This window comes from Pituophis catenifer, unplaced genomic scaffold, assembly GCF_029215685.1.
Source record: "Pituophis catenifer annectens isolate HBS135680 unplaced genomic scaffold, rPitCat1.0.hap2 SCAF_8, whole genome shotgun sequence".
Lineage (NCBI taxonomy): Eukaryota > Metazoa > Chordata > Lepidosauria > Squamata > Colubridae > Pituophis > Pituophis catenifer.
The window spans coordinates 60,626,702-60,770,880 of record NW_027256888.1 but is presented as its reverse complement, the minus strand read 5'-3'; the positions used below and the strand labels follow the sequence as shown (position 1 = coordinate 60,770,880).

Below are 144,179 nucleotides of genomic sequence, written 5' to 3'. Positions count from 1 at the left end.
GTGGTCCTTCAAATATTCCAGTCCCATGCTATTTTTCTGCCCATACTTTTGTTGGGAGACAATGGAAGAAGGAGGAACAGGCCAAGTGAGTTGTCTTCTAATGAGCTATGTCTTTTCTCGGCAAGTGGTAATTTCATGAAATGAGTAGATAGAATTGATGCTGTCTTGTTGATACTTTGGATCCTGAGCCTTTTCAAGTGCACATATGGCCTGGTGCACTGTTGTGGCCCGCCAGTGGCCTGCGCAGATTGTTGCTGATCCCGATGACGAGGAGGCTGGTGTGGTGCTGCGCCAGCAGCCTGTGCAGCTGGCGCTCGAGTCGGACAGTGAGGAGGCTGAAGAAGATGTGGTGCCAGAGGTAGGCATTCAGTCAGGGCCTTTAGAACCTCCAGAGGCTCCTTTAGGTGAAGAGGATGAAGAGGAGGAGCCTCTTCTCAATGCATGGGCAGGCAGAGCTGCCAAAAGGCAGGAGTGGTTCCTCAGGAGGAGGTCTCCTCGAGAGTAAGGCTTGGGGCTAATTGGCCACTCCCTTAGCCTATTTAAGAAAGAACACAGCTTGCAACAAGCTGCAGAAAACAACTTTAGTTCGCTAATCATTGCGTTGGGATTTCTCTGCAACCTTGCTTCTGGGCTTTCTGTCAACTCCAGTAAGATTCTGACTATCTTATCTGTGGAATTCTGGCAGGCTGTTAAGAATGCTTATTAACAGCTGGCATTTGCTAAAACTGTGTTATTTGAGTAAACTAAGTTTTGTTCAGAGTTTGTGTGTGCTGTGTTCTTTGGGATCTGTAGCTGGGGCAGAACAGTGCATTTTCCTCAGCCCTACATTCTTGTGAGATACCATTTATCAAAATAAGGTAGAGTTCATTCTTCTTCAGCCTAAGAGATTAAACCAGATTATGTTCTTCAAAAAAAAAAAAAAAAAGCTAAACACGGATGATTTAAAGGGGCTTTTCTCCCATCCTACACCTTTGATAGACAACAATATTAAGGCTTGACAAAGCACACTGAAATCAAAATCTCACGCAGTGAATGTGCAATTCCCACTTCTGCAGACTTTGCTTGCTGCAGCTGCAATCATATGCTTAACCTCGGAGGCTGAAAGGTTCTTCAGAACTGGAGAAACTTCACCTTTGGCTTCACAGGGGATTTCTAAGCACTTTCTTGGCAGCCAGCCACCTCCAGGTGACCCGCATTGAAATATAGCAGGCAGATGGTTCTCTGTACTTATGCAAATATTCCCTCCTTCGTAATAGGTATATTGTTCTGATTCCAATTTAACATATTTAAATATTTCTGATTCATAATACTTCAATTAGAAAAAAAAAGTATTTGCATGAGAATATATAAACATAAGCATGTGTTTTTTTTCTTTTCATTGTATAAACTGGATAATTTCTAAGTACTGTATTTTTCAGAGTATAAGACGCACTGGAATATAAGATGCACCTTAGTTTTTGGGGAGGGAAATAATAAAAAAGCTGATTGGCGGGTGGATCGGCCTCCTGGAATATCCCTAATCAGCTGTTCCCAAAGATGAATTTTAGCATCAGGTTCGTTGGTCTGTACCTTGCTTTTTTTTCTGCCTCTGAAAGCCTCTGAAACAGAGCTTCAGAAAAAAAGGCTTTTTTTCTGAAGCTCTGTTTGGAGGCTTTTTTTCTGAAGCTTCTTTCAGAGGCTTTTATTCTGAAGGACTATCTGTACTCTGTTTGAACTCCTTTCTTTGGTATTGTACATAAATTAACCTCTTCCGATCTGTTGGTTATTGTGTCATTCTCCAGATTTGTTAGCATAGTTTTGTTAAAACCTTTACTGATTCTTCTTTTGTTGCTTGCCATATTATTTTAGATAAAAGCCTTTCAGAGGCTTTTTTTCTGAAGCTTCTTTCAGAAGCTTCTTTCAGCCTCTGAAATCTCCATTTCCGAGGCTGGGCGGGACTACATTCAGAGCAGGGGTGGGTTCTAAATTTTTTTACTACTGGTTCTGTGGGCATGGCTTATTTTGTGGGTGTGGCTTGGAGGTCATGTGACTGGGTGGGCGTGGCTAGCTGGTCATGTGACCGGGTGGCCATGGCTATGTGTATAGGGACTACTCAGAGGGCTGAAAAAAGTCATTTCTGACAGGTCCTCGCACTTTTGACTGGTCCTCACACTTATGACCATCCTCACATTTATGCCCGTGCACATTCTTAACAACCATGTCACTCATTTCACAACTGCTTCTCTTCACCATGGTGATAAGATAGGGCAAAAAACGTAAAATGTGATGACAGTTGTTTGAGGACTGGTCAAAAGTGCGAGGACCAGTCAAAAATAACTTTTTCAGCCCTCTGAGTAGTCCATATACATAAAAGGATACAGCAATAGAGAGGGATGAAGGAAGGGAAGAGAAATTAGAGTAGGAGTGAGGGTAAGAGAGGGAGGAAGAGAGGAGGAGAAGGAGAAAGGAAGAGGAAGTAAGGAGGAGAAGAAGAGGGGGGTTAGAGAAAGTAAGAAGGAAAGAAGGGAGCGAGGTGGTAGGTTTGAGGAGAAAGATTGCTGTACAATAAAAAAGATGAAAGGGAAGAAAGCCAATCCCAAACAAATATAAAGATATTAAGATAAAGAATGAATTGTTAAACTTTAAAGAATAAAAGAGAACAAATATGAATAAATAGCAATAATTAGAAACACACATACAAACATACAATGTATTTTCTTTGAACAGAGTATTTGGCTGGTTCACAAATTTAACCAGTGTTTAGTCATTTCAATTAAATTTACAATTTCTATATTTTCTTTTTGCCATATTTATTCCTCATCTATTTTTTTAAAAACCCAATATTATCCTTCATCCTCATCTCTAATCTTAATCAAATTCAATTTTTCCCTTCTATTCTATATTATACCCCTTCCCATTGTCATCTATTTTTATATCCATCCTTACATTGGTTAATTATGTAATTATGCAATTAATTACTAATAAATATTAATAAATTTATAAATTATTATAAATATTAATATAAATCAATTAGTTATATAACTATCTTTTTTGTATATTAATCAATATGAACATGAATATTCCAATTATTTCCATGCAATCCAATTTCTTACAAATCAATTAATTATATTTACCAATAATAATAAACCAAATAATTTCCCCCATATATTCCTCCAAACCACAACTTAACCATTTCTGCTTTCAACACAATATAGAATTAATAGTATCTCAATTATTACAATTCCCTAGTTAAATAGAACTTTTTTTCTTTTGTGTTTTAAAATCTTGAACTCTCCTCTTTTTCCCTAAAGTTCCCATTGTTTGCAGTTTTGCACCTACCTTTTTTGGTGAGGAAAAAGAAAAAGAAATCTCTCTGCCTCATTTTGTCATGTTGCAGCAAAGATCCTGCTTTATTTTCAGTTTTGTTTTTTCAGCATAGCTGCGGGGGGGGGGGGGAATCTGCTTCAGCACTCTGCAGCTAGCAACAACAGAGCCCTGCGCAAAACAGTTGAGAGCAAATCAGCTAAGAGTCCGGAGGCAGATCTAATCAACTTGTGCTAATTAACCTATGCTGAAGGTGTAAAGGGCTGTTTTTTCTATTTTTGCAGGCACCAGTCTACTCATTTGTTTTCTTTTAACACTGATCAGCTGTAGGGTGGCCCTTTGAAGCCCCTCGGCAAGAGTTTAAACAGTTTTTTTCCCTCTAGCCATCAGCTGGGACTCAGGAGGCAGCAATAGATTGGGAGTGGGCGGGGTAAGCGAACGGCGACCGGGCCGGGAACTGGTTCAGGGGCGTGGCCAGCCAATCTTATTACCGGTTCTCTGAACTATTAATTTTTTTTACTACCGATTCTTGCGATCTGGTGCAAACCAGGAGCAACCCATCACTGATTCAGAGTATAAGACGCATCCAGATTTTCACCTTCTTTTTTTGGGGAAAAAGGTGCATCTTATACTCTGAAAAATATAGTATGTACTAATTTTTTGAAAAGTGTTGGGGCATTCACAACTTCTACAGGCAAGTTGTTCCATTTATTAATTGTTCTAACTGTCAGGAAATTTCTCCTTAGTTCTAAATTGCTTCTGTCCTTGATTAGTTTCCACCCATTGCTTCTTGTTCTACCCTCAGGTGCTTTGAAGAATAGTTTGACTCCCTCTTCTTTGTGGCAACCAATGAGATATTGGAACACTGCTATCATGTCTCCCCTAGTCCTTCTTTTCATTAAACTAGACATACCCAGTTCCTGCAACCGTTCTCCATATCTTTAGCCTCCAGTCCCCTAATCATCTTCTTCTCTGCTCTTCTCTGCACTCTTTCTAGAGTCTCAATGTCTTTTTTACATCGTGGTGACCAAAACTGGATGCAGTATTCCAAGTGTGGCCTTACCAAGGCATTATAAAGTTGTATTAACACTTCACGTGATCTTGATTCTATCCCTCTGTTTATGCAGCCCAGAACTATGTTGGCTTTTTTGGCAGCTGCTGCACACTGCTGGCTCATATCTAAATGGTTGTCCACTAGGACTCCAAGACCCCTCTCATGGTTACTACTATTGAGCAAGATGTACAAGAAACAATTCTTCTTTGTAAAGCCAAAGAAATAATTGAAATGAGCTCACACAAACTCATGAGTTGTTAAACTCCATTTAAGGGCAAATGGCCTAAAACCTTTTCCTGCATTTCTTGGTTGTTGAGCTACAGAGAGCAACACCATAGCCTTCCCCCCCCCAACTCCCAAGCAATGACAATGCCTGTCTTACTCAGAACTTGGCAAGAAATGGATATTTAAATGGTGTAAAGTAATGCAGCATATATTTCCTTTGGTTTCATTTACAATTGGCTGCATGCATTATTAGGATTGCATGCCACAATTATGTGGTCAGTATGATACGCAATGTTTCCACTACAACAGACTTTGTGATACTATCCAGGTACATTGGCTCTGAGGTTGCGGGTAAGTCTGCTAACCCTCGGCCTGTTAATCTTTTCAAAGATTTCTGCAGCATGTCAAATGTGAAATGCCATTGCGGCCATGACAGATCAAACTTCTTACACACAGTCCTTGGAGTTATTTTCCTTCTTTGTTACTAGGATATTATTTACATTAAAAAAAAGTTTCATGTAGGTTGTAGCTTTGGGACATTGGAAAAACCTCTTAGCATCACTCAGCACACATAACTAAACCATCTGTTATGAAGCTTCAGATAATTGAATCTAATGAATTATCTATGGATTTAAGCCATTCCCGGTTAATTAAAATTACCACTTTTCCAAATCTATTCTTCACCCCCTACCCATTCGAATTGTTCTCTTTCAACCACTGTTTAGAAAAACTGCTGGCTTGTTTCAGCTCTGAAATTAATTACTAAGGATTCATTATCCTTAGTTACTTTAACTAACCAATACATCCACAGTAAAATGTAAATTAACTTCATATTTCTCCGAGTGGATTATGATGTGCAGTAAGAATGAAGTAAATGTTTCACCGTCTTTCCCCTATCTATAACACATATGTTTTAATTAGGCTCTGTTCACATCATTTTGCTGAAATAAAAAGGATAATCACAATCCATCTCTGCCTTAGGGAAGCAGAACAAGAGCTATTAACTGGATGTGGAATTAAGAAGATCAGATGCATACTAATAGCCGAAAAATGCAACATTACAAAGGCTGGCGATGAAGTCAATGTTGGATTTGAGGAGTTATCACAGAATCCACTTCAAAGAAAAATGAAACAGATTTCAGCCCAGCTTTTCCTAACTTGGCCGGGCCTTCCAAAGTACTTGGAGAACACTAAGCACTGGAAAGCTATTCTGGCCGACATTGATTAAACAATGAAATACAGGATGCACACATAATTTAATTACACAGAACCCAGAAGGTAAGTACAAAAAAAATCTTGCAGCCCACTGTTTTATAACCCTTTAAAATTGGTAGGCTTCTGTAAGACGGTACATAGGAAGAAAATGACAAAATATGCATCATGCAAATGCAAACTACTTGGTTATCTAGTCACACTAGATGCTGTTTTAGGACCTCTTTCCAGAGCACGATACCATAGTCTCTTGAGATTGAAGGATGCCAATGAATGGTTATCTGAATTTTAATCTGTGCAAGCATGAAAGGTCAGGTTCTGCACTATGTTCCAGCATCACACAGTTCATCACTGTTTCATCAATGTGGTTGATATTGGATATATATGGCTCCCATTTTAGTTTCTTTGTGGGGGGAAAGCTTTCCTCAATTTCTTTTCTATCATATTGCATAGACTTGGTGGTGTCAAATCAGAAGAATCCTTAAAACTATCATTGGCAACAAGTGAACTTTAATAATTACTAACTAGGTCATGTGCCTCCAAATTAGGCAGGATTTGGTCACCATTCCCTAAATTCATCCACATTCAAACTGCACATAGGAAAGGATTGTATCAGGGTGAAATCCAGCAGGTTCTGACAGGTTCTGGAGAACCGGTAGCAGAAATTTTGAGTAGTTCGGAGAACTGGCAAATACCACCTCTGGCTGGCGCCAGAGTAGGGAGGGAATGGGGATTTTTCAGTATCCTTCCCCTGCCAGAGCCACCAAGCCATGCCCACCAAGCCACGCCCACAGAACTGGTAGTAAAAAACTTTGGATTTCACCACTGGATTGTATGTTACTACTAATTCATGCAAGGGCCAATCCTGATTGGAGAAAACTTTTACCAAGCTTTGCATTGTTTATATTATTATAACATTTACAATCAATCCTTTGCTGCTATTTTAAGTTTATGCATTTTATAGAAGCTTGCAATAAATCCTTTGCTGCTATTTTAAGCTTATGCATTTTATAGAATCATGGAAATCATTCATCATCCTTGGAATGCATTGATCAGTTATGCTTATTATTCAGGTTGTACATTGCATTGAGTTTCCTAATAGATTTGTTGTGAATGGCTATATTTATTTCAACCTTATGCTCCTAGTTATTAATGTTATGCCAGCATAGTTAGCATTATTAGAGGATGACTGTCATATTTTAAACACAAGGTTAATGGAAGAATAAATACTTCTTCATCATTGTTTGGGTAAATACCGGTAGTTTTGATAATATTTATAAACTTTGAGAGTAATAGATTGCCAGATATAGTTCCAGCTTTTTTCTCTGTATCCAGTTAGAAATTATTAGTTCAATAGGCTTATTACGGAGAACAGAATTTTAATCTAATAGTATAGAACAGTGATGGCTAACCTTTTTGCCATCACATGCCAAAAGTGGGGGGAGCGCGATGTGGTCACGCACGTGTGTGCCCACACCCATACGGGGCCTCCCCCATGCTCCCCCCGCTTTTGGCACGCGATGGCATGGTGGGCCCGGTAGGCCCATTTTTTGCCCTCCCCAGGCTTGAGCCTTTCTAGGACCCTGGGGAGGGCGAAAACGGCCTTCCTCACTCCCCCAGGCGCCCTCCAGAGGCCAGAAATGGCCCATTTGCCAACTTCCAGTGGGCCCAGAAGGCCTGAAAATCAGATGGCGAAGCTGAACTTGCGTGCCCACTGATACGGCTCCGCGTGCCACCTGTGGCACGTGTGCCATAGGTTCGCCATCACGGGTATAGAATAATGGAAGTTCACAAATGTATTTTTTTGGTTTATCCATAGAAAACTGTCCATTGTATGTGAAGAGTCACAATTATTGCAAAGAATCATCACTATAATCATGACATAGTAAACTTATTATAGCAATGCCTTTTCACAAATCCAGGGACATATTCTGGAATATATCTCTTGAGTCTGAAAAAAAATCTGATCTATTCAAATGTGAATCAGGCTTTCCAAAATTTAGAGGTCTTATAATAATTGCCAAAAAAGGAATATCATTATTAAAACGAGAATAAGACAGATGGGTTTTCCACATGCGTGTGTGTGTGTGTGTGTGTGTGTGTGTGTGTGTGTTTATTCATTCAGGACCAGAACTTATATTGGGTATAAACTTTGGAAACTATGTATATAGGGGTTCCTACATTTCTTCTCTGTCACCTAGCGGTTGTCTGGATTTTTACAGTCTAGATCAGTAGCACCCTTAAAGTAGAAAGATAATTTTAGATTTGTTAAGGAATTCGCAGAGTAACCCTTGAATAGCAAGGGTGTACACATGAAAGCGATTGAGAGTAGGTACGAATAAACACAGTCAACACACAGATACACTGAGTTGTTTTTACTTTCAGGAAATAGTAAGGCACAGTCCAATAAACAGTCCAGGTCATATACATATAAAGCAGGAGATAGCAAAATGACAGTCCAGGGATAATCCGATAACAAATCTTCTTACCAGTCGTCATAGTCATTCACAATAAACAGTTCTTCTGGATTTGCAAACAGTAGCATACAGAGATATCAGAGAGCAAGAACAGCAAAGAGAAACAAACCATGTTTCTAGCTCCCACTTAAGGAGATTGGCTACAGAGCTAACCAATCAGGACACAGTATGATGCAATACAGCAGTCTTAAAGCTATATTGATGGTTTATATATTGCCAACCCAACAAGGTAGGTAATACTCATTTCCTAACAAGATTTGCTGAGAAGACAGACGAGGCACCAGAGGAGATTTTTTTTCTATAAAAGCTGACTTCTGGGAGAATTGTCTTAAATTCAGGATTGTTTTCATTTTGAATAAGTAAAAGCACACCATGTACCCATCTGCAGCATCAAGATGTCCTACAGCCTCAAGCTGTTTTAATAAAAATCCGTATCCCTCTATGGAGAAATGCTTTATTTTTATTTGCTAATTGAAAGGCTTATGTTTTAAGAATAATCTCCTAGATGATAATGCAGTTGACTAGGCCAGTGGCCTAGTTTTGTTACGCTTTATGGTACATTGGGTCCAAGGTAGTTGTAACTGCCTTGGTTACAGTTGCTGTGGAAAAGAATCTTTACACTGACAAAACTAACTAGAACACTCAGCAGGTATGAATTGGAAATGAGAAATCTCTAGCCAATTAACAAGGAACTTAGTAGACAATAGCTGAGTAACAGCTGGTAAACAATAGGCACATAGTAAAGGATAGTTGAGAAATTAGTAGCTCAAACTCTGTCCCTCACAAATGTCCCATTAATCTCTAAACTTTTCTTTTGGAGGGAAAAAAAATGAATACTATGGAAGGAACTGGGACGCCTTCTAACATTCTTTAAGTAGGACTAATATGTAGTTGTCATGTTCAGATAGTCCTCAACTTACAACGGTTCATTTAGTGACTGTTCAAAGTTACAGTGGCACGGAAAAATGTGACCATTTTTCACAGTTACGAACTTTGCAGCATCCCCATGATCATGTGATCAAAATTCAGATGCTTGGCAACTGGGTCATACTTATGACTGCTGCTGTGTCCCAAGGTCATGTGATCACCTTTTGCAACCTTCTGATAAGTAAAGTCAATGGGGAAGCCAGATTCACTTAGCAACCAGGTTACTAAGAAAAACCAGAAAGTCCAGTTGCCTTGAAAAAAGCACCTTTGGGACAACATGACCTGGATGACTGAGAATCTCCATAGACAACCAGGTTACTAACTTATCAATTGTAATGATTCACTTAGCAACTGTGGCAAGAAAGGTCATAAAATGGGGCAAAACAAATGTCTCACTTAACAACAGAAATTTTGGGTTCAACTGTGGTCGTAAGTCAAAGACTACTTGTAACAGACCCTGAATGGTAGTCCTGCCAACATAAAAAAAATGAATTTATTAACTGACTTAGTAGCAGTGGTGGGTTGCCCTAGATTCGGACTGGTTCACAAGAACCAGTAGTAAAACTGGCAGGAGGCCCCACCCACCACCCCAGAAGTTGTCATTGGCGATCTGTGCAAGGCGTGCGCGCTTGCTTCGCATGTGCACAGGCGCGATCCCGTTGCAAACTGGTAGTAAAGGTAAATAGAACCCACCCCTGGTTAGTAGGTGGATGGATAATTTGTGTTGTGCAAACACAGTTATGAAGTAGGCTTCTGTGGAACTTAAAGGACTGAGGCTCAAAGCAAACAAGATTCCAGTGAGAGAGAAGAATTATCCAGAAGGAGAATTTTTGGCTAGAAAATTAGTGGTAGTGAAGAAGTTTCAAACAGAGAGCAGTTTATTTGTAAAGACCTAAAAATTTAAGGTCAAACAAGGCCAAGTGTCAAAGTTTTAAAAAAAAACAAAAACAAAATTGGAGCAAAGGATAAGATAAATGATATTGGGAAGGTATACAGCACCCACCATTTTTTCTTTAAGGAATGAAACTGGTTTAAGATTAATTCAAGATTAGCATATTTGTTTGATGTAAGTGGTAGAAAAAAAAGTGCGGGTTGTGTTTGTTTCAATTCCAGAAAGGGAAGCCTATATTTAAGAAACAATATATGCCTTGTGTTTGTGTATATAATTATGAAATTCCAACACTCACTGTGTATGTTTTTAAAAATCTGTAATTGTAACCGGACATAAATAATTCCTGGTTATTTAGGGAGTAGAGGTTAAATTCTAAATTCAATTTTTTTTAATGGACCTTCAAAAATTGGTTTTTGGATTTTTAAAGAAGAAAATATGTACTTTAATTACCTTGGTAGTTGTCTCATTAATCCTTTTTTTCCAAATGGCAAATTTCTAATAAATCAAGATTAATATTCCTACAAATTCCATTATACTGGAATAGTTTAAGAAGCTAATTGGTTAAATCTCTAAAATGTTTGCTATATGGAGATGCGAAGCATAACAGCATGGAGACAGGTGTATCTTTGCTTTGATTTATTCCAAAGTGTCATTATGAACTTTTATAGGCTTTATTATTAGCTACATCTGAATTATTCAGAATTCTAATGGAAGTTAAAATTCAGTTCTGCCTTGAAATGAGTTTTTCAGGCAAAAAAACCAACAACCCTTATATAACTGAGCATTGGACTAGAACTGGAAACTCATTGAGTGATCATCATAAAATCTCCACCTCTTAGCTTTATCTACTTTGCAAAGTTATGGATTATTTAAAAAAACACACCATGTAATCCTCACTTATGCCACAGGAGTTCTTTCAACTTTCTCATGTTTGACATTTCTGTGCACTCAAAATACTGTAAGGCTTTCAACCACCCCCCTTTTTTTTCCTTTGAAGAAGACATTACAGAATCCAAAATAATTATTGGTTTTGGTAACTGGATGGCTTGATTAACTGCATTTTAAGACATGTTTATTCTTTCTACTCCTTTTCCTGTTTCATGCATTATGTATTCTTGTGGTATTATTTCCCTGTGATGTTCTGCTGAAAGGATACCATGGAATCTAGCTGAATGCCGTCAAACTCATTTTCTCCCCAGACGTGCATGGGGTCTGACAAACAATTTTGGTTTGGGGAAAGGATTTCGGCATGCCTTGAATTTCTCCCACCACATGCACAGGTGGCCAACACATTGGATGAAAAGTGTCCAGCCACAAGACTGGGTTCAATTAGGAATCTCAGAAAGCCAATAGGCTCATGCCATAGATCAAGTCACTAAGTAGGCTGCTTGCCAGGGCAAGCTGAGAAGTGCTTGATGCAAAACCTGTTATTCCTGGAAAGCCATTATTACACATCTCTACACCACTGAAGGCCTGGTGGAGAGGTGGGCCTTTTCTGAGGAAAGGAAACACAGACCTCACATGTGGAATGGGGCGCTTTTAAATGTATGGTGTTATATGTTGGATTGGCGCTTTTCATTTGGGGCAATAACTTTATTTAAATGTTTTGGCTGGCCTACGTAGTCTCATTTACTGAGCTTTGATGGGGAAAAAAACTAGTGAAAAAAAAAATATGAGAAGAAATTGGTAAGGAACAGATAAAATAAAACTTCTGCCTTTGGTCTCTGCAAGAAGCAATGTATTATTTTCCAATAGATCAATACATAAAGAGAGAGAGAGAGAGAGAGAGGGAGGGAGGGAGGGAGGGAGGGAGGGAGAGAGAGAGAGAGAGAGAGAGAGAATACAAGAATATAAAATATCTAGAAAATCTAGAAAGCTGAAAAATCCATTTTGGCATTCAATTGTGTGTTTTCTGTGGATTGTTCAGTGGGGTTCCTGAAAAAGGTGACATCAAATACATTCAGATCTTGCAAGTTAAACAACAGACAGAAACATGCAGGCTAGGACAATTATTTGAAACATAAAATAAGGTTCTTAAAAAAAAAACAACTACAGCAATCTTAATAGTGAAGTCCAATGGAATTAATTTTATTATAAACTAACTGAATATCCATGCTCATCTACGAAACTATGTGATTGGGCTTGATAAATCGAAACTTATAGCTTGAAAATTAATGAGTAGTTATGATCGGCCTCTCCTCTCCCCTTCTCTCCCTCAGCCTTGCCCCACAGAAATGTCTCCTATCTTATCCCCCTTCTCTCCTATCCTATCCCCTTCTCTCCCTCAGGCTTGGCCCACAGAAACATCTCCTATCCTATCCCCTTATCTTCCTCAGGCCTGTGCCACAGAAGCCTCTCCTCTCCTATCCCATTCTGTCCCTTAGGCTTGCCCCACAGAAGGCTACGAGCACCTAGAAACCAAGAGGAACATACGTACCAAATTTCAAGTTTGTAGGTTTATTGTTCTGGAGATTTCGTGATTGCGGCGTGAGTGGTTTCGCTTTTATATATGTAGATCGAGACTAGCGAGACTGTCTACTTTATTTTTTTCCATGCAGGACAAACAAATAAAAATATCATTTTTCCCCTTTATAATGTTAATGTCATGTAATGTTTAAAAGTAATTTGCCTTTATTATTCTTTTTAAATGTGTCACCTTGTTTAGTAAGGCCTTTCTTCCATTCTGTTGGCTTGCAAACAATAGTGAAATGTGTTGTGTTGATTTGCTGTCATATTAGAAGGACTTTCATTGAAGCTGGAAACCACTGTTGTTTCACAGATTCATCACGGCTGTTCATTGTACAGCACAAGTTTCCATGCAAACATTTCTACCTTTTTGTTTCAGATTTAAATTCGGACATTGACTTTCTAGAACAAATTTATTTTATTTATTAAATTCCAGCATTAAATGTACAATAATGAGAAAGACTGTTGGTTAGAACACGGATGTGGTGAATTTAAGTTTTCACTGTGTTTTACTCTATAGATTAATGACTCTCATACTGAGAATTCTGCTCATTTATATTTACTCATAGATGTTCATACACATTACACCATTGAGAAATGGGTGGCATACAACTTTAAAAATTATTATCTCCATATACTTTGTGGGTCTACTGTATATAAAATTTAAATTATATGGCATGCATCCAGTGGTGAAATCCAATTTTTATTACTACCAGTTCTGTGGGCGTGGCTTGGTGGGTGTGGTGTGGCTTGGTGGGCGTGGCATGGTAGGCGTGGCAGGGGAAGGATACTGCAAAATCTCCATTTCCACCACACTCTGGGGCCAGCCAGAGGTGGTATTTACCGGTTCTCTGAACTATTCAAAATGTCCACTACTGGTTCTCCGAACTGCTCAAATTTTCTGCTACCAATTCTCCAGAACCTGTCAAAACCTGCTGGATTTCAACCCCTGCATGCATCTAAAAATTGCATATATAAATTCCTTATATGACTCTTCTATATTACTTCTATAGTATGTTATATACTACCATCATATTGTAATTATTTCAATACAATTATTTAAAATATAAGAAGTTCTGAGTGAGGAATTATATAAACCTGTGCTCAAAATTTCTAGTATTTCTCCAGATATTTCAATTGCTACTTTGCAGATGAATTTCTGGACCATGTCAGTAGGTCTTGAAAGTCCATAAGGTCTGACATGTTGATAACAGTATTTGCTATTAGCATGTACAATAATAGAATAATCTTATACCTGTATTTCTTTCATGACAAGCATCAAGACATCTATATGAAAAAGACTGGGCTGATGTTGCATCAAGGTGCCTGTACACCATCAATCTTAGATTGGTGATGAAGCTGGAAGTATCAGGCTATCCTTTGTTTTTATTATTATTTATTTATTTATTTGTCAACAAGTACAAGGAAACAAGTAACAGTATAGACATAGACATGGACACATGAAAAAAATTGGCACGAATAAAAGGATATAAATAGGCAAAACATAGCCATAAACACATAGAATGATTACATATAAATGGGGACAGTAGGACAGGGATGGTAGGCACGCTGGTGCACTTATGCACGCCCCCTTAGGGACCTCTTAAGAAACATGAAAGGCCCATGGTAGACAGTTTAAGGTAAAAGGTATGGGGATTAGCGAGACTAACAACAGGATCAGGTAGAATGTTCCAGACATTTACTACTCTATTGCAGAAGTCATATTTCCTACAATCAAGATTAGAACGAATTACATTGAGTTTGAATCTACTGATAGCCCTTGTGTTATTATGATTGAAATTAAAGTACTCATTTATACTTCTGAAGTCTATGATGTGATGAATCAGTTCTCTGAATCACAATGATACCATTTTAGCAATCTAACCAAAGTACTGAAGATATGTTATAGAACACCGGTGTCAAACTCGATCGCATCACGTCGTTGTGATGTATTGTAACTTTTTTTGCTTTAGCGGAACCGGGATGGGTGTGGCCTGCATGTGACGCATGCGGCCTGCGGGCTGCCAGTTTGACAGGCCTGTTATAGAATAAAAATTGGCCAGCATCTGTTCAGCTTGATCTGCAAGTAGTGTGTAGTCATGTCCCTTCTAAAGAAAAATGCAAGAATTAAACATATTATAGCAACAAGAAAATAAGCTTACATTTTGAGGACTTCTATGCAAATCTCATATGAAAAGGCCCCAAAACACATAGTTATTATCTATCCAATTTATATAACTTTTGTTGCACTAACAGGAAAAATACAATATAAAAAAAGCAAATCCTTTTCCCCTCCATGTAAACATCTTCACACTATCCTGTTACATTACTACAAGAATGTTATTACATGACTATCAATGATTTCCCCTTTGTTTCCTAAGGTAAACCACACAGCTGCCTTAGCAATTTTAAAAGCTCTTGGGAGCTATTTTGATGAGTCCTGTTAGAAAAAAAACGTATATGACTAGCCTGTCAGCGGCTGGAAATTTGCATCTTTAATGCTAATGTCAATAAAGAAATCTGATGTATTCCAGCTAGAAATCTGAACCATATTTATTAGTATATAATTGTCTTTTGGATACAGATATCTTTTCAGGAGATACAACACTGCCTTATGTCCAGCAGTCCTATAACTTTCACACTTAGTGTTATTATGGGACACATTCATCAAGCATTTTTCTACTTAAAGGCAAACAGTCAAGGAGAAAATGTCTAATGCTATATATTGTTGATATAATGTAATTGGCTTACGTGAGCAGCATGGTGGCCTAGAGGTGGAGCTGTCACCTCACAATCGGGAGGTTGTGAGTTCAATTCTAGGTAGCAGCAGGTATTTTTCTCTCTGGATGCAATGACTTTGGTCTGCTGAGAACTATGTAGGCATCAGGAAGGGCATCTGGCCAGTAAAGTAAACACTCTTATATAACTTTTATTGTTTTATCAGTGTATATAATAAAAAGAAAAAGAAAAATTAAAGGAAGAAAAAAGAAAGATGGAAAGAAATATGAGATACAAAGGGAGAAAGAAAAAGGTGTTGACTTCTGACTCTTTTTACCCCAGTATAAGATAACAGCATTACAACCTCCACTTTTTATTTTTACACCTTAGTATATAACTAGCCATTTCCATAACAACAAATCTATCTAATCAGCAAAACCATTTTTTCATCCCAAGCACAAAATCCATTCAGTCGCCTGATTCCACTCCGATGCAAGGGATTAAGGGAAAGGTTCCTCCGCATATGCGTGCTAGTCGTTTCCGGCTCTAGGGGCGGTGCTCATCTCTGTTTCTAAGCCAAAGAGCCAGCGCTGTCTGAAGAAGTCTCCGTGGTCATGTGACCGGCATGACTAAACAGTGAAGGCGCACGGAGTACGGATCCTGCAAGGGATTACAGGATCATTAAAATAGCTTCTTCTCTGATAATATTGTACTACTAACTAGAGCATACAAAACATTTGCTAGACCAATTCTTGAATACAGCTCATCTGTTTAGAACCTGCACTGTATATTGGACATAAATACAATCGAGAGAGTCCAGAGATATTTTACAAGAAGAGTCCTTCATTCCTCTAACCGCAATAAAATACCTTATGCCACCAGATTCCAAATTTTGGGCTTAGACAACTTAGATCTACGCCGACTTCAGTCTAACCTAAGCATAATACATAAAATTATCTGCCACAATGTCCTTCCTGTCAATGACTACTTCAGCTTCAACCACAACAATACACGAGAAAATAATAGATACAAACTCAAGGTAAACCACTCCAAATTCGATTGCAGAAAATATGACTTCAGTAACAGAGTGGTCAATGCCTGGAATGCACTACCTGGCTCTGTAGTTTCTTCCCCAAACCCCCAAAACTTTAACCTTAAACTGTCTACTGTTGACCTCATCCCATTCCTAAGAGGTCTGTAAGGGACGTGCATAAGTGCACTAGCGTGCCTACCATCCCTGTCCTAATATTTCTTTTTACTTACTCTTTTCATGTATTCAAATTATGTTTATACTTTTACCTTTATCTTATATATGCTTGACAAATAAACGTATGACTTATGACTAAAGAAAGATGTTACATGGAACCTATATGTACAGAGATACTTCTAGGGGCTGTAATGGCTGTTGACAACATCTACCATAGTGACCTCAGGAGAAAGTATTTTATCCAATTTTCAGTGAGATCTTGCCTTTTCATTTCATCCCCACATTTTCTCACTTTCTAGCAAAGGACCTCTTCCAGGAGCTGTGGAAAATAAGATACAAGTGATATTTTGCTTTATATAGCTATGACTAATCCTAGAGTTATTCATGATACTCATGCCTTATAAGGCTTTGAAGGAGCGTAGAGTTCATACCATTAATCTTAACTCCAACGTCTGCAGTATTTTACAAAGAAAATCCAAAATACTAACACTCCAAGGAAAATATAATATGCAGAACAATTCTAATCCATTTTAATAACTCCCTATTATTGACCAGAATATTCAAAATGCATTTTTGTAACTTTTCTGTTAGCAAAGATAGAAAAAAGTATTAATGATTTGTGCAGAAAAGGTCAAAACTGTGACTGATCGCTGGTTGTTGTTTTGGGATTTTTTTTACCTTTCTATTGATATCATTTTCAGTACTGAATAAAACAAAATTAGTACAAGGTTTTCTGACACTTTCTAAGATTTGGGTGCTTGACATCTGTTTTAGTTACTTGATGGAATGTTGGTTTAGTAGACTAAGAAAAAATTAGAAAGCAAGAGAGAGAATTTTTTGAAGAATATATTGGTTACTGGAAGAGTAGACATACTTGCTTATGGGAGTAGGAAATATGATGATGTGATTTCCAGACAAATAGGTTCATCAGCCACAGGTGAGGGCTGGGTTTTGAAAAATGAGAATGGACTTCTGAGACTGTACAACATTTTCTGCTCACATGTGTGTTACAGGGGGGAAATTGTTCTTCGCTGGACAGGTTACTTACCAGATGTGCCTTAGTACATCATCTGTACTACTGAGAAACCAAAATACATCTGGTGATTAAAACATCTTTATATAGTTGCATGATTTATTCAGAAACTATGTTTGCAGCTTTAGAAAGCTGGAGAATTCAATAACTCTGCTAGAATTTCAGTCGTGATAACATACATAATTGAACGTTAGACAAAAGTGCTGTTATTTGCTATAGAAATAGTTTTGAGGTCATTACATAGAGCATAACTTTCTATTTACATTCTGCTGTTTAGGTATTTTCCTTACAGTCAGGGGATTTAAATAAACCTGCAACCTCTGTGGATTATAGTTATGCACTGTTTTATACATACTGGAGAATTATAAGCCTGCAGGCTGAGATAACTGCACAATAAACATATATTTTATGAAATAATAACTTTAACACATGTTAGTCTGAGAAAAAGAGAAAAATCCTGAGTCTGAGAGAGAAATTCTGTTTTTCCATATAGCTTTCACCTTAGACAACTTCCCATATGAATTACAAAATTGATTTATTATTTCTGAAAGTTGAAAGAGGAAAAAAATAACTCAGATATTTTAGAAGTGTCCTTGGTATAGCTTTTTTCCACATAACTGACCAAAGATCTGGGCACTTATAGGAATAAATTGAAACTACCTACAGTATATCAGGCCAAATCCCTTATACTATAACTCTTTCTCATTCCAAACTCATCTTTGACAGTGCTTAGTACAAAAATCCTGTCTCTTATGTAACCAACTCAGTTTTCTATCAAGGGGGACTTCTGTGGCTATTATTTTTGTAGAAATTGGTGATAAGTGGACCGTGCATAGTTTCAGATTTGAAATACAAACATTTATTCAGACAGGCTCAGATGTGCTACTGGCAATTACTAGGGATACCTTTAAATAATAATATCTTTTCTGAGTTCACCTGGCTGCTATCTGAAGCTGAAACATGATATCTGGTTAAAAAAAAACACTCTCATATTTGTTTGAGCTGTTTGAACAGGGGCATATCTTGCCCTTTCAAACTGGGTCTTTGAACGGTAAACAAATACACCCCTGTTTATTATTGTTTTAAAATTGTTGTTTAATCTCCCAAGTGTAAACATTCCTTTTGCAGAAAAACACCAAAGTCCAATCTTTTCACTAGGAAAACTATACTGTGAATTAGTCATGAAGATCTGACACATCCTGTAGTAATATTTAAAGGAAACTTACGCATATGTTGATCATCCCACTGAAGGACGTTAAAAGTTTAAAATGGAATTTCATCCATTTCAAATGAAAGTTCATGACAGCTATGAATTTCTGAATCTTACCTTTGACTCTGTCCAGGGTTCAGTCTAGTAATCTGAAAATCAATCTGGAGCTCAGTAGGCTGTTTTCCAGTTGCTGACTTGCTATTGAAACCGATTCTTAAAAATTTGGATAGGAAAAAAAAACCCATTAAAACCTCATACTTGGATTTATTTTACCTTCAATTTTGATATCTTTCAAAAAGAAACGATGAACCTAGTAACAGTCGCTCTTAATTTACAATGAGAAGTTTATTTATTTAATATTATTAGAAATCTACTCATGTCCTTACCATTTCCAACTGTGGGGGTCATTATCAGTTACTGGTTATGATGAAAGGAAATACTTCACCTCAGCTGTGGAACATCTAGCATCTGTTACACTTTAGCTATTATCTTTGGCCAGAGAGTTATAACTGATCTCACAATTGAGACAGGAAACATGCAATAGAAACACATTAACCCTGCCACAGCCATTTCTGGTAGCTTGTCTTTATACACACCATAGTATATAAATTATACCATAAATTGAGTCCCAATCTTGATTTGATGATCCTGAACAAAGTCTGATTTTTCCATGGCTTTATTCAATATGGAGAGCCAATTTGCTTTGAATTTAGACAAAACATCTAATCTGATTTATCTAACACATCTAGATAAAATTTCAAGGAATATAAATATGCTTAACAGTGTGTGTGTGTGTGTGTGTGTGTGTGTGTGTGTGTGTGAGAGAGAGAGAGAGAGAGAGAGAGAGAGAGAGAGAGAGAGAGAGAGAGAGAGAGAGAGAGAGAGAGAGAGAGAACCCGGGAGCATGGTGAAAAGGGGGATCAACCTAGAATTTTATTTTATTTATTAAATTTGTTTGCTACTCATCTTGCTGCAAGGTGACTCTACAAATCCCTATGCAGCCACAAGAGAATTAAATTTAACCCCCTTGAGTTCTTGTCTAAATCTAAAATGAAACTTGTCTAAATCTAAGCAGAAGCAAAAGATTCCTGTGAATTGGCTTTTAGCAGTAAATCAGTTTAATTAAACTGTCACATGTAGACTTGGTCTTTTCTGCTTTACGGAGAAAGAAGTCATTATTCTAAGTCATCACAATTGGAGAAAGTATTTAAGATGGTTGTGGAACAAAAGTTGAAGGACCTAATCTATACTTCCTTAGAAATTCTCAAACCAATATGCAGGTAATATATAAGGTGATATATAATGTCACCATGTGACATTAAACTCATATTGAAACATGCTAACTCAGAATTCATCCACTCTACTATCCCATTGAAAGACTGTATGACTGAACAGCCTTGTAAATGTGAAGTTAAGGCTGCCAATTTAAAAGATAATCCTAATCTATTCTGTTCTCCTCATGTTGGAATGTTGTTTACATGTTGGGTAAATTTCTAAATCATTTAAGGAAGCTCTGGAGAATTGTAATAGCCATTTTTTCTCCTCCAACATGCCCTCCATTCATGTAATATTTAGACAAGCATGACAGATACATTACAGATTAATTTTGAAAAACAGCTAGCAAAAATAAAAAAAAATGCCATTTATCATTCTATTCTGTGGAATTAGTTACCATAGAATTGAAAACAATGAGTGTAGGATCAGGACAATTTAACAGATAGTAATTATATTTTAAAATTAACAATATGGATTTATAATAAATAAATATTATATAAATATTATATAAAATTGATCCAATATTTGATATACATATACATCTTCTTATGAAGATCCCAAATAATTATAAGTGTTTAACAAACTAAATTATTAATGCTGACAAAACCATTTTCATTTCTCTCTGAGAATAAATTTTTTGAGGTAACTTAAATATGAAGTCAAAGATGAATAATTTAGTTGGCAACTAGGCATATTATGCAAAGCTTTGTATAACGTTAGTGCTTAAAATTGTGTAGTATGTGTGTGTATCAATGTACAATGTATCAAGGTAGAATGCAACTTATAAAGTGGCGAAGAGTTTTATATACAGAAAAACCTGAGTATAAAACGTATCAGATTTTATGTTCTGTGATATTACATTATTATATGGTGTTTTCCCTTATTTCACTATATAAAAATGAAAATTGTATACTTTCTCCTTGTATATATGATTTGTAAGTTGTATGGCATCGTTTTAGCACAGGTGACTCCTTCTTAGACAGGACAGCTGAAAAGACAGAGTGATAAATGATATTGCTTGACTTTGGACCTGGAAAAAGATAATTTCAAATGTAGTCTAGATGACTAAGAAACATTCTAGCAATAGAAAATAAAAAAACTCTTTAAAACCCATTCTTTACTCCTGTGGGTATCACATACCCTTTCAAGAACATATTTCAAGATGGAAATATGTGTTATACATTGAACCTTTTTAAGTATTTTAGTTAGAAGTTATTGATATTATGTTTTATTCTACTAGAGAGAGATGATGAAGTTTTGTGGTTTCAGAAAATTATTTATCATTGTTATATAACAGTTTGTACTGTGGTATAATGCTGTTTAATATAGATTTTGACTATAAGATAGAATATAAATACATAAATGGTCACATTAATTATAAAATGACTAAATGTATGTCAGAAAGTACTAATATAATTTAGGTTGGATGTGTATAAAAATAGGAATTCATTGTTTGGAGTATTAAAAGAGAGAGCCCACAGAGAGGGCTCGCAACTTGGGCGTCCTCCTGGATTCACGGCTGTCTTTAGAAGAGCACTTGACGGCCGTGACTGGGAGGATTTTTCATCAGGTTCGCCTGATTCGCCAGTTGTGTCCCTTTCTGGATCGGGACTCTTTACGCACGGTCACTCATGCCCTTGTCACCTCCCGCCTGGACTATTGCAACGCTCTCTACATGGGGCTCCCCTTGAGGAGCACCCGGAGGCTCCAACTGGCGCAGAGTGCGGCCGCGCGGGTGGTAATGGGAGCGACATGGCGTTCCCATGTAACACCTCTCCTGCGCGAGCTGCACTGGCTCCCGGTGGTCTTCCGGGTGCGCTTCAAGGTTTTGGTTACCACCTTTAAAGTGCTCCATGGCTTAGGACCTGGGTACTTGCGGGACCGCCTACTACCACCAATAGCCTCCCACCGGCCGGTACGCTCCCATAGAGAGGGGCTCCTCCGGGTGCCGTCAGCCAAACAATGCCGACTGGCGGCCCCCAGGGGGAGAGCCTTCTCTGTGGGGGCACCTACTATCTGGAACGAGCTCCCCCCAGAGATACGGAGGATCCCGGATCTGCGCACCTTCCGCCGCGCCTTAAAGAGCTTACTATTTCACCAGGCCGGCCTGGCCTAATTTTCCCCCTCTTTTATAAAAGATTTTTAAAATTTTAAATATCTTTTAGTATTTATATATTCAATTTTAAATTGGTTTTAAAAGTTTGGGGTTTTAAATTTGTCAGGGCCAAAATTATTTAATTTGATTTTATTCTATTTTTTAAATTTTGTATTGCATGTGTTTTTATTGTTTGGCTGTGCACCGCCCTGAGTCCTTCGGGAGTAGGGCGGTATAGAAATCTAATAAATAAAAAAATAAAAAATAAAAGGATCTGCTTTGTATTATAATATAAGAACCAAGGATGAGCTCTGAGGAAAAATGTGCAACATTCTAAATGGATGGAATCCATAGAGAGATATTCTTTGAGTGAAATAAATAAAATAAATGGGGAAGAGATGAGAGGGGAGAGAAAAAGATATTGGAATACTCAGACACTCAAGAAGGAATGAGAATGGGACTGATAGGTATTTAGAAAAAGACATGTTGGTTTCAAATATGTGATCTTTAACATAAATTCATATGTAAATGTGGGAGATTAGTAAATGAAAAGTAATTTATTAACTTAATTATGATGAAAGATTAAGGAAAATAAAAGGTGTAAAAGAACTAGGAATACACTATTCCCAACAAGGTCCAAAAGATTCTCCAGGAAAATAACAATGCTGTCTCAATCCCCATAAATGAGCTTGAATTCTGACTGAAAAAAGGAGTGAAAGATTGCAAATTATACATAAATGTAAAAAAACCTTAAATCAAATAGATAGTAATAGCACTTAGACTTATATACCGCTTCACAGTGCATTATAGCCCTCTCTAAGCGGTTTACAGAGTCAGCATATTGCCCCCAACAATTTGGGTCCTCATTTTACCCACCTTGGATGGATGGAAGGCTGAGTCATTATTGAGCCAATGAGATTTGAACTGTCAAATTGCAGGCAGCCAGCAGCCAGCAGAAGTAGCCTGCCGTACTACAGTCTAACCACTGTGCCACTATGGCTCATTCACCGTGATAGCTGGCTATGAAGTCGTTAATTGTAATTTCCTTGTGCTACTGAAAATTATAATTAACAAGTTAATAGCCAGCCATCAACACCCCAAATAACAACTAAAAGCTACACACACAATCAGGAACCATATAAATATAATGCGTAGAATAGCCCAGTGGAGACAGAGAAGTTACTTGAAGGTGGGTTACAGCATGACCCTGAGAGCTTGGAAGAATAAACCTTTGGTCTCGATAACCAACTCGATTGGATCCATGCCTTATTTCACAAAAATTGACTTCTATGATAGGTTGCAAATTTCCAGTGCAATCCTGTGTATGGTTACTTAAAATTACTTTCATTGTATTCAGTGGTTCGTATTACTAAGTGATTATAATCATATCATAATCATAAATTTATTTGTCAAGCATATATAAGATAACAGGTAAAAGTATAAACATAATTTGAATACATGAAAAGAGTAAGTAAAAAGGAATATTAGAACAGGGACGGTAGGCACACTGGTGCACTTATGCACGTCCCTTACAGACCTCTTAGGAATGGGGTGAGGTCAACAGTAGACAGTTTAAGGTTAAAGTTTTGGGGCTTTGGGGAAGAAACTACAGAGCCAGGTAGTGCATTCCAGGCATTGACCACTCTGTTACTGAAGTCATATTTTCTGCAATCGAGTTTGGAGCAGTTTATCTTGCGTTTGTATCTATTATTTGCTCGTGTATTGTTGTGGTTGAAACTGAAGTAATTATTGACAGGAAGGACATTGTGGCAGATAATTTTATGTACTATGCTTAGGTCAGACTGAAGTCAGCATAGTTCTAAGTTGTCTAAGTCCAAAATTTGGAGTCTAGTGGCATAAGGTATTTTATTGCGGTTAGAGGAATGGAGGACTCTTCTCGTAAAATATCTTAAGAATATTTTAAGAATATTTAAATTATTATAATTTAAGATAATAAATTATCTTAAGAATTGAAGTTTTACTCATGTTTTGCTTAAGTATAATTGATTTCATTTGATTCCCTTCTACAATCTTTGTAGATTTATTTAAATGAATTCCCAAATTTTAATCTGTACCAGGCAATTTTATGTTCTCATTAGATTTACAGTACAAAGAAAACACACAACTAATTGTAGTGAATGATTTAAAATAAATATGATTTCTAAAATGTTTTTTTAAATTATTGATTGGGAGCTGCCTAGAGTTCGATATGAGATGGGCAGCTATATGCAAATGTTTTGAACGAATATAAATAAATAAATAAATATTAATCCTTTCTTTCCTTTTAATCTTCCACAAATATCTGTGGGCTTATTTCAGGATTTTCCCCTGGAATGGCAAGTATGATGGAACAAGGAATGACACAGATAACAGAGCATGGAGTCTGTATGTCATTCAGCAGAAAATCCAAAATATGCAACTCTACTCAATTCACACCGTTGAATTTGTCATTAATTTGAGAAATGCAAGAATCTAACCACAATAATGAGCCAATGTTGTTGTGGTGATTAAAAGGTAGTATTGGAGGGTAAATCTGACCCGGCAGGAGTTTGATCCTGACTGGGTCAAGGTTGATTCAACCTTCCATTCTTCTGAAATCAGTAAAATGAGGACTCAGATTGTTGGAGGCAATATGTTGACAGGAGTAAACTGCTCAGAGAGTCCTGTAAAGCACTGTGAAGTGGTATATAAGTCTAAGTACTATTGCTATTGTTCCAAAGGTGTTTTTCAAAAATCAGCAGGACTTTCTTGGTTGTTTTTTCCTTGAAAATAATTGGCTTTTCATCCAACTAGCTTCTTCAGTTCTGGCTAAGGAAGCTTCTTGGATGAGAAATGAAATGTATTTAAGGGGGAAAAAAACCCAAGATAGTCCAGGTACCTTTTCCAAAGCACCTTTGGGACAACCATGATCTGGATGATTGAGAATATCCATAGACCTAATGCTATTGCTATAAACTACTTTGCAGTCCCTAGAAGCTCAGTAAACCTCAAAATAAATGCTATTTAACACTGGTTTAAATGCAGTGAGATTGGCTTTTGTACTTACAGCTTCCAGACTTGTTGACTGCATAGGATCAGTGCCAAATGAAACTATTTTTTTTTAAAAAAATCTTGTGCTGATGATCTGCAATGTTTCATCACCTTTTAAACTAATACAGTGAAAATATTGAACAGATCAACTTTAATCTAGAAAGCACATATGGCGAATAAATGCATGGAATTTCTGAAATTAGACCATTGGCTGAAAAGATTTACCAACATTTGTTATGTTTAGCTGGAGAATAAGATTTGGATATATTAAAAAATATTCTACTTTATTGTACTATGCATTAGAAAAACCCATTTATAAATTCAATATTAATATGAATATTCAAATGATAGCTAGGGCATAGATTACTGATGGTCTCTACATTTTAATTTTAGAGACTAATAAACTTTGGTAGACTGACATCTTTGACATTAAAAAACTTTAATATTCAGGAAGCATTGGGTGAATGTTTCTGCCTGTTTTCCTAGAGACAGAATTTTTATTTCTATTTGGAATGAAATTACTGTACATGGCACTATTAGCAGTGTTATTATTATTGTAAGAACAAATGGAAGAAGGGATATTAAAATTTGTTATGTATAGTATGTTAAAAATAGAAGATAATACCGTGTTTCCCTGAAAATAAGACCAAGTCTTAGATTAATATTTGCTCCAAAAGATGCATAAGGGCTTATTTTCAGGTGATGTCTTATTTCTGGGGAAATACATTACTAAATACGTCCACCTGGCTGATGATCTTAACTGGGGCTTATTTTGGGGGCAGGGCTTATATTATGAGCATCCTGAAAAATCTATCTAGGGCTTATTTTCCGGTCAGGTCTTATTTTGGGTGAAACACGGTATTATCTGGGCAAAGTCTTATGCTGATTCCTTATTCTGCGATAATATATTAACAAATAGGGCAACAGTAATATTACACTGTCCCAAGGTGATAAAGATGATCCATGCATAACATCTTTGAAGGCTATGAATAGGATTGTCAATCATGGTTCCACTTGAACTGTGACTGACAAATTTGAAAAAGTGTGAACTATCTCTACATTCTTTTATCATCATGCTGTTCAACAGCTAATCAAATTGGCTAAAAGAGAAAATTACTGTATCCTGTATATTCTTTTTTGTTTATAAACTTAAGAGGTTCTCTTGTTTTATGAATCTAATGTTATTTTAATTGTTTAACTTGTATATTTTTATGTGATGTTTTTGTCTTTTTTTTAACTTAGAGTAAGAAATTACGTATATTTGGATTTATACTGCAGAAAGTCAAGTTGGTTTTTTTTTTTCTTTTTGTCACTTTCTAACTTTCCCCCTTTTTTGATCCCCTCCCTCCCAAATTTCTTCTTTTCTGTTATTTTGTATTTTATCTCTCTTTGAAACTTAACAAAGTTACATTTAAAAATTTTTTAAAAAAATCTGCTCAAGTCCCAAAAAGTTCTGCATAAAATAATCCCTTGATTGATGAAATGAAAGTTTGACACTTGTTTCTGTTCATTAGGGAAGTGGCATAAAATACAAAAAGATAGAAAACAACATTTGAAAGAAGTAGCAAATGGTCAGAAATTACCAAGAATGTTGAAAAGTGAAAATATTAAATTTTCCAAAATGTCTTTTAGAAATAAATAGCAAAACACACTTCCTTTCTTTCTTTCTTTCCTTCCTTCTCTCTCGCTCTCTCTTTCTCTTTCTTTCTTAGTCTGTATTTCTCTCTGTCTCTCTCTCTCTCTCTGTCTCTCTCTGTCTCTCTCTCTCACACACACACACACAAGCAGAGAGAGAGAGAGAAAGAAGGAAAGAAAGAGAAAGAGAGAGAGAGAATGAGAGAGAATGAGAATTGAAGAAGCTTCTTGGATGAGAAGCAAAACATTTTCAAAGAAAAACAAAGTCCAGTTGTCTTTTGAAAAAGTGCCTTTGGGACAACCTTGATCTGGATGACTAAAAATCTCCATAGACCAACTCTCTGTCTCTGTCTCCATCTCCATCTCTGTCTCTCTCTCTCTCTCTCTCTCTCTCTCTCTCTCTCTCTCTCTCTCTCTCTCTCTCTCTCTCTCTCTCTCTCTCTCTCTCTCTCTCTCTCTCTCTCTCTCTCACACACACACACACACACACACACACACACACACACAGACACAAGTCCACAGAGTAATAGGCTGAGTGTAATACAGCCAGACTTCTTTCAGTAAAATAACTTTGCTTATGAATAAACATGTTTGTGCAAATTACATCTCTGTCAACAAAAGCAAATCCTATGGGGAATTTTTGCTGCTGATAGTTAGTGAGATTTTATTACTTATTTTTGAAGAGAGGGGACAAGGCTAATCAAGGGTCTTCATATATGCAAGGAATGTATTAAGATTTTAAAGCCTAATTCTTTAGCAATTCCCATATAGCCAAATAGCACATTAATGTAAGGAGTAATACTGTAATTAAATTCTGCTATGAGACAGGGGAAACATCATTTTTCTTCTTCTTTTTAAACTTTAGGAATTTAGCAACCTCCAGTAATCACATTGATATATGCTAGGCTCCTATATTCTCCCAGAGAGAGAGAAATTAAGGGAATAACAACAGATGCTAGGCTGGGTATCAGTCTCATGTGAAATTAAAAGCAACACTGACAATTATGAGTGGAGAAGGTTTGAATTCAGAAAGTGTTCGAAGATCTTGTTGAAAATTAGTCTTAAACCTCATGTGGGGGAACAGGAGATGAAACCTTTTCCATAAACCATCCCAATACTTAATTTGATATTAAACATGAACCTTAATATGGGTTATATAATCTGATTTAATACACCTGAGGCTTGTTAAAATGATGCAAGCCAAAGAGTATAGATACTTAGACAAGCCTGAGCCACTTATATGAAAGGTAAAAAAAAAAATCTACCTTAATTTGAAATTGTCTAGGAATTCTAATATTATGAAGTCAATCCAATAAGAAACAGTGTAAGGCTGACAAGTTTATTTTAAGCAGCAGTGGCATTGAAATAAGCTTTCAGACACGGGCAACTTCTCAAACTGTGCGATATATTGTTCCTAAAATAATAGATGAAGGATCCCAATGTCCATAACTATCAGATCAACGTTCATTTATTTCTATGATATTTGAGACGTTATAGATTAGACCAAAGGTCCCCAACCTTGGCAATTTTAAGACTTGTGGACTTCAACTCCCAGAATTCCTCAGCCAGCTTTGCTGGATGAGGAACTCTGGGAGTTGAACTCCACAAGTCTTAAAGTTGCCAAGGTTGGGGACCCCTGTTATAGACCACTCTTTCAATTGGTGCAATTCAGAGTTGAGTGCCATCTGGATACAAGAAGGGAGGCTTAACAGAAACCTGACTTGTTCACAAGAAGAAACATTTGGGAGGGAGGGATACACTGAAGAGAGAACAAAATAGAACAGGTCAATGTACCTTCCATGATGATAGAATGTTAATTTATTTGGAAAAGAATAGCATGGCTGCAGCAAATGTGTAGGTTTCCAGTTATGTCACACTGTCTTTACTTTCGTTAGCGTTCTTTCATGTCATGAATTATAGTTGAATGAAATCAGCTGATTTAACACAGCCAGACTTTTATCTACTTATACTGCTATTTTTACATTCTGGGTTTCGAATGAACAAATTTATCCTGGTAAACTAACTGAGAGGTTAAGGCATTAGGCAAAAATCTGGGAGACTATGAGTTCTAGTCTCACCTTAGGCATGAAGTCATTTGGCTGACCTTAGACCAGTGATTCTCTTTCAGCAGAGGAAGGAAGCAGTGGTAAAACATTGATGAAAAAAACTCCAAGAAATTGTAAGGAATTATCCAGGAAGTGACCAGAAGTCACTTCAAGTCAGACTTGAAGGCACACACCCACACCCACATACCAGTAATGGGTTGCTCCTGGTTTGCCCCGGTTCAGGCGAACCAGTAGTGGGGGCGGCGGGAGGCTCCACCCACCCACCCGGACATCATCAAAAATGTTCTGCACATGCGCAGAAACATTGCATGCATGCTCGTGAAGCAAGCGTGCACACTTACAACTACCAATAGCGAACCAGTAGCACCGGGATTTGAAACCCACTCCTGCCAAACATACACACCAATGGAGAGTTATATTAAAGAATGTGAAATGAATTTCCCATGAGAGATTAATTCAACAGCAAGAAAAAGTTTAATTCAAGTTTTTAGAGAATATTAAGTAAAGGTTAGTTACAATCATTTGCAAGCTTGATTGTGAATTGTACAAGGTAGACTAGAGCAAAAAACAGATGCCACTTATGCCTAAAACTAGTTTCATTAAGATTGACTGTAGTAAGAGAATCTCATAAAGCTAATGTGCTTCTCTATTCTCTTTTATCTTCATGTGAATTTTCAGGGCTTGTCTGTCTGAGACAGTTTTGTACCCTTCCTTCCTCATCTGGCCTTCTGCATATGTATTGTCTTGGCATGGGATCTTCTCTTTGTCCAACAAGGTCATTCTCTTTATTCTTTATAGTGGTAGAATATATCATGGCAGTACACAATATATATAATAATTTATTTATTTATTTATTTTATTGTATTGTATTTCTATACCACCCTTCTCCTGCGGGACTCAGGGTGGTGTACAGCCAGGATAAAACATAGCGTATAAAATTTAAAAACATTTAAAAAAACAATTAAATAATTTTGGCCCGAATTTAAAACAACCCAATTAAAACTGAAATTTAATTAAAAAACTGAGAGGGTGGGATCAAGCCAGCCCAGCTAGATGGAACAAGTGTGTCTTCAGGGCCCGATGAAAAGTCCGGAGGTCTGATATCGTGCGTATCTCAGGGGGCCGGTCATTCCAGAGGGCGGGTGCTGCCACAGAGAAGGTTCTCCCCCTGGGGGTCGCCAGCCGGCACTGCCTGGCTGACGGCACCCTGAGGAGGCCCTCTCTGTGCGAGCGAACCGGTCGGTGGGAGGCTATTGGTGGCAGAAGGCGGTCTCGCAAATACCCCGGCCAATAAAGTTGCAATAAAGAAAAAGTTGTATAAAGCAAGCAAAATCTGTACAATACCACATCGGTTATACTCATAGCAAAATGATGATTCAATATTGAACTGAGTTATATTTGTTTTGGATCATTTTGAAGCAATTCTCAATCCTCGTTATTCAATCAGTATTATTTTATTACGTTTTACTGCTGTGATTTCCACATTGGGTTCCTAAAGTTCTTGAGAGTTTCTTGAAAATTAGCCAGATATTCCTTCATGAGAAAATCACTGATAGTGGATAGATCAGAAGAAAGCTTGGTCTGTGGTCTGACTTTGTGACTTTTCTTCTGCAGTTCTGTCTAAATATTTATTTAAATCCTATATTATACTTTTCTGCCAAGCAAGATCAACTAGGTGAGATTTATAGGTACAAAAGAGTGTTGGATACATTTCAATACATTCTCTTAGTTCACAGGAGAAAACAAGAAGCCCAAATAGCCTGACTGTGTTTAGTGCTGATATACATTTACAAGGCCTGAATCTCTCTTTTGAAACAGATGTGCAAACCGAAGTGGAACCTACTTGGAATAGTGAATTAAATCACATGGTTTCAAAGCATTTTATATCTTTTTTCTAAAAACTTGTTCACAGATTTAACAGCCTTTAGGTCTGAAACACAGATGATTCTTCAATTCCATGCCCAGAGAATGCTGGTGAATAATAGGCTTTTAGACATTACCAGCAAAGAAGCCCGCTCATGAGTTTAAAGTCTCATGGTGGTGGTGACACAGTGGTTAGAATGCAGACTGACTCTGCTCACTGCCAGGGTTGACTCAGCCTTCCTCTTCTTCTTCTTCTTCTTCTTCTTCTTCTTCTTCTTCTTCTTCTTCTTCTTCTTCTTCTTCTTCTTCTTCTTCTTCTTCTTCTTCTTCTTCTTCTTCCTTCCTTCTTCTTCTTCTTCTTCTTCTTCTTCTTCTTCTTCTTCTTCTTCTTCTTCTTCTTCTTCTTCTTCTTCTTCTTCTCCTCCTCCTCTTCCTCCTCCTCCTCCTTCTCCTTAACCAATCATTTACCAATGTCTCGCTTAGCAACATAAATTTTGGGCTCAGATATGGTTGTAAGTTTAGATCTACCTGTATTTATGTCTACAGCTCTATATTTTATCATTTTAACATGCTACTCCTGTTAAATAGCATGCAAGTATGGGGAGCAAGCAGTAGCTCCTGATACAATTGAGTCTGGCCAATGGTAAGAGCATGCTTACTAAGGAAGCCACATTTGCCAATATAAGTTATGACTTCCCTCTTGGCATCAGGAAAAACCAAACAATGATCAGGAGCAGTCAACTGATGCACCATACTGCAAAGTCAGTAAGTCCAATTCAGTGTCATGTCAAAACTGGAAGCCCAGAAAAGCAAATGGAAGGGTGAATGGTTATTTTTAAAAGCAGATTTTAAAAGTCTGCACTAAGTCCACCAGGTTTCAGGAGGCTATTCCAGAGGTGGGTTTCAGCAGGTTCTGATCAGTTCTGGAGAAGTGGTAGGAAATTCTGAGTAGTTCGGAGAACCGGTAAATACCACCTCTGACTGGCCCCACCCCCATCTATTCTCTGCCTCCCGAGTCCCAGCTGATTTTGAGGAAATGGGTATATTGCAGTAACCTTCCCCTGGAGTGGGGTGGGAATGGTGATTTTACAGTATCCTTCCCCTGGAGTGGGAGGGAATGGAGATTTTACAGTAACCTTCCCCTGCCATGCCCACCAAGCCAACCCACTAAACCATGCCATGCCCACCAAGCCACACCCACAGAACCGATAGTAACAAATTTTGAAACCCACCACTGGGCTATTCACTAAACAATTTGAAAGCTGTTGCCCTGTCCTCATATCTGCCATCTTCGCTCTAAAGAACTCTGGGGGAATATTTCAAAATTGTTAGTGAACTCTTAAAGCTAGCCAGTAGGAACTTGGCCAATTTACATTTCTCTAAAGACCCTATCCATCTTATTTAATGCAGCTCTGCCAAAAAGGAACAGGCCAAAGAATCTTCACACACGCACGCACGCGTGCACACACACATACAACCTAGCATGAGATTTTAAAAGTGTTTAAACTTTAAGACATCAATAAAATACAAAATATATAAATATATAAAAATATGGCAGTACAATGTTTGAATAATGTTATTTACTTACAATCATTTTTTTTTTGTATTTTAATAAACACTAGGACATTACTATGTATTAATAAACATCAATCATTTATGGTATTAGTTCCTGTGCTGGTATTCTGAAATTGCTATTCACATCTGGCTGTTATAAAAATAAATTTAACTTCAGCTGTTTATTCTCTTCCCTAGAAAGGATAAATTATGATGTCACATATTTAGTAAACAACAAATGTTTATTGTTGCTGTCATAATATGTAAAAATACATTTTTATCTTAATATTTTCCATGACTTTTACCACTGCTAAATGGCTATATGCTGACTCTGTAAACTGCTTAGAGAGGGCTGTAAAAGCACTATGAAGTGGTATATAAGTCTAAGTGCTATTGCTATTTGGTGTAAAATACTGAATTATTTTTAGAAAGGCTTTAGAAAGATGTACATGAAGCAAAAAAAGAACTGCATAAGTTACATCCTAAAAGGAACAGAAATGAAATGGCGACTCTATCTATAAATCTGTCTGCCTGCCTCCCTGCCTGCCTGCCTGCCTGCCTGCTTGCCTGTCCATTCCTCCCTCAGTCCATCCATCCATCCATCCATCCATCCATCCATCCATCCATCCATCCATCCATCCATCCATTTCTCTCTCTTTCATCTCTCTCCGTCTCATATCCATCCATCTATCCATCTATCTATCTATCTATCTATCTATCTATCTATCTATCTATCTATCTATCTATCTATCTATCTACCTTCCTACCTACCTACCTACCTACCTACCTACCTATCTGTCTGTCTATATCTCTTATCAATTATTATCTCTTTCTCTATTCTGTCCACCTCTGTGGCTTTCAACAGGAGCTTCCTTCACCTTCCTTTTGACTTGCAAGCATGTGATCTGTGATTGAGTCTTTCATTTTTTTAATACTATAATAGGTAAAAAAAAAATGGGAAATTCATATGTGTTTGTTCAAAGTGAGTTTAATTAATAACATCTTTTTAGAGAAACTAATGTCTTTAGTAAAATGTCTTAAATGCTTTTATATAAGTACCGTAATCCGTATAGGATAGTTCAGAGAAATGGAAAGTGATTCCAGCTATTATGTTTGGATAAAATAAATTATAATTTCATAGTGAAATATTAATTCATTTGTTAAGGTATAAAGGTAAATGTAAAGGTTCCACTCACACATAAGTGCTAGTTATTCCCAACTCTAGGGGGCGGTGCTCATCTCCATTTCAAAGCCAAAGAACCAGCGCTGTCTGAAGACATCTTCGTGTCATGTGGCCGGCATGACTAAATGCCAAAGCGCACAGAATGCTGTTACCTTCCTACCAAAGGTGGTCCCTATTTTTCTACTTGCATTTTTTACATGCTTTCGAACTGCTAGGTTGGCAGAAGCTGGGACAAGTAATAGGAGCTCACCCCATTATGGAGCACTAGGGATTCGAACCGCTGAACTGCCGACCTTTCGATCAACAAGCTCAGCGTCTTAGGCACTGAGACACCGCATCCCTTACAACCCAAATCAACTCCAGTTTTTTGATCTTGATATTAGAGTTACTTCCAAGAGAGGGACTTTCCTTTAAGTTAGTTTCAGAGATTTGCCAGTGGAAACCAGTAAAGACAAATGAACATTAAATTCAAGCATTGTAATCCCGAGATGATCAAGACATGATAAAGAGTCTTATGATAAAGAATAATTTTGGATTACATTCCAGTTATGTTAATAGAGGTAAGGGAATCAAATTTAATCACATTTCCAGAGAAGTGCTCTTTCCTTTTCAGAAGCAAACTTCAGTTGGCACTGCACTGTTCTTAGAATATATCTTTAAAACTCAATAGTCAATAATGAGGTACAAGCACAGTTGTAATTTTATCATCTTTCTCACCAGTCCAAATGATAGCAACAGATATTTGGGTTAAACACTGTCATGGCTGATGAAAATGCATGCTAGGCAGAGCAACTTGGTACTGTATTCAAATTACGTAGAACCAAAAATGGATTTACCTTGTCAGAAGTTGTTAAAACATCTATAAATATTAACTACAAGAACTGTATGCAACAGATGTCAATGGTGATTCTGACTCATGTGTTGTCATTTTTCAAAAAATTGTAAACAGGATGTGTATTTTGCATTATGACATACATTTTGTTGCTATAAAAGCACACAAACTGTTGTCCTAGAAAACACAGCAACAGTTTCTGATAATGTCTTTCACTGTAGCTCATTTCATACCATTCGGTTCTCTGTTTTTGTTAGGAAAAAACCAGCATGTTTTGCCAGATAATAAGCTACAGAACTTCAGATTGATTTTTTTTAATTAGACAGCAAAGAAAATCCAGCAGTTCCAATTCATACAGGTACAGACAATGAATGGGAGGTATGTAGTTCCTAACATCCTTTTCCATACCCAAAGCCAAGGATACACAATTCCTTCATTATTTACATCCATAGGCATGCATATTGTTTGGTCCATCCATCTAGATCCTATTAGTTCATATCAATGTGCCTAGTCTCACAAACAAATTCTCTAAGACTGTAGAGTTAAAAGGGGCTTGATAACACATTTCAGTATTGAAGTCTTTCAACTTTTCCCTTCTGAAAGCATCTAAATAACTAAAGGGGAATCATCGGAGGAATATCAATAGTGAGCCTGTGACATTTGAACAGTTGCTTTTTTCTTGAACACTGAAGTTGGATATCCTGAGTTTTTGTATTCATTGGGTTCATATTTTCAATTGATTCTCCATCCAATTAGTTGGCTTGGCTGGGCATGCAATCCCAGTGTTCAGAAGGTTCCCTGAATGACAATGTTGCTTACAGGCTGAGGAAGAGCTACAGTCATGATCTAATTCTTGTGGCTTTTTTGGGTGTGGTACCAGTCCCTGACTGGAGTTTCAATGGACTTGGCATTCTGTGTCAACAGCATTGAGCCCAGCACATCTGTGTTTTCTGGCATTGGATGGTTGACTTATTTCTAGTAGTTGATTACATCCATTTGGGAAGACTAAAGAATGTGCTCATTAGAGGAGGAACTCCAACAAAATGGTGCCAAACTAAATCATCCAATTAACTTTGCATCATTTAACAATTGCATTGGAACTAGTTTGTTTTCCTACTAGACAGAATCGTAATTATTAACACTGCAATGAAGTGTCCCTTTAACTCAATGGGATTTCATTCATGCATTACATCATTCTACGCCCAACATACTTACATTTTTCTTTGTATGTTTATCTTTGAATTAAACATGGAAATGAAATACTTGCTAAAGTTTGAATGGAACATTAAAGCAATTCAAAATGATTTATGCCATTTAAACAGGATGTTTTAAAATAACCAAATTACAGTGAATTCAGTTTCTTAAATCTAAAGAAGTCTAAAATGTTATAGTTATCAATAACTTCTAGAAATCTAGTGAATAAATAAACAATTTATGGTACTTATATTTAATTTCCTGTCTTTCAGAATAAAAACAGGAAGGATTTACAAGTAATAAAAGCAATCATAAGTTTTAAAATTGTAGTAAATATCATTTATATGCAAGCAATAAACTTTTAAGCCTGTTTCTAAAGGACAGCTACTGGTAATAGCTCTTGGGAGCTAAGTAGGAAAAATCTAGTTTAATAGGGATCGTATTCAGCAGATAGGAAGTAAATTCTATTTATGTGGAGAAGGAAAATAGAATGTTAAGTTTAAATGAAAACTTAATGAAAACATTGATAAGAGGTTGGGTGCCAATGATAAAAAAAAAACCTCTGGTAACTTGTGTCCATGAGGGCAGATCAAATCTGTCCAGATCATTTCTATTGGATAATACAACTATTATCTCTGTGCCCAATACATGCGTGTGTTTGTGTGTAATCAATAAATAAACAGAAAAAAGGCAAACAAATCTTGGATTTATGATGGATCAGGAATACTACCTTGATAGTACAGTGGTCTAAGCACCCTGTTATTAACACAGCTGCCTGCAATTACTGCTGGTTCGAATCTCTCCAAGGCTCAAGGTTGACTCAGCCTTCCATCCTTTCTAAGGTAGGTGAAATGAGGACCCAGTTTGTGGGAGCAATAAGCTGACTTTGTATAAATATACAAAAGTATGAAGGCTATTGCTTAACGCATTGTAAGCCGCCCTGAGTTTCCGGAGAAGGGCGGCATATAAATCAAATTAAAAAAAAAACCTACCTGTTATTATCTTTATAATTATCTTTATTAGAAATATTATACTTTTTAAAAAATTGAACACTATTGAGAAAAGGAGGAGAAAAGGAGACAGAGTCTAAGAGTGGAATCAAGACAGGAATCAGTCTGGAATCATTACGTTTTCACAATTTATCCGGCTCCATTTGAATTCTGTTGACTCTTATTTCGCATCAATTTAGTGCTGACCATTAGTTGATTAGATTCGTGTGCATAGACTTGAGCAATAAATCTTCTTAACTGGAACTTAGCATAAGGTCTTGATTCTTTGGACCTGACCTCTTTAGTTTTTCACCTTTTCAATCATTTTCAAAAATAATAAGAAGCTACAGGCAATAATTTTATGCATGATGGTTCTTTGTCTAACATTTTTAAGGATTAATGGCATGGCATACATGAAACAAAATAGGTGCCCCCTACCTATATGATTTTATGAATATTTCATCAAACAAAAATCACTGTTAGATTTCTAGATTCACACAGAATAAAAATGGTTCACTTGTTATACTGTTTCACAAAAGGTGATTATTCAAATACATTTTATCTTTCCTGCTTTTCTTCATCACATGTCATACCTTCTTCTTTGTCATTCGTTAAGTGCTTTCCTTTCAAGTGTTTAATTTTTTAATCTCTTTGTTTCTGTCCCAAACCAATAAAATGTGTTTTTTTCCGAAGCTTACTTTAGTTGTATCTCTAATAACTAATTATCCATTGCAATAATCCTTGAAAATCTGTTAGTTTTTTTATTTATTTTTCTTTTACATTGGCAAAACCAGGCAAAACATAAAATTTATCCATAATAAAATCAAATCTCTTGGTCTGTGTTTCTTCCATCCTAGGATAAAGGACTATTATTTATATATTTTCAGTATAATATGCTGTTCACTTTGTCAGAATTCAGAAATAGATCTTGTGTTAGTTTGTGATTACTATAGGCTGACTTCCACTATGCTCAAAAATGTAATGCATGATAGAGATTTTTCATGAGAAAACTGCTGCTTTCTGCTTCCCTTGTTTTTGAGAGAGAACCTGAGGTGAATGTGGTCTCTTTGCATTGTGGAGTTCATATATCATAATCATATAATCATAAGTTTATTTGTCAAGCATAAGATAACAGGTACAAGTATAAACATAATCATATACCAGGGGTGAAATCTAGCAGGTTCTGACAGGTTCTGGAGACCCGGTAGTGGAAATTTTGAGCAGTTTGGAGAACTGGTAGTGGAAATTTTGAATAGTTCAGAGAACCGGCAAATACCACCTCTGGCTGGCCCCAGAGTGGGGTGGGAATGGAGATTTTGCAATATCCTTCCCACAGGAGTGGGGAGGGAATGGGGATTTTGCAGTATCCTTCCCCTGCCATGCCTACCAAGCCACGCCCACCAAGCCACACCACACTGACCAAGCCACGCCCACAGAACCGGTAGTAAAAAAAATTGGATTTCACCACGGTCATATACTATGTTATAAGCATTATAGATTAATAAAATATTAATTCATCTTTTCCACAACTGTGGAATAAGATATTTAGCCCAGGTAGATGTCATATCCTCATGCCTTGGACTTTTCAATGTGGGTAGTGAGAGATTTTGACGCATTTGGCGTTCCTCAATTCATTTTTAATCAGAAGATACCTTTCTTCCACTATTCTCTGCATCCCAAATGATCCTTCTTCTTCTCTGCTCTAGAAAACACCTAGATTGCAGAATTATAGAATGAATATTTATCCAAAGAGAAGAGCAGTAGCTATGTTAGCCTATTACAAGCTTCAATTGTCTTTACATCTTACTGAGATCATATTTTCTTATAGTTTATAGAATCAGTTTAAGCAACAGTGGCCACTTAAAGATGTTGAAGTCATCTCTGATGTATTATCTGCTTCACTTGTCTTGCCTTTGCTTATAATTAAATTTTGACTGAGAATGCCTATAGATTCTGAATAAATATTCTGCATAATTAATGTGATCTGAAAATCTCATAATACTTAAATAATATCACAATAGATTACTTAAAATGCCACTTTTTAGTATATAACTATTATATATTAACTATTAAAAATATTTATTTTTAAAAAATACTTCAGGTGAAATTATTGTGAGATCTATCTTATTATCTCCATGATAATGTGATTGGATATTCACTTGGCTATCTATTCCAACATACTTAAAGTACTTAAAGTTTAAGTACTGTATCTTAAAAATTAATGAACAATAATGATCAATAAGATTTTACTTTCTGGTAAAAATTAGAAAATATGATTTAGAGCATGAAAGCAGACTCACTGTAAATTTTGTCACAGAGTGATATGTTTCACTGAGTGAAAGATCATTTATTTGAGAAAGGCCTATAAAACTGTATGGCAATTTTACATGATTTATAGCCTGAAAATGTGTAAGAAGCCTTTGGAAAAGTTTGCTGCTATGAGAACATTAAAAAACATTTTGACCAAGATAACAATATCTCAAAGCTGCTTCTAAGGTAAAGGCACAGATTGGTCAGAAATTTTCACTGGTTGTCTTCATAACTTTCACAACCTCCTTCTACTGAGAGTTAGAGATGGAAATGTGATGTGTTTCCTGAGAGAAAAAACTTGAGATAAGCTGAAATGAAGATAGGGTGGACTCTTGGTGATACAATAATGATGACTTGAAGGCACAGTTCACCTATAGATGAGTTTAACAGTTTCATTCCTCAGGAGTGCACAAGTCTTATTTATGGCAATGTAGCTGGAGACTAGAAAACCTAAGGATTTTGTAGGCTTTAGTTATGGAAAAATGCACTGAAAAAAATTTAGCCAACAATTATCTCACAGGTAATTCAAACTGCCACATGCCTGACTTATTTGATTGGAAAAGGTCAAAGCTATTTAACATAAAAGAAATTGAAGAAATGGTTAATGGCTTGTCTGCAAAATACTATTATTTGAACAGTCACAAAATATGCCACCCAGAAGTTATTTGGTGGTCACTTAATCACAGGATGTTCTTTTTGATTCCTGTGTATGATTTAATTTATTCCCCTTGTTTGTGCTTATATAAATTCATAGAAGTATATAAAAAGTATAATTATATAAGCATGTGCCACACAGTGAGTCACTAAATCTCATTTAGCTTTCTTCAACTCACCAATCAAGAATAAGCTATTAACATAACCTTCCAAATGAAATTTAAATAGAATAAGCAGAAGCAAGACTCTGGGGGAGATATTATCTAACTTCCAGATGTGGAGGGTGAGGAAAATATGGGAGGAATCATACATTTTGAAAAATTAATATTCTAATGGCCACAATCCAGGGCTTGACTAATGACTTTGAAATGCTGTGGACATTTCAGTTAAACAGGCATCTAGCTCCAAATCCACAGGGGAAATCCTGATCAAGGACTGCAAAGGGCCAAAAGCAAAGACTGCAATTAGAAGTTTGGCTAGAAAAATGAAAACCCACCAGATCTGAAGCTGTTGTAGGTACTAACAAAGTAAATATATCCGTCTGGGAGGAGGAGATGCAGTTCAAGAACAAATAAACCAAGAAGTCCGAACATACGACCACGTGGCTGTGTAGATGCAATTTCTGTAAGATATTTCTGGTATTTTACACATCGGTACAACAAAGTTCTGGACCAGAAAAAAATGCACTAAAAGTCCAACTTCTTGATTCTTTGCTTTGTGTTAATCCTTGTTTATCTGGGTGTTTATATATATATAAACATATATATATATGTTTTTCTTCTAGCCAGGTTTTCCCTTTGCTCTAACTGCTAGGTGGGAGACCTAAATAGATCCATTTCTATCAATCAGTATCAATTTTCTTTCTTGTACCTTTACAGGGAGGATACATAAGATATGGGTGTGGCCTACTGATGAAAGCAAACGAGTTAGAAATGGATCTATTTAGGTCTCCCACCTAGCAGTTAGAGCTTGCTAGCTGTTAGAAAGGAAAAAAGCCCAGAACCGAGTAGATGTGATTTTACTGAGCTGGAACTACAAAAAACCTTGGTTACGTAGGGAAAACCTGGCTAGAAGAAAAACACACATAAACCCTACGAAGAAGTAAGAAAATTGATACTGTACCTTTACAGGGAGGATACATAAGATATGGGTGTGGCCTACTGATGAAAGCAAACGAGCTAGGAATGGATCTATTTAGGTCTCCCACCTAGCAGTTAGAGCTTGCTAGCTGTTAGAAAGGAAAAAAGCCCAAAACCGAGTAGATGTGATTCTACTGAGCTGGAACTACAAAAAACCTTGGTTACGAAGGGAAAACCTGGCTAGAAGAAAAACACACATAAACCCTACGAAGAAGTAAGAAAATTGATACTGTACCTTTACAGGGAGGATACATAAGATATGGGTGTGGCCTACTGATGAAAGCAAACGAGCTAGGAATGGATCTATTTAGGTCTCCCACCTAGCAGTTAGAGCTTGCTAGCTGTTAGAAAGGAAAAAAGCCCAGAACCGAGTAGATACAGCAATCTGTAAAATGAATTAGACTGGGAGAGATTGACTAGCCCAAAGTCACCCAGCTGCCGTTCATGCTCAAGGTAGGGGTAGATCAATAGTTTTTTGGTTTTCTAGATTGGGAAACTTAACTATTAAACTAAACTGGTACACTTAAACTACAGAAGTTTAAACTATTAAACAATAAACTGGCACATTAAGATATAACAGACATATAGACACATATATAGAGATATAGATATGTATAGGACTGTGATGGCAAATCTATGGCACGCGTGCAACCCTAATCCTAACCCTCCCTGCTGGCACGCACATCATCGCCCCAGGTCAGATCTCCGTGGCATTTCTTTCATGAGCTTCTGTTTCCCTGCAAACGATGAAACAGAAGCTCATGAAAGAAAAAGATCTGACCTCTTGCCACGCTGCCAGTGTTGGGATGCCCTGCCTCCTGTCGACCAGCTGGTCTTCAGGTCTTTGCTGTGCATGCATGCATGTCTGTGCATGTGCACACGTTAGCGCATGTCCACGCATGTGCTTTCAGTTTGCACATGCATGTGCACAGTTCAGGCACTCAGTGTCTAAAAGGTTCGCCACCACTGGTATATGATATATAGGCATAGACACTTAAAGATAAACCATATTTATGCACATTCAAGAGACAAATAAAAAGCTAAAAAGGAAACAATCATGCATGACAGCTGGTAGTCTACAATAGCTGCTACTCTACCTCATATATTAGACATTGTGGTAGTGGCTGATTTTGAGGAAGGAAGGAGGGAGGGAGGGAGAGAGGGAAGGAAGGAAGGAAGGAAGAAAGGAAGGAAAGGGAGGGATGGAGGGAGGCAAGGAAAGGGAAGGGAAGGGAAGGGAAGGGAAGGGAAGGGAAGGAAGGAAGGAAGGAAGGAAGGAAGGAAGGAAGGAAGGAAGGAAGGAAGGAAGGAAGGAAGGAAGGAAGGCTTTCAATATTCACAAGGAAACTCAGTGGGGAAGCCAGCAAGAAGTGACTTCTGCTCCTGCTTTTTGTCCATTCATGGTCATTCTATTTCTCTGTTTAGATAAGGAAATATCTCTGAAATGATCGCCCAATGGGGCACAGGTTGTATAGTTCTACTCTACTGTATATTTTAGAATGTATTTATTTTAACTGTTAAAATTCTTGTGAAATCTATATGATAGATGTTAGCACCAGGGTGGATTTGATTTAAATCGAGTTGATTTAAATCACAATTTAAATCATGATTTAAATCACTAGTAAAAAGGCTTGATTTAAATCAACTCGATTTAAATCATAATTTTTAAAGAGCAACTGTCATCTCTGCTACTCCTTTGACCCACTGTTGACTCACCGATAGTCTCAGTGTTGCAAAATATACAGCCTCATGCTACATAACTAAGCTCCATTTCATGCTGAATAAACTAAATTATTTATGTATCTTAAATAGAAAACTACCTTATGATAGATTTTTACCCCAAAAGTTTTTTATTAAAATAAATTCGATAAAAATAAAAAAAATCTGATTTTTTTTTTTTTTAAATCATTGATTTTTATCCACCCTGGTTAGCACTATTTTTGTTTTGCGGTACTGTGGGTGCACTCATTAAGCAGCTGTCAGGGACACATCATTCACTTGCCAGAAAGTAATGAGATAGCTCCATTTCAGTTCTCTCACTCAGACTCCAGTGCTGGTAATCCCATTTTATCTTTGACTTTCCTTTTAAAAGTTGCTTCCCACAATCCTCTCCAGTCCTTCAGGACACTCCAGGATGCTTGATCATCCCAGCTTGCCTTTGTGGGTAAGGCGTCTGGCCACATGGACACATTTCCAAACAAAGCATTGGATTGCAGCCAAAATACACCCATGGTTAAGTACCAGAGGTGGTACTCAGCAGGTTCTGACCAGTTCTGGAGAACTTGTAGTGGAAATTTTGAGTAGTTCGGAGAACCGGTAAATACAACCTCTGACTGGCCCCGCCCCCATCTATTCTCTGCCTCCCGAGTCCCAGCTGATCGGGATGGAAATGGGATTTTTGCAGTATCCTTCCCCTGGAGTGAGGAGGGAATGGAGATTTTACAGTATCCTTCCCCTGCCACGTCCACCAGCCACGCCCACAGAACTGGTAGTAAATTTTTTTGAATCCCACTACTGTTAAGTACAAGGAATATCTATGGAGTATATGTGAAATGTTGTTGTTACTAAATATGGCACATACTTTGCAACTAGCAACATTAATTAACTAATTAATAAACTTTTTAACTTTTAAATTAGAATAATATTTTAAAACAGTCATCAGATGAGTCAGTGGAATGATTTAATAAAGCTGACTCATGTTTTTGTTATGAAAAACTGTATATTTTCTCCTGGAAATCTAATCCAGACTACTGAAAGTAATACCGGCAGATTTTTTTTTTGCCATCACGTCCTCAGAAATATCTCTATTTCCCTTGGTTGGCTTCAAACCCAAACAGTTTGAGGGAAAAGCCCCACTTTTTTTCATAAACCAGTTCATTACTTTCATTTTCTTAATGGACGATAATAATAATGTGATTTGCAAGGACGTCTTTTCTTCCTTATGCAACTGGCAACTCAAGAATACACCTGTCTTCACCCTTTCACAACTGACAGTCATTTAATTCACAACCGCTTGGTCTTCATTCAGTTTGCAGTCATCTTGCTTATATTTTCCAGGCCCTGGCTTTAAAAGTGATATTCCAAACCAGCATTAGCACATAACTGTCATGCATAATTTCTTGTAAAACATGTCAGCTGAAAGTTCCATCTACAGTATCTCAACCTCATCATGTACATCAGCAAAATATCATTTAAATCACGGCAGCACTTTAGGAACATTTTGGAATCCCAACGACATTAAATTCATGTGATGTCATATGGTGGGAATGGCAGTTGTTCCTGGATTCAGCATCAGTTTGTTCCCAAAGTTCTCCAGTGAGTGAAGCCAGGCGATGGCAAATGATTAGAAAAGATACTTTGGGGATCTACTGGGTGGCTAACCACACATTTTGATTTTTGCCAAAGTCTTAGTAGGCTGATTGCCAGACCACTAAGAATCGCAATAGAAAACTCATAAGTGTTCTGGCTGTACAATCAAATATGATATGGACTATATAATATTTGCACGTTTTTAGTATTGTTTTCCACTATGTCCTATGGCTGGAGGTGGGAGAGGGAGAATGACACCCGCCAAGATCTTATATTATTGTTAGAATGACAGAAAGCACATCAGGGTGTGGTAGAGTAAGATGGGATGAGATGGGAAGACAGCTAGTGAAATAGCTGGGAATAGCAGCTAAACTCATTTGTCTTTTGTGCCTGGCACAATGCGCATCTTTTGGGAACAGCCATGGCATATATTCAAAATGCCAGATGTGTCCACTGGCTTAGAAAGGTGTTTTAGGTATTTCTATTTTTCCTGGCAAAGGATGGGCAAGACTTTCACTTTATATAACTGTCCGCATCCCTTCTTGAAGAGAATAGAAACATGGATTGAAAATAAAGAAAATAATCCAAAAAAGACTAAAATGATAGTTAAAAACATGACACAAGATCGTAAACATGAGCTTGAAAGGAGGGCAGGTTTTGAGACTGTACCTAAGGTAAAATATCTAGGAGTTCAGGTTGCAGAATCAAACATGAAATTGTTTCAAAATAACTATGAGGTGTTGTGGCGAGAGGTGCAGAAAGACATGGAGACTTGGAAAAAACTGCAGCTGTCTTTACTTGGAAGAATAGCAGCAGTCAAGATGAACATTTTGCCAAGATTTCTTTTTTTGTTTCAAATGATTCCGGTGCTTAAAAGTGATAAACAATTGAAAGTTTGGCAATCTGGAGTGAATAAGTTTGTCTGGAACGAGAAGAAGCCGAGAGTGAAATTGAAAATTATGCAAGATGTTCCAGAAAGAGGAGGTCTTAAACTTCCAAACCTACAGCTATATTATGATGCGGCAGCTTTAACTTTAACAAGTGATTGGTTTGGAAGGAAAAAGACTGGAATATTGAATGCAGAAAGTTTTGATCTTGAATTTGGATGGCATGCTTACTTATTTTACGACGACAAAGTAGATAAAGTATTTAAAAGTCATATACTTAGAGATTCTTTGATGAGAGTTTGGAAGAAGCACCGACTCAAATGGGATTATAAAATACCGCTATGGCTGGATCTTGGTCATACTTTGTGGAATACAAATATAATGTCACTCGGGGGGTTTTTATATAAAGAGGTTCTTTTTACAGATGCGGGCAGATGGCAGCTGAAGACATTGCAGACACTGTTGGATGAAGGGATTAGTTTAACTTGGCTACAATATAATCAATTACAATTGAGATGGAAAGAGGACCAAAAAACTGGTATTATGTTGCATGAGGAAGAATTGGTTAGACATATAAGAGAGAAAGGTCCAATGCATATTAAAAGGCTTTATAATGTTTTGCTAGAAAGAGATTCAGAAACTGAACTAGTTAAAGACTGTATGATTAAGTGGGCACAGAATTTTGAAGAACCAGTGATGCTGGAAACATGGGAAAAAATTTGGGTTCAGAATGTTAAATTTACACAGTCGCAGAACCTGAGGGAAAATTTCTACAAAATGTTTTATAGATGGCATTTAGATCCCAAAAAGTTGTCATGTATGTACCCTAATGTTCAGCCAAAATGTTGGAGATGTGAATGTTTGGATGCTACGTATTATCATGTTTGGTGGACCTGTAGGAAAGTTAAGGCTTTTTGGATAAAAATTTGGTGGGTCATGCAGAATGTTTTGAAGAAAAAAATTCAATTTTCTCCACAACTGTTTTTACTGGGTATAGTTAAGGGTTTTACATTGGGTGAAACAAAATTGATATTGTATATGATAACAGCAGCAAGATTGTTGATAGGTAAATACTGGAAGAATGAAGCTTTGCCCACTATTGAGGAATGGACTTTGAAGATGGCCAGTTTTGCAGAGATGGCGAAGATCTCAGCATATTTAAAAGATTGTTCACAAGAGACTTATGAGTGGGAATGGAAAAGGTGGATAGAATATGTTCAGAACAAATACCAAACTAGAAAGTATCAAATAGCTTTTACTTGATAATAATGTACTAGAAATTTTTTAAAGTAATGAGATAAAGAGAAAAATTATACAGGGGAGGGAGGGGCTCAAGTTTATATATAAGTGTTATATTAGGGTTCTTTATGATTATGAGTATATTATAGGGAAGTCTGGGGGGAGGGGAGGGTTAGGGAGGGTTAGGGAGGTTGGGAAGTTTGGGGGGGGAGGTGGGGGGGGAAAAGGGGTGAAAATGTAATTGTAAAACTTTTGCAATAAAAAAAAAAGAAAATAAAGAAAATAAATAAACAAACCATATGGAAAATTGCAAAAACAGTAGATTAATTATTCCCATCTTTGTTCTTTCTTTCATACCTCCTCAATCCGTAACTATGGAAAAAAAAGGATGAGTTGAAAATTAATATCAACATCCTTGTTTTGAAACCACAATCCACTTATGCTTTGCCCCAGAAGAGAGGGAAAAAAAAGAAAACCGTCAAAAAGAAAATCATTCTAAAGATGAAAGAAAAATACAGTGGAAATAAACTTTCAAGCTTATTATTGAAGAACGGATAAGAAAGAAGTTGGATTGACTACTTTTAAATAATAATTGGTTTAAATAGTTATATTTAGATATGAACAAGGGGAGTTAAAGTTTTTTTTTCCTATATATATATATATATATATGTTTGTTAGATACTATATCCTGTATTTACTCTGGGAAGTCCGGGGAGGGGGGGAGGGCTGGGGTACAAGGGAGGAGGAGGGAAGGGAAAACATGTGTAAAGAATCTGGAGAGGTTTTTGGAGTTTACATAATTGTTTCTTTTTAAAGAGGTTGTTAATTTGCAAATGTGATTGTACAATTCATATATGGAAAGATGGCAAACGGTTTATGTTTTTCTTGTAAAAATGTTTTTTGTCTTGTAAAACTTTTTAATAATAATAAAAAAGAAATAAACTTTCAAGCAGGTGTGATTAGTGGCACACCAACACCATGTACTAGAATCGTGAAATGTTTAAAAAGATGGAGAAAAAAATGATTTTGTTCAGATGAGCCATTTAAACGCTCCATTTAAACGCATATAATCATGAAAAGATTATTTTTTTTCCAACCTGCAATCAAATATTCCAAGAGAGGTTCTCTACATAGAAGCTTATTTTCAGACATTGATCTCTTCTCCCTGGATTGTGGCCAATATAAAAACAATATTAAAATGTAGGCAAATAGTCTACATTAATAAGCCAAAAGAGCAACTTGGCCCATTAATGTTTTAGTACAGCACTATTAAGTTTTTGATCAGGCAATATGTTGTTCCCTGCCATTGAGGGGTATGTCTCACAAAGCAAATAACTAGAAATTAATCTGAGTTAGGACTTGGAAATGCAGTCGATTATATTTAAAACCCATTTTTGAGTTGCTTCCCTGAATAAAATTGTGATAATGGTATTTGAATTGTCAAATTCAACTCACTTTGAACAAAAATGAAGGAGAATTAAAAGCAGAGGGTGAATGAAAACAGGAAGATAAAACCTTATTATTCACTCTTTACTTTGATCCAAGATGAAATGGATTAGGACGATTCAAAGGCAGTTTGTAATATTATGGAGAAAACAGAGAACATCATATCACTTCCAGTTTTCTTTTCTCAGTACAGAACTTTTGCAGTGAGTTTTCCTTACCCCCCTGGCTTTTTCGTGGTTTAAACTCAATGCAAATTCTTGACTCATATTCATTTGAAAAAATGACAGAAAATGTTATATGCAACAATAGCTTTACGTGATAGCAAAGCCACTTTTGAGTTGACTTTGATTTTAGGTGTCTACATAGAGACACTTTGTAAAGAGGTGGTGTTAGCTCTTTGATACAGTATACAAGAAGCATGGCAAGGAATACTAATTCTATTTTTATTGTAAAATTACATCAACAGAATCTTGTAACTCTGAAATACCTTTCCCATCCCTCACTTTTACATTCAAAAACTAGGGAAAATCCCTTCTGAGTTGCTTTCTCCACTCTTCTTTGGGCTTAAATTTTCTTTAGCATGCCATTGTCTAAAGTGTGGGTCTTCCTTCTGTCTTCCAAGGTCATTCCCACATACCATTAAACATAGTTTTCTATTCTCTTTTTCTGAGGCTTAAAAAAAAAAATACTTCAGAGTCTGGCCTAAACTATTAACTATTCTCTGTGGTGGTTCCCTCCCTCAGGAACATCATTCCTCTGGAAATTAGACTGGCCCCCACTCTAACACTCTTTTGGAATGCCCTGAAGATGTTCTCATTCTGCCAATGATCCTGGGGAATCCAGACCGGGATACAGCCCATTAAATGGCTGGTATGAATGTGTGTTGTTGCCAGGGTTGTGTGGTTATTATTTTACCATGTTTCCCCAAACCCAAGACCTCTCTGGATAATAAGCCCAATTGGGCTTTTCAACGCATGCAATAAAATAAGGCCCCCACCAACTACTTACACACATGTGCAGCCAGTCCTGCCATTTCCTCTGATTGCTTCCACGTGAGGAGGTGAGGCTAGAGGTGGGGGAAGTGGGGATATGCCGTCCCCTCCCTGTTCTTCGTGCCAGCCGAGTGACCCAACACATCCCACCCCATCCCAATGGCAACAGCAGCCTGGCTGCTTCCCTTCCCCGCCGTCTCTTTATGAAGAGGGGTGGCAGGTGGGGTGGGGGACAAGCAAGATACGTGGAGCAAAATGTGGCTCCCCGTGCTGTCTCTTCTCCCCCCTCTCACTGGGCATGGCAGGGCTCCTGCCCCTTGCTTAGCCACCCACCCCTTTAGGGATGTAATTTGGGGGTGGTAGGTGGGGTGGGCAAGAAGCAGGACACAGGTTTTACCTTTCAAGCTCTGTCACTTTCCTCACCATTGTGTCCAGGGAAACACGCTGTAAAAGAAAACTTCTCGCAAGTTCAATCAAACTTCTCGAACTCACGAGAAGGGTGTGTTTTTTTTTTTTTAAAAAAAAACATGTTTCCCTGGACAAAACGGTGAGGAATGCAATGGGGCTGGAAAGGTAAGACTTGTGTTCCACTTCTCACCTGCCCTACCTGCCACCCCTCAAACTGCATCCCTAAAGGGGGCGGGTGGTTAAGCAAGGGGCAGAAGCCCTGCCATGCTCAGCAATGGGGTGGGGAGAAGAGATGCCAAGGGGAGCCACATCTCGCTCCACGTCTCTCACTTCTCTCCCTCCCTACCTGCCACCCCTCTCAATAAAGAGACGATGGGGAAGGGAAGCAGCTGTTGCCATTGGGGTGGGGTGGGATGTGTTGAGCTGCTTGGCCAGTGTGACAAACAGGGAAGAGAGGGGACAGCAGAGACAGGACATCCAGTCCCATGCTCTCTGCCTCCTGCACCCCCAAAATAATAAGACCCCCTGATAATAAGGCCAAGCCCTTATTTGGGAGGTCAAAAGAAAATAAGACCCCATCTTATTTTCGGGGAAATACAGTATTATTTTTATTTTTATCAGAGTTTGTTGCAGAAATCAAATCCAGAAAGCACACACAGGTAACTGATTCAGCAGGATTCATTAACTTCTCTTTATATATAATAGAACACATGAAAATAAATATATAGTACCAATGGCTGATTCTTCCAAGTAGTAGTAGTAGTAATAGTAGTAGTAGTAGTAGTGGTAATAGTTACAAGCAAAACACATGCAGAGAAGAGAACAGTTTCAGTTTCAATTCAGCAGACTAGTTTCAATTTTTGCAGACTCAGAGCTCAGCACAGCATACTTAAGTTTCTGTTTCCAAACAGCCTTCATTGACTGACTCAGTTGCTATGCCTATTCATTGGCTGACCTTGACCCTATTCCAGTTCATGAATTTTGACAATTTTTTATTATTTTTATTTCTTTTATATTGTGCTTTTATATCTTGTAAGCCGCCTTGAGTTGCCATGTGCGAGAAGGCAGCAATATAAATTTTTTAAATAAATATTCCTTGTGGTCATTCTTTCAAATACTAACCAGACAAAGCTACCATCTTCTGAGACCAAGTGATGATAGGAATTGATTAATTAATGTTGAAAGGAGTTTCAAGATCAACTTTTTATAAGTTGACGTACAGTTACTATTATCCCTTCAGCCTACATAATTTAAAGAAAGTTAGCTGCAAAGTCTCTGTATTTATTTATGTGGCACTGGAACTTGCTGGCTCTGAAAAGTTTATCCCATTCTGTTAAACATTAAAAAGAAAATAGGACATGTATCTGTAATTTTCCCATACTTGTCAACCAGATGTATGATTCTCACTTCAGATTTAGGACCCAAGTTGGTTTCAGTCCAAGTTGAGTTCGTTTATTTCCTGAAATCCCAAATTTGGCACAAGCTAAATCTTTCAGTCAACTCAGTTTCCATATGCAAAATCATCTTTTAAAAAATACCAATTGATTGATCATGTTGTATGAGAGTTTTGATGCTAATTTTTTTTTTAAAAAACCATTGATTAATGTGAAATTTGAATGGAATAGATTTATGAACAAACACAAACTGGACAAAGATTGATCCCTCTGTCTATCCTAACTCTAAGCCACCCTTAGTGATTTTTCCTAAAATTCACCTTTACACTGAAAACTGTCTTTCTGTCCAAATGGAAATGCTATGAAGAGACAAGCTTTCCCAGAGCAATTCTGGCAGTTCTACAACCTTGGCTTAAATGAAAAACTCCAAAATGCAATGAAATAAAAGAATCCTGAATAAAAATAATTCATGGCTCTCTATGTTATGCACACAAAGGCCTGTCATTATTATTTTTATGTGTGTGAAAATAGAAGAATAGAAAACACCATCACCTCTTCTGTACTCTGAAAAACAAGCTTGTTTGGAAGAGAAGCCATTCCTTTTCCCTAATGAATGCAAGGTGATATGAAAAACAAACAAACAGACAATAAGGTAAAGGTAAAGGTTCCCCTGCACATGTGTGCTTGTAGTTTCCAGCTCTAGGGGGCAGTGCTCATCTCCGTTTCTAAGCAGAAGAGCCACTGCTGTCCGAAGACATCTCTTCGGTCATGTGGCCGGCATGACTAAATGCCGAAGGCGCACGGAATGCTGTTACCTTCCCACCAAAGTGGTCCCTATTTTTCTACTTGCATTTTTTACGTGCTTTCGAACTGCTAGGTTGGCAGAAGCTGGGATAAGTAATGGGAGCTCACTCCGTTACGCAGCATTAGGGATTTGAACCGCTGAACTGCCAACCTTCTGATTGACAAGCTCAGCATCTTAGCCACTGAGCCACCTTGTCCCTAACCTACAATATATGCATGTAAATAGATTTCAGAAAATAGTGTTTGAATTCAATCTTTTGATCCCAATGGCATCCCAAATTCTATTACCGTCAACTTCTCTCTTTCTTACAGAATTAATGAAGAGATTACTCTTTTTGCAAAATTGAAAACAGCGAGGAAGGAAAATGCATAAATTACTGTATTGTTCAAATTAATTTCCCTCACCTGATGAAGAAAGAAAGAATTGTGGGTGGATGTCAGTCTCTGCTTTGCAGTTTGGGGAAGACAGTCATTCCTAGATCCTGAGTAAAGCCTTCACAAGCATTCCTATATTCCATTCTTCAGTTTATGAGTGTAACAGAGGGAAGGGGTTTACTGTGATACAGACCAGTCATTCTGAGGAACACTTGCCTAATGTTTCAGTCTGTGATATATTTCCAATAAAAACCCCTCCCTTTCCACAAAATACTGCCTGGAGCCCTGGTAACCCTGGTAGCGCAGCAGACTAAAGCACTGTTATTAACATCAGCTGCCTGTAATTACTGCAAGTTCAAATCTCACCAGGCTCAAGGTTGACTCAGCCTTCCATCCTTTCTAAGGTAGGTAAAATGAGGACCCAGATTGTGGGGGCAATAATCTGACTTTGTATAAATATACAAAAGTATGAAGGCTATTGCTTAATGCATTGTAAGCTGCCCTGAGTCTCCGGAGAAGGGCGGCATATAAATCAAACTAAAAACAAAAACAAAACTGCCCAGTTTCTCTAACTCAGGTCCCTAGACCAGGGGTGGGCAATTGTGGATCTTTTACAACCTTCAACAGCTTGGCTGTCTCAGGAATTCTGGGAGTTGAAGTCCACAGGTTGTAAAAGAACCACAATTGCCCACTCCTGCCCTAGACCAATTTACACTGTATTTGACTTGCACTTCATGACATACAACTGAATTACATGATTCATAGATCATAGACTGAAAGTCCATGTGGTTGATCAAATTAGAGTGTAGTCAAATTAGAGACTTTCTTGGAGACTGGGGAGGGTGAAAATGGCCTCCCCCCCAGAAGCCCTCCAGAGGCCGGAAATAGCCTGTTTCCCGGTTTCCGGTGAGACTGGGAGGCCCGTTTTTCACCCTCCGCAGGCTCCAGAGGCTTTCTAGGAGCCTGGGGTGGGCAAAAACGGCCTTCCCCACCCCTCTGGAGGCCGTCCGGAGACCAGAAACAGCTTGTTTCCTGACTTCCAGTAGGCTCGGAAGGCCCAAAAATCAGCTGACCTGCACATGCATGCGTGCTGGAGCTGAGTTAGGTTAATGTTCACGTGCCCACCAATATGGCTCCATGTGCCACCTGTGGCACACATGCCATAGGTTCGCCATAACGGCCCTATAATGTTTCTTGGCAAAAAAATTGGAAAAAATTGGGGGGTGGGGAGTAATGGGAAGGGGTCATGTACTACATTCATATTTCCTGGATAAAGTCTGAATGGTTAAGCTGTTGAACTCAGCATCAGAGAGACCTAGATACGAGTCTACCCTCCTCCACAGGAACTCACTATTTTATAGAAGTCGTGCTCTCTTTCTCTCCAACTTGCCACATAGGACTGTTGTGCGAAAACTGCAAGAGAGAGTGCTATGTGTGTCTTTTTGAGCTCCTTGTGGAGTATAAATCTTACAAATAAACAGAGGAGAAAGAAATTATGCATATGGAAAGATGTAAGTACAGAACTGGAAAGCAGCATTAAGATAGAAGAGGCTCTGTTGATGGAGGCTGTAGTTAATAAATTGGAAGACAACTTGAGAGATGAAAGTGGTAAGAGTCAATGAAACTAAAATTGATTTCTGCTGAAGCAAATCCAGTTTTTAGCAGAATATGAGTTTGCTCAAAAAGCTTGTGTTCTTTCCATGAGTGGAAACTACAAAGAGATTATGATGTTTATCTATGTATGCTTTTGTGTTTTATAATGTTTGGTTTTTTGTTTTTTTAATCCATGCTCCTTTGTTTATTCTTTTTTTGCATGTATGCAGATGTCACAGTAAATTCATTTATAAAGGCTAGATATATTTGTTTATTAACAAAACAATTCAGAATGCTTCTCCTGAACTAGCAAACTTCAAGCAATTTAGGAAGAAATGAAATCTAGATGAGTGAATAGCATTCTTCCTGTATAATTCTGAATATAATTCTGTATATTCTGTAAAAAAAAAAATCCCACTAAATTAAACAACAACAACGAAGAATTAGTCATCTTTCAAAAGGATCGGATCACAAAAGGCTGAGATCGGGATTGTAATACTAATCAAAATGTAATGGTTTTTGGCAGCATACCAAATGCCAAAAGAGGAATCCAGGAATCTTTTAATACAAATTAATTGTTGAAAGAAAAGAGAAAGGAACTCTTTATTCACTTTTTTCTTGATGTTTTGTCTCTTCTGCACTCCCCTTTAGGAGATGGACAAAGAATACAATGACAAAGTGTGAAAAAAAAACCATTTTAATATATTTAATCTTATTATACATTTCTTTCTAAATTACAAAGTCAACAAATTGCAAGTATAGTTTTGCTACAAAGCTTTCTGTAGGAAATCTCTTCTATAAGAAAATACATCTCATTAAACATTTCCTGTAAATAAATTATTTCAAATACTAGATATGGGGGAAAATAAAGTGGGGAAGGGCATGCAGATAACATTTCAACAAGTCAGGGATATAACTTTGTTACTGTTAGCTGGGCTGAGAGGGCAAGGATCTTTCCTATAATCAAAGAACTGGTACACTTTGTCTATCTCCATCCCATTTTCATTGTATTGAAGTAAACTGAATAGAGCTTCCTGTATTAAACTCCCAAATAATTTGAACTTCCTAAACTTTAAATAAGCTTCTATATAAGTATCTTATTACTGACAAAAAAAAAATTAAATATTCAATCTGGTGCTTCAGAGCTGATAATCTGTTGGTAGCAGGAACAATTGATGTTTTTTAAAAAAATAGTTTTCTAATTTCTTGCTCAAGCTGCTTTTCTTAAATGAAGTTTCAATGAGAAGTTTGCCAAAGGAAATACATATCTAAAACATAAATGGATGGAGCAATGTCTTGGGATATTTTAAGTAGAACAATTAAGCCAGAGAAAGCTAAAACTGCATTGTGTCTCTACTATCTGTCAAAGCTACTTTTTTTATTTTAAGCAATACTGTCTAAAATTCATAAAACAAATTTGCATGTAATATCCATTTTTCCTCCTAGATCATGTACATTAAAATAAACTACACAAATAGTATGGGAAGGAATTAGAACATATAACATCCTATTACTGGACTATACTGGACTAAGGAGTCTATCAATTGTACTGCTAGCATAGTTTCATGGCTTACTTTAAATTCCCATCAAAGGTTTATGGAATTCTGATTTTAAAACAAAAACTTAGAGAATTATAAACACCTCTGCCAAAATCCACTTTCTTGCCTTTTTTTTGTGTATAAACAATGAAGGACAGGCTGCAAATTGCTTTACCACTACCATATGCGTTTAGATAATTTAGGTACTTTCTGAAGTTGCAGTTTGGCACTGAAATGGAAAATGGTTTGAAAGTATTTTTTAATAGACATGAAAAACATGTAGCATTTGGCTGATATTTATTCGTGGGTTTTGAAATATAAATTAATTACAGATAAACGTTAATTTTTGCAAAACTTAGTCATTTCATGGCTTCAGAAAGTCAGGGGAAAAAACTTGCTAGCTACAAAAACACTTTGTTGCTATTGTTGTTGGTTACCTTTGATTGCTCCATTTTTAACAGATATTACAAATGGCATATTGCCTCAGCATATTAAAGTCACATGAAGGAGACCCCAAAATAAAACAAAATGAACAGAATTAGAAACACACACACACACACACACACACAAACAAGCACACAATTCTTTCCTCCTTTTAAGCAAAGAGGAACCATCAGTCTCCTAAAGTTAATGTAGATCATACCATGAGGATATCAGCACTGTGAAAGAACATATAAGGATGCTGAGTGGGGAAGAAAGGAGAAGAAATTGGTGTCCATTTTACTAGCCCATTAATATTGCTGAAGTGAACTCCACTGGCATCCATTGATATACGTACAGCAATCCAGTAGTGCCAATGTCAAACACATTCCTAAGGTGCATTCAGAACATATTTACCGTATTCTTATGACACATATTAATCTCAGTACTCTCAATGCTATTATCTTTTTTTTTTGTCACTGACATATCATGGTTTATGTTCTGATCTAAAACCCTTATGACATATTATTTAGCAAAACAGGTTTAATGATCCTGAATGCCCCACTTTAAGGGCAAAAATGAAGAATAATTCATAATGCAAACCCCCATTCCCTAGTATTTACAACCAGCATCTTAGTATATCATTCCATTTTGGATGTGGTAATGAATAGTCTGTTTTTACTGTAAATCCATGTGGCTATCAATAAACCAGTGTACCAAGTTAATGGGAGTCATTAGCTACAATAAATGAAGAAGTATCAGTTTGTGTTATGAAATCTAACTGTTTATATCATTTATATGAATCTAAATCAGTGTTTTTTACTGTTGGCAATTTAAGATATCTGGACTTCAAAACCCAGAATTCCCCAACCAGTATAGCTAAATTGCAAAACTTGAGAAATATGAATCTAGATTATTACCCTAGCTTAACTGCCTCTTTTCATATATACTGACAGAGATTAAAAATCCCTTTGCAAGTGAGGGCCTTGGATTGTAAAACAATAAAGTCCATAATTACATATGCAGTAACTTCCTCTTTTATTTCCAACACCTTTAGTTTGCTGGGAACTTTTTGTAGTTATTATTCAGTATACAACAGTGGTGGGTTGCTCCCGGTTTGCACCGGTTCTATAGAACCGGTAGTAAAACCGGCAGAAGGCCCCGCCCACCAACCCCAACATTGCCAAAACGCTTCTGCGCATGTGCAGAAGATCGTGCGTGCACGCACGCGGCACTGCTGCAAACCAGTAGCAAAGGTAAGTAGAACCCACCCCTGATATACAAGTATGTGTTGATAGAAATATATTTTGGCAAAAAAAAAAAAAAAAGAAAAGAAATATATCTTGGCAAAGTCCTGCTCTGTATTGTAAATATATCCTATTTTATCATCAGAGTGGGATAAACTACCTACAACTAATATGGAAAAGTCACAAGATTATCAGTAGAAGCTTTGTCGCAAATCTTTGGCCCCACTGTCGAATGGCATCACACTAAAAAGAACATCCATCTGCTGTCAGCCGTACTTCCAAGCAGAATTATAACACATGTGGAGATGATGCTTTTTCTTGCCACAAGGATACTGGGCCAGTCATTTGGGCCTTTTTCTAGCCCAAGGAAACTTGGGCCAGTCATTTTTTTATTTACAATTTTTTTTCCACCATAGTCTATGCAGTAGACATTTGTCAAGGCCTGCCGGTGACAATTTTCAAATCCCGTCTCAGATCTTCTGGCACATATGAAGTCTTGCTTTTGAAGAGTAAGTGGCATCTTTCCAGATTTTACACGATAAGCCTTTGGCACAGTCACATCGCTGGAAAATCTCCAAGCCATGGGAACCTTTCTTCCGCTGTTTGGTGCATACCTCTCCTTGGTGTAGCACAGGTTTGCAAATTTTGGTCCAAAAATGACGAGCACAACAAAACCCTTCTGTGCAATCAGAGGACCTTAAGCAAGGGTCTCCTTCATGACCTTAAAAAAAAAAACACACCACTTTATTAGTTAGTAATCCTAAGGAAGGGCAACTAAAGCAATTAGGTTATTTTCCAAATATATTCTGATAAATATATATTTGTTAAATGTATCTGCATGTTCTTCCAGACCATTTAAAGAGAACATTTTATTTATGGTTAGAGAAGTTGAAACTGAATGGCAACAATCCTTTCCCTTTAATAGAATATATTCTATTCCCATATAAAACTTTTATAAACCAATCATGCCCTTTTCCAACATACAATAATCTGTAAGGTAGGAGTAAAGGACACATGTCCTTCCAGATGTTGCTAAACTCAGCAGCCTAAACCAGAGCAGCCACTGGAAAAGAATTCCTGTTAATGAGATCTATTACTACACGGGACTGCAGCCTTTACAAACTATCTCTATGAATTATGCAGGAAGGACATCACAGATTTCACTAGCACCTTGGCCTAAAATCTACTAAACATGTAGAAAAGTCTTTCATATTTTTTTTCTTTTTCAGTTTTATCCAAGTCATGGGAAATAGTAAGACAATGTTCACTAACTTCTTTGGGCTCATTGATGTAAGAGCTGAGCAAGAGCCGAGGTGGCACAGTGGTTAGAGTGCAGTACTACAGCTACTTCAGCTGACTGCTAGTTCAGCAGATCAGCGGATCAAATCTCACCGGCTCAAGGTTGACTCAGAAATACGAATAATAAATAAATAAATACATAAATAAATATTAACCATTAGTTACATATTAAGAGAAAGATCCAAGGATGCCATTCTTAATATAGCTTTCATACTAAGTTCTGTTTCAGGGACTTGGGCACTTCCAGAACACACTTTTATAAGAAGGAATTAGTTCATCCTATAAATAATGAACTCCTGTATATTCTGTAACAGGAAGAAATGTGAAATCTCTTGTATAGACCACAAATCTACATTATGGTGAGTAACAACTATTAAATAAATGAACCAGCAAATAATTTATTCCATATGTAGCTCAATTATAAATACTTATATAAGAATGATTAAATAAATAAAGATTATGAAGCTCCTATCTGAAAAAATCATCAGTATAGACCAGTGATGGCTAACCTTTTTGCCATCGCGTGCCAGGGAAGGGGGGGGAGCAAGGGTCATGCGATGCATGCCCACACCCATAATTTTATGTGCCCTGCCCTCATGCATGGATGCATGACCCCTGCTCCTGGCACGTGATGGCACGGTGGGCTCGGTAGGTCCATTTTCTCTCTCCCCAGGCTCCAGAGCCTTTCTAGGAGCTTGGAGAGGATGAAAACGGCCTTCTCCACCCCCCTGGAGGCCCTCCAGAGGATGTAAATGGCCCATTTGCTAAATTCTGGTGGGACCAGAAGACCCGTTTTTTGCTCTTCCCTAGGCTCAAGAGCCTTTCTAGGAGCTTGGGGAGGGCGAAACTGCCTTCCCCACGCCCCGGAGGCCCTCTGGAGGCCAGAAATGACCCATTTTCCGACTAAGCTGAGTTCACATGCCCACTGATATGGCACAGGTGGCACACATGCCATAGGTTTGCCATCACAAGTATAGACCTTTGATCACACAAAGGTCAAATTAATTATTCCTGTGGAATATGGTACTTAATGGGAAAAAGTTCCCCAATATTTAAAGATATGAAAGGATGCCTTCAAAGATGATCTTATACATAGTTGGGCACAGGACCACCTTAGAGGATATAGAAACAGGCATCATCAGCATTCAAAGAGATGCCATTTTTCTAAGGGTCTCCTGTTTCTCACCCCCACAGAAGCCTGTCATTGAAGAGAATCAAAATGTCAATACATAAATTTACTGCTTTTTCAAAAGTGTTCTTCCCTTCTCAGGAAACCATTACAGACCATTTATAAATCAAGCTATCCTACCTTTTGCGTGTGTCAGCTTAGACTGTCCTTTCCCAAGATTTTGCCAGCCCAAATCCTTGGTGGGATAGTGATTATTTTTTTTATTGCGAGGCACTTCTAGAGCTGGAATATGGGGTGTGAGAATGCTCTCAGTCACTGGTATACAAATACCTAAATCAATGAATGAAACAAGTTAGAACTGGAAATACCACAGTTGACACCATAACTGGAATGCCACAAACAAAGAATCTATTAATTTTCATAAAAAAAAAATAAAATTGAATCCTCAAATTTATGCAAGTTTGATGTCTTCCATGGCTGTCCCATACAACATCGGTTAATTTTATTATCAGCAAACTGCAGTTGGGGTACTGAGGCTGAGAGGCTGGTCTTTAGCAGGACTCCAGTTCCCAACCAATATAGTGTTTGGATTTAATATGTCCATCAGTCATTAAGTTGAGAAAGTACAATTTGAAAGTAAGATTTGACAACCTGCAGGCAGTGGAGCTCATGCATTGTCCAGTCTCATTCTGCAATCCCCAGGGCAGTCACGCAACTGGTATAATTGCAACGCTGAGCACATTTTTTTGTTTGGAAAGCAAAAGGACAAAATGAAAGTTCTAACCATATTTCAAGACATCAGTTTATGGCCTGCCAGTGTTACTTTAAAAAGCAATTCCGGCTTACCACAATATGTTTAATTAGATTAAATCCAAATTTCAGTAGAAACCATTCCATAGAAAATTAAATATTGCTAAATATGAATGATTGACAATAGTTAATATATTAAACTATATATACTTTGTTATTCTTCTCACCTGATTTTATATGTATGCATGTATGTATGTATGTATATATACATATGCATATGCATATGTGTACATATAGTACATACAGTATGTATATGTATGTGTATACTGTACATACTTATCTTTTATTTTATGTACACTGAGATCATATGCACCAAGACAAATTCCTTGTGTGTCCAATCACACTTGGCCAATAAAAATTCTATTCTATTCTGTGTATATACTAATATCAAGATGTTTCAAACTATGAAGTCCAATTCACAAATATTTTTGAGAAGGTAATATGCTATTACAAATTGGATCCCATCTCTTTCTCTTTAGGCTAGGTGGCTCAGTGGCTAAGATGCTGAGCTTGTCAATCAGAAATGTCAGCAGTTTGGTAGTTTGACTCCCTAGCATAGGTCTCCTGCGTGAGCAGGGGATTGGACTAGATGACCTCGAAGGTCCCTTCCAACTCTGTTACTGTATATAGTGAGTTCTTATGTGTTTTCTAGCTAGTCTCCAGATGTACCCTGTTCATGATTTTTTTTTAATGCCTGAGGCATTTGCAAAATTTGCAAATATAGAATTCTCATGCCATTTTGTGGAAGAATTGTGATAAAAGATTTGGTGCAGGGGTGGGTTCTAAATTTTTTTACTACTGGTTCTGTGGGTGTGGCTTATTTTGTGGGCATGGCTTGGTGGGGGTAATGTGGCTGGGTGGGCGTGGCCAATTTTTTTTTTTTTTTACTTTTACAAGCATTTTTTCTACAACCTTAAGAGGTTGTAGAAAAAAATTCTTTTAAAAGCCTCTGATGATCAGGCAACTCAGCTGGGATCACCAGAGGCTTTTAAAGGCATTTTTTTTCTACAACCTCTTCGGCTGAAGAGATTGTAGAAAAAATGCTTTTAAAAGTAAAAAAAAAAAAAAGCCTCTGATGAGGGGGGCAGGGTAAGTGAGCGGCGACCGGGCTGGGGACCGGTTCGGGGGCATGGCCAGCCAATGTTATTACTGGTTCTCGGAACTACTACAAATTTTTACTACTGGTTCTTGAGAACCGGAAGCAACCCACCACTGATTTGGTGCAATTAAAATAAATTACTTCATGATAGTGATAATGATAACATTTTAGAGTTTTCCATGGAAATTCAATATTGCTGATTCCGGATCTACAAACTAGAAGTAATTATTTTTAGATAGGATTCTCTACCAAATATCCAATAATGCTTATATTCAAATAATATGATAGTCCCAGGTAAAACAATTTCCTTATATTTTTTCTTGTAGCATTGATTCCATTTGTTGAAAGAGAAATTACTTTAGAAATTATTTCAAAGGAGATTATCAAAATTAGGTTTTACTGTACTTATTTAATTGCAAGATAGCTAAAGAATGTGTGCATGTCTGAATGAGCGAGAGAGAGAATGCTGTCTTTCATTTCACTTCCCATAAATTGGATGGAGCATTCAATTTATGGGGCCTATGGAAGCCTATGCTTGAGTAGATTTCTTTCCTGAAGAGACTGACACTGATGTCTGCAGATCAGGCAAAACACTATGTCCAATGTTACAGTAGGACAGAAGTCCCTTTCATTGAAGTAGTGCAATGGCTGTCCAGTTCTGTAATAGCATGACTCCTTAAAATGGCAAGGTGCATGACCCTAGTGAATAAAATGAATGGTTTTAATGAACAAGAAAGAGATTTATCACTTACTTTTAATAATTAAATTTTAAGCTATATATCAACCAAACCAATGAAATAACCTTGCAAGATTACTAAAAATTAGAAATAAAGAAATCTCTAATAAAATTTAAACCATATATTTAATAGGAAGGATGATATAACTTGATATAACTCCTGAAATCTGAAGTTTCATTTTTGAAGATAATTGTTCTTACTCATCAAAGTAAAGTGACAGGGGAGATTGAAAAGGTTATTTCATGGCCTTCAATAAATTCATCTAGGGTTGCCAGGTCTGCTTCCAAAAAATAGCGGACAAGCGGGGGGGGGGGGGGGGGTTAAGTAGTAAAAAAATAAAAAAAATTACAATTAAATTATATATTTTCTTACAAACATTTTAACACACCATTTTAGGTCAGTCGACACAAGCTACAATACATTTTAAAAATGTGAACTGTACATAATTTTATAATATATTTTTATTTTAATCTCATCATTAATTTTTTCGGAGAATCAAGTTCAATGCATATTCGATCTTTGTCTCATTCTAACTTATGAAAAAAAAGACAAAACACGATTCTCCTATTCTTATTCCCTTAGACAGTACAGCTTTAGATTATGTACCATTTTATCATAAAGCTTTTGAATAAAAAAAATGTCCACTATTTTGTGAAAAAAAATAGTGAACATAATGTGAAAAAAGCGGACTGTCCGCTCAAATAGTGGACACCTGGCAACCCTAAGTTCATCTTAAACTGTTCTTAAAATATGGAGGTCTGCAAAACAGACTTAATAGAGGCTTAAGTTACTTGTTGTACTTTTGTCCCAGTATAGCTATACTGAGTTAACAAACAGCACAGTTTCTTTCCTTTCCAGTCTACTCAGCGGTGGGTTTCAGCAAGTTCTGAACAGTTCTGGAGAACCGGTAGCGGAAATTTTGAGTAGTTCGGAGAACCGGTAAATACCACCTTTGACCCATTTATTCTCTGTCCCCCGAGTCCCAGCTGATTGGGAGGAAATGGGGATTTTGCAGTAACCTTCCCCTAGAGTGGGGTGGGAATGGAAATTTTACAGTATTCTTCACCTGCCACGCCCACCAAGTCACATGCACAGAACCGGTAGTAAAAAAATTTGAAACCCACCATTGAATCTAGTGTTTTGGTGGTTACAACACCCTCCCTTTACTCAGTAACATTTCACCCCTTCCTCGTCTCTGTTATTTTTCCCTACAGTGAGTTGTGAGATGATCAAAACTTTGCCAAAAAGCCTCATTCCTCCAGATAAGGTTGCTCCTCATTTGAAAGGAAAATGTAGTATATTAAAAACCAGAAAAAGGAAAAAAAAAAAAGGATTCGCTGCTGAGAAACAGCGGAGTAATGGATTAAAAAGGAATGTGTCTAACTCATGAGAAAAAATATTTTGTGGCAATTTTGATAATCCATGAATTCAAGAGATCAACTGTTTCTCCATTAATAAGAGCTGAGGTGGTGCAGTGGTTAGAGTGCAGTACTACAGGCTACTTCAGCCAACTGCTAGCTGCAGTTCAGCAGTTCAAATCTCACCGGCTCAAGGTTGATTCAGTCTTCCATTCTTCCAAGGTAGGTAAAATGAGGACCCGCATTGTTGGGGGCAATACGCTAACTTGGAAAAACGCTTAGAGAGGCCTGTAAAAAAAGCACTATGAAGCGGTATGTAAGTGCTATAAGTGCTATTGCTATCTCTTTCTCTCATTCTAGAATGAACATTGATGCCCCCAAAACGAATCTTCTTCCTACTTGGCAAAGCTTGAAGAATAAATATGAGAATCAAATATAAAATATTTTACACTATTCATGTTTTTTTTTTTAAAAAAAAAATTAAGACTCATGCAAATACCATTGTTACAGCGGTTTCCAGGACAACACATGCCATCTCTGTGGCAACGTTTCTTCTTCCTTCTACAAACCATACAGGCAGATGCAGCTTGATGGGGACTGTGGCAGTACTTCCCAACTTCACATTCTTTATCATTAGTGCAAGGATAAGCCTGTGGGTAGTTATAAATACATGTGTCATAACGAGTCAACAACACCGTAAAACTCAAAACAAAATGATAATGCAGGCATATTTTTCAGAGACCAACTTAAAGGTTTTTCATACTTTCAGTATTCAGTGACACTAAAATACCCAGATTTATGATTTTGTCATAACTGATAGCACAGTGATGGCTAACTTTTTTGTTGTCACATGCCAAAAGTGTGTGTGTGCCGGTACCCATAATACAATGCACATGTAACACCCCCTTTGTGCCCCGTCCCCCTAAGCAGGTGCACATGACCCTCCTACATCACTCCCACCCCACGCATGCATGTGTGACTCCCCCACTCTCCCCTACCCCCCCTGTGCATGCCCCATTTTGGGCCTAACAGGCCTCCATGCAGCCTCCTTAAACCAAAAACGGGCCACAGGGGGCACACCGCACCTCCTATGCTCCGTTTTGGGCCTAGCAGGCCTCCCTGCATCCTCCTGGGACCAAAAATGGGCCATGGGGGGTGCAACACATCCTCCTGCACTCCCCCACAACCCACACATGTGCATGCGACCCCCCCCACCCCCTGCACATATCTCCTGCATGCGCCCTCCCCATGCATGCGCAGCAGAGACCCGAAAATCAGCTGGCTGATGGGAGGCGTGCGCACATGCGTGGTGGAGCTGAGCTAGGGTGACAGCTCACGGGCCTGTAGAGAGGTCTCTGCATGCCACCTGTGACACGCATGCTATAGGTTCGCCATCACTGTGATAGCACATAAATTAGATTGTCTTGTGTACAATTAGATTGACTATCACAGAGATAAGATCAAGAAGTAAGTTTAGATAGATCATTTTCTATATGATGCTAATAATAGGCATCATGTGAATCTTTCCTTTTAAGATTTAGATGAGCAGATTATTGAAATTTACAGGAATAATATTGAGATATTGATAATATTTTCTCCAACTGAAACAATCAATCAAACAAACAAAACAAATGTCAAATTTTCCCATAGCAAAATAGGAGAAATTCACATGATACTATATTCATGAACGGTTCCTTTGGTTAAAAGTGAATCTCTACTTCATTATCAATTTAGCTGCAGGATTTACTTTCTTTGGGATCTGAAGAGAAGAATGCATATCAATACTCCTCCATAATCCTTTCCTTCTCTAAGAAGTCATGATTTGGCCAAAAAAAACCTCCTATAGTTAAAACAGTCAAGGAAATTTATTGCATTTCCTTTGATCTTTGATCCAAATTTGGCATGAGAGCCATTTTGCTTTCAAAATCCCACTAGGGCATTTCTTAATGTAAGTCAGCAGAAAAATTACTAGGGAGTGTAAAAGAGAGAAATATTGCAGATAAATAGACATATCTCTCTGTAGATTAGTTTCTATTTTTTTAAAAAAAAAAACCGTGTTATGAGGCAAAAAGAAAGCCTCAAGAAAAATCTTTCAATTTTAAAATTTTTATGTGCCTTATCTAGATGGGGTGGATTTTGTCCGTGTTCCAAATATCTGTCCTTTGATGCTGAATTTAATTGAATCAGCTGCTATTTGGGGCTGTTTTAAACTACTTTGAATAAATTAATTTCTGAGATTTTTTTTTGTATCTTTACATAAATACAGACCGTAAATTGTTTGATAAGGAAGCACCTGTCTCCAACTTCCCCTTTCTTAGGAAAGTTGTTGAGAGGATATCCTACTGATGTCAAGAGTTATATTTTCTGTTATACTTTTTCTCAGTATGGCGCCAGTCCAGGGATGAAATCCAGCAGATTCTGACAAGATTCTCGGGAACCGGCAGCGAAAATTTTGAGTAGTTTGGAGAACCGGGAAATACCACTCTGGCTGGCCCCAGAGCGGAGTGGCAATGGAGATTCTGCAGTATCCTTCCCCTGCCACGCCCACTAAGCCACACCACTCCCACCAAGTCACGCCCACAGAACCAGTAGTAAAAAAAAATGGATTTCACCATCTCATGGTAAATCCATTGCTTTTTCATGAAATGCCAAAAGTATCATGTTACCTCCCTAAATCTTTTACAGTGAACTCTGGGAAAGTGCAAACTCCTTTTTCCAATGCCAAGAGCCCATTGATCAACCTGGGTTGATGTCAAAAAAACCAAGAAAGCAATCTGGTTTGTAAAAAAACACAAAATCCTGAACATTTTTTCCCATGGTTAACTTGATTCTTTATAAGATACCTTCTTGGGCTCGAGGGGCCTTTCTAGAATGACATAGGATTGGAACAGTGGTGGGTTTCAAAATTTTTTACTACCAGTTCTGTGGGTGTGGCTTGGTGGGCATGGCAGGGGAAGGATACTGTAAAATCTCCATTCCCACTCCGCTCTAGGGGGAAGTTACTGCAAAATCTCCATTTCCTCCTGATCAGCTGGGACTTGGGAGACACAGAATAGATGGGGGCAGGCCAGTCAGAATTTTTACTACAGGTTCTCTGAACTACTCAAAATTTCTGCTACCGGTTCTCCAGAACTGGTCAGAACCTGCTGAAACCCACCTCTGGATTGACCCAAGAAAGTCTGCCATGGAAGGTGAATAGAGAAATGTGATAATTTTGCCTTCTGTAAGTAATATTTTTTATTCACAAAAGCATTTTAAGATTCAAGAATTGTGTTTATACAAATCTAAGAGCTAGTAAAATCTCATAATTCAAAACTCCATGAATGAACATATGCATATATACATATGTGATATGGGGACTGGAGGCTAAAACATATAAAGAATGGTTGCTGGAATGGGGTATGTTTAGTTTTATATAGAAGAAAGACTGAGGTGACATGATAGCAGTTTTCCAATATCTCAGGGGCTGCCACAAAGAAGGAGTCAAGTTATTCTCCAAAGCACTTGAGCTCAGAAGCAATGGGGGAAAACTAATCAAGGAGAGAAGCAATCTAAAACTAAAAATAAATTTCCTGTCAGTTAGAACAATTAACCAGTGGAACAACTTGCCTCCAGAAGTTGTGAATTCTCCAACACTGGAAGTTTTAAAGAAAAGATTGGACAACCATTTGTCTGAAATGGTATAGGGTTTCCTTCCAACTCTGTTATTCTATTCTGTTCTGTTCTGTTCTGTTCTGTTCTATTCTAAATACTGAATTAAACAGTTGAAAAAAATATTTTAACAAGGATAACTTCATTTAAAGCAATTCCATTTCTTAGGTCAAACTAGCTTTGAAATTGACAGTGTTAGTAAGTTAATTCTTTTTATTTCACATCTGCCCCACTGATGTTTTCTTCTCCCTCCCCTGTGTATCTTTGACATATTAAAATCAACATTGCAATTTTCAAGCACATCACGGTTGGCCATGTTACATCACAGAAACTTATGAAGTCTAAGAATACAGATTCTATTACATTATGAGAATCTTTTGGAGTGGGCAATCATCATATATTATGGTTGATCATATAGTCAGCCAGATGTTTAGACTAGATTTGGTATTTTTATCCACTATTGAGTCATTCCCAAGGACCTGTTATAGCCAGGTATTGTTATTTGATAGTGCTAAAGATATCGTCACAATATGTAAGCTATTATAAGTAAACCTGCCTTTTGCAATTGACCGATGGTGATTTTATTATTATTGATACACTTTTTGGCAGGAAATTTACCATGCATATATATTATGTGATTCCATAATTTTAGAAAAATGCTTAATACATGGAAGTTAAAAGTAGGTTGACATGGCAACAGTATTATATAATCAAATAGGAGGCATACTTGGTAGATTTTTCTTCTCCCCCCCCCTTTCTATTTGACAGTACAATTTTGAAAATAATTATAGAAAGACAGAGTTGTAATCATAAAAATATTTTTTGATGCAAGAAGAGTTAGTGAGCCAATTCTGTAACATGTTCTGCTGGTGGGAAGACATAAAGCTTTTGAGCTCCACGAATCATTTTTCAATGATCCACATTTTGTTATTACTAGCATTTCAAAGTGATAAACTAAACTAGACAAGCTGGTCTTTGCATCCTGGATTTCTGGCTTTTTCTACAACATTTATAAAACAGTGAACTCATACCACTATCCCCTCTAACTACTGCAAGGTAAAAAGACAGTCACACAAACTTCTAACAGAGTTGTGCAAAACATTCAAAACAGATGCTTTACAAATTAGTGCAAACGAAGCAACTTTTTTTCAAACATAAAAGCAGCCACGTTTTTTATAAGTTTCATATGACTGTCCTTGCACTTTCTCAGCATGTTTGTATGTTTATTTATTTGTTTTTTATTTATTGGAATTTGTCAAACAAAAACGAGAACAAGAAAAAGAGAATAAAAATACAATGAGAGGGACGATAGGCATGTTGGTGCACTTATGCACGCCCCCTCTACTGACCACTTTATGAAGTAAGAATACATGTAGGGGCCTGGTGGCTCAGCAGACTGATAGCATTGTGATTAACACCAGCTGTCTGCAATTACTGTAAGTTCGAATATCACCAGGCTCAAGGTTGACTCAGCCTTGAAAGGTTCCATCCTTTCTAAGGTAGGTAAATTGAGGACCCAGTTTGTGGGGGCAATAAGCTGACTTTGTATAAATATACAAAAGTATGAAGGCTATTGCTTAACACATTGTAAGCCGCCCTGAGTCTCCGGAGAAGGGCGGCATATAAATCAATTTTTTTTAAAAAAAACATGTATATACATTTCCACTGGGACTGTCATGAAATGAAATAGCTTGTAGAGACACTTGGATCTTACTCCCTTATCTCCCAGAAAAATTAAGCATGGAGGGATAAAAGTGATATGTGTATTTCTGTGCTTCCTCAGAGCTTAAAATTTTATAACCATGAACAGGATTTAAAAGTTACACTGAAGTAACGTAGGTACATGAATCCATATTTGATGTAAGCCTTAAAATGCTACCAGTTCCAGTATTAATGTACTACGCTCATTATTATATTATTCTGTTTGATTGATTTGCCAGTTAGCCTTGCTGAGGATGCTCCTATTAATTAAATTAGTGGCTTTTTAAAATACTACAATCAGACCTTGTCCACATAATTGCATGACATAATTTTTGCAAATTGTTGGGTCCATATTAGTACCCTACAATATATTTGTACTCTATCACATATATTTCACAAGCAAAAATGCATGTTAATAAATATGCATTAAATAAATAATATGGTAATAAAATATGTGTATATTGCTTACAATTATAGTATGTAGAAAATAAGGCTATTTTAAGGTGCTACTAAATTAGATAAATATTTGTAAAATATCTATGCAGAAAATGTAAGAATGCAAAAAGTGACACTGTGTTACTTTCCCCATTTAAAGTGGCAAGTATTAAAATGCAACATATAATGGCATTGTGAAAATGATAGGATCCTATACTATTAGGATACTTTTAAGTATCTCTATTATATGTAGAAGTTAGAAGGCATATAGTTCACAGAAGAGAGGCAGAGTGGTTTTCATGATATTTAATTCTTCTCCACAATGAATAAAAGCAAAATGACATAAGATTAAGCAAATATATGTGTTTGTTCAGTTGGTATAATTGATTCCAAATTGCCAAATTCAGCTTTAAAGCCTCATAGAATATTTTAATCCATGAGAAAGAGCTTTGGGAGGTTCTGCTATTTATCTTTAGTAGATAATACTTCATCCCAGTTCAAAGTATTCCTTCTGCACATCTTTATTCAAATCTTTACACTATTGTGTCATATACATGTGAACAGTTAATTCGTTTTATAAAATAGAAAATAATCACAAAGAGCTAGTGCATTATAAAATGTAAAGACCACTGGGGACATAAGTTAATATATTAATTCAGTGAAAATGATCCTGATGATCTCAGTTTTGCCTCTAGTGGATATCTATTCCAGTCATAAGATTTCATTGCTCCTCCTGATGTTATGCAGTTATTTCCTGCTTTTATTATATAGAAATAACATTTTTTGTGAGTCGGTACTGAATGGAAACTATTATGGTTCACTTAACTGTATTAGCAGTATGTGAGAATTATTTTGCCCATATGTGTTTTCAAAATCTAACTCCAAAGGACAAGCAAAAGAAAAACAAGAGAAAAAGCAAATTAGAGATTACTATATTCAACCGGATATCAAAAATTAGCAAACTAAAACTCACATTCTTTGTATTCAGCTCCTGCCCAGCTCTTGTAGCTTCAGGTAATTTGCAGATTGTCAAAATCTATTGAACCTCTTTTTATAGTCTGAAGACATGGCTGTCTTATGATTAGTAATATTTCCTGTAGCATCTTTTCTTCTAAATATAAATTAGCCACAGATAGGTTTTAAAACAGGGGTGGAGCCAGTGGCAAGTCAATCCCTGTTGGCCTTTTTCAACCCTTAAGAGGATTTTGGTTCTTCATTGAGACATCTTTGTACAGTTTAAACTAGCAGAACCCATTGGGATCTATCCAAGGTCCTGATCATTGCTCAATGCAATCAGATGTAACTAGATCTTGTCACTTGGCCAATGTTTTTGAGAATTACTATTTTCTCAATTATCTCCATTATATTGCCTTCATCTCATCTATAGACAGTGAGTAAAGCCTTTTTTCCCCAGCTGTAGAGTCAGACATAAAGAATTACGTCTGACTCTTGGGGGATGGTGCTCATCTCCATTTCTTAGCTGAGGGAACCAGCATCGTCTAAAGACATTTCCATGGTAATGTGACCAGCATGATCATGTGCCGAAACACAACAAATTCTGTTACCTTTTCACTGAAGTGATGCCTATTTATCTACTCACACTTGCATGCTTTCAAACTGCTAGGTGGGCAGGAACTGGAGCAAGTACACTTTTGTATCCAAGGTCCATCTTACTGCTTCCTATTATTTCCTAGTGCAGGGGTCAGCAACCTGCGGCTCTGGAGCTGAATGTGGCTCTTTCACCCCTCTGCTGTGGCTCCCTGTCACTCAAAATATGCGTCACAATTGTCAATGTGTGACACCCACCAGCATGCGATTTATTGAGCTTTTCAACCTCCGGTAGGCCAACCATGGATAAATCCAAGAAAAGAAAAGTTTCAGAAGAAAACAGAATGTTTAATTCAACTATATATGCTAGTTTTGTGGCCGCTCAAGAAATAGTCGGGCATGGGAAGGGTTTTGTGGCTCCCGGTGTTTTTTTTTTCTGTGGGAAATGGGTCCAAATGGCTCTTTGAGTGTTTAAGGTTGCAGACCCTTGTCCTAGTGGAAAGAATTTCCCTATATCCCTAGTAGTGAAAGAATTGCATTATCTCTATGAAATTAAGGATCTCACTCTGAATTTTTGCACCTGCTCGTAAGTTGCTGATCTTATTTGATTTGGAAGATTGCACAATTTTGCACTTATTCCCTATGTGAAAAAAAAAAATAAGTGTGTGCATTTTCAAACACTTTAACACATTTTTAAACCTTTTAATATTAAAGATTGGGGAACTAAACTAATATACAGAAAAAGATAAGAAGTAACAAGCCAAAAAATTAGAGGCAAGAGATAAGATAATAGAAAATAAAACCCAACTACTGTATATGCAGTTTACATCAATATTGTTCACTATACTGTCAGAGTTCCAACTACAGCATAAAATTATCACAGGATGCAGAAATGCAGAAAATGTAAATATGCAACTGATGTCTGTGATTGGGTTGAGTGAACATGCAATGAGGGAGCCCAATCTATCTGTCTAGAGAAAAAGGCATTCCAGTGATCTGAAAATAAATTGAATATAAATTTGATACCATCTTTCCTACTCACTCTGAACCTATCATTTTGTTGTAAGGACTTTCTCTCCTTCATTGCAATAAAATCTTTGCAATTCATGTTCTTTCCTGCCTAGTTTCAGTTTATCCCAGGAAGAACCTTTGTTCAAGTATCACTTTCTCAATCTTCCCACTGTCCTTGGCCATTCATTCACTCATTCATGCAGTTTACTCAGCATTCAGTCATTCTATATAACCAATTCACTGCAACATAATTCTTTTTGTACTGGTCATTCATGTTTGCATTCAAATGGTGCAGTGGCCTAGAAGTAAAGATGCTCACTTGCCAATCGGAAGGTTGAGAGTTCAATCCTAGGCAGTGACAAATGTTTATCTATCAGGGTACAAAGAGAAAACATCTGCTGTGAACTCCACATAGGTGTTAGGAAGGGCATCCAGCCAGTAAACGCTCAGCTCCATTCAGTCGCCCCAATTCTACCCCAATAAAAGGGATTATAGGGTCATTAAAGGTAAAAAAAAATCATGTTTATATTCATTCTATATTTATTTAATTTTTTTTGTCTTTCCCTGATTTACCAATTCTTAGATATCCCATTTCCACTGTATTCGATTCTAATTCTATGTTTCTACAGAGCAGTGTTTCTCAATCTTGACAACTTTAAGATACATGGACTCCAATTCCAGAATAGCTCAGCTAACATGTTGAAATCCACATATCTTAAAGTTGCCAAGATCAAGAAACAATGCTCTGAACTAACTCTTTTCTATATAATAGTGTGTAGAAGCACAAACATGTGCACAGCAATTTTCTTTGTAACAGACTACATTCTCCATATACCCTTTCTACCTAGCATTTGTACAACATTCTTTCTAATTTGTAATCATATCACACCAAGGTATATAAATTCATCTACTTTCTCATGAGTTATGTACAATGTGGACAATTTAGTTCCATTACTCTGGCAAATATAACTATGATCAATATATGAACATTCAGATCCATCTATCTTTCAATCAACTTGGACCAAACAGATTAACTGATTCCTAGGAAGAAAAAAACTCACATACTTTGGACTTACGATATCAGCATATGAGAGAAAACAATAGTCCAGTGCAAATTGAAGGGAAAGGTGAATAGTGGGGATCAAAATACAATTTGAAAATCTCTAGAAGACCTACAAATTACAATACCCCTATATTCTTACATTTATCAGAAATAAAAGCAAATTTGAAGGTGTTTAACTGGCTCTAATGACTGAAAACTAGATCTAAGTTCAGACTCCTGGACTTTAGGCTTGTCAATTTGTTGTTTATAATGTCAATTTGTTCTTCCATTTAATTGTGCCCCAGAATTACAGACAGTAGCTTGCTTTAAACTTTAAAGATGTTTGGAATTAAAGTACAATCTTCCATAGCTTTCCATAAATGGTTGCCTGAAGGATATCATGAACTTACTCACCATTATGAAATATAATTGTATCAATTAAAAGAGGGGATGACATAATTATTAGGAAATTATTACAGTAAAGTAAATATTTCATTCAAATGAGTGGCTGTGGTTACCGGCATCTTGTGATCTAGTATCCCCATCACTTTTGATGGGGAGGGAGCTGCTTAGTCCCTCTGAAAGGGTACGTAATCTTGGCGTCCTCCTTGACTCACAGCTGTCCTTGGTGGATCATCTGACGGCCGTGACAAGGGGGGCTTTTGCACAGGTTTGCCTGATGCACCAGTTACGCCCTTTCCTACACAGGGATGCCCTTCGTACAGTCACTCATGCTCTCATCATTTCTCGGTTGGATTACTGCAATGCCCTCTACATGGGGCTGCCCTTGGGGTGCACCCGGAGGCTCCAGCTGGTCCAGAATGTGGCTGCACAAGTTGTTACAGGAGCTTCCCACTACTCCCATGTAACACCTCTCCTGCGTGAGCTGCACTGGATGCCAGTGGCCCTTCGGATCTGCTTCAAGGTGCTGGTACTTACCTATAAAGCCCTTCAGGGCATGGGCCCGGGGTACTTGCAGGACTACTGGCCTCCCACCACCCAATGCACTCACATAGGACTGCCCTCCTCTGGGTGCCGTCGGTCAGACAATGTCGGCTGGCAGTCCCCAGAATGAGGGCGTTCTCTGCAGCCGTACCGACCCTCTGGAATGGGTTGCCCACCGGGCTCCGGATGGCCCTGACCTCCGCACTTTCCATGCTGACCTGAAGACATGGCTTTTTCAGCAAATTCCCTGATCTGCTGCGGCGTTTTTAATTGTTTGGGGATTTTAAATTGATTAATCTTTAGTATTGGATTGTGGCGTTGTTTTTACTTTGTGAGCCACCCCGAGTCCTATGGGAGAAGGGCGACATATAAATTTGAAAAATAAAATAAATAAATAAATAAATAAGCAAATTTAAAAAAAAACTTATTATGATATTGTTTTAGTTTTTTATTGCTAATTCTTAAGAAGTCTTAGGGTAGACAGTTCAAATCCATTCAATGAAATTAGAAGCAAAAAATGTTTGCACATAATAGATGAGACATTATGACCTCCACTGCAATGGCCTTTTCAGTACACTTTAGCATCTTCCTTGTCTTATTTTACAATAGTCCTTTGATCTGCTTCAATATCCCGACTTCCTTGAAAAAAACTTTCTTTTAAAAATTTTTCATGTAGGAACCTCATCTTTCCACTTCGATGTCTTAAAAAGTAGTCCATAGTTAGATCTTTCCCTTTTTTGTTCCTTTTGTTTTAAAACACTAAATCCTCTGGGTTTGGCATAACATCAGACTAAAAGCTGCTTCTTTGTAGAATAAATATTCTTTAAAGTTGTTTTTTCACACTGGTCATCCTTTCCTTCTTGTCAAGCGGGTGGCCCTATTGTCCGTGCAGCTCATTGTGTGTTCAACCCTCAAAGTTGCCTCCAAGAATTTGGCAGCACATTTCTTTGCTGTTTTCTTTAAAACTTTGGGGGGGAAAGGGGTCATTGTGTTGTAATTCCATTCACATGTGAGGCTTGCAAGGAAATTTTAATGGGCTACAAACCATATCTGACAATACCATCAACAGTGTTAAAATTAGGCATCTTCTTTGAAGCTTTCTTCACACTACAATCCAACGTCTATTTTTAAGTTGTTTTATATTGTCGGAGTTTTCTGAGCTTCTGGTGAAGAATAAAAAGCATGCTTAAAAATGGTCCCTATGGAACAATGAATATTTTTTTTTGCTTAGTGTTCAAACTTGAAGAGTCCATGAGACTGAGTATCCTCTTTGTATAAAAGAAATCTGCAAGTTCTTACTGGATTGCAAATATGGACGGCGGAAGTAGAAAGTGCTTAGAGGGCAAATTGCCAGTTTTCCACTTCAGATGTCCTCTGGCCATAGGATACACATGGAAGAAGGCCTTAATCCATGATGTAAAAAGGAAAAAGGCAATCTTTTGTTATTATTATTTTTGAGGACAACTTCCTCACAAGAAGGAACCACAATACTGCATATGTCAATGATGCCTAGAACTAAACCAAATATTGGGGAGTGGAGCAGAACAAAATTTGGCCGCTTATTCTTTCACTTTCTAATTCTTGTCCTTCTCCTTCTCTTCTTTGGTGCTAGAAGAGACTAGAATACTAAACTCTTTTCGTTCAAAACAGCTTTGAAATTAGACTGGAGGCTGCATTTGGTTGCTTACCTGACTTGTTAAAGAATGCAATCTTGTTTTATTATGACCATTCTGCAAATACGATGTCAAACAAAAATCCTATTCATGTCATCTGATACTTGGTGGAATTGATCTGAAGCTAAAACAAGATGTTATTACTTCCTCTGTTGTGTACAAAGCTATCTAGCAGCTGGCAAATGACTCTATCTTTACATTGGAAATGGGATAGCATTCTCTATGGCAGTTAACCAGTTCAAGTACTGGAGGGCAAGTACGGTGGTCCATAAAACTTTGCTGCCACCTTTGAGCATCTACACCTTGAGACAATGACATTCTGTCTAATAATAAAGCCTATCCCAATATACTTTACTTAAACCCTGGAAGCTTCCTGGTTTTATGCTCTTCTATATATTTGCTTTTTAATTTGAGTCATACTGTAGATTTGAAAGCACCAGTGAGTTCAAAGTTCTGAACACAGGAATCTACATTAAAACACAGATGTCCTCTGCTTGGACATATCCAGTAAAAGGATCTTTCTTAGATAATTCATTTCATTGTTAAAATGCCCCTAGTCAAGCTGTAAATTGGCCCTTTTACAACAAATTTTCCCCATTCCAAATTGGAGCAAAATCATGTCATGGCCTGGTGGTTTTCTTGATTTTAAGTTCTTGCTTTGATGCCATTTAGCTATCCAAATTTGTTTGATTAAAGTGGGATTGCATCAAATTTGAAAAATAAATGGATGGATGGATGGATGGATGGATGGATGGATGATGGATGGATGGGTGAAACTTGCCACTAAATTTTAGCAACTGATCTTGAAACTTTCAGTTGTTACACAATGAGTATTTAGTGGTTATATTTAGTGCAGCATTAAATAAATGGCAATATCTAATTTATTTTTATCTTGGTTGTAACACATAGTGCTATAGCCTTGTTGCCCAATGAAGATTTAACTTTCCTAGGACAAGTTCATATTGTATAGGAAACAAAGAAATATCCCTTCCATTCTTCATTGCAGTATACTTTTTCAAATTTTCAAGCAAAAAAGAGGTCATGATGGTGCCTGCATTAGAAAGAGCTTATTGTATGTAAAAGAGAATAGGGGAATATGCAATTATTTACGGCTTTAAAAGCCACATGACCCCTAGATAAATCCTTTTTCCATTCTTGCTCTATATATTAAATAGAGATTAGGCTTGATTTCATCGTCATCCAAAACATATGTATTTGGAAGCGGTTCCCATTGACTTCAATGGGTATTGTTCTTTCATATAAGTGGGGTGAGAATCACAGCTGTGGGGTGGGGGGAATTCATTTCATTTCCTTCTCTCTGTTCGAAGCCATTTTCTGTATTTTTTTTTTGCCTTTTATGAGCTACCAAATTACATATGACCAAATGTACCTATTTAGTGAAAATGGGTTCCATTAGTTTGTAACTTTAGCCAAACATTGTTTTCGTTTGAAGGGAGATAATGGAGAACAGGTGGAGATGTTTAGCATCAGGCTGCTGTTTCTAAAATTACATATCTTTTGGGACTCGCCAGCAATTTCTAAAAGCTGTCAGAAGAGCTCAGGAACAAGTATGTTCCAGAATGCATTCCATACACAAAACCCTTCAAAAAAAAAAAAAATCAGGTGAAAGAGCAAAAAGCTAGTTGACTGGTAAAAAGGAGTTTAAAGCCATCCTGTTAAAGGTCAGGGCTTCCTTCTCTACCCCAAATTAACTTGGCTTTTATAGGTATGCAGAAGACTCAGGCTACTAACTTCTTGGAGAGGAATTACTCAAACTTGTATTTTAGCTTCTTCCAGTGCTGAACTTTAATATTTTCAGAAAAAATCCCCACTGCTTACATGAAAGTGAATTAAATAGACTGCCTCTAAGAAAGCTGGACTATGTGATTAAAAAAGAAATAGTAAAAATTTGAAAAACAAATCAAATCTCTCCAAATCCTTACCTTCTCCCAGAGATGTTAATACCTTTGAAATTCAGACATCCATGATTGTTTTCACAAAATGATTAAGAACTCCATTCCCCCAAATTACTATTACAAGGACCATGATACGATCCAAAACTGCCACTTTACCAATAGGACAGCTAGTGTGTTTAAAATAAAAGACATTTACACCCGATAATCTACATTCGAGGTAGAAGCTGGGTCCACTTTCCAAATGATGAAATATTGATTTTTGAAACATTATTTTTGGCCAAATTCCTAGAAGGTGAAATAATGAGTTGATACAGAAGTCCGATACCTTGCAGTAGGCTAACCTGCCAATTCTGTCAGTTTTTAACTATTAGGGGAGATGGGCAGGGGTGGATTCTACTTAACTTTACTATCGGTTTGTAATGGGGCCATGCACACACACTTCTGCACATGCTCAGAAGCTTCTGTGCATGCGCAGAAGCTCCCTGATAACGTTTGGATCGGTGGGCGAAGTCTCCTACTGGTTTTACTACCGGTTCTATAGAACCGATCCGAACCGGGGGCAACCCACCATTGGAGATGGGGAATCTGACATTTATGAAGAGAAGAGCCTTGGGAAAGGAGTTTGGGGATAGGGATGTTCAAATATTATCATCAATCAATCTAGCATAAAAAGTCCACACATGTTGCTCTTCAGAAGAAGTCAGCTTTAAAACAGACACTGTTTCAGGCACAAGAGTAGTAATGTGAATATGTGCTATGGAATCTCCATAATGGGTGGCCGGGTATTTGAGTATTTGAGTATTTTTTTAAAAAAGCTTTCTCCAAGGCCTTTGGCAAAGCATCTAAAGTTCTGTGGGAAATATAAGGTAAGATGATAGCTAGAATTCATTTGCTACTACAGCTGCAGGCAAGTCGATGGCCAGAGACCAACTAATACAGGAACCAGCCTATTAGAAAGTGGGTTTTTTTGCTGAGAATCCCCTAAAACTATGTTATGAACCTATGTATGGAGTTCACAATATAATAGAAGTAGCGTACCAGTTTGATCTTAAATTAAGACCAAACAAGTTGTTGATCGTGATTAAAATCTATGTCGTACACCTCCCAATCCCTCTGATTCTTAGCTCAATGTTCTCATGTAAAATCATGTGGGAGTTTAGCATCCATGTTGGAGACTATGATCTTGTAAAGTTTCAATTGTTTTTCATTTAAAGTTTTGGTGTCTGTAACTTCGGAAATGACATTCAGAACCTGAAAAATTATTGATTCCCAATCTAGTTACAAGTAAGGATTTAGGGAATGATCAAACCCTTCTCTCTCTTAACTTTCTTGCTCCCTCGGCAAAAACTTTTTTACCTTGCGTAAGGTAAAAGTAAGGATTTAGGGAATGATCAAACCCTTCTCTCTCTTAACTTTCTTGCTCCCTCGGCAAAAACTTTTTTACCTTGCGACCTGTCTCACTGTAGGATTGAAAATTTCTGTTTAAATTATATTTAAATGTATTCTTTATTTGAAGAATTGTCTGATCCAAATTAACTTCAAGGCAGAAACACCTAAAAGAAAATATTGACAAATAGATATTTTCTTCAACAAGTTTAACACACAGGTAGGTACCAGTCCACAGACTTCATCACTATATTGATGTATTACTTTTGTATTGAAATTACACTAATCTTATAATTATCACCAGCATATTTTTTTCCCTCTTGATTGCAGTTTGTAAGTGGCCATTCCATTCCCCTCTCTTAATATTCAGTCTGATGTCCTTCCCTCTTACATTTTTCTACATATTTGCCTCTTCCTACAAGTAAAGAAATCCAGTAATAAAAGTAGCAATATTTCTACTCCTTTTATTCCTCTGAGGTTTCATGGCACATCAGTCCCTCTTTTAGGCTTCCTCATCAACAGTATTATCACTATCATTTCAAAATCCTTTTGTGAAATCTTTGAAAAAGTTGGCCACAAAATCTTGGATTACAACCTCTGGAATTATTCATTTGAAATATTCTGCACTGAAGAAAACAGTTGTAGTGTAGTGTGGGTTATTTTCTCAAGATGCATAGGCTAGTTTTTAAAAATAATCTTCAAAATAGGGTAACCCCCCCCCCTAAACTAATATAATTCCTTACCTCAGCAAATAAAATATACATTAAATGAACTATTTGAAACAATGTAAGCAGATAGCAGCCTACCACTTTTGCTAATTTTGTGAGGTTATTTTAATTTAAGAACCATATTAATAGATAATTCCCAGTTTTATTTCCCTCTCGAATTATATCATGGACTCCCATATAATGTTTAGCATTGTGCTCAGTGGTGAAATCCACTTAACTTCGCTACCAGTTTGGGAATGGAAATGCGTGGGAGCACCTCTTCTGTACATGCACAGAGCTTTCTGTGCATGTGCAGAGGGTCAAAAACGTGATGTAATGACATCCTGGCAGGTGGGCAGGGCCTCCCGCCACTGGTGCTATCAGTTGGTGTGAACCAGATAGATCTGGCCAGATTTCATCGCTGATTGTGCTACACAGTGTAACAAGGATATTGTATTGCTGTCATGCTAGGGTTATGTGACCATGTTGTTCCAAATCACAGAATTGTCCAAATCAGAACAATTCTGTGCACTATATATGCTGAAGATGCTACAAAAACCTACACATTCTAGTTTACTGTCCTATATAATTTCATGTTAACATAAAAAGCTAAATTAAGAACATAGAAAGGCTATTTTCATATCTAGACCCATGTGATCTATATGAGCCTTATCCAATTAAACAACTTTCTCCATCATGCACAGCAGTGGTGGGTTCTTCCCAGTTCGGTCCGGTTCCGCCGAGCAGTGACGATATGACGTCACTGAACCGGTTCTCTTTGTTCAGGAGCTGCCCACCACCATGTTATTCTTACCTTTTATTTGGCCCCACCCTCAATCTATTCACTGCCTCCCGAGCCTCAGATGATCAGCTAGAAGGAAAAAAAAACTGTTTAAACTCCTGCCGTAGGGCTTCAAAGAGCCGCCCTACAGCTGATCAGTGTTAAAAGGCAGTGTGGCGGTAGACCGGTGCCTCCAAAAACAAATGAGTAGACCAGTGCCTCCAAAAACAAATGGGTAGACCGGTACAGCTCTTCAAGCAGTTAAAAGCCTGATAAACCAGTACCTCTGCTAAATCCTAAAGAATTGTCACATGACCATCAAACCATGCCCACAAAATAAGCCACGCCCACAGAACCGGTAGTAAAAAATTTTAGAACCCATCCCTAGCATATCATCAACTGAATCCATTACAGTACCTTTCTTAAATACATTTACAACTAATTACAGCATGATTCAGCATTACAATGATTCAGCAGTAAAGGCTTAAAGTCACACAATACATATTCATGTTAAAGTCACAGAACACATATATCGCCTGGACAACTTGTTAGGCTCAAACCATATCCTAACACACAGCTTACAAGATCTGAGATGATCTGAGTCACAGGCTGGATAAATTTGGTCTCCCCTGAACTGAATAGTCCTGAAGAGCTTTCACACAGGTTGCTCCCTTTTATTTATTTTATTTATTTATTTATTTTCAATTTATATACCGCCCTTCTCCCTGAGGACTCAGGGAGAAGTACTGGCTCTGTTTATTTTAACAGGAGAACTTTCATGTTCAGGGCAGACATTTTGTCACTAAGCTAAACCTTTCTCTGAAGCACTGAAGTCAGAAAAACCTTTTGTCCAACCAATGTTAACTGGAATTTCTGCAGGTTATGTTTTGTGGAATGAAACAAAATCCAGACAGTCAAAATAGTTTGTGTCCCTTGTTTTTCAGTTTATAGTACAACATCAAATGGATATTTTTTCTAAGTCAAGTGTTATAAACTTCAAACCCACAATTTCAACAAATATTTGAAGGTTGGTAAAGAAAAGATTATTGTAAATTATAGTCCTGATGTTAATCTACAAATTATCCATCGTTAAAAGCAGATAGCGAATACACATGTACATAGACAGACATTGGAATAAATATAATTGCTGGCCTTAATTTTTCATAAACAATTCCATTAGCTTAGTTCAATATGTCATATTATTAAAAGAAAAAAAAAGACATCAGCATTTAGGATTTTTACAAAAGGCTATAAAAGTCTTAAGGGACATATTGCATTTATTTATTTATTTATTTGATTGTATCCCAGATTTCTGAAGATCAAATCTTCATATTACATCCCACAGCAGTCTTTCTTTTTGCATTTTCCTTAGACTTTAGCCGTGAAAAGTAGATTCTGACATCTGGTTTCATCTTCTACTTTCTATTGGCCTCTAAGGAGGAAGAAGAGAAATCAGCAGCAGCCACAAGACTCACTAGCAGTGCTATAAATTGATTTAATTGTTTAAGAAATAGGGTGAAATGGTAATTTTCTACCTCTACTCTGCTATAAATTTGTTTTGCCAATTAGAATAGAATAGAATAACAGAGTTGGAAGGGACCTTGGAGGTCTTCTAGTCCAACCCCCTGCTTAGGCAGGAAACCCTACACCACTTCAGACAAATGGTTATCCAACCTCTTCTTAAAAACTTCCAGTGTTGGAGCATTCACAACTTCTGGAGGCAAGTTGTTCCATTGATTAATTGTTCTAACTGTCAGGAAATTTCTCCTTAGTTCTAAGTTGCTTTGGAGAATAGCTTGACTCCCTCTTCCTTGTTGCAGCCCCTGAGATATCGGAACCCTGCTATCATGTCTCCCCTAATCCTTCTTTTCATTAAACTAGACATACCCAGTTCCTGCAACCGTATGTTCTTCGTATGTTTTAGCCTCCAGTGCCCTAATCATATTTGTTGCACTTCTATGCACTCTTTCTAGAGTTACAACATCTTTTTTACATCTTTTTTACATCGTGGATGCAGTATTCCAAGTGTGGCCAAATTGACACATAGTAATAAATCATAGTAATAAATCCAAATTGACATGTAGTAATAAATCAAATATTCAGGCGTTTATGAAAGAAAACATTGGAGAAGTTCTAAAGATTGCAACTAATAAGGGTGGTTTATAGTATACAGCTATTGTCCAGAAAGTGCTAATTACAGCATATCATAGCTAGAAGGCACCAGGGCTGAAATCCAGAAGGTTCTGACAGGTTCTGGAGAACTGGTAGCGGAAATTTTGAGCAGTTCGGAAAACTGGCAGCGGAAACTTTGAGTATTTTGGAGAACCGACAAATATCAGCTCTGGCTGGCCCCAGAGTGGTGTGAGTATGGAGATTTTGCAGTAGCCTTTCCCCAGGAGTGGGGAGGGAATGGGGATTTTGCAATATCCTTCCCCAGGAGTGAGTGGGAATGGAGAGTTTGCAGTATCCTTCCCCTGCCATGCCCACCAAGCCACGCCCACCAGCCACACCACACCACACCACACCCCAAGCCACGCCCACAGAATCGGTAGTAAAAAAATTTGGATTTCACCATTGGAAGGCACCCTTCTCTCCTTGATCCACTCACGATACTGACAAAACTAGGAAGAGATATTAAATGAGTTGTCCCATATTGCAAAGAAAACACTCACTTACTGTCCTGAGAAAAGGAACCCTTGGCAAATGTTACTATCAATAAAAGCAGGATATATGTCCAGAACTTTGTTTTAGGTCTTGTCATTCATTCATTCATTCATTCATTCATTCATTCATTCATTCATTCATTCATTTATTTATTTATTTATTTATTTATTTATTTATTTATTTATTTATTTATTTATTTATTATGCTGCCCATCTCTCCTACAAGGTGACCCATTGCAAGCATTTATGGATTTCACAGTGGCTTTCCTCAGGCTCCTATGCAATTTCTTTGCAGAATTCAAAGCAGGCTTCCAAAAACCGCATAAAATTACCATATTTTTCAGAGTATAAGATGCACCTTTTTCCCCCAAAAAAGAGAGTGAAAATCTGGGTGCATTTTATACTCCGAATGTAGCCCCGCCCAGCTTCTCAAACGGAGGTTTCAGAGGCTGAAAAAAACATCAAAAACGAAGCTTCAGAAAAGAAGCCCCCAAACAGAGCTTCAGAGGCTTTTTTTCTGAAGCCCTGTTTCAGAGGGTTTCAGAGGCAGAAAAAAAAGGAAAAAAAAAAAAAAAGCAACGGAACAGAGCTCACAACCAAGAAACCTGTTGCTACAATTCACCTCTGGGAACAACTGATTGGGGGTATTCCGGGAGGCCGATCCACCTGCCAATCAGCTTTTTTCTTATTTTCCACCCCAAAAACTAAGGTACTCTTATACTCTGGAAAATACGGTAATATGTTTTCCAGTTTGAACCTTTTACCATTTTTTCTTATTTACATTATTCCAGCTTGTTTGCATATTCATGGAAGTTAAAAAAAAATATAACAGGTCCATTTTCTCCTTCTCTATGTATAAGCTACGATGTACAGAGAAATCAAGCCCTGATTTTGACCTACCCATATGTTTGCAAATAATGTTCTTTACATATTTATATTCCATATTTATTATCACTGAAATATCCACCCTGTCCTCTAGGACATCCTTATTTGTTCTGGCTAGTATCCAGCCTTTAGAATTCCATAGTCATTACAGAATCAGGGTTAGCCAAGTTAGCAGAGGGAAAAGAGGGAAAGAGGGATGTTGAAAAATTCATTATAAAAAATAATTATCTAATATAGATCTATCTAGCCTGAGGAAAGGATGTCTATCTTAATTATAAATTCTGATCGGCCCCATTTCTGTATCTTATTACAAATATGGCCAAAACCAAATAGGGTTGCCAGGTCTGCTTCCAAAAAATAGCGGACAAGCGGAGGGGGGGAGGGGGGGTGTTAAGTAGTAAAAAAATAAAAAAAAATTACAATTAAATTATATATTTTCTTACAAACATTTTAACACGCCATTTTAGGTCAGTCGACACAAGCTACAATACATTTTAAAAACGTGAACTGTACATAATTTTATAATATATTTTTATTTTAATCTCATCATTAATTTTTTCGAAGAATCGAGTTCAATGGATATTCAATCTTTGTCTCATTCTAACTTATGAAAAAAAGACAAAACACGATTCTCCTATCCTTATTCTCTTAGACTGTACAGCTTTAGATTACGTACCATTTCATCATAAAGCTTTTGAATAAAAAAAATGTCCACTATTTTGTGAAAAATAATGGTGAACATAATGTGAAAAAAGCGGACTGTCTGCTCAAATAGTGGACACCTGGCAACCTAACAAATTGCATGAAAATCCACACATTTTATATGCATTATATGTCTCCATATATGTGTGTGTGTGTGTGTGTGTGTGTGTGTGTGTGGTTTAGCACTCCAACCACATTGGACACAAGTTTATTCCCCCCAAAAATGAAATGAAATGAAATAAAACAATTTGAATGGAAATATCTACTGAGACTTAAGCAAATTTGTGGAGGGAAAAAAGAATGACTTGTTTCGTAAATTGCTCTGAAATTTTCAATCATGGCTTTATATGATCAGTAGTATAATATATTAACTCATAAATAAATAATGTTTAGTTTAGTTTAGTTTGGTTTTATTAAATTTCTATACCGCCCTACTCCTGAAGGACTCAGGGCGGTGAACAGGCACAAGATAAAATACAGAAATACAAAAGTTAAAACAATTTAAAATCAAATTAAATAATATTGGCCCACGACAATTAAAATCCCAGTAAATTTAAAACCAATTAAAATTTCAATTTAAAATTTTAAAAAGGGGAGAAAAATTGTATTATTAAAAAAATAATGTATTATATTAGTGTAATATTAACAATAGAATAATAATTAATATGAATATACTAGCATGGGTTTATTCCTTTTATTTCTGGCAGAAGCTCTGCTTCAATAAAATTGAAGAATAGATGGAAACAAAGGAAATAGGATGAAGAAACAATGAAAGAAGCAGTACAAATTGATTTTTTTCTGGGAAAGTTGTTTGATTTTTTTATCTTTTAGATATGTTTCCTTTTACAAATGTAATATCTTTTAAATTAGAAGCTTGTGATTAAGAGCATTTGTTTCCAATGTGATTCAATCTAAGTGAGGTGTTTTGGGGTTTTTTTGACAATTAAATCTTCTGAAAGGAGAGAAAATTCCTTGGGGTGTCAGAAGGATAGACATTTGATGACAATGAATGCAATCAGCTGAAGCTCACCAAGTTGAAGCCCTACTGGACTGATGTCAGTGGGGAGTCAAGCTTGGGCTCTGCAAACACTCTTAAGAAATGGTTGATAAGAAATTGAGGTGAGGTTAGAAGCAAGCCTGACTACCGTAGGTGGCTCAGTGGCTAAGACGCTTAGGCTTGCCGAACAGAAAGATTGGCAGTTCGGCGGTTTGAATCCCTAGTGCAGGTCTCCTGCGTGAGCAGGGGTTTGGACTAGATGACCTCCAAGGTCCCTTCCAACTCTGTTACTGTTAAAATCACAACTGGTTTATTCTGAATTACTTTGGTCGTCCCCCAAGCTATGAAATGTGCTCCCTCAGGAAATGGTCTTTGCTGCCATTCTCTCTGCCTTTATGAAAGAGGACACTGAGTATTGTTTTATGGATGAAATTTGTTTTAATTTAATTATTTTAATTAATTATTGTGCCATTTTTGTTTTTCTTTTTAATCTTTTTCTGTTGTTATCTGAAACTGATTGTTTTCTTCAAATGGAAAGTAAAGATAGAATTCATCTAAACCTATTAGCTTTTCTTTGCATATCCCTTCCTGGGTCCTTGTCCTCCTTCTTCATCATTAATGTATTGTTGATAGTATATAATAATTCTTAAAAATTCTTTGATGCAATACAACCCCCCCCACCCCCACCAATATTAGGTTTAAGTAGAAATTATAGTGATTTTCAAGAAAGTAAATGTTGCTACTTAGTAGAAACTTAAAAAAAAAAACTGTTGAATTTTCCTCTCCTCTTTTAACAAAACCCTTATTCCCCTTAGTAACATGATTGCTGTTTCTTTGCAGATTGCATTCCTTCTCCTGCAGTTCACGTTTGCTCTGTTAATCTCAGCATGTACACCATCTAGCGGACACTAAGAAAATTTGCAACAGCTAAAAAGGAATTTTGAAATATTGGTTGCCACAGAATTCAACAAGTTGATTGGAGTTATCTAAAAAAAAAGGGGGTGAAGGGGGACCTAGTAATTTTCCATGTGCAGCAAAGAGAACTTCTGAAGAGTCATGGAAGATCTTTTAAAATTTGGAAAATTTGGAAAATATTTTGTTGACATTTAACAGGACATTTACAAGAATTCACAAAAATGGTGCCAAAAATATTGAAGCCCTGAAGGTTTGGCTCCTGAATACCTTTGATGCTGATTTCTGAGGCAGAACCAATCCATCTAATCTCCTCAGTTCAAGCGGAACTTTTATGCACAGACCATGTGAGGTGAGGTAAAGTGAGTGAGGAGAGGTGAAATGAGGTCAGTGGGTACTCCAAGATGGTGATTTTGGGTGATGACTGGCACCCTATGGAATGGTCCCCACCCCATGTTAGATGTCACTCATGAAGTCTAAACTTGTGTGTTTTAACTTTTCTTATATTCTGTATGCAAGTCAAGTAAAACATTGTTACTTTTATTAAACTTCATTATTATTATACCTATTATACTTTACCATAAGGAAGGCTGAGAGCCAAAGAACTGAGGCCTTTGAACTATGGTGCTGGAGAAGACTCCTGTGAGTCCCTTGGACTACAAGGCGATCAAACCAGTCAGTTCTAGAGAAGATGAACCCTGACTGCTCTTTAGAAGGTCAGATCCTGAAGGTGAAACTCAAATACTTTGGCCACCTAATGAGAAGGAAGAAGTCACTGGAGAAGAGCCTAATGCTGGGAACGATTGAGGGCAAAAGAAGAACGGGACGAAAGAGAATGAGGTGGCTGGATGGAGTCACTGAAGCAGTTGGCGTGATCTTAAATGGACTCGGGGGGATGGTAGAGGACAGGAAGGCCAGGAGGAACATTGTCCATGGAATTGTGATCAGTCGGACATGACTTCGCGACTAAAAACAACATTATACTTTGGAAATATAATAATATTTTGAAGCTCATTGGTACAAGTAGTGGCCATAAACTACCTATGTTTACAGTACAATGATGCACCAAAAAGCCTATGGATGCTTACTTTTAAAATATTATTGATTTTAATAAGAGATTGAGTACAGATCTGTACAGAGTTATAAGGGAGACAGTGCAATTGAAGTCAATAATAGTTATTTCTTGGAATAATCCATTTTACAATTTTAAAGCTAGTCTTGGTGGGTTTTTTTAAAAAAAATATCTTTGCAAATTATTTCCCACAATATATACCTTTTTTATACCTTTTGGACAAGGTTTAAAATCTAGAATAACAAACTGAAAAGCTATGAAAAAGGGAATGACTTCCAAGTTCCTGTATTAGTTTAAAAAGTGTCAGTTGAGTTAGTTCATCTTAAAATATAACACAAACTCATTTTTAACATATCTTCATTTATGAGTAGGCAAAATGAAATTGTAAGGGCTTTTTGCATGTAAAATGTCCTATTATTTAAAAAACGCAGCTGCCACTTTCAAAAACACAGTATAATCACAAATCCTAATTCGTCCTTTTATCTTCAATTTAGAGACACAAAATGGGAAGATCTCAGTTAAAGTATAAGAAAAGAACAAGCAATCAGAACTATAATCTGGATCCAGACTTTTATTTTATTTTTAATTTTATTTTTGGGAAAAGAGGACTCTGAATTTACAGATAATATTGAAAGTTGAGAAAGCTACTTTAGAACAAGCGTTCCCAGACTTTTCAGCTCATCAATCCGTCCGGAAGTTTCAAACTGTTCATTCATCTCTAAACATTTATTATGTATTTTTACTACATGAAAATGATTTAGTAAATACTACTTTAACTAATAGTATTATGAAGCAACAATGATGAGAACTCAAGGCTGTTCCTTCTGGCAGTTGGCCATCCAACTAATCTTTTCACTAGCCACTTTAATTCTAGAGCTAGCAACTGTCATAGAGCTCTATAGAGAAAGATTAATTGATTCCAATCAAAACTTTATTATTTATTGACCAGACATTTATCAACCGCTTGAATAGGCCTATCTGCTCTTAAAAATTGATATTTACCTTTGGGGAAACTTAAGAGGAAGGGAAAGGAACGAGTTTGTTTTTACAATTTTCTTCTTTGCAAGACAGAAAATTACTCTCTAAATCACCTACCTTATTCACAAGGATTTCTAACATGATCATAATTTGGTACAATAGAATCCAGGAACCAATTTATTTAAATCTCACATAATCTTTGTATAATCACTAACTATTTTGTGAGCTTTGGCTTTTTTTGTGATTTTTTACTTTTATTTTTAAGCATGTTTTAAAATTTCTGTATGCTCCTAATATCAGACAGAACCACTGAGTAAAAAAAAAAAAAGCTTTCTTACACATTCTTTATTGAAAACATTCTAGAATATTACACAGAACTGTGAACAGAAAGCATTCAGTATGAAGATATAGAATAATCAAATTATAAAGATTTCTTTCAATAAATCGGTTTTGCACCAATATTGGCAGTCGCTAGGAAGAACAAAGAAAAAGAACTTTCCGGAGAACGATTACTGTTGCAGAAAAATATGCTCCAGGAAGAAATTTTATAAAAAGGTGTAGTGATCTAAATTTTTATTCAATGGAGTTTTAAAATTGCTTTTGTTCATTGTTTAGGAATTACATGGTCATATATGCGATAGGACTTCCATTTTTAATTGCTGACTAGTTAAAACAGAGAATTTCAAATGGAGGATGGTGGACCACTATTTTTATACAATAGTACAATCTGCTAAAAATATATATTCGTAAAACAAAGAAGATTGCTCATATTGTACATCCAACATGTAAAAAGGCAAAAATATAGTTATTATAAGCACATGATGTTTATGCTCTAGTAAAGCAGGGGTCTCCAACCTTAGCAACTTTAAACTGGAGGACTTCAACTCCCAGAATTCTGGGAGTTGAAGTCCTCCAGGCTTAAAGTTGCCAAGGTTTGAGACCCATATATTAAACAACAACAGCAAAAGTTGATGAAGTGATCTATCCAAGCTCTTTCAGCAGTTGTCAAGTGGCTCATGGCAAAAGAAAGTGGCCTTTGGAACTTCTGGCTTCAATTAAAGAGCTGAATGTTATGATTGGCTGAAAAGAAAGAGGGACTTTATAAGTTCAAATTATTCAAAGCCATGTAGGAGGGAGGTGTTCATGTGAGCGATTCAGTCCGTGAATTAGCATAATCAAAGGCAGTTGAAGATGTGGGTTTTACCACATTTGTTACAATTTGCAACAGTATTATTGTCTGTTTCACCAGGGGGCCATTTCTCAGTCTCCTGCCCACTTTAAAATGCATCCCTTAAGGGCTCCTTTTGGAGTGTTCCCTTTATTCCTTGCTCAATGTCAGACTTTTTGGGAAGCTCTTACCAGGGGCACCCAGGGAATCTCTGCTTGGGAAGCGATCCTTGTAGCGTTTGGGGGTTTTGCAATGAAGTTTCCTCGTAAATAAAAGCTGGAAATAAATGTGCCAGTGGGCTCAAATCTGCAGCTGGGAGGTTGAGGGGGTGTAGAGGGATTCTAGAGGGAACAGCAATTATTATTTTCTTTCAAAAAAATGAATTCACATTAGTACACGCATGTATCATGGCCCCAGCTGGAAGGAGAAGGGCATACAAGCAAATTATTTTTTTATTATTTAATATATTTATTAAACCACAGCTTGTAACAGGAAACTGCAGCTGTGGGAGGGAATGAAAAGAATGTTCTATTTTTTCAGACCATATGCAAGCATTTGCTTTCAATCGGCAGAAGAAGCCAGACCTTTCTGATTTGACATCAAAGTAGACAAGTAGATTAAATCCATAGTTACCATCCATCAGGCCGTGGGTTGTCAGCTGCTGCTGGTGAATGCCAGGTCAGTTTGTAATATGGGCACTCATACCCATGACTTCATTGGGTTTTTTTTAAAAAAAAAATTAAAAAGTTTTTTTTATTTTTTAGACAAACATTTATTTATTATTTTATTTATTTATTTATTCAATTTGTATGCCGCCCCTCTCCGAAGACTCAGGGGGGCTCACAATGCATTTAAAATCATTATAAAAAACATTAAAAATTAAAAACATTAAAACTCATTCACACCATTCATGGCCGGATCTCTCCGGATCGCAAGAGCGAGATCAATGGCCCCAGGCCTGACGGAAAAGCCAGGTCTTCACCACTTTTCGGAAGGCCAATAGGGTGGGGATGGTCCGGACCTCAGGAGGTAACTGGTTCCAGAGAGCTGGGGCAGCCACAGAGAAGGTCCTCCCCCGCGGGCCTGCCAGCTGGCATTATTTAGCTGACGGGACCTGGAGGAGACCAACTCTGTGGGATCTTACCAGTCATTGGGAGTTATGCGGTAGAAGGCGGTCTTAAAGATACCCTGGCCCTGAGCCATGTAGGGCTTTAAAGGTAATAACCAACACCTTGAATTGTGACCGGATTTCATACATCAATTATCTTTTCCCTATGACATCTCGGTGTTGTCTTCCATAATTCATTCTTCTTCTATATAGTTATTATTTCCTCTATCTTGATCCTTATCCAATCCATAATATCAATTCGTCACTAATATAATATTCTACTCATCACATATTTGTACATACTTATAGACTTAATCATTTATATCTCTTCTCCAACCCATGATAGAAATAATTCCAAATTTTAAAATATTCTGAGTCTTCTCTATCCTTAATCATCAAAGTTAATCTATTCATTTCAGCAGTCTAATTTTTTTTTTTATTATTTCTTTTTCCAAGGGTATTTTCTCTGCAGACCATGACTTCATTGTTCATGACTTCATTGTTGAAGTAGCCGCTGACTTGGCATGCATTACTGAGACCTGGCTGGAACAGGAGGTGGGGATTCCTCTCTCTGAAACATGTCCGGCTGGGTTCTTCATGTGGTATCAGTCTGGGGAACTCTGGCTCAGAGTGAAGGAGTTGAAGCAAGGAAGTCCCTATGAAACAGGGAGCACTTACTGTGTCTCACTGGTTCTTCACCTTCATCCACGGTTTGTTCCAGTTCATGTTGATGGGAGTGGGAAGAGTTCCAGCCTGTGGCTTCAACACTGTACGGTACCCTAGGGCTTGGCATCTCTTATCTTCTATTTATTAACATCTACATGAGGATGCTAGGTGAAGTGAGCCAAGGTTTGGTGTGAGATATCATTAACATGCCAATGATATGTAAAGATAAAGGTTCCCCTTGCACATATGTGCTAGTCATTCATGACTCTAGGGGGTGGTGCTTATTTCTATTTCAAAGCCGAAGAGTCAGCGCTGTCCGAAGACGTCTCCGAAGACGTCAAGTGGCTGGCATGACTAAATGCCAAAGGCTGTTACCTTCCCACCAAAGGTGGTCCCTATTTTTCTACTTGCATTTTTTTTTTATGTGCTTTCGAACTGCTAGGTTGGCAGAAGCTGGGACAAGTAACGGGAACTCACCCTGTTACACGGTACTAGGGATTTGAACCGCTGAACTGCCGACCTTTCGATCAACAAGCTCAGCATCTTAGCCACTAAGCCACCACGTCCCTATATACCCAATGAAACCCAATCATATGTCTATGATACTCAGTTTTATATCTCCACCCTGGGCCATCTGAGTGATGCTGTGAATGTCCTGTCACAGTGCCAGGAAGCTGTAAGAGTGTGGATGGGGTACAATGGGCTTTGACTCAACTCAGCAAGACTGAGTGACTTGGATATTTGGGTCTTCTGGTGACAAGGTTGTTCCACCATTCATTAGATGGAGTGGCACTGCCCCATGTGGACCCACTGCACAAACTGAGGTATCTTCTCAGACTCATAGCTTCTGTTAGAAGAGCAGGTGGAAGCCAAGGCCAGGAAGGCCTTTGCACATTTTAAGATTGTGCACAGTTGCACCCATTCCTGGTTTGGGAAGCTCTGCTCACAGTTCTTCATTCCTTTGTGGATTACTGCAACATGCTCTACAAGGGGACGCCCTTGAAGAGCATTTGGAAGCTTCTACTGATGCAGAATGTGGCTGCATAGGTAATAAATAGTGCTAGTATGATTTTGGGTGCAATTCGGGATGCTGGTTATCACCTTTAAAGCCCTTTGTGGCTTGAGGCTAAGTTACCTGAGGACCGTCTTCTCCCAGTTGTTTCTACCTATCCAATTCAATCTGGCAAATTGGGCATATTATGGGTCCCATTAACTAAGACACATTGGCTTTCAAGGACCAGGAGATATGCCTTCTGTGCTGTAGCCACAATTCTCTCTTCAGAGATTAGATTATCTGGACCCTATTCATCTTTTGTAAGACTATGAAGATCTGGTTATGTGCGTTGGAACCTGAGTATGGTGTTTCCCTGAAAATAAGACCCTGTCTTATATTTTTTTGAACCCTGAAATAAGCACTTGGCCTTATTGCCATGCGCTCAAAAGCCCAATTGGGCTTATTATTAGGGGATGTCTTATTTTGGGGGAAACAGGGTATGTTTAAGGACCCTGTTTCTGGACTATATTAACATCCATAGCAATACTTTTGATTTGGCGGCCATATATATTTATTTGCATTGTTTTATTGTTTTTATATTTTTTTATCATCTATGCCATCCAGAGTCACTGATTGAGATGATTGACTATAGAAATAAAATAAATAAATAAATAAATAAATAAATAAATAAATAAATAAATAAATAATAGCATTTTTAAACTTCCTGCATGCTTGCTTTTAAGTAAAATTGTTTATAACAGCAGTAATGAAAAAGCAACAAGATGCAATCATAATCCTGGAAGAGGATTCCAGCCACCCAGTGAAGGTATTGGTTCATAGCAAAATTACTACGCAACTTCCTCCAGGTCTCTTCCATTCAATCTGCATCATCCAGAGCAGTGTTTCTCAACCTTGGCAACTTTTAAGTTGTGTGGACTTCAGCATACTGACTGGAGAATTCTGGGAATAGCAATCCACACATCTTAAAAGTTGCCAAGGTTGAGCAACACTGCTCTAGAGAATAAATGAGCAGGAAGAACGGTAATGTTTTGCATCAAAAAGTATTGCTGAGCTAAGCTAAAGATCCATCTAATCCAGCAGCCACTTCCCATAGTTGCTAACCAAACAGCTCCAAGAAATTTACAAATAAGTACTTTTTTCCTGCAAGGTCCTCCCTTAGGGCTGTACCTCCTTAACAGCTGGTATTAATTAGTATAATGTGTCCTACAATGGGAATTAATTAGTATAATGTGTCCTAAAAGTCATTATCTCTAATCTTTTCAAAGTGGCATTGTTGCATCTTGGCATATCTAACTCTCAGAATGTGAGATGCGATGCAGGAAAAACTGTCCAAAGAGTTTCTCTGAGTAATCAAACTGGATTCTGAAATCAAAACTTGGGAAAACTGCTTAGTTTAGAAGAAAAAAAATGAACTGAAGATATCTAAAAGATGTAGAAATGGTAGGGTTTGTAAGTAGAAAATTTATGTCCAGCCAGTGGTAGGTTTCAAATTTTTTTACTAGTGGTTCTGTGGGCATGGCTTGGTGGGCATGGCCTGGCTTGGCTTGGCTTGGCTTGGCTTGGCTTGGCTTGGCTTGGCTTGGCTTGGCTTGGCTTGGTGGGCGTGGCTTGGTGGGCATGGCAGGGGAAGGATACTGTAAAATCTCCATTCCCTCCTGATCAGCTGGGACTCGGGAGGCAGAGAATAGATGGGGATGGGGCCAGTCAGAGGTGGTATTTATCGGTTCTCCGAATTACTCAAAATTTCTGCTACCAGTTCTCCAGAACTGGTCAGAACCTGCTGAAACCCACCTCTGGTCCAGCCCCTTTTTTGCAAAAACATTCAGTTCAAAAACAAACATTCTACACTGTGTCTACTTTGCTATACGTAAAGCAGATGATTAGACCAGTTTATTCATTATACTACCGCTGTGTATCTTTTAAGACTTTCTGAACAAGCAGAAAGTTTAATTTCATCTCTTTGCTGTTCCAACAAGCCAATCAATATTATTGAATCATTCCATTTCCTTATGGAAATTAGCCAGACTATATGCCATTGAGAGTAAACCAAACCCAAACAGTAATTATTCAGGATAACACTAAGCCAACCTGTGAAAATAACTTTCTGGTTCCAGATATGAATATCACTCTGTATCCTACAGCACATGCTGTCTTCTGGTGGTCTTTGCAACAGAACTCTTGAAGTCATGCCAATCCAATATCCAAAGGCTACTGGCCTAAACAAAGGCCGTAAAGTGACCAAGAATGTGTCAAAACCATGACATTATGTGGATGCCATCAGTGGCTGACCCAACACACGAAATTTGTGTGGGACACAATCTGAGAAATGTGCAGATTTGCATCATATGAGAGATGAGCAATGGAGTTGCTTAAAGTCTTCAAAGAAAATGGAGCTCTGAAGTTCACAAAGAAAAGGGTAGAAACTTATATTCATGCCAAGATATAGCGGGAAGAACTCAGCAATGCCCTGTCAGCAATGAAGAAAGCAGCAGCCAAGAAGAACTGAATTCTGCAGCCTTATTCCCAGTAAAATTTATTTCAGAAGTCCCTCCAAAAATTGCATCTTTTCCCTATACGTTCTGCTCCCTCCCTATCTTTTAATCATAACCTATATATTATTGTGACCTATGTCATAACCTATATATTATTGTGATTGTGCTTGCATGCAAAATCAATATATGATTTTATTGCTTTTAATGATGTAAACCACCCAGAATCACCTCACAGCAACAGACAAATTAAATAAATAAATACATAAATGGTTGATCTATCTTCCAAGACAATAGTAAAATCTGCAATTAAGAGATTATTTGGGACAGTATGTTAAACTGGACATTAAAATCACTGTTCCTCTAAACCTCTTTATTCCAACATTTCTGCTTATATACCTATGCATATAAGATAGCATAAAATGCATGTATGAACAAGCTTACAACTCAGCTTGATGGTCTCTGGTGAGATCAGGATAAGGCTGGGACTTCTTCCAACTCTCAGCAGCCTTTGAGATGACAGTTATTCCTTGTTTAACAACTGCAATTGGTTCCGGCAAAATGACATGGCTAAATGGCACAGTTGCTAAGCAAACCATATGCTAAAAGCTAGAGAGATACCTGGATGGTTGCTGCCATTCAGATAAAGTCCTGTGATGCAGCCATGCAATGGTTACTTTCATTTTGACATGCATTACTCTAGGTGCAGTGCATTGGTTTTTTACTTAGTAATCTTAATAAAAGATTTTTTTTACTACTGTTTAATACCATTTATTGTTGTTGTAAAGAGCTGCTATCTGAGACGGTGGCTAAATGAAACTATCTGTATTGATTATGACATCCGTACGGTGTCCTTAGACTGATCTGGGGGCTTGGGAGTAGGTAGAAGTTTAGGATTGTGATAAATTTTCTTCTTCTTCCAGGACTGCTTCTGGTCATCGAGAAGAGGGGGACGTGATCTAGCTCTAGAGTCCTCAGAAGTCTGCACTCTCTTTAATCTATTTAAATTGACACAAAGCCACTGACTGAGATCATCCATTGGCATTGGATTAGGTACTGTAGAGAGTAAAGAAAATGCACTTGCAGAAATATGAAAACTTTATTGACAAGTGACAAGAGGCAAAACAAGTGTGATCAATGTGTTGACAGTACTCAGTTGTATATCTCTAGCCTGGGCCAACCAAATGATGACATCTTTAGTCAGTGTCTGGAGGCTGAGAGAAAAACAAGCTTTAGCTTAACCCTAAGCAGACCACATGGTTATGGGTTTGGGAGCCTCCTGGATCTAGGGATTCTCCACCTTTTCTTGTAGATGGGTCACACTGCCTCAGAAAGAAATGCTGTACAATGTCTTGGATTCTCAGATCTTCCTTGAATAGCCAAGAGAGCATTTGCTCAAATCCATCCTATGAAATAAAGTGTGCCCATGCTCAAAAAGCCTTATTCACACTTATGTCTTGGTCCATAAGACTATTGTTAGATTATTGTTGGACATGGAATTACCCTTGAAAATACTTTGGAAATTGCAATTGACAAAGGATGCAATGGCCCAGGTAATTATGTTGAAAAAGTTTTAAAACAAACACAATTTCCCCACAACCCCCCTCCCAACCCCCCTCCCCCTCCCCGACTTCCCAGAGCAGAACACAAGGTATTTCTATTGACCTTTAACAATAAACTAAATTGCATAACCAATCATTAAACTAACACCCCTAAAAAAAAATTTCTTAACCCCCCATATATAAAATCCTATTTCTTAAACATAATACTTCTAATATCACTTATATAACGCTTATACAAATAAAAGAAATCATTCATAAGCTATTTGATATTTTTTGGTCTGATACTTATTTTGTATATAATCAATCCATCTTCTCCAGTCCTGGCCCAGGTAATTATGGATGCACAATGGTATACCCATGTAATACTACCCCTTCGTAAGTTGCATTGACTATGCTTCTGGTTGCAATGCATTTATGAATTTCTTAACGACAGAAGGGTTAGGTTATTTGCAGGACTGCCCGTATCCAATTGTTTCTTCCTGCCCCTTTTCAAAATTTGTGTCATCTAGCAGCACCCAGAAAGCACATATAGCCTTTGGCATAGCATACCACTTTCTCACTCCAAGATTCAAATAAGACCTGTTTTTCCCCCAGGCACTGGGCCACAGCATTGAATGGGCCTGTTTGTAACAACTGGAATGCTGAATGGTTGTGGGATGGCATTAAGTACACTAAATTTTCTTTTCCATTGCTGGTTTTGTTTTTAATCCTATGTTAGCCACCTAGACTTGTAATCTGCCAGTTGGGTGGCCATAGATATCAGCTGAATAAATGATAAATACTTATAACCATGAATCATCAATAAAAGTTGTGGCAAAAATGTTGATCTATCAGGCTAATAGTAGTGGCTTTCTATGGAAGTGATGCAGGGGAACTCTGCATTTTCCTGCTAACCCAGTGCTCTTCTGTTCACAAGCCGAAACACTGATAAGAGGTGAGCCATAAGGATGCTATGCCATGAAATACAAAAAGGGAAACCAGGAATATGGGCTGCATAAACCTCCAGCCAACAGATTTAAATTATTCTGTATGAGGGGAGTCCCACCTCACATGCTGCTTCCATTAACCAGCATCATATCCCTGGTCAATGGGAAACCACTTAGATGCTTCTCTGGAGAACAACACGGTGCCGGAGCTTCTGGAAAGCTAAAGTCAAAACAGACACAGAGAGTTGCCTGCCTGAATTGGCACCAGTCTCCCAGCTGCAGAACACATGAGGCACCAGTTTGTCTTCTTAACATTAGCAAGGCCAGGAAGGGATTCATTAAAGAACTGAAAGCCACAACTTGGCTTCTAACATCCTTGCATCCCTGTCCAGTTTTATATAGCAAACATTAGATCAGCAGAGAATAAGGATTATGCATAGAAGGGATGCTTCAAGCTGATGAAATGCACCCTATTATCCTTCAGTTTACCCATGTTCTGTTCAATAAATACATCACATACTAGCATTTGGAAAGCATATTCAGATGCTGTGATTTCTCTACATCTACAAAGATCAGAATACAGCTAGCCAGAAGAGTACTGACACTTTTGAACTTGGATATTGGAGAAGATTGCTGAGAATATCACAGACAGCCAGGAAAACAAACAAATCGATCATGAAACAAATCAATCCATAGTTGTCACTCAAGGTACAAATGGCCAAGTTTTGGGAATAGGTCAGCGGTGAGTTTCAATTTTTTTTTACTATTGGTTCTTTTGGTGTGGCTTGGTGGGCATGGCATGGCTTGGTGGGCATGGCTTGGCTTGGCAGGGGAAGGATACCGTAAAATCTCCATTCCCTCCCCACTCCAGGGGAAGGTTACTGCAAAATCCCTATTTCCTCCTGATCAGCTGGGACTCAGAAGGCAGAGACTAGATGGGGATGGGGCCAGTCAGAGGTGGTATTTACCAGTTCTCCAAACTATTCAAAATTTCCACTACCGGTTCTCCAGAACTGGTCAGAACCTGCTGAAACCCACCTCTGGGATAGGTTATGGATAGGTCATCATGGACACATGATGACCTATCATAGCACATAGCACATAATTAATCAATCCAAGATTGCTATAAATTGGGTAACTACTAAAAGCTGCCTACTGGATTCAATCTGAAAACTGAGTATAGAAAAAAAAATTCTTTGTAAAACCAAATGCAGAAGACAGTTGAATAATTTGGTAAGAAACAGTTATACTTATGAGTTTTCCTTGTTTGTTTTAATTATAGTATTTCACTACAAGATTTATGATTACTGGTGGCAAAAGTCTGAATGCTCTCCATCATGGGAAGTCTCTAGTAACGGGTACACTTTACCCCTTCTCTAAAACAAATATTTTCCCCCTCTACAGAAGGATTATCGAATGACAGAAAAGGCTCCCTACATGAAAAGAATCAATCCATCTTTTGCACCAACAAAAAAAAAAAAAAGCATTTTCCCAAAAATACATTTTTTCTTGATTTCATGGTTTCCCTTAACTTAGAGATAGCATATCTTTTTGCTATTACATCTTTATTTCTCTTGACTATCCAAACAAATAGATTTCTGAAAACATGAACATCTCTAAAACTCATTTTCCTTATTCTTTATCAAGTGCCTTGATAGTCAGCTATATAAAATTTTAAAGATTAAAAGATTAAAAACCAACATGTTAAATAAAGAGCCCTGGTGGCGCAGCAGACTAAAGCACTGTTATTAACATCAGCTGCCTGCAATTACTGCAAGTTCAAATCTCACCAGGCTCAAGATTGACTCAGCCTTTCTAAGGTAGGTAAAATGAGGACCTGGATTGTGCGGGCAATAAGCTGACTTTGTATAAATATACAAAAGTATGAAGGCTATTGCTTAATGCATTGTAAGCCACCCTGAGTCTCCGGAAAAGGGCGGCATATAAATCAAATTAAAAAAAATGTACCTAGAAACAGCTGCAAATATTTCTGCTCTTCTAGCAGGAATTTTATCTTGGTGCCATGCTTCCTTGGCTTCCTTGCTGCCATTCTGTATCAATTCCAACTTCTAAAAGATAGGTGCCACGTAACAGTTTAATCATGGTGAAACTAAGGCAATTAAAAAACTGTTGTAGTTGGTGTAATTGTACAAATTTGATCTTTGCTATTGCTAAAAGTTCAGACACAAATAAAAATCAAGCTGAATTCCACAGTGTCGATCTGTTCTTTGGGGTAAAATACAATCTTATCCAAAAGAGTCTAAAATTAATATCAAAATTTGGTTGTCTATTTCCATTTTTCTTGACTTTAATTTAAGCATGTTCACCTTCATCCGGCATTTGTTACTTTAACATGCCTTCTTCAGGAAACTCCAGCCACAAACAAATGGTAGAACTTAACTCTTCAAAAGTGCCATATACATAGAGATAATCCCCTCTTTAATGACCACAATTGGAACAGCAACTCTTTCGCTAAGCAAACTGGTTGCTAAGAGGGAAATCGCATGACTGCCACTGTGCTTTCCTTTTGCCCACTCCCTTTGGAATGCTCGCCAAATAATTAGCAAGAAAAGAAATAATGTTTTTATTTACATTAACTGGAGAAGAAGAGATTACAAGAGACTAAGTAGGCAAAACCTTGTAATTTAATTTAATTTAATTTAATTTATCAAATTTCTATGCCGCCCAACTCCCAAGGGACTCTGTAATGCCTTCCTCTCCAATTTCTCTACCGTGCAAAGGGTAAAATAAAAGGAAAAAAAACAACAGGTCAGGCATAACACAATGCGTACATTGTAACTTCAAACTGTTACTGAACAAGGCAGTCAGTAAATGAGGACTAACTGTACTCAAAATCCAAAGTAATAAAGACAAGGATTTGCTAAGTTTTCATCCTTATGATCTGGCCGAACAATACACTCCAAGATCCGGTTATCTTGTTCTGTGAGGAAGTTGTGAATTCTCCAACACTGGAAGTTTTTAAGAAAAGATTGGACAACCATTTGTCTGAAATGGTGTCGGGTTTCCTTCCTGAGCAGAGGGTTGGGCTAGAAGACCTCCGAGGTCCCTTCCATTATTCCCTTCTGTTATTCTATTCTATTCTAGTGAATTACTAACTTTCTAATTGCTTCTACATAAGTTCCCATAAATCTGATCTGAGTTGAAGCCATAGCTTCAGCAAAATTATGGGAAGACAAAGTAAGAATACTTTCAGGAAAATGCTTGAATTGATCAGCTTCCCCAAAAATAAGACCCTGTCATATTTTTTTGAACCCAAAATAAGCGCTTGGCCTTATTTTTGGGGAGGTCTTATTATTTTGGGGCATGTGGAGAAAACTAGAGGAAATGGCGGGGACTGGCTACACATGCATTTGAATATTTTTGGGGAGGGCTTGTTTTCAGGGGGAGCTTATTTTAGTGCATGTGCTCAAAAGCCCGATTGGGCTTATTATCAGGGAATGTCTTATTTTAAATGGTCATATCATCTATCAGTCTAAAGCAGCCCCTGAAGTGCTGTATTTGGGGGCTGCTTTAGTGCTATATCTCCCTGTCCGTCTGGACTAGGCTGGGCTGAGCTGAGCTGAACTTCAAAGCAAGTGTATTCAGTACCACTTACCCAGGGACATTGGGAGAATTCTGGGCAAACTAAGTATCCTTGGGAATGATGCTGAAGTTTTGGGAAGTCTTGGGGAGTCATTGCTTCATCAGCACCAATACAATCCACACACTATCCTATATTGCCTTAGCACTATAGCAAAATGCAACCATAGCAAAATGCAACCATGGCAAAATGCACGTCTGTTTACTGTGTACTGTGTTCATGTGTACTGTGACATGAAATCCCCGGTATCAAGATGGGTTGTTACAGACTTCTTTCTTCCCATAATTCTATCTAGCTTGTTTAACCATGATGTAACCTAGTGGACACAATTGCAAGAGGTTTGATTGTTCCTTTGCTTACTTAATCTGTAGCTGTTTATGACTATCAACCTCAGTGAAGGAGTGGAACAAATTACAATTGATCTTCATGACTACATGCTACATATCAAGTTATTACATCTCTGATCTCTTGCACATCTTTTATCCTAAAAGTTACTGTAGCATTTAAGAAAAAATGCAAGGATTATAGAAATTCTAACATTAATTTCTCACAGAAGGACAAGTTCAAATGTGATCCATATTTAAATGTGTTGGGATAGTTTTATAACTTTTTCTGAAACATGAGAGATAATGAACAGTTTTAGAAATAATGCCACTTGTTCTGTTTTGTTCATAAAACCTTAAGGTCCAGTTGCCTAAGAAATTACCATGAGGCTATAACAACTTTATTTACTTGGCAAGCCATATCTAAAGCTCTAATTGAGGCTAAAGTTCAGTTCCAATTTATTGCAGCTGCTGTATTAAGGACCTCTCAGTAAAAAAATAATAATTTTAAGAGGATTCTTCTCTTTAAAAGCCATTTCCTTACACGGGAAGTTGTGGAAGATAGCAAAAAAGGAGGGGGGAAAATGACTCCAGAATTTTACAAGCAATACTAAAAAGCATTTTGGAAATGCTTTATTAACCAACAATTTACAAAAACTCTTTTTACTGTCTCAAAAAGTAGTTCATTCCACGAAACTTTTAATATAGAGTGATTTTTTTATCCCAGTTCTTGACAGACAGCTGCTGTGCTTCAGGAAACACGTTATCCTTAACAAGATGCACATGCAATGAAAAGCATCACTAGATTTCACTCTGGGAACTACAGAAAAGGAGAAATCTGGCCAGTTCCCTTGTTGCTCCTTTTAGGAGTTAGTGGATCAGCATCTACATACTTACTAATTATTAGATCTATGAAGACAGTTGTGCTTCATCTTAAGAAAATGATGGAATTCTACACATCTAGAGCAGATGTGACATGTCTTCTCAGTGAGGCCTCACATTATTTGATGCATTCAGCAGTTCCAAGAATTCTTTTCTTGTTGGTCTGTATTCATAAAAGTCTGTTCAATTGGTCCCAGGTAGTTGTTTACGTGTTTGGTAGCTTTTTCAGTTGTTCTCCCTAGGAACTACCTAGATGAAGAACTCAAAAACCATTTGTAGAGCAAAGCAATATGGCTGCTTCATTTTGCACTTAGAAGGAGGGGAGGACACAGAATGCAACTTCAACAGGGCTTTTTGTGTGAATTTTCATTCAAATGAAAGCTTAGCACAATCTGACTAACTATGGATATTTAGCTATGGTGAATTTATCCGCTGAAAATCATATTTTCTGCAATTGTACTGATCTGGTTGTTCATGATAAAATTGTGGATTCATTTTTATATCATACAGGGGGGGAAATCAGCATATAAATCAGCATATAACAAACATTGCTATAACAGATATTGATCACTTAGGATTTCATACAGATTACTGAAATTATCTCCTTGCTGGCTGACAAACTTCTAATGCACTAAATAGGTGTGACAAAAATGAGGGAAGGCTTCCCAGTTCTTTTATCTTATCATTTCAAACATCTGAAGTTTCGATATATTGGAAGGTCTTTTTCTATATGTTTTTATTTTATGTATTTATTAAATTTTTATGCTGCCCATCTCACTAACAGCTTTAAATAAACTGGGGGAAAGTCTCCTACCAGGTTTATGACACTGATTCTCCCTTTTCAACTGTGAAGCCTTTTCTCTGCTCTGCTCTTTGAAGAGAACATTTAAAAAATTCATTTTATTAAAAAAAAATGATAAAAGTCCCAGTGCTGCCCTTGCATGAAGCATCGATTTACCGCTAAATTTACATTCAACACTGATTTAAATGGAGATTTAAAATATCACCCCTACTTGGAGGTTATAAGGTGTTCCAGAAAAACCACTTTGTGCAATCAAGCTCAGAATCATGGTGTGTTTTCTTACCTGCTCCACCATGGCATTTTATTCTAAAAAATGCAATGCCAGTCCAAAAGGGAAAACATTATTACACCAAACTTTGATTGTTTTGCAGCAATGCTGGTTTGAATTTCAGTACAACAATATCCAGTCAAGGATCACCTTTTAAACTAATGCATTTTGTACAAGGCTCAGTCTTGAAGCTGGTCCTTATTACAGTAGAGATAATAAAATATGGTGCGTATGGTATATTTCTCTATCCCCTTTTCATGTTAGCGTATTAAAATGTAGAAAATTAAAGGAGACTCTATATGACCAGGGCTAATGGAGAAGTGGGTGGGGGATCAGGGAAACAAAAGGGATATCAACCAATTAAACAATGATTTGGCAACTTCTTCTTATAGCGCATTTGTGAAGACTTGTTCTGTCTGTCTTTTAAGAACAATAACCAGTGTTACAGCAATTTTAATTGCTCACTGGTTATTAAGCACTTTATCCCCAGTTAGATGGTAGCAATTAGCCACCCCTAGTTGATTTTAAAAACTAATTAGGTTTGAACAGCAAAAATTCCAAGCCTGTATGCTAGACTAGAAGACAATGCTTAGAATAGAATAGAATAGAATAGAATAGAATAGAATAGAATAGAATAGAATAGAACAGAACAGAACAGAACAGAACAGAACAGAACAGAACAGAACAGGAATTCTTTATTGGCCAAGTGTGATTGGACACACAAGGAATTTGTCTTTGGTGCATACGCTCTCAGTGTACATAAAAAGACAAAATACATTCGTCAAGAATCAAAAGGTACAATACTTAATGATAGTCATAGGGTACAAATAAGCAATAAATTCTGTCCCATAGTTGTCAAGAAAGTGGCATGAATATGTCCATGAAGAGATCAGCTATCAAACTTGATTCATAGAGATTTTATCTTAGAAAGCCTCATCTAGCTATTTTCTGAAAATGCTTCCATCTCCGTTTTAATCGCAACCTCTAATGTGGGGAATCTTGATGTGCAAATGGTTCTTTTAACAACAAAAGCATTTTAGTTGGATTTACATTCTCTCCCTCGCAACTTTCTTAGAACCGTGCAATTTGAGTGATTAAAAAAAAAGAGAGAAAATAAATTAGAAAAACTTCAAGCTATATAACAAACAAAGAACTGAATCATTCGGCAAAGATTTTTATACTAATATTCCAGGCTGTGTTTCCATGTCATCTATCCTTCTGGAATTTTTTGTTCTCAGCAATTTTGTATTTCGATTAATCCTTTTGAAAAATTTCTGATTTTAAATAATAATTAAAAAAGAAATATTTCCACAGCAACAGGTTTGGTGTACCACAATTCCTAGAGACTGAAATATATCCTCACCAAAAAACCAAAAAAGAAAAAATATTTATATTTTTAAAAATATAAATATTCTTTATGGATTGATACACCTTAAAGCAGACAGAACCTTTTTACCATGCTGTTTGGTCACAAGACAAATATCTTTATACTTGGAAAGCCTGATTACTACAATAATTAGAATGCTGTTACACTCAATTATAAAGCTAGAAATGAAAAAAAGTTTTTATATATATAAAAAACAGCATTCATAAATGTGTATATGACAGTTTTACGCAGAAGTTTCATTAAAGGATTACCATGTTTCAGTACAATCATCCATAAAAAGTTATGCTTGTAAAGAAGAAGTTCATTAGCCATAAATAGCATCAGGACTTCCATCTACTCGACAATTTGAACCATAAGTCTATCTTCCAGGGATTAAAAAGCAAATCTATTGGCAAAAAGAATGGCAAAATGAATCCATTAACATTCATAGGACATATGGAATTCAAAAGAACAGAGACACTAACAAATATTAAAGCTTCTTTCTAAGTTAAATTAATATGTAGAAAAACGTCTTAGCAGAATAGAAGACAATTTTAGGATGTTGCAAAAAGGTATGTTTGAGAGAAACATTCTTCTCACTGTGTCTCCAAGAACATGATTTACTTATTCCTTTTTTTTTTCAAACACAATGGGGTTTAATAAATTGAAATATTAATGTTGTGGGCTAACATTTATTGAAATTTTCCACAGAAATATTCCCCCACCATTCAGACAAAAAGAGATTTCTTATTCCATTCAGTATTTAAAATGTGCATGTCGAATTGGTTTAGCAACAAAAAATATTTTAAAAACTAATTGCATGATTTTTAGTTTTAAAAGTTTTGTTAATGATAATAGGAGCCTCTGACTAATTTTATTAATCTATCTCTGAAGCTGAAAGTGCCAATAGTCCAAATTAATATATCAGTAGATTTACAATCAGCAGTTATAGTTATAACTATTGGGTGTGAAAAGACAAGTGATATTTTATCCTTTAATGTAGAATATGATGAAATTTATATAGCATTTCATAACTGATCTAAAATAAATATCCCAGTATTCACCCAAATCTTCCATATAACATTTTTTAAAGAAAAATGTTAAAGCCTGAATTAACCCTGAACATTGATTGTCATCAAACTGCAATTTTCAACAAAATGAATCAAAATTTTCAAATCTATATAATAGTACAACATATCTAATGTCATATATTTTAACCCAAAGCCGTCCCACTAAATAAAGATACTATATGTGAATATCCCAAAAGTGCCTGGATAGAAGAATTTATACCACATGATATCATCTACCATGTTTCCCGAAAATAAGACGCTGTCTTATATTTTTTGAACCCTGAAATAAGCACTTGGCCTTATTATCGGGGAGGTCTTATTATTTTGGGGTACTTGGAACAAGATGGGGCTCCTCTTGCTGTCTTACCTGATTTCCAGCTCTGCATTTAAATATTTTTGGGGAGGGCTTATTTTCAGGGGAGGCTTATTTTAGTGCATGTGCTCAAAAGCCCGATTGGGTTTATTATCAGAGGATGTCTTATTTTGGGGGAAACAGGGTATCATTTAGAAATAGTCAAAAGTGTAATTCAAATTTGGAAACCCACCCTTTTTTAAAATTGACAACTGCATAGTTTTTCAAGAATATTTGTGAAAATGAATAATTGCAGAGAAATTAATGGACAATGTACTGACTTTTCAAAACTGTTTTCATGGTACAAAATATTGTACAAAATATTGTATTTTACAATACAAAAACCTTCTGAGAGAACTTTGCCTATCCAAGCTTTAAAGGCTCCTACCTATGAATATCCACAGATATTCTATATCTATATCTCATTCATACATTATGTAATTACTTAAGAAATACCACGTGGAATAAACATACTGTATATAATCAATAAATGAATTGAATTCCCCTTTGGAAGTAGCAATAATATGGAAAAGTTTCATTAATGAAGGCAATGGAAATCTTTGTCTGTCTTGGCATCATTGCCACATTAGACTAATTAACTAAGTACTGTATTTCACAACTCACTTAAATACATTAATAAATTGTATCAAAACTGGAGTAAAAAAGGGTGAAGTACAGAAATAAAAATATCATAATCCTACAATACTAATTTATATTTCTGTGAATTGTGAGGAAAATTACAGGTATGATCTAGTTTAAAAGCACAAGGTAATAGTTCCAAATACTTATTAAAAATTGCAGCAGAAAGTGGATATTCTAAATAGTCATTATTCCTCACTATAGATTTGGGGACAAATACAAATCTCCCTCCATTTCATAAAATCTTTTGGGAAGCCCAAATATAAAAAATCTGCATCATGGGACAATATTCAAAATTCTCAGGAATGAAGTTTGCTTTGTACCCACCTTTTGGCTATGACCTTTGACATATTCACTTAGGTCAACTTGGAGGAGGGGACAACTGACCATTCCTTGGCCAAAGTCTTCCAGAGTCATACGGATGAATATTGATAATCAACCTATACAATCCAGATCATCATTCAAAGAAAAGTCACTTCTGAGTCAAACTCAGTTTTCTTGGCAGACTCATAGAAATGGGATGAATCTCAACTTCACTTTCACCTATAGCCTGGTAATAATATCCCATCCAAAATACTAACCAGCTGTGCCTAGTTTCTGAACACAGACAATTTTATCCTGGCACAAGTGACTAGCAACAAATCACTTATATATTTCAGAAAGTATATTGAAAAGCAGATCAGTGAAAAATAGAGATTTTGCTAGTAGGAGGGATCATTCTTTAGACATCTGCCACTAGCAACCCTAAGGTGGGATAAGCTAAATTCTTATTTCCTGGCCGAGGATACTGAAGGTATTCTTTTCCTTACTTGATTGCCAGTTTGCATCCAGAGAACTGTTAGCACAAAGATTAAGTCTGCAGCTGTGGAAACTTCTGCCTGGTCTTTTACATGCCTGTTCTGTTTGTTATCCAAATCCCTCACTGCCGGCCTCAAGCTGCTGCTGCTGCTGCTGCTACAATACAGAGTAGCATCTACTCCTTGGCAGGATAGAGAAAGAACCGGGGGAGAGACGTGTAGCCAAAGATATCTAAAGCCCAATATTAACACATCTTTCATACCTATTCATTTCTTCAGAAAGGTCTATAGAAAGATGAGAAAAAGAAACTTAAAGGATGTTTCCCCTACACACACACACACATTACAACAGATATAGCCTTCACCATTCTCACAATTGCTGTCACTGCTGGGAGCTGTAATCCAGGAGTAACCAAAAGGCAAATGGTTTTCATGGCTGTTGTAATAGTTGGAAAAGAGAACTAGAGAGCCTTTGGGCTGTGAAGCTTGATGTATGATATACTGGTATGTAAAAGGTAAAAGGTAAAGGTTCCCTTCGTACATATGTGCTAGTCGTTCCCGACTCTAGGGGGTGGTGCTCATCTCTGTTTCAAAGCCGAAGAGCCAGCGCTGTCCCAAGACATCTCCATGGTCATGTGGCCGGCATGACAAAACACCAAAGGCACACGGAACACTGTTACCTTCCCACCAAAGGTGGTCCCTATTTTTCTACTTGCATTTTTTTACGTGCTTTCGAACTGCTAGGTTGGCAGAAGCTGGGACAAGTAATGGGAGCTCACCCCATTACGCGGCACTAGGGATGTGAACTGCTGAACTGCCGACCTTTCGATCGACAAGCTTTGCATTTATGTAACACTAAACTAGGAGGGCGTGATGGTTTAGCGGGTTACAGATACCAAGCTTGTCAGCTGGAAAGCTGACAGGCCAGGTTCAAGACCCAAGCACCGTATGATGGAATGAGCTCTCATTCCTGTCTCAGCTCTTGCTGAGAAAGTATGCAAATGTGAGTAGATAAATAGGTACCATTTTGGTGGGAAGGTAACAGCATTCTGTGTAATCATGCTGTCATATAGTCATGCTGGCCACACGAACAAAGAAATGTCTTCAGACAATGAGTTGTACATGACTAAATAAGATAAACGTTTACCTAAACCCGAGGATTTTGTATGTTTCCTATGTCATTGTATAATGCAGTAGAGAACAGAGAGAGTGAATTCAAGCTCAGATAGACAAATAATCTATAGCAGGGGTCCTCAACCCCCAGTTTATTTGGACCAGCATCAGTCTGCGGCATGCCAGAAATTGGGCCACGCAAACAAGTGAAGCCCCATCCATGGGATGCAAACAGCACACTCTTTCCACGGACCTGATCCCTGATACCCAAAAGGTTAAGGGCCGTTGATGTGTAATTAGTCAGACCTGGAAAACTAAGTTATTTGAGGCATAGGTAATCTCACTGCTTACACTGGTGAGAGTACTCTAAATAAATGCAATTTTTTTAAAAAAGGTTTTTGTTTTGATTATCAGAATTTACTATTTACCATTCTGTACCATTTAATTTTTTTTAATGTATATTTTCACTTCCAAATATTTTAAGGGATTGAAAGGAATTGGCTTAAATGAATTGAACAACAATTGAATAAAATACTTGATATTCCTTCTTACTCTGAGTATAAAGGTCTTTTATTATAATCCTATTTAAACACAAATTTTCTAAACATGGTTCAGACATGGTCACAGGAAATTCACTAATTTTGATACATGTTCTCTTTTGACCTTTCCCAGGTCTAATGATTTTTGTTTCAGGTTATCGGTAGCATTAGGAATAGTGTTATATAGTTCTTTGCATGCCTCTTTGCACTTAGATGTATCTCAAAATATCTAATGTCATGTGCATGTAAAGAATGCATAAAGTTGGTTTCTGTGGAAAAAATGGCAAATTGAAGAGGATTCCACAAAAAGCGGAGCCAACAGCCATAGCAAAATGAAGAGCTGCTGAGACTGGCTCTTTGAAACCACTCTGGACAAGGAGAGGATTTGAGATTACCCATAAATACTCCAAGCAGTTGCTATTTGTGAGGAGATTACAAATTAGCAGACTCCAGCAGGTTTAACAGCTTTAGGAGATGGAATAACCTTCTTATTCAAAGTGTGCTTAGCATCTTTGTAAGGCATACTTATTTTTCTAATCACTTTTAGAAATTGCTTGTTAACTGCTTTCCAGCTATTACAAATTTTGGATTGACAAGTTTGACAGTGCCAAATAAATTTCTTCAATCCTTCGTGAAATAGTTTTAATTATAAGTTAGAGCATATTAACAATTTAGTGGGAGAAGAATAAGCAGCAAAAAGGTGATTATAACTTTGATTTTAAAAAGTTACCAATGGGCTAAGGATCCAGATAAATTTGAAATATGATTTTGAAATTAATTATAAGAATCCTTCCCATTGGAAAATATTTTATTTGGAATTCTTAAAAAAATATAGGATGGAAGCTGAAGGAAGGAACTAGAAAACACTAAAGATTACAATTACAGGAAAAGAACACTTATATTTGACTAACTAATACAGAATGGAGCAAAGTATTTTAACATTTCACATACTGAAGTATATTCTTGAACAATGGACCCAGAAGTTTTGAAACTTTGTATCTATTGATAAACTGTTGTACTATGGAAACGGAACAAGTTTTACTGGACAAGACTGAGACTGTTCTGAAAGTGGAATTAAAATTGACAAGCCACAAAAATGATATGGGGAAGAATGCTGTACTGGACATACAAAAGAAACTGGATACTATATTAATCATAAAAAGAATATATAAATAAGAAGCAAGAGAGCTACCTAGATGATCTCCCTATATGGGATTTCAAAAGATTTTAAGGAAGGGAGTGAAAGGAATTGGCTTAAATGAATTGAACAACAGTATGAGCTAAAATATTTGATATTCCTTCTTACTCTGAGTATAAAGGTCTTTGAAGAATTTTGTGAGAACAACATAATCAAGTTTTAGGACATTATTTGAAGAGAATAAAGACCAAGATTGTTAAAAGTAAAAGGAAGGAATATAAAGTTGGTGTCAGCGTTCCAGAAAGTTCCCAACTCTCTATTTTATTAGGTTTAAAATAGATATGTTGTAATCTTGAATAATGAACTGAATGAACTATTCCTGTTCAGAATGAAATAATGACATTTTAACAAATTGTTTATAGATAAGAGATCATTTCTTGGATTTTAAGAGAATTTTAGTAAAATTGTTTATACTTGTGATGAAGGTGGAAGTCATTTATTTATTTTTCCTTGGTATATTCACATTTTTTGTCTTTTATTATTTCTATTTTTCTTTTCTATTCACTTTTTCCAGTTTGTATTAGTATATTTTTGATCACTGTACTTGTAATTTTATCAAAAATTACTATTAAAAAAGAATGCATAAAGTTAGGGAAGAGTCAAGTGTAACAGCTGCTAAAAAAATGGGGGTCAAATTGTGAAAAAGTAAGCAAGTTCATTGCATATCCTTTCCAATATGAAAAAAAAAAGACCTATTCATGAAGATGATGAGCAGAATGCTAGCTTCAAAATGGAGATGCAAAAGAAATCTGCACATATTTTAGGCTAATGAAGTCTTTAATTTTTTTTAAAATTCCACACGGGTAAATAATATTAGCTTTTAGCTCTGTATTAAAAAATACTTAACTGTATATTTAAAACTTTCAAATAATACAGTTACTAAAGTGTTAAGATTAGCTGCAGAAATATGTTCAGTAGAAAATCTCTATATATCACTACCTGGTATACAAAATGAACCCACATATCCAAAATACAAGTACAAAGTATAAGAGATAATAGAATGCTCTGTAGATACAATCCACTACTTGTGGTTTTATAATAGCATTTTTAAACCAACTATGAAATGTTTTGTGGACAAATCAATTCATCCCAGTAAATGCTGACTTTTCTTCTGTGCACGTATTTATTTTCAACATGTAGTCCAGAATTCTGCCAATCGCATTTTTATTAACATATAAGGAAATCAAGTCTGGAACTTGGTAATGCCAATTAAAACTATACTATTTATAGTTTCTTTTGTATCTAAACAACATTTAATGGCCCACATTTTTTTTTCAACTTCAGTTCTCTCATTTTAAAAAGAGAGATGTATCCTATACAGATAAAATATTTTATTTTGGTCTTTGACAGTAAAAAAAAACCGTTACATTGAATACACATACAGTTATTTATATATTTCAACTATAAAACTAAAATCTGGTGTGGTGCATTGGGTTGAAGACAGCATGATTATCCCAAATTCATACAATCTATTCTGAGCCTCATTCTTTGGCTTCCAACGCTAAAGGCAGTGGTCCCAACCTTTCCTTCATTATGCAAAACCGCTTATCAGAATGTACCTGTGAAGATTGGGAAATGTGTTGTTATCCAAAAATAAAAAAGAGCACTTTTATTTAATTTTGGGTAATTAGATTGGGTAATTTTGCCCAGGTTTGGGAAGCATTGCCTTAGTCACTATAAATCACCACCATCCACAAACGTTCATGTCATTGCCTTAAAGATCAAGGATAAAAAATGGATAGAATGGAAGCGACAGACAAGAAAGCTTTGATATTTTTCAAACAATGTCTTGTATCCCTCAAAACAAATTCCAATAGTCTAAACAACTTAAGAGCTACTAATCTAATAATGGTTTCTTTTCAACAAAATGGTTATGTACTAATTAACTGGAATTCATGTAACCGTTATTTTTAAATACAGCAGATTTCATGCTCTGACACTAGAAATTTCATTTCAGCAGCTCTTTTTTAAATAAATAAATAAATAAATAAATAAATAAATAAATAAATAAATAAATAAATAAATAAATAAAAAGTTTCAGTAACATCCATCACTGATATCACTGGTCCTGCAGTCTTAAATATATGAGTCATTGCTGGAAGAACCAAAAGCTAATGTTTTCCTTTTCGTGCTGAATCTAGAAAGTTATAGGAGAAAGGGATCCAGTCCAATTTTTTTTCTCCCACAGATTCATCTCTCTACCTTTCAATCACAATATGCAGAAGTCATTAACAGCACAAAAGAAATGAGTTCTGATTCCCATTGCCATTTCTTTCATTTCCCCATATGCTTTTACTTTGTCTGGTGATAAAAATCTGCTCTACAATTCTGCAAAAGTTCTCTTCTATTGAGAAAGAGGCTTCTGTTTTTCTATTTTATTCACGGGATGCTTGAAAATTTCTCTCAAATTTCTCTATGCATTTTTCAGTTGACTTTACTACTTGGAGAGGAGTGCTCCTCCCTATATTCTTATTTTTTGCTACACATCCTTCCATTGCTAGGTATAGCAAGCAAGCAGTAGCAGCAACAAGTAATAGAAAAATTATGATCATTTATCTGTTTAGTTGCATTCCATTTACCTATAGATGAGATATTTTTATGAACAATTCATAAATAACTGTTCACAAACTGTTAATAACAATAACTATTTATGAACAATAACTCAGCTACATAATTTAAACAATCAACTTCTCTCAAAAAGCACATTTTTCTACAATCCTCCTGATGGACTAGATGGTTTTGTTCTGTCTAAAGAAATATAATTCCTAAGAGTTAAAGGCAGCCAGAGAAATACTTGAAATATCTCTTAATAATGGTCAGTTAATTTTTTCATTTTCCCATCTTTTTAATGCCTATTTGTTTTATCTTCACTCCAACATAAAATTCCGTGTTTTTAAAAAAATAACTATTATTCAGATGCAGAACTCTTGTCATCTCTCTGGAACACAAAGTTTTCAAGTACTGTTACAGAACTTGGTCAAGTTGTGCAAAACATAACTTAATACTGGATATTTTTCATGGAACTTTTGACACTTGGTGTGTGCACATGCAAATCGCAAGCACATACGCAGCAATATGGACAGTGGGAGGCATAAAAAGAAGTCATTTGCTATGTTGCTTTCTCTCTGAACTGCAAACTTTAAAACAGAATTTAGAAAGTTTTTGGTTGAGATGCATCCTGTGGAGTGCTCCCCAACTGGCCCATAGCATTTTGGCAGAGGTCTTTCCTGTCCATACTACAGTCTCTCAACCAGAAATCACTCCGAATAAGAGGAATTAATGAGCAATGATTCCTTGTCACATCCCACATGGACCATTCTATTCCCTTCAAAAGGAAGTAGGATGAAGCATTCCCCTGTACAGGAAAATATGCTTCATGGAAGAAGAGAAAGGGGAATAATCATTTGCCTTTTTGTGGGTAGGAGAAAGTACAGAGCAATTATTCCTTTTTTCTTAGTGCACAGAGAAAAGTCCACTGTCTCTGAGTGGAAACGGGACAGTTTTCTAATCATGACAAGATAATTAGCGCTGAGTACATTGTGTACAGAACATACAGTACAAAAGATGGTGTTTAACATGCCCAGAAGGTTTATAATCTTTACCATATAGACATCAGAAGTTAGAAAAAGTCCAATGCTTATTAGGAAGCAAAGACTGACATATTAGAGGAGATTGCAAGGAGATGCAAGTTCCAGTAACTTTCTAAGAACTTCTAAGTGTTGCTTGATATAAGCCACACTTAGAAGGCAAAACAGAATAGACAGATTTACTAATGAATAACATTTCCACTTAGAACATGGTTGTGCACCGGGTGTTACTAGATGCTATTAGTCTAGATGTAGACTAATGTAGGCTGGTGACTCCCAGGGGGAGAGCCTTCTCTGTGGGGGCTCCTACCCTCTGGAATCAGTTGCCCCCTGAGATAAGGAGAATCCATGACCTCAATGCCTTCTGTCGTGCTCTCAAAACCCATCTTTTCCAGCAAGCCGGGCTGGCTTAAGAAGAAATTTATAAAATTCTTTTAATCAGTTTGTGATTTCTTAACTTTCGGGCCAAATTTATATATATTTTTAACTGTTTTTAATATTTGTATTCTATGTTCTTATCTTGGCTGTACACCGTCCTGAGTCCTCAGAGAGAAGGGCGGTATATAAATTGGATAAATTGGATAATTCTTGGGTAAGAAGCGAAACAACTTCAAGCAAAACAAAGACATTCCAGTTGCCTTTTGAAAAAGCACCTTTGGGAAAGCCACCATCATTTAACTAGCAAACAAATAAGTTCCTTTTTCATTGCAGAAAATTAAACCTAGGTTTTATTAAAAACCATGCCTATACAATATAAATGGGTTATAGTTTTTTCATAATAATACAAGTTGTGAGGAAACCACTAAAATATTTTCTGTTATCTTTTTTACAGCCTATCAATTAAAGATTAGGTAAAAGGTAAAGGTAAAGGTTCCCCTTGCACATATGTGCTAGTCGTTCCTGACTCTAGGGGGTGGTGCTCATCTCCATTTCAAAGCCAAAGAGCCAGCGCTGTCTCAGTGGTCATGTGGCCGGCATGACTAAATGCCAAAGGCGCATGGAACACTGTTACCTTCCCACAAAGTATTTTTTACATGCTTTCGAACTGCTAGGTTGGCAGAAGCTGGGACAAGTAACGGGAGCTCACCCCGTTACGTGGCACTAGGGATTCGAACCGCCGACCCTTTGACTGACAAGCTCAGCATCTTAGCCACTGAGCCACCACATCCCTAAATTAAAGATTACAGAATGAATAAATGATAGCAAAACGCAGACCACAGTCATTCCACTGATTGCTGTTTTCAGTTGTAAATTATTCTACTCTAATTTCTAGCAATCCTTTAGTTGTGAGAATGAGGGAAAAAAACCCTGACTCTTGATACTTTATCACCACTATAAATCTTCAGGTTAATGCTACCTATATTCAAACTGAATATTCAAAATGAAGAATTCTGCATTTCCTTGCTTGAGGACTCTATGCTGTTTACCTTGCTAATGGGAACCGCATTTTGAATGTATATATATTGGATAGCTTCCTATTAAAACAGACATCAGTTACTCTATCTTTGCAGGAAGTCAAGGAATGTCTTTTCATTTAGTGAATGGATTTGAGATCAACTGACTGGGAAATGATCCAAAAATGAAGCAGTTGATGGATGCAATGCCTCTTCCAGAGAAATACACTGGAAAATGTTTGCTTCACAACAGACTTTAAAATACATCTAAGAATCTATTATTTAGACTTTTTTAAAAAATTTAAATGAAGATCTTATCCCATATCAACTTCTGAAAGATGTCTTTTAAGAACAGAATTGATACCTTTGGAGCACTGACTGATTCTAGGCTCTTTGGTGTTTTTGGTTGTTCAGAAAACTTGTGACTCAATACTGTCAATCATGCAGGATTTCCACGCTCTTTCAAAATAAAGAAAAAGAGGCATAAGATAACTTTTTACAGCCTATGAAATCAGAATTCTTCAGATCAAGATAATTAAGGATGCAATGGTTCTAATCAACTTCTGAGAAGCCCAAAAGAAGAAAAGAAGGGGAAAAAAGAAGGCAGAAAGGGAAAGATTCTATGACAATTTGTGACTTATGTGCCTATTTTGTGACCTTGAAGCAACCTTCTACAGTTATTCACCTATATAAGATTTGGAATTAATCTTAAAGCATTCTTTGCCTCTATCAGTTTTCTGACCACCATACTTAATAAGTTATCAAGTTACCATTTTCTATTTTCTGCTTTCTTATCTCAGAGGCACTAAACTATAAGTATAGAAAAGAACAATGTAAAATAGTGCAATATTTCTCAAAACTTTTTTAAAAAGTAGATGCAGGGGAATGAGGGATTTTGAACTCAGACTGCACCAAGTTGAAGGAGATGTAATTTAACCTGCTTTAAAAAAAACCTTAAAATCTATTAAAACTATTTAGCACAGTGTTGGGCCATAAGGAAAAGAACTTCTATGGCTCTCCAGATGTTTCAGGCTACAAGACCTATTAGCACAGTTATAACCAAGGTTCCTATCTTCAGGACATCTTCTGTATTAAAGAAACAGCAGAAATTATTGAGACATCATGAGGATTAACGACTTCCGTATTCCATAAAGTCAGCGGATCACAGTTAATATTTTATGCTATTTTAAAGGTCTTGCCTTTAAAATGCCACAAGTCCCTTTGTTGGAAGAGATGAATATGGCTACCCTATGAAAATGACATTGTGCATACTTTTATTTCTATAATCAGGCTAGCAACAGAAGAAAAACAATAGAAAATGCTTTTCTTTTCTTTCTCATTTTTACAGCTGCCTCTAAGTTTTTGTGGGGAGATCTGGCCACAGGTCTCTGGAGTTACATCTGTTCTATTGCTAAAATTCTGGTTAGGAACTAGCATTACTGGAAGAGATTGAAAAAGTTCCATCTCACTCCATTTAATAATTCCTCATGGGAAGGGAGGAATGTCCTACTCCTTGGGGAACACGTCTTACTGGTCTCTAATTTTAAATTTACTACTTCCACACTCATCCATAATGGGAATAACATCAGGTATTCTAACACCACCCGTCGTCCGCCCCAGTTTAAAAACTATATTGAAAAGTCCTGGCTGTGATGTTCCCAGAGCTAACCTGCTGTTCCACATTGTGGTTTCATTTGAAACATTGCCATTTTTGCACTTTCTTTTAAATCTTGGTGCATTTATGGTACCAACACACAGGAAATACCAAAAACAACCCTTTGGTGGTCATAATAATCATACAATCATCATTGTCAATTACTGCTGAAACAATGTGCCCACAGAATACTAAAAACTTGAGTCTTCAATCTTCCATTCATGCTGCTTTTATTATTACTGTCCAAGAAATCATTCGGAACTAAACCCTATCTCCAAATGGGACTGAGATGCAAATCTTAAATTACCAAACAGGTTACAATTACCTTCTTGAGGAATTTATACATATCCGAAGTTATTGATAGTGCAGCTGCAAGAAGAAGAGGAAGGAAAGAAGGAAGGACATCATTACTTTGAGAGGACCTTGGATGAGGTACCCCTATCTTCCCGGTCTAACCTTCCCTTCTTCTTCTTCTTCTTGCCACCTCTCCACGATTAACCATCCAGATGCGATTAACTGCCGGTCTCCAAGGCGTGGAGCCCTTGGATCCGGTCCTCGAGGGGACCCCGTCTGGAAAGAAGCAAGAGGAGCGAAAAAAAGCCCAAGGGCGACACAGATGCACCTTACCTCGCCTTGCCGGTGATAATGCTTGAGGCCTTTCCCACCTTGGCCGAAGAGCTTGCCTTTCTTGCCGCTCCCCAGAGAGAGTCCTTGGTGGAAGGTGGCCGTCCTGTTGGCCGCCTGGGTCGGCGTCTCGCCCATGAGGGTGGCCTTGATCGCGTTCGCCTTGGTGCCGTCGAGCTGGGAACCTTCCACCACCAAGAGCGCGGCTAGGAAGAGGAGAGGGCGGGAGGAGAACTTAGTCCAGCTCTGCATGGTCGTCTCTACCCTCTTCCTAGACGTCTTCCTTCCCGGGGCTGGGCTGGGCTGGGCGGCGCAGTGGCTGCAAAAAAAATACCCCCCCCAACAACCGCTCCACCAAAGGGGAGAGCTCCCACTCAAGGTCTCCGGGGCGGCATGGTGGGGCGCCCCCACTCCTTCTCAGCAGGAGAGTCCAGTCGCGGAGGAAGGGAAGGAGACGGAGACCTGGCCCCGGCCGGGAGGCGGTGGCTGAACCCCGAGGAAGGAGCCTCCCACCCGCGAAGCTCAGCTGGGACGTCTAAGGGCAGGAAACAAACAGTCCTGGATCCGTTCCCGCGTCCACGCCGCCTTTTGCCTTGGGAGAAACTCAACCCTCAGAGCCTCTGCTCTGAGGCGACGACTGACTGGCCTGGAGAGCGACGGCTGACAGCTCGCTGTCTAGGAATCCAGGCAGCCTTCCACCTTCCGCTGGCTGGTCCGGGGCATCCTGACAGCAGGCAGATGAAAGGCTTGGGACGGAAGATCGGGCGCTCGGCTTGTTAAGGCGGGGAGTCCGCCCTCCCGTCCCCGGCAGCCGCCTCCTCTGCTCGCCTTCTGCCCCCTTCGCTTTTATAGCTTCACCGGCGGAGTTCTCTTTTCCTCCGCCCCCCGGAGCCGCAGAGTGACAGGGAGGGGAGCTGACTCATTCCTCGAGCCCACTCCTCACCATCCTCCGTCCCGCTCGGCACCTTCCTTCCCTCCCCCTGGCTCTCCGAGCTCTCGAAGGTTTCTTGGAAATTTGCGCAGGGAGCGCCTTCCCTTAAGTTAAAGGTCTTCTGGTGGGAACCCTGAAGGATGGATGACGGCTGAGGGTGAATAATTGTGAGGGTCTACAAGTTTTTGGATCCCCCTCTTGGTCTAATTAATTCAGGATGCTTATCCCAGCAAATTGTCTCAACCTGGTCCAGGGCTCTGCCCAACAAAAAGTGTGGAAAGTTTTGTACATACAGTAGTGGCCAGAATTGTGGAAACCTTTTGGGGGAAAGTGTATTTTCTAAAAGTAGGTAATAACACCACATTTTGGGGGGAGGGATAGTACCATAAAATTATATATCAATGGAAAGATAATTTAATCAAGAATGTAATGCAATAACTTTTATGAAGGATTTGCTATTAGAATAGCAATTATAGTATAAAGAAGAAAAGTGAAACACGTAGAAAAAATGAGATATACAAAAATTATCACATCAGTTAATACTTAGTTGGGTAACCTTTAGCATGAATTATGACCTTACAACGTCTTCCCATGGAGTGAACCAAGTTCTGCAGCTGTTATAATGTGAAACCAAGATTGAATGATTGCTTCTATTAACTGGGTTTTATTGCTGGGTCACTTCTGACTAACAAGTTTCTTTAGTCGGCTCCCTAGATTTTCAATTGGCTTAAGGTCTGGGCTATTCCCAGGCCATTCCAGCAGTGGAATATGATTATTTTGAAACTCAAAAAAAAAAAAAAGTGGTGTTATTAGCCATGAAACCTCAAAAATACACTTTTCCTAAAAGATTTCCACAATTTTGGCCAATACTATATAGATCAGGAAGAGAAGGAAGAGAACTAGGAGGAAGCAGGCTCTTTCTCCCTCTGTCATTCACACATATAAACACAAATCTGTTGCTCAGGTTTCACTGGAAACTTAAAATATTTGCTAGCAGATGAAATCCTGTTGAAGTTAATAAAAAAGCATTTGTTTCCATTTTAGTTCCAGTTAAACTAATTTTGAAAAATGTCAACGTACTAGTGGGATCCATTCCTAAGACCATTCCATTGTCTGCAACCAAGACAGACAGGATGCTACACTTAATCTGATCAAATCTGGGTGCAGTTCCTGGTGATTGCCTGGAATACCGGTAATCCCTGAAGTTTTCTTGGCAAAGGTTTTCAGAAGGAGTTTGCCACTGCCTCCTTGCCAAGACTGAGACAGAGTAACTGGCCCAAGATCACTCAGCCACTCAACTGACTGTTTCCCAGTTTCTAGCCCAACACCTTAATCACTGCACCAAACGGTCTCTTTTAAACATATATAAAAAAGGACAAAGGGAGAAGATCATTTGCAGCAGTGGGTCCATAGGATATGTTGGCTACGATCACAGATAATTGTATAAGATAGTTAGTGCAATTCAGTTGTGTACTCATTATGATTAAGAGCACCTATTTGCTATTAGCCAAGATATATCTATTAGCCAAGATCTATTGCCTAGAACACTTTTCAGTTGCCACCTACCTCTTGTTCTGTATTGGAATATATTCTGAAGCTGGAAGAGACAAAAAAAGAACTTGGCTGACTACAAGGTGATTTGCAGTAGATCAACTGTAAACTCTCAAACTGAACAAGAATAGAATTAGGAGAAGAAGAAAGAGCTGGAATGTATTGCTGGAAGAATCTTTGAGCGCAGTTTGTTTGTTTTTTTAAAGAAAGAATTGCGACTTCCTTGAGTTCAGTTTGCAGTTCAGAATAGTTTTCTGGGTTCCTAACACTTTAATTCGTAGTGATATTTGATTTGGTTTGCATTAGGTTTTGGTGTGAGGAACCTGAATATTCAGGAGCTGAATAACAGAAAATGAAGTAAGAAATTCTGTATGCCTAAACTTTGTCCATTCCAAGGATTCTGTCAAATGTAACTGCAAATACTTGAACAAAGGCCATGCTTTCCTTTAAACTCTCCTGTTAGAGAATCACAATTCTCCTCTAAATGATTTTTATTAGTTCTCAAGAAGAAGCAGGAGCTTAATACTACTTCTGTACCTAGCTTTCAAGTTAAGTTATCGTAATGCTAAAGAAGTAATGCTATCTTTTCAAATTCATCTAGAAGAATCCATCTTTGGTGTCCTTTGGATGTTCCTTCTGACAATATGCATGTACTTAAAGATGTTCCTTTACTTTGGATTACATAAACCAGGTTAGGATGCTAAATTAGCTCCATCGAGCAAATAATGAAAGCCCATTATTAAATATTTTTCCTTCACTGTGTTCTCCATTTTTTTCTTTTTTCTGTGTTTCGAAGGGTTGTTTTCTTTTTAAAAAGAAGAGCAAATTTTGTCCTTTTCAGCAAAAAAACCCCCACTTAATTTACATTTGACACTTTTATTTGTTATTGCACATTCAGTGATTCAGTGATAACTAAGCTGGATTTTAAGACGCCATAAGTCATGTCTTTACAACAATTTTATATTTATGGAATTGAAGAGAAAATGGAGGAAAGCTTTATACATGATGTTTGTGGTATAGCACATACACCTTAGATGAAGTAAATAATTAATAAATACAGGTTCTTGCCATCTTATACTGGGCTGATCAAAATGAGCATAACAAGTACTGCCTCTGGACAGATGTTTTTTCCTTTAGAACCTATTTCATTCACACGTAGATATAAGGACCCACAACTCTTACCATCTCTATCTAGCAAAGTCATGGGTATGATAGTAGCCAAACATACTACAAGCTTTTAAGGCATAAATTTCATCTAGGAGGCTAGAATATTTATCCAGAACCAGTCGTGGGATTCAGCCAGTTCGCACCACTTTGGGAGAACCGGTTGTTAACTTTCTGAACAGTTTGGTGAACTGGTTGTTGGAAGAAATCATTAGGGCAGAGACCGGTTGTTAAATTATTTGAATCCCATCACTGTCCAGAACTGTGTATAACCAGATGCACTTGGACTATATTTACATGAAATAATGTTATGTTTGGAATGTTTCATGAATCCTAGGGCTAAAAGGGACTTTGGGGGTCTTCTAGTCCAACCTCCTGCCAAGACAGAAGACCTTATTGCATCCCAGACAAATAGGTGTCCAATCTTTTCTGTTAAGATCTCCTGCGGTAGTGCACCCATAACTCTGGGAGATAAGTTATTCTATTGATTCATTGTTGTTATTCTTCTCCTTAGTTCCTGACTGGGTCTCTCTTTAGTGAACCATTGCTTTGTGTCCTATCCTCAGGTACTTTGGAGAATAAGTCAACCCCCTCTTGCTTGTGACTACCCTCAAAGACAGCGATCAGATCATCCCTAACCCTTTTCTTCATTAGACTACATATACTTAGTTCCTCATATATTCCTCATATTTCATCCTTCAATTTTGATTCCTCCACTCAAAGGAGTTGGATTCAGCTCTAGGAATCTAGCAATATGATAACTTAACTTGAAAGCTGGGCATAGTAATTCATCAGGAACATAACTTTCAATTGAGATAAAACACTAGCTCTTTTCATCCCTCATTGTGAATATTAATTTTAGCAGCATTTCAGGGCAGCTGGCAGAAGATTTGCAACCCTACCAATTTATGTGAAGAACTGATCTTTTACTATATCTCATTACATAAAAGTATTGATCACACACAATTAACTAAGAATACTATCTAGTGTTTTTTCAATCTTAGGACTCTCCACAAGAATCTACCATTCTTTATAGAAGAAAATCAAATGTGCATGTCTACTAATGATTAAAGATTATATAGTTCAAACAAATGTTCAAAAATATGTCTAGTAAATGTTGAAAATGTAACCAAAAATCTTGCACATATCTGTGGTGGACTTGTGTTAAAGCAAAAAAATTTTGGGAAAAATATGCATGTGGTTAGAAAAGATGTTAGGAAAACATGTAGATTTTAAACTTGAACTTTTTAAATTAGGTATAGTATCAGAAAAATTTGATAAACAAAGTGTATATTTAATATTGCATATATTAACAACAGCGAGGATTGTAATTGCTCAGCATTTATGAAGAAATGGAAAAATGAAGAAATAGTACCACTAGATGAAGAGATAATTAAGAAGATATTGGACTGTGCAGAAATGGACAAACTTACATTGAAGATCAAACAGAAAGAAGATACAGAATACTATCAAACATGGAATTTATTTTACCAATGACTGGAAAAAAGGGGTAAAGATTATGAATATAATTTGCATTGTTAAGTGAACAAAGTAACACAGACAACATGATGTTTATTAAGCACTAAATAAATGTAATAGTAGAAAATTAATAAAACTTAATTAAAAAAAGATTATATAGCCCTAACTTGAAAATTATTTAAGTATTTTTCCTTTTTTTCCCTTTTAATTATTTAACTTGAGTTGAAGTAATAGAACTATTAGCTAACACAGATGTAGGATTCTAATATTTTTAAAATATGGTTGAAGTTCAGAAGTTAAATGAATCATGAGTCATGTTTCTTGTTCACCTTACATGGACAGCTCCTGTGCTATAAAATGATTATCATGCAGATTTGGGATGTTCACAAGTCACTCAATAAAATCTTCCCTTTCCTTAAATTTAGGAAATGTATCTTCAACATAAATAGTAGATGGTTGAGAAACAGGGTAAGAGAAGTCAGAAAGAACAAAATATATTTCTATCTTATCCAAAATAATATTTCACATATGGTATTCGTTGATCTCCCTTCTGCTGTTGTTTATATTAGACAACCATCTTAGAACTGAGCAGCGTGATTTAAAAGTATGCTTTGTAATTATTTTGTTCAGAGATTGACAAATCAATTCAAAAGCCTCTTAGATTCACAAGGTTGAAAATGTGAATAAAGGATTTGTAATAAATAAATTCAATGATTTTAGATATCTGTAAAGCTTAAATCATACCAAAACATGAGAGACAGTTTCAAAAATAATTCATAAATATAATCTGGATAATGTTGTTGAAATCTGACAACAAATTGTATAATTTTATCATGTTTAGCTCCTGAAAGGAACAGATATGTATACCAAGAGGCATTTTTTTCCATCAAATCTTACAGTTAAAACACATAAATATGCTGGTATACACTATATACACTATATGTGGCCAAACAACTGTGGCCTCTAATTATGCAATAAGATTTTTATTATTTTTTCTCAATTTTATGCAAAGAACGTCCAGCCATAATGTGCAAATCATATTTATGCATGATATTGCCTAGCCAGCTGTTCACTTTAATGTGCTAGATTTCTGCTTTCAAGGACTCATTTTCCCATTTTCCATGAGAAACACTAAACATGGCATATTTCCTATGTGATCTAATGTAGAATACATAAATAGACATTTTCGGGATTCTACTATTCCACATGTGTCAATTAGTTGCATTTTAATTGTCTTCAATTTTTAGTTGACCTCTCTATTTCAAAAGCTTTTAAGTCAACTGTTTATAATTCAAAAGTTGCGATTCTCCTTCTTCAATATTATCTGTACTTAAAATGAAATGTGTTCCTAATTCTACACAAACTTTTGTAGACAGTGACAGAATGAAAGACATATAAAAATAAGGCATTCATGCACAGAATCCAAAAACTTCTGGCTTGTGTGCAAAGGAATACAATTGAAAGAAGGAATTCCATGCATCAAATATACAAGATAATATAGTGGCTACCTCAATTCAAAGATTTAAAAGCAGACTTCAAGATGATGTTCTGCTGAAAGGAGTAATCTACTGACTAATGCATCACAATTCAGTACAATGCAATTGTTTAAGATGTGTATAGTTTTGTTGACAAGCCAGCTAATCATGATTATATCTAACCTCTAAATTTTAATGTGAAGGTATTTGTGACTCATCCAAGGGATGAATATGCTAGTCTCATTGAAGTGATTAGTATATCCTGGTTGATATTCAACTATTTTGATTAAATCATCTTCCAGTATAGAATTAGTTTTAAATCCTGTTGAATGTACTGACATATGGTGTTATTCTTTACTCTCTTGTTTCAATATAACCAACAGACGCTGATTCAACATACTGGCTTTTGCTTAGCATCTGACAGATGGCCAAAGGATGTATTTTGTTCCAGGTCTCCCTGCATAACCTTTTCTCCAGTTTCTGCAGCCTCCTTGGTTTTCCAGGCTTCCATTAAATCCCAATGGGAGGCATCCTTTTTAAAAGGAAGAGAGGGCAGCTGAAGTGATGGAAAGATGCACACACAACATTAACTATACACCACCAATAAATATAGAAAATGAATAACATAGAATTCTTTATTGGCCAAGTGTGATAGGACAAGGAATTTGTCTCAGGTGTATATGCTCTCAGTGTACATAAAAAGACAAGATACATTCGTCAAGAATCATAAGGTACAACACTTAGTGATAGTCAAGGTTACTAATAAGCTATAATAATAATATTATTATATTATTATATATTATATAATATAATAATATTATAATAAGTTACTAATAATAACATACCAGAACAAAAGCTTCTTTTTCAGAAGAAGATCTTTGAAAAATTTCAAGACAGATGAGTTTTATTAAGATATAATTATGCAAACTTTATGCACAGAGAAACAAATTCATACTTCAGGTTAAGAGAAAATGGTAGATTGAAATATGGACCCATGACCTCCTTCAGTATCCATCATATGTAAAACCAACATGTTAATGTTCTAACAACATTTCATCCATAAAATAAAGAATGAAAAGTAGAAATAATTTGGAACCGAGAATATCAATATTATTGTAATATCTTACTTGCCTTTCCATTAAAACCTGACTTGCCTTTTCTTCTTTTCTTGGGGTTTTTGTAATATATCTTCTTCATGTTTTCTTTCTTCCTAATATTCCTAGTCTTCTCAAAGTATAAAATGAATGGAGCACCAGGGAAGGCTGGCTCAATTGCCTATGTGGAGAAATGATCCAAATGAGAAGAGAAAGAGGGACCAATTTACATCAGTCTAGATTGAAATGAAATGTCACTAGTTTTATAGCATTTTCTCCCAAAAGCTGGAAGTCAAATAAAACTGAATGAAACAGGAACGATAGCAAGTTGAATGAGGAAAAAAAAGAAATCTATACTAAAGTTAATCAGGACAGATTTTATCTCTAAATATATATCATCCTCACTGTGTATTTTTGTTGATACATTAGCTTCTTAGATAAATATTTTTGAAAATCTGAAAAGAAGCTAACAATTTCCATGGAACAACAGAAATGTGTTTTTCAAAGAGCCCTCATCAATATTTTTAAAGCATTTATTTCTAACTTTAAGAAAGATACACCATAAACACAAATGTTTAATGGTTACCATCAAATGTTTTAAACCAAGAATTCTATAACATCTGACCATCAGAGTTTTAGTCCACAAAACCAGATGCCTCAAGGAAGTTATTAGTTTTTAAAGTGCCAAGGGAGACGATAGTTTTTACTACGACAGACTAACATAGATATGCTTCTGGAAATCTTCTAAACAAATTTCATGATTCTTCAGCCTTTAAGCAAAGCCATTTAGTAATATAATCTGTTGAGGAGTGGAGACAGAAAAGGGGAAATCTATAAGAAAACTTTTTCATTTTCATTTAATTCATCTTTATAGGCAAAATGTGCGTCTATCAAATAACACATTGCTTGGGTATTTGTTTGATTTTTTTTAAAAAAAATGGATTGCTGTTGATAGAACAACTGGTCAAGAAATATTTAAGTGGGAGGAACCAAGATCTTATTTGTTATTGAGCCGCAGTCAAATTGAACATTGAATATGTTTAAGTTTGTAAAGAGATATGTTAAGTTTTTCATCCAAAATACAACAGAAGTCTGAACTGTTGACCTCCAGCCACATCAAAGCATATATACCAAAGTGGTGTATGGTAGAGGTATATCAACTCATATACCTCTCAGATCTCATTCAACATCCCCCCCGCCCAGCTGAGCCGCGCAATCATCAGAGGCTTTTTTTTTTTGCTTTTAAAAGCATTTTTTCTACAAATGCTTTTAAAAGTTAAAAAAAAAAGCCTCTGATGATCCCGTGGTTCAGCTGGGATCATCAGAGCCTTTTAAAAGCATTTTTTCTATAACCTCTTCGGCCTGAAGAGGTTGTAGAAAAAATGCTTTTAAAAGAAAAAAAAAAGTTGGCCACGCCCACCCAGTCACATTTTCCCCCACTAAGCCATGCCCACAGAACTAGTAGTAACAAATTTTCACCACTGTTTAAAGGCCAGTGCTCCTCCAGACAAGCAAATCCAAAGCACACTGAAAATATCACTTCGAATGGGAACCAAACATCTACAACCAAATTGCCAAGCTCGGAGCTCAAACCAGCAATATAACTACCAACGTGTGCTACTAATATTCCAAGACACTTCAACCTTTAGTATTGTTTCCAATAGCTCTGTAAAATTTGATCATTTTTATAGAGAAAAATTTAGAAATTGAACACCCTCATCTATTGTTTATGTTTCATTCTTTCTCCCTTGTTTGCCTTTTCTCTCCCTTTTTTGCCAATTTGTATTTTAAATGTTTGCTGATGTTTAATAAATGAGTGGCATGTGTGCTGGTTCTCACCTGAATATAGAGATTGACTGGAGTGTGTTAGGTAAAGTGGAAAATGCCCAATACCAGGAAATAAAATAAAATAAATAAAACTGTGCAGCTTTTTGATTGAGTAAGAAAGAAGGGTTCTCAAGTACAGGGAAATTTTTTGAGCCGCAACTCAGCAAAAATACATTGTCCTATTTAGATGAATTATTTTAGTAATATTCCCTTGAACCTATGGGTGTTAAGTAAGTTGCAGGAAAAACAAAAATCAAGGAGTTAAATTTTGTGTCCTACATGCATTTTTGGAGTATCTTTCTTAGTCAATTATAAACATCTACTCTCAAGAGAAACACATATTTTGCCCTGTCTTCTCCTGTGTTTTAATCCAATTTCAGATTTTCTCAACATTAAATGTGCTTTCCAAACTTTAATTAACCAGTTATTTCCTTTTGTTTGCATGTAGTAAAATTTCAGAAGGCTGAGAAATAAAAATGAAGAATGTGTGGGTTTGGGCTTCAAAATTAGCCATGCTTCGGTGATCTAGTATGCCAAACTGTTTGATATTAATGGAGCAATCTCCAGCATCCTCCCCTGCCCTCACCCCACATATTTCTTTTTTTTATGATGGCACCCATTCTAGTGTGTGACTGCATGTGAGAGAGAGAGATCTTAAGCTTTCATTAGACACTAAAATCAGATGAAGCAGAGGCTTTCTGGTGTTGTTTTTAAGAAATATTCTCTTAAACCAAAACATTCCCCAAGGAACATTTAAAATTTATAATTGTACAAGAATATTTTATGGTTGGATTTATTGGGAAAGAGACTGTGAGGAAAAAAAAACCCTAGTAACAAGTCTCATTTTACTATTCCCCTTTATCTCAGAATACCTTTTGACTTCCCTTCAAATACTTTTACTTCTCTTCTTTTTCAGTCTAAGCCCATCATGTTCAAGCCCTAGATGTCAGCCTTACTAGGCAGTCTAGATACAAAACATAACCAAATAAACTGATCCTACTTTATTGTAAAATCACAGTAACAGAATCTTGCAAGTCTGAAAGTACAGTTCTCTCACCCTGTCCTTTATAGCCCAGGAAATTAGGAAGGATCCCTTGTGAGACTCTTGTAAAGCTCATTATCCAACTGTGGGCTGTGCTGTCTCTTATTTGGCCATTCCCAAGGTAGCATCTCTCTATCCAATCTCCCAAGATTTTTCTCATACACCATTACATAGACCAGGATTGGGGTGTAGTAAGGTTGTATGAAGAAACAGCCTTTCCCAATCTAGATTCTCCATGTGTATTAAGCCACAGTTCCAGCCAACATGAAATCATAAAGTAGACCCGAAAAGCAATTAGTACTGGAAGATAAACCAAAATGTAAAACTGGATTACAAGTCAAGACGAAAAAGAAACTCCACAAATACTTCAATGGGAACATTTTATACTTCGTATCCTTGAATTGGCCTAGATAATCTCTAGGCAAGTCTTCAGGGTTCTTTACACAACACCACAGCCTCTAGTTCAATATTTCAATGAGCCACGGTGGCACAGTGGTTAGAGTACAGTATTGCAGGCTACTTCTGTTGACTGCCGGCTGCCTGCAATTTAGCAGTTCGAATCTCACCAGGCTCAAGCTTGATTCAGCCTTCTATCCTTCCAAGGTGGTTAAAATGAGGACCCAGATTGTTGGGGGCAATATGCTGACTCTGTAAACTGCTTAGAGAGGGTTGTAAAAGCACTGTGAAGCAGTATATGAGTCTAAGTTCTATTTTACCATGTAGAACATCCATATTAGTTTCTGACACTTCACAACAAGACTGCACTAGTGTAAAAGCTGTTCTTGGCCTCTGTTTGTTCTGACAACATTGACAATATTATGGTGAATCTCACTCCTTCAGGCTTTGGTCTTCAAGACCAGTAATGAAAATACTAGTCTTGAGAGCTTTGCAATCTGTTGAGAAGTCCCAGTAGGAGAAGCAATGTTGTTGTCAATTTCAGTATTTCTTCTCCCACCTGGACTTCTCAATGGGTCTGCAAAGCTGTCAAGGCTGACATTTCCATTCTCAGAGCTTTATACTGTATGTGTCCTGCTTCTCTTAAACCCGAGAGGAGATGCTTGTTCCCCCCCATCCCAACCTTTCTTTCCTTCCTTTTATATTGAGTAGGATTTAAGAGATTTTTGTTCCAGCAATACCACAGACAGCTAGGGTTTCCTCACAATTTCTTTTAAGCATTTCAAGATGGAAGAAATAAAGACAATTAGGGGCACCTTGTGTGCTCAATCAGTTCTCAATATTGAAGAATCTTTATTGCTTCCTTTTTTCTCTTGGTGATAATATGATAATGTAATATGCTGTTTATGATTGGCAGTGAGAAACTCTTTACAGTTATGACTGTCTGCTCCCTAATACTCTATTTCAAGTGTCTTCAGATTTAAAGCTCAAATAAGTGACAACTACAGCATAGATAGTTCCTTTTCAATGTTGATAATCCAATTAGGAAATAGTTTCCCGAAGCACTTAGCTATATTGGATGTGAATTATAGAAACTGAAGTCCATAACCTTGGAGGTTACCAGATTATAAAAAACCCTTATAGAATAGAAAATAGAAATGATTTTCATGCCACAACATTATAACTGTGCTCAGAGGAACACCCCAGGCTCTTCATGGTCGATGTAAAAATCATTTTAAGGAGACATATATGACCCACTGACCACTAGATGGCCATACTTGATTTGGGTTGGATAATATACTTGTCAAATGTATTCATTTATAGTTTGAAGTTAAGTTTAAAAGTGTTTGATATTATTTACCAGCAAATAGAATATGCCCGACAGAAAGTATTAGAATCTTTCATTAATAAGTAATTAAAAGTACCTGAAATCATGTAATTGAAAATTATCCAGCCTCTTTACATTCTGCAATAAACCTCTAACACGACTTCAGCTGCTCATAAGGATAGAAGGATTTATCAGTTTCTAATATTATGATTTGCTCCTTCTATTTCTGTAACAGTATACAACTATAGAAACAAACAAATCAACAAATCAAAAACCATTGTGAAGAAAAATTAACACATATTTTCTGAGTCAGTGTGGTGAAGTAGTAAGATCTTGAATTAAGACCAGTGGTAGGTTGCTACCAGTTCGCCCCGGATCGAGTGAACCGGTAGCAGCAGGGGTGGGACACTCCGCCCATCAGCCTGGATGTCTCTGTGCATGCGCAGAAGCGTGACGCACACGTTTGAGCATGCACACGCCTGCGAGCAAACTGGTAGCAACCGAAATTGAAACCCACTACTGATTAAGACTAAAGAGACCCAGTTTCATGGTCAATCTCAGCCCTGGAAATTACCTTTGGTTCAATTGCTCCCTTTCAGCTCAACCTATCTCATGGGGTTTTTCTCTGGGGATAAAATGGGAGATCTCTGTATAAAGTGCTTTCAGCTCTTGGAAACAGGATAGGACATAAATGTAATAAATGAACTAATAAATGTTTACATGTGCTTGTATTTCAGTCATTTAATAAACACAATTCTCCAGAAGAACTAGAAATAAAAATAATAAATAGAATATTATATTTAAAAGGGAACAATAAAGTGATAAAACAAAGTGCAGTACTTTTTCCCTTTCTTTCAACATCTTGGAAAGTTTCTTCATCTGGCAGGTCTTCACTCAATGATAATTTTCTCTTTAATTTAGTCCAGCAGAGGCTCTTCATGCAGGATCCTTTACTGGTTCCCTATACTTTAACATAAATGCTTGGTTTTAATCTGTAGGGCCCTGAAGTACAATCTCTACCATATCTTTCCTGTCTTTGTTTTTGGCATACACCTTCAGGTGACTCATGTAGCATCATGTTTATTTCTAGTAGCACTTTCTCCCTCGATCTCTTTGTGTTTAAAGCTTTTTTAGCATATGATCCTTAACCTCTCTTTTAAAACTTATTTAAGAAGGAATTAATTCAATCAGTGGGTGTTGGAGAAGCAGGAAGCAGGACAGAGGACAGAAAGAGTATTAACACTTTGGGCTTGGAGGAGAGTTCTGAAAATACCATAGGCAGCCAAGAAAAGTCAATAAATCATTGAAAAATCAATCCAGAATTCTCACTAGAGGCACAAATGACTTGAGTCAAATTATCCTGCTTTGGACACCATATGCAAAGACCTAGCTGTCTAGAGAAGATTATAATGCTGGGAAAGATGGAAGGAAAGAGAAGAGGATCTATAGAATAGAACAGAATAGAATAGAATAGAATAGAATAGAATAGAATAGAATAGAATAGAATAGAATAGAATAGAATAGAATAGAATTCTTTATTGGCCAAGAGTGATTGGACACACAAGGAATTTGTCTCGGTGCATATGCTCTCAGTGTACATAAAAGAAAAGATACATTTATCAAGATGGATAGCAAGGTAGATGGACTCTGTTACAATTATGATGAATGTTAGAGGGCATGAAATACCAGGCTATGGACAGATCATCATGGAGATAATCTGTATGGTTGGTGTGACTTGACAATGACTTGATGGCAAATAATTAATCAACAGTATAATCCAAAAATTGACTACAGACTAGTCAATACTGCAAATTCTCATTTGTAGGAAGGTAACTTGGCAGCAATTACATTGTGTTTTTTGTGGATTCTTTTTTTAATTGAAATCGCTTATTATTGAGGGAGATGGATGGTTTTAAAATTTGATTAATAAATAAATAGTGTATAGAATTACATTTAATTGGTTTTGCTGTTACATGGTGGTGGTGTTCTTATTAGTTGTTATGTTTTTGTAATTTTCTTGTTGCTTAAATTATAAATTGTACCTTCTTGTTGTCCTTAATATTCTGATGCTTTAGGTGTTTATATTATTTTTATTTTTTTTCAATGTACTTTATTAAGCTTTTATTAAAACTTTAAAGCTTAAAAACATAAAAAATTATTTCACTCAACAACAGCTATTTGTGGTGTTTTTCTTGTGACAATAATTCGTGCATTATTTACAAAAATTAAATTGTGCATATTTACAGTCTTATTTTATCTATTACTTATACTTAATAACTATCTTTAATCTATCTCCATTCTATCCAGTTATACCACTGTTCCCACACATTGTAAAATTTCGATGCCTCTTTATCTTTTAGACTCAGTGTTAATTTGTCCATTTCTGCACAATTCATGACCTTTGGTATGACCAGTTTCTCTGCGGGTGTGTGGCTGTTTCCAACATTGAGCGTAGGCAATCCTGGCAGCGGTTAATATGTGTAGTAATAGATATTTTGTGCCCTTCACTTTTTTTTTTTTTTTGAAGATCCCCAATAGGAAGAGTTCCGGTTCTAAATCCAATTGTTCGTTAGTAATTTCCTGTAGCCAATCTTTAATTTTTAGCCAATATTTTCGAGCCTCAGGACAGGACCACCACATATGGTAGTATGTTCCCTCTTTCTTTTTACACTTCCAACATATGGGGCTCATTTTAGGGTACATTTTCGCTAATTTCGAAAGGGGGTAAGTGCCACCTGTAGAACATTTTATGTGCATTTTCTTTACAGTATATGCTGCTGATTTTGTTAGTTTATGGTTTCTGTTCCATATGTTCTCCCAATCTGATAGTTTTATGTTGTGCCCAATATTTTGACCCCATGCAATCATACTTCTTCCTCCAGTTCTACTTCCAGAAGATATTTGTAAATTTTAGTAATATTGTTTGTCTGGTCCTAATAAAATTTTATCTAATTTTTGTGGTTTAAGATGTATTCCATAATCTTTTATATCTTGTTTATATCGGTTCTGTAATTGGAGAGTCAACTTGTAGCCCTTGTTCTTGGAGGTCCTGTATTGTTTTTAACTTTCCATGGTTATCTAATAGGTCTTTATATTTTAACATTTTGTTCAAATCTAAATTGTTTGGGTGGATCATTGCTTCCATTGTGGATAGCCAAGTTGAGATTTTTATGTAGTGTTTCTTTTTAATTTTAATCCAATTATTTATTAGTGAATCTCTAATCAAGTGTCTGTGGAAGTATTGTTGTTTTGTAGGTCCTGTTTCCCACAGAAAGGCATGCCATCCTCTCTGCATGTCGTGACCTTCTATAGCTAGTATTCTTTTATTCTTCAAATTGATCCAATCTTTTAACCAAACTAATGTTGCTGCACTATAATATAACTCCCAGTTTGGCAGTCCAAATCCTCCTCTGCTCTTCAGATCTTGTAGTAATTTCATTTTTATTCTGAGTTTTTTCTCCTGCCAAATAAATTTTGCTATTGTTTTATTAAGGTCTTTAAAAAGATCTTTTCTAATTTAACTGGGATGGTCTAGAACAAGTATATAAATTTTGGTAATATAGACATTTTTATGGTTGCTATTCTTCCTAAAAGTGACAGTTGCATGTTAGTCCATAGTTCTAAATCTTTTTTTGTTTGTTGTAATAGTTTGTTATAGTTATTTTCCTTTATCAATTTGCAGTGCGCTGTCAACCATATACCTAAGTATTTGATTTTTCTTGTTGTTTGGAGTCCAAGTGTTCTTTCCAATTCTGTTATCTGTAGTTCTGTAATTTTTTTGCTAGAATTTTCATTTTCTGTCTATTAATTTTCAGTCCTGCTACAGCTCCATATCTTTCTAATTCCTTAATTAATGTTTGTCCTTTCTCTATTGGTTTTTTGATAATAAAAGGCAAATCGTCTGGAAATGCTTGCAATTCATATTCTTCATTTCTGGTTTTCAATCCTTTTATTTCTGAATTTTGTCTAATTTGTTCTAATAATACTTCTAGTGACAGTATGAAGAGCAGAGGAGATAGAGGACAACCTTGTTGAACTCCTTTCTCTATATTTAAAGTTTGGGTGTTTTCTCCATTAATTATAATTTTTGCTTTTTGTATCGAATATATTGCCGTTATAATATTCTCAAATTTAGTGCCAAAATTCATATCATAAATTTGTTGAATCATAAATTGCTTATTAGTTGTTATGTTTTTGTAATTTTCTTGTTGCTTAAATTATAAATTGTATCTTCTTGTTGACCTTAATATTCTGATACTTTAGGCGTTTGTATTATTTTTAAAGGTGTATGATGAAGAAGTTCAGGAAGGAGAAGAGTAGAATTGGCCAAAAATAAAAATAATAAAACCCCAATTGTTAGGATATGGTTTGAGCCTAACAAGTTGTCCAGGCAATATATGTGTTCTGTGACTTTAATATGAATATGTATTCATATTCTCATATGAATTCATATTCATATTCATATTCTCAGCAACGTTTCTCTGTGCTCTACACTCTGCTGGTACAACAATATCCTTAACACCAATAATAAAACCAATAATAATATATGCTGCCACCAGGGTTGGGTTCTACTTACCTTTACTATTGGTTTGCAATGGGGCCGTGCACGTGTGCTTGCTTTGCTCGCATGCACGCATGCTTCTGCGCAGAAGCTTCCTGATGACGTCTGGGTCGGTGGAGGAAGCCTGCCACTGATTTTATTACCGGTTCTTGCGAACTGGTCCGAACCGGGGCAACCCACCTCTGGTTGCCACGCTGATATCCTGGAATTTTAGCTTAGCTTCCTTTTTGTAAAAGGATGTCATGCATGATGATGTGTAGGCCAGTGTGAAACACAATGAAAGGGGAGGCAAGGGAATGGGAAATTGTGGTTTGGAAAAGAAGTGATTCAGTTAGGTAGCTTTAAACTTTGGACTAATTCTTTTAATTGGCATTAATTGTTTTAATCCCTATTACACAATACAAATAGTTTTACTCAAGTTAGCCCTACTGCATTTAGGGAACTTTTTCATTTGGCCTGAAGAATTGGCTTATCTCTATGTCATCCTGAAAACTAAGTGTTTTCTTGCTTTTAAGAAGATTACAAGAACATTCTACAAAAAAGCCATACCTTTTCATAGATAAAATAGCAATAATTTTGTGCTATGCGATATTAATCATAAAGGTAATACCCTGTTTACCCCAAAATAAGACATCCCCTGATAATAAGACCAATCGGGCTTTTGAGCACATGGCAATAAGGCCAAGTGCTTATTTCAGGGCTCAAAAAAATATAAGACAGGGTTTTATTTTGGGGGAAACAGGGTATCAATATATTTTGTGGGGCCTTTGAATCAGTTCTGCCTGGAAAAGTCCCACAGATTTGTGGCAAAATTTGGAAAGTGGTTTTCCTTTCCCTTCTTCTTCGGACTGATTGGCCAAGGTCACACAGCTGGTTTTGTGCCTAAGGCAGTACTATAACTCATCGTTTTCCAATTTTTAGCATTAACCACTACACCAAACTAGCTATCTTTGCCAAATTTAGCCCAACTAAATTTTACCCTGAGAAGTGCACATCATAGAAAGGAATTAAATACATAATGAAATAGAAATAACTGCCATTGTACTAATCAATTAATCAAGCAAGCAAACTATAGCATATACAGTATATGTTTATTAGAATATTGCTACCATATACATACTACTTCTTAAGTGGAAAATAATTCTATATTGTTGATGCTTATCTAATGATCAGTTTCCTAGGACATTATTGAAAACTGGTGACATTTCTGTGACATAGGTTTATATTAGAGTAAATGAATATCGGTAGGATGTTATGAATAAATATAAGCCTGTACTCATCTTGGGGAGCAGGAGAGTTGAGTTCCCATGTAAAACAAAAAGACAGTATCAATAAACATAAGGAGCTATAGAAAGTTTATCCACAGTAATAGGGAAGATTCTGTAGCTTTCTCCCTCATACCCCTTTCACTACCTATTGATCAAGCAGTTCAAGGTCTTAACAAAGAAATAAAGGCAAAAAAGGTACAGGATTTTCCTGCCAGTTGTGTCTGAGTCTAGGCAGCAGCGCTCATCTCTGATTCACAGCTGAAGAGCCAACTTTATCTGAAGACACTCCCACAATCGTGTGGCCAGCATGACTATACACTGAAGGTGCACGAAACACTCTTACTTTCCCACCAAAGTGGTATCTATTTATCTACTTCCATTGACATGCTTTTGAACTGCTTGGTTGGTATAGGAGCCGGGGCAAGTAACAGAAGCTCACTTCGTCATGCACTACTAAGGTCTCAAACTGCCAACCTTCCAGTCAACAAGCCCAGTGTGTGTTAACTGCTCACAGCCCTTTTCACAAGGGAATATTTTTTTCCTGAGTCATTTTTAGAAAAAAAATATTTTGAAAAAATGCCAGGACCGTAAAGCTAATCCAGCTGTTTCCTGACGTTCAAAATGTTTGGATATTCTTCAAGAATATGAGAAGATGGCAGATCATGCATTTAGTGTTTCTCTAAAGTCATGAGGATTAGAGAAAAATATTGCACTTTTTTCTAGGAAACTGTATCTTTGTAGAGATTTACAACCACAACATAGCCTTGGCTATGTAGCAGTACATAACCTTTGGAATGAGGTTTCCTTCATGATATGGATGATCCCCACCCTGCTGTTGTGTAGAAGGGCCTTTGAAGGTTCTGGATCTTATTTTATTTTATTTTATTTATTTATTTTATTTATTTTGTCAAGTATGTATTTTATGACAGATACAAGTGCAAACATGATTATAAATAGATGAAAAGGATATGAATAAAAGAAAACATTAGGACAGGGACGGTAGGCACACTGGTGTGCTTATGCTCACAGCCTTCATATGCTTCAAGTTCTTTTCAAAAACCCAGGATATAATAATGCATCATCATAGTATATGTGTGGATCAAGCAGTGTGGCCTTTAGAAAATGACAGATGTGCCATCCAAGAATTTTGAGTATGACAGATAGTGTGCTAATAGCCACTGGGAACAGCTGGTTTATGTCATAATATTTCAATTTCAGTTTTTAGATCTTGATACTCGTGATCTTCTCCAATTCTTTGTCTATTTTATCATGTTTCCCTGAAAATAAGACCCTTTCTTCTTCTTCTTCTTCTTCTTCTTCTTCTTCTTCTTCTTCTTCTTCTTCTTCTTCTTCTTCTTCTTCTTCTTCTTCTTCTTCTTCTTCTTCTTCTTCTTCTTCTTCTTCTTCTTCTTCTTCTTCTTCTTCTTCTTCTTCTTCTTCTTCTTCTTCTCTTTCTCCTTCTTCTTCTTCTTCTTCTTTTGCCACCAAAAAAAAATGGCACCAGGTCTTATTTTCAGGGGGGGTTGTTCACTGACTCACCTCACTTATGTGCATCGCCCCTGGCCTCCTTTTGGCTGTCAGAGGCCTTTCAGGAACTTCTTCAACTGGCAAGGCCAACAAGGCTTTCATGAAGGCCTCTGCAGCCAATAACAGAGCTCCAAATCAATCCAGACCTCTGTTATTCGCTACAGAGGCCTTCAGGAAAGCCTTGCTGGCTACAGAAGAAATGGGCCGAGATGTGTGAAGCCTGGCTGCAACTATCTGAAGATAAGTAATAGGGTAGCTCCACCCCCATCCCAATCCCTAGCTTAATTTTTACCTGTGCACCCTGGAGTGGGTGGGGTCTTAATTAGGGCTTATTTTAGGGACAGGGCTTATATTGGGTGCATGTGTAAAAATCAAGTTAGAACTTACTTTCTGAGTAGGTCGTATTTTCGGGGAAACATGGTAATATGCCCTGGTATTACCACATCAGTTATCTACACTTTCTTCTTTTTAACCAGTTACATCTAGTGCTTAGGATCCATGATTTGAAATGATCCAAAAATTTGTAAATCCCACAATATTTTTAACCGCTTGTTTTTTATTACTTTTTAAACCAGATGTTCCCAATAATTTTTCATTACTGGCACATGATTATTTTTATGGATATTCCAAGTGAATCCTTTTGTGATGGTTACATTGTTCTTTATAATCAGATTGTGAGTTTTTATGTTTTATTGTTTCTTCTGCTTCTTTGCACAATCTTTGCAAAATTGTTATTATGACAAGTTGCACAGTAGGTCAAATGATTAGTTTGCATTTGGTATTTTTATCTGCCTATCAAGTTCTTCCCAATGACCTGAGATACACAGATTCTGTTGTCTGGTGGTGTTAAAGGTATTGTCACAAGATGTAAGCTGCTCCAAGTAAAGCTATCTTTTGCAAATGAGGATCATGATTTGGTCAATGCAAATGGTGTTCAAAGGGATGCAGTGGCTCGGTGGCTAAGACGCTGAGCTTGTCGATCAAAAGGTCAGCAGTTCAGCGGTTCGAATCCCTAGTACTGTGTAATAGGGTGAGCTCCCATTACTTGTCCCAGCTTCTGCCAACCTAGCAGTTCGAAAGCACGTAAAAAATGCAAGTAGAAAAATAGGGACCACCTTTGGTGGGAAGGTAACAGCGTTCTGTGTGCCTTTGGCATTTAGTCATGCCAGCCACATGACCATGGAGATGTCTACGGACAGCACTGACTCTTCAGCTTTGAAACGGAGATGAACACCGCCCCCTAGAATCGGGAACAACTAGCACATATGTGTGAGGGCAACCTTTTCCTTTAATGGTGTTCAAGTGGTCCTCCAGATGTTTTGGGATTGCACACAAGATGCCTATTACAAGTTGCCTATTATAATAGTGCCTATTTGTACTATTTTTCTTTTCTTTTGATATAGTCATTCTACTTCTATTTGCTGTTCTTTTTATTTTCTGATTTTCTCTATTTCTTTCTCTTCTCTTCTACTGTCTCCATTACTGCAACATCTACTATCCAGACTTTTTTTTTCTTATCAACAATTAATTCTGGGGTGAGCTATGTGGCAGGTGCTTGTTTGAATTATGAAGTACCAGAGTTCTTAGCTTCTTTATTTTCTGTTACTTTTTCTGTTTTATAGTCTCACCAGTTATTGCTTGCAGGCAAATGGTATTTCTTCTTGATATTCAAATGCACCATTGTTGCTACTTTGTCATGCTGTTGTTTGTAGTCAGTCTGTACGATCTTGCAGCAGTTAATTAGGTAGTCCACTGAACTAAAAGCCCTGGAAGACCAGAAAATTAATGACAATGTCATTGTTCGGGACTGCTCTTTTACCATTTCCTCTCCTTTATTTTACCACAACCTTTCCTCTTCCTCTTCCCTTCTCTTCCTTCTTCTATCTCTTTTTACTTTCCTCATTCCTCCTCTCCTTCCCTTTTCTACTTCCTCTCCCATTCCCCCACTTCTCTCTTCTTCCTCCCTTTCTAACCCTCTCTCCTACTCTTCTTTCCCTTCCCTTTACTTCCTCTCCTTTTCCCTCTCTTATATCCCTCTCTCTCCTTTCCTCCCTTCTCCCCTCCTTCCCTCTCTCTACTCCTCTCTCCTTTTCCATTCCTTTGTTGTTTCCATTTTCAATTCAATCTAGAATGGTATTCTATTCAAATGGTAAACATTTGTAGATGGAAAAAGGGCATTGGAAGAATATCTGAAGGACAGTGATTTAGGCACACTGAAGCTAGTACACCATAAAGGCTTACTGAATACCATAGAGAGGAAATTGGCTTATGAGGAAGACCAAATGAAGAGTAAAAAAATAGACATAATAAGGCCAAGTATTACATGGCCAGTACAAAAAAAAAAAAAATCTAGCAGGCAAAGTGGATAACAAGACTTAGGCAATGTCTAAGGCAGAAAAGTTGAAGAAAAAGACAGGGGCTAATTCTCTCTGCATAAAGCTAAGCATTAAGAACAAATGCATACAGGAAGTCCTCAACCTATTATCACAATTGGGCTCACTGTGCAAAGTAGTTGTTAAGCAAGAAACCCACATGATCACTTTGCTCAATGACAGCAGTCCTGGAACTTCCAGTTGTGGTCATTCAGTGATCTCCTTGGTTGTTAAGCAGATGTACCCTCAGTTAAGAAATGTGACTGTCTTGGGGTGGCTCTGGGAGGGGAGGGAAATCCCTCATCAGGCTGCAAGAACAGAACTAACATCTTCAAGATTTGAGATCTATGACTGCAGTCCAATGAAGAATTTCTGTTCCATCTGTCCACTGAAAGGGAAATCATTAGATTGGCTGCAGGAACAGAGATAAAAATCCTGAAGATTCCAGCTTCATTCCTGCAGCTCAATGAAAGATATCTCCTGCTTTAATTTTACTTCAATCCCTGCAGTCCAATTCCCCTTCAAAGGATGGAGAAAAGAGGAAATCTCTCACTTGGGGAAAATCCTTCATTCAACTGCAGGAATGCAGCTAAATCTTCAGTAATTTAACTTTGTTTTTTCAGCCCAATAAAGCCCCCCCCCCCAGTAGACGGAGAGGATCGGAAATTCTTTATCAGGCTAGAAAGTTCCCCTCTGGGGAGATGAACTCAGATCCACACAGACCTGAAATTCCCTCCTGGCAGACAACCCTGTTGCTCTCAAACAATTTCTCCACCAGAAGGGAATATCTCCTCCACAGAGAGTGGCAGGCAGCTCTTTCAGCAAGCCCCAGAGATGAGAGGGATCCTCTCAGCAGGCAGCAGCAAATCACATCTTTTTCTGTTTCCCCATTGATTTTCTGGGGAAGCCAGCAGAAAAGATTGCAAATGGCAATCACTCAATCGCAGGTTGTAGGTGCAAGCAGGCTGCCATACATCCAGATTGTGAACACATGACTGTAGGCCAGATGGCTTTATGATTGCCGGATGTGCTGTACAAGTTGTGAATCCATCATAACGTTGAATGATTGTTAAATGACCAATGGGGGACAACCTACATAAAGTCAGAATTGAGAAGACAGCAACAGATAGCAAATGCCATCTCTGCAAAGAAATATTATTACTGTTTGGTTATTATTGTACTTTTCTTGTTTTTGTTATTGCAAGCTGTTGGGAGTCAGGCAGAATACAATTTTTATTAATATTAAAATAGAAGCTTTATACACTACACTCCAACCAGGGATGGGCTTCAAAAATGTTAGTAAGGGGTTCTCTGCCCGTTTGCTGGGTGAACATGGCCATGGTGGGCATGGCCTAGTCGGTCTCCTGCACCATGGCGTGGGGGCGTTTTTTCCCTCCCTGGGCTCCGGAGGCTTTCCTTGAGCCTCTGGGAGGGCAAAAACAGCCTCCCTAGGCTCCGGAGGTCCTCTGGAGGCAGGCCTTCCCAAACTTCTGGTAGGCCCATTTTTGCCCTCCCCGAGCCTCTGCACGCACCCTGCACTTACCTACATCCAAATGGGCCATATGGGGACTCCTGGGAAGGGAGGGGAGGAGTGGGTGGGGCAGGGCCAACCAGGAGGGGGATTTGGGGGTTCTCTGAACTGCACAGAATCTTAGCTAGAGGTTCTCCCGAATCCCTGTGAAACCTCAGCAGCCCACCCCGACTTCAACCTTTGTATTTATATGGATGTTTTTCCTTTAGAACCTCGGTGCCCTAATTATGAAGTCACAATTAAGGTGTACTTGCAAAGCCATTTGTTCCATTCTCCTGCTTCCCCAGTTCATTTTTAATTTTTTTCTGCTGTTATTGTTGGCTAGTGTGGTTTTCACTCAATTTTAGACATATTGAATTTATTCTGCTCTGGCTTCCCTATGCAACAATAACATGTGACTGAATCCCTGTACCTTCCCCCTAAAACAAACAAACTGTAGATGACTATTCCAATATGATAATAATCAGTATTGCATATGTCTGGGCTTTGAACATTTGTTTTCCATGTGCATTTCTTTTACATGTCAAACATCACATTTCCAGCAGAAAATACAAGTTTCCTAGACTCAAGTTTCCCATGCTACTGTAAACTAATTTCTCAATAAGGAAGGTACCTAAAGGTAATTTTTTATTGAACAAAATTTAAATCTATATCTTTTTAATGCTCCTCAGAGAACTCTGAGCTAACATTTAAAATTTCATCTCTTGTTTACATTTATTGCTTTGTTGTACACGAAGGTAACTTCTGGCTCCCATACAACCAGTTCCTGATGGGTTTCGTGATTTGCTCTCACCATCTTCCAGTATGTTTTTCGAATTCCCAGACTAATCTGAAACCCTAATTTTTTTTCCATCTAAGCACTACATGGATATTAATTTGTACCAATCAAGCAAGCACTAACTCTATTTAGCTTTCTAAATTCAGTCAAGATCTTGGCCTCTGGTATATATCTTGACCCACAAATTGTCAGTAGAATATTATCTAAAAATCTAGATAGTGGCCCAGGTATCATCTGGTTCCATAGCTCAACTATAGAGGACAGCATTTGCGCCCTGAAGATCTGAAGTTAATTCAATAAAAGTACATGAAATTATAGGATCAGGAAATATTTTTCTTGACAGCTTGATATTCCAGTACAAGTCCAAATTGATTCATGTACATTTATATAAATGTATGAAAATAGCAAAGATCTTTTAATACTGTTGGACTATTCAGGAACTTAATTTAATTTAATTTAATTTAATTTATCACATTTCTATGCCGCCCAACTCCCAAGGGACTCTTGAAGAGTATCCAACTGGACTTCATGTTAAAAGTTTTTGAAAATGCAGTTTTAAGATTTATAAAGTACTAAGTGAATAGTACTTTCTGAGTAATAGTAATTCTAACTGAGGTTACTCTGAAGAAAGTATTTTGTAGTAGTCATTAGTAAAACTACTATTACCATTAACAAAGGTATCTTTTTTCTATCGATTCATATTTTAAAGTTGTTTTTTAAAAAACAAAAAAACAAATTTTGGTATGTCTATTATAGCATTTTTCCTTTCTCCTTTATAGGCAAATGAGCTTAGAGATACTGAATTTACCAAGCATTGTTCACAGTTACAAATTATTAAGAAGTTTAAATACAATGGTATTCAATGGAAGTATTAGGGGAATAAGAGAAAGACAGAACCACTGAATGTAGAATATATGAGACCTAGCCAGGAAAAAAAAATATCTGAATTTGCTTCTTCTGAAGTCCTTCTGGCCAAATTTACAGCAGAATGCAGTAGGTTTCAAGAAGCAAGGAGTTGTTAGAAGAAGCACTCTTCTTGGGTGGAGTTTGGTCCTTAGGGAACCACTAGAAGAAATAAATAATGCATTGTGGAAACAGTTTGTTCATCGTGCTATCCCAAGAGATTGCATGTCTGCAGAGGTACAGCTTTATCTTGTCATTTCTAGAGGATTTAACTGCCTTAGGGATAAATTACATGTGGGAAGGTTTTTCTAGAATGAAACAGTTAATGTCTAGCAACTTTTAAAATAATGGTTCACAATTGTTTTATGAAGTTTTATAATGTCTTTTCTATTCATCCATTTCTGTCCAATATGCTGATATGGGATGTTTTGTAATGATGTTTTAAGGAATTTAAATTTTTTTAATGGCAACATAATTCAGTCCAAACCACAGTATTGTTGCTAATTTAAGTAAGTAATTTAACATAACTTATGAAGTTGTAGTTACTAAATTGTAGTTTGTAAATCATTATTGCAGTTTAGTATTATATGAGAACCAGGCAACCTTGACTTTTCCAACCTATGATTATGATTATCCACGATTATCCACAAATCATGGCACTTGTAAGGCATTTCTTAGGTTCAGTTATTCAAACCTTCTTTTCATTTGAAAAAAAAATGCTGTGGTTATCAGCCAGGTATAGAATATTCCCATTGTTTAAAAAAAGTACTTTCAAAAGTAGAATTTAAAGAGAAAGAACCCCCTACATAGCTGTATTTTTGAAACAATTTATGAATGAACTAAACTAACATTGTTATTTCACCTTTGAAAATGTTCCTGCTCATTCTGTACACAGATGGCCTTGAAGAAGATATTCAATAGCCATTATGTAAATTGCAGTTTAGCCCTGAAAGAGAAGAAGGAGAGCAACTGAATTCAAGATTGCTTTGCTCTCTCCGACAAAAGGAAAGAGAAGATTTGTCACTCTTTCAATATCCTGTCATATTACTCCACAGCAATAAAGTACAATTCCAATAGTCGTTATGGCATTTTTTTCCTGATCCGGCAAGCCAGAGAACTGGCAATTTCAGCCAACATCCCTTTCCCTAAGGAAGCCTTTAAAATAATTTTAAAAATAAGTCATGTTATCTTCATTATGTATATTTTAGTTGATTTCCAAGTAGGCATAATTCTTGGAAAAATATTTAGTCTGAAGAATCAAATTTCCTGGTGTGTGAGAGAGGAAGACTAAGGTAAGACATTGCATTTTGCTGCTCTTCCACAATCTGGTGCTTTCCGAATATATCGGGAAGAATTTCACTAAATCCCTTTAGGTCAGGAATTGAAGAGGTGGAAGTCCCAAGCACCATGTTAAAAGTGAAGTGGTAAGCCTCAATGTGGTTTTCTTGTTTATAGCTCAGCATGATTGGGGAAAACCACACATTTATTACTGAACCAATAAAAGTTGGTTAGATTGACCCTGCCTCCATGGACCACAGCAAAGGGATTAAACTGTAAGAATCACTGTTAGTTTATTTACCAGAAGCCAGATTAATGGTAATGCAGAGGCTTCCTTTAAGGTTCAGCATCACCATATGTGTGAATAAAGAGTGATGAACGTGTCAGAAGTGTGAGGTTCTCAGATTCTACGCCGAACATCTCCAAAAACATGCAGAAGTTTCCTATCCTTCCTTTTCCTTGATTGGTGAATCATGATTGAGTAGCTCTTGTGTCAAACTTATTGCATTCATTTGCTCTGTTGGCTGTCTGATGTTGGCACTATCTCTAAGAACATCTTTTTGCAATCTTCTTATTTATGGCTGTTTGAATATTTGCATTAAGTGTCACTGGCACCATCTAAAAATTCTCCTCTTCCCTCTTTGGGCCCTAAAATTGGATTAGAAACTGGCTGTTTTCCTGGGATCACAGGAATTATAGCAAAAAAGCTATGAAGCACTAAGCTAACTTTGAAATCATGAGTAACCTGACATAATGAACATTAAGTTTATGATATATAGGTCACAGTAAAATTGTAAGCTGCCCTGAGTCATTGACTGAGATGGCGGCTGTAAAAATTGAATAAATAAACTAACAAATGTGTATTTTAATATGTGAATTACTGATTAACTATTAAAACTG

General features: G+C 37.0%; 1 protein-coding gene and 1 pseudogene across 1 annotated transcript; one reads left to right on the top strand and one right to left on the bottom strand.

Moving 5' to 3' along the window:
* Window positions 1-56,665: 56,665 nt before the first annotated feature.
* On the bottom strand, window positions 56,666-117,027 carry DKK2 (dickkopf WNT signaling pathway inhibitor 2). Its single transcript, XM_070948896.1, has 4 exons — window positions 116,779-117,027; window positions 63,127-63,277; window positions 58,804-58,953; window positions 56,666-56,916 (listed from the first exon to the last, which is right to left on the bottom strand). Exons 1-4 carry the CDS (start codon window positions 117,025-117,027, stop codon window positions 56,666-56,668), a joined length of 801 nt encoding a protein of 266 aa, XP_070804997.1.
* Window positions 93,776-94,095, top strand: LOC139320554 (large ribosomal subunit protein eL36-like; annotated as a pseudogene).
* Window positions 117,028-144,179: the final 27,152 nt, after the last annotated feature.

Bases quoted from the DNA above. Each gene is read 5' to 3' on its own strand.
- DKK2 (XM_070948896.1), bottom strand. From the start codon at position 117,027: ATGCAGAGCTGGACTAAGTTCTCCTCCCGCCCTCTCCTCTTCCTAGCC. The intron at 63,278-116,778 runs GTAAGGTGCATC...AACTACCCACAG, and splicing joins ATTATCACCGGCAAGGCGAG to GCTTATCCTTGCACTAATGA. The intron at 56,917-58,803 runs GTAGGATAGCTT...TTTTTTTTTAAG, and splicing joins TAAGCTGACACACGCAAAAG to GTCATGAAGGAGACCCTTGC.